Source organism: Pseudonaja textilis, chromosome 3 (genome assembly GCF_049901715.1).
Source record: "Pseudonaja textilis isolate UNSWEBS1 chromosome 3, rPseTex1.2, whole genome shotgun sequence".
NCBI lineage: Eukaryota > Metazoa > Chordata > Lepidosauria > Squamata > Elapidae > Pseudonaja > Pseudonaja textilis.
In genome coordinates, this window is record NC_141992.1 from 101,987,223 (window position 1) to 102,131,401 (window position 144,179).

The 144,179-nt window shown below is 37.3% G+C and overlaps 7 protein-coding genes across 23 annotated transcripts in view; 4 read left to right on the top strand and 3 right to left on the bottom strand.

Annotated features, from left to right (window-relative positions):
• Nucleotides 1–4,036: 4,036 nt before the first annotated feature.
• Nucleotides 4,037–25,011, bottom strand: UAP1 (UDP-N-acetylglucosamine pyrophosphorylase 1). 11 transcript variants are annotated; one of them, XM_087930499.1, is made up of 11 exons: nucleotides 24,945–25,011; nucleotides 22,503–22,798; nucleotides 20,852–21,056; nucleotides 20,582–20,757; nucleotides 17,768–17,940; nucleotides 15,248–15,441; nucleotides 13,948–14,091; nucleotides 13,061–13,249; nucleotides 10,084–10,131; nucleotides 5,947–6,013; nucleotides 4,037–4,615 (listed from the first exon to the last, which is right to left on the bottom strand). In XM_087930499.1, the coding sequence occupies exons 2-11, from the start codon at nucleotides 22,792–22,794 to the stop codon at nucleotides 4,523–4,525; spliced, it is 1,581 nt and encodes a 526-aa protein (XP_087786625.1). In that variant the 5' UTR covers nucleotides 22,795–22,798; nucleotides 24,945–25,011; the 3' UTR covers nucleotides 4,037–4,522. The 11 variants fall into 11 exon arrangements, with proteins under 11 accessions (XP_087786625.1, XP_026559166.1, XP_087786624.1 ...); XM_026703381.2 differs by having other exon boundaries at nucleotides 24,940–25,011; XM_087930498.1 differs by having other exon boundaries at nucleotides 24,897–25,011.
• Nucleotides 25,012–38,193: 13,182 nt separating this feature from the next.
• On the bottom strand, nucleotides 38,194–49,702 carry METTL13 (methyltransferase 13, eEF1A N-terminus and K55). 2 transcript variants are annotated; one of them, XM_026703385.2, is made up of 8 exons: nucleotides 49,517–49,702; nucleotides 46,736–47,489; nucleotides 45,732–45,931; nucleotides 44,845–45,040; nucleotides 44,024–44,191; nucleotides 42,618–42,830; nucleotides 40,128–40,259; nucleotides 38,194–39,384 (listed from the first exon to the last, which is right to left on the bottom strand). In XM_026703385.2, the coding sequence occupies exons 1-8, from the start codon at nucleotides 49,676–49,678 to the stop codon at nucleotides 39,110–39,112; spliced, it is 2,100 nt and encodes a 699-aa protein (XP_026559170.2). In that variant the 5' UTR covers nucleotides 49,679–49,702; the 3' UTR covers nucleotides 38,194–39,109. The 2 variants fall into 2 exon arrangements, with proteins under 2 accessions (XP_026559170.2, XP_087786629.1); XM_087930503.1 differs by having other exon boundaries at nucleotides 48,934–49,702.
• A 156-nt stretch (nucleotides 49,703–49,858) lies between these two features.
• ITPA (inosine triphosphatase) lies at nucleotides 49,859–59,454 on the top strand. Of its 2 annotated transcripts, none has more exons than XM_026703387.2 (8): nucleotides 49,859–50,040; nucleotides 51,206–51,263; nucleotides 51,345–51,409; nucleotides 53,272–53,345; nucleotides 56,664–56,695; nucleotides 57,397–57,512; nucleotides 58,763–58,839; nucleotides 59,224–59,454. In XM_026703387.2, exons 1-8 carry the CDS (start codon nucleotides 49,972–49,974, stop codon nucleotides 59,339–59,341), a joined length of 609 nt encoding a protein of 202 aa, XP_026559172.2. In that variant the 5' UTR covers nucleotides 49,859–49,971; the 3' UTR covers nucleotides 59,342–59,454. The 2 variants fall into 2 exon arrangements, with proteins under 2 accessions (XP_026559172.2, XP_087786630.1); XM_087930504.1 differs by having other exon boundaries at nucleotides 50,026–50,147.
• A 649-nt stretch (nucleotides 59,455–60,103) lies between these two features.
• Nucleotides 60,104–83,448, top strand: VAMP4 (vesicle associated membrane protein 4). The gene is made up of 8 exons (XM_026703388.2): nucleotides 60,104–60,228; nucleotides 63,456–63,549; nucleotides 65,336–65,382; nucleotides 65,716–65,766; nucleotides 68,505–68,605; nucleotides 72,103–72,182; nucleotides 82,069–82,120; nucleotides 82,718–83,448. The coding sequence occupies exons 2-8, from the start codon at nucleotides 63,484–63,486 to the stop codon at nucleotides 82,744–82,746; spliced, it is 426 nt and encodes a 141-aa protein (XP_026559173.1). The 5' UTR covers nucleotides 60,104–60,228; nucleotides 63,456–63,483; the 3' UTR covers nucleotides 82,747–83,448.
• A 4,795-nt stretch (nucleotides 83,449–88,243) lies between these two features.
• On the top strand, nucleotides 88,244–93,385 carry MYOC (myocilin). Its single transcript, XM_026703389.2, has 3 exons — nucleotides 88,244–88,885; nucleotides 90,638–90,766; nucleotides 92,389–93,385. Exons 1-3 carry the CDS (start codon nucleotides 88,345–88,347, stop codon nucleotides 93,171–93,173), a joined length of 1,455 nt encoding a protein of 484 aa, XP_026559174.2. The 5' UTR covers nucleotides 88,244–88,344; the 3' UTR covers nucleotides 93,174–93,385.
• A 5,649-nt stretch (nucleotides 93,386–99,034) lies between these two features.
• Nucleotides 99,035–100,569, top strand: LOC148126238 (uncharacterized). The gene has a single exon (XM_087930505.1). The coding sequence runs from the start codon at nucleotides 99,075–99,077 to the stop codon at nucleotides 99,804–99,806; it is 732 nt and encodes a 243-aa protein (XP_087786631.1). The 5' UTR covers nucleotides 99,035–99,074; the 3' UTR covers nucleotides 99,807–100,569.
• Nucleotides 100,570–102,601: 2,032 nt separating this feature from the next.
• The window catches only part of PRRC2C (proline rich coiled-coil 2C), a 79,361-nt gene continuing 37,783 nt past the window's right edge, over nucleotides 102,602–144,179 (bottom strand). For 2 of the 5 annotated variants that reach the window (XM_087930506.1, XM_026703391.2), the window contains exons 21-35: nucleotides 136,953–137,138; nucleotides 135,748–135,999; nucleotides 134,197–134,286; nucleotides 130,501–130,602; nucleotides 127,107–127,332; nucleotides 124,671–124,874; nucleotides 124,364–124,476; nucleotides 123,267–123,403; nucleotides 118,219–118,453; nucleotides 115,296–115,418; nucleotides 112,825–113,037; nucleotides 112,194–112,294; nucleotides 107,205–107,325; nucleotides 106,012–106,248; nucleotides 102,602–104,275 (exon numbers count right to left, since the gene is read on the bottom strand). In XM_087930506.1, coding sequence (XP_087786632.1) covers nucleotides 104,021–104,275; nucleotides 106,012–106,248; nucleotides 107,205–107,325; nucleotides 112,194–112,294; nucleotides 112,825–113,037; nucleotides 115,296–115,418; nucleotides 118,219–118,453; nucleotides 123,267–123,403; nucleotides 124,364–124,476; nucleotides 124,671–124,874; nucleotides 127,107–127,332; nucleotides 130,501–130,602; nucleotides 134,197–134,286; nucleotides 135,748–135,999; nucleotides 136,953–137,138 — 2,595 coding nt within the window. In that variant the 3' untranslated portion in view covers nucleotides 102,602–104,020. The remainder of the gene's footprint in view (nucleotides 104,276–106,011; nucleotides 106,249–107,204; nucleotides 107,326–112,193; nucleotides 112,295–112,824; nucleotides 113,038–115,295; nucleotides 115,419–118,218; nucleotides 118,454–123,266; nucleotides 123,404–124,363; nucleotides 124,477–124,670; nucleotides 124,875–127,106; nucleotides 127,333–130,500; nucleotides 130,603–134,196; nucleotides 134,287–135,747; nucleotides 136,000–136,952; nucleotides 137,139–144,179) is intronic. The other 3 variants (XM_026703392.2, XM_026703394.2, XM_026703393.2) reach the window with 3 other exon arrangements.

Below are 144,179 nucleotides of genomic sequence, written 5' to 3' on the forward strand. Positions count from 1 at the left end.
GACCTCTGTTAATTGTTGGAACAATGATAGGAATCAAATATGAAACTGTAAATGCCATTGAATATAAAGATTTTTAAAAAATACTGAAATATGCTAAAGTGTTAACATTTGGTTTGGTGGATTTGCTAAAGGAGCCCATTGAAACAGCCCTTGCTCTGACAAAATACCATTTGCCCTGGAAATTCTGCTATTCCTGAAGAAAAGAACATCAATATGGGTAAAAGGGTCACTCTAGAATGATATTACGTCCCAGGAAGATATGTGCTCCTAATGCTATAGTAACTCAGAACATAGGGCAGTGCAAATTCAAATATTAGAAATTCTAATGATAAGATATGTTATTTTCTAGCTATTGATTATTGAGAAACATCATTCCATGTGGTGAATATTGTAATGCATTTATTGAATATTTGGCTGACATTGAAAGTGTTTCTGCCTGTTGAAAAAATGTGGGTGACAATCAGGAAGGAAGCCTTTTTAAATTCATTGAAATCAGGCAATATTCTCTATAAATTACCAGGGATGGATGAATGGATGAATAGAATGAATGAATGTAAAATTCAACTGTGATTTTAACAAAGAGCTATTATCCTAACTATTTCACGGATGCTGTCATCTCTACCATCTTTGGCTTGGTGCCTTGCCAGCATCCTGGCATCAACTGTTAGGGGGGAGGGGAAGGAGAGCAAATGGGCAATAAACATGTATGGGACATTGATGGGAAAAAGAGAAGAGGGTTCACAGTTTAATGGAAACCAGAGGTGCAAGAAACCAGCCTGTGCCAGGCTACGAAGCTTGGGAATGGAATGTGGATTGCTCCAAACCTTGACGTGGTTCACAAAACACCATTGGCCAAAGGTGAATTGGTCATGAGGGAAGGGCTGGGACGAAGGGGATAAGTTTGTAAGCTTTTGCATGGGAACTTTAGTTCTAGCATGCTTTTACTGCAGCCAGCAATCCTTAGTAAAAAAAACCAAAACCTATCACTTCAACCAAATGAAGTCGAGGATCTTTTTTCCCTAGAGATCTAGGAAAGGAGCAGGTCTGACAGATGCGTCATCATTGTGGGATTTCTGTAACACTGCTAATTTGACAAAGCACATGGGCTTTAGTGTTGAAGTATGGACACTCTGAGACATCTACAGTAAATTGAAAAAGGAAGGTGGTTAGAGAACAAGAGTTATCCCCAAAGCAGTAGCAGTGTAATTAGAGGAAAATTAAGAGTACTTTTAAATAATGATTTCCATAGTCCATATGAAGCAGCTCTTCTCAAGGTGCCCTTGAATCATTTCCATTGTGCTCATTACTTTAAGGAGTTAACTTTATAACCAAAATAAAATTAAAAGTCTACTATCAAATGTTTCGCATACAATACTTGTATCCAGGTTGGTTGCTTTCATCTTCCTTTCTCAAATGCTTCTTTTCTTTGTATTTTATTTGTCCTCCTGCTACTGTACTTATTTTGCTTTCTGAAGTATCTTCTCAGGTTTGCTGCTCTGTGGAAATGGAATGACTTGCCAGAAAATTGGGGTCTACCTCATTTGACTGTCATTCCAAGAGGCTTTATTGCCACTCCAACTACTTCAGGTTAGTCTTCAAAATTGCTGAGGTATCCTTTCCCCACATTGCTAGTTCCATGAAGAAATCTATGTTCTATCTTTTATTTGTACATCTGTGGAACAGATGGGCTACAAAGGATTTTTTTCACTTTGGATTTTCACCTATCATTTATTTTTAGAAGTGTCCACCATTATGCTTATGGGTTCTAATATAAAAGGAAGCCTTCACTGTTGCCCTCTACAAAGCAAAAATATGTGCTAATCAACATCCAAGTCAAATAAGATGAGCAGCATTATATTGTGCATTGTAATATGTGTCTCAAATATAGCAGGTTCTTTCCAGGGCTTCTGCATTGCTGGGAATAAAGACAAAAAAAAAACGGAACAATTTGCATTTCTTGCAAATGGGAATGAGAATGCATGAATGTCTTAAATACAGGGAACTTCTTACGATCTACCAACAACAATTGTGCCTTGCAATCCAATCAGCTGACTGGGAGGAAGGTGGATACATACCCACTTTTGCAGGCCATGCAAGAAGTTTTTGAGAGTCGGATTTAGTCTCAGGAATTTGCTAATTTCAGCCTAGCTTGTTTCTTATTGCTGAATGTAACATTTTAGCATGTGACTCCAACCAATGGATTTTTTAAAAATCCTGCTTACACCACCACCAATCTATGTCCATATATCCATGGATCAAATCTGGCTAATATTTCTCCTACTATAACTATAAATAGCAATTGAAAATAGTTTCCAATTCCCCCACCCCCAAATTATTCATTCTTCCATATTTATTTAAACAGTTTTCCCATTTCAGAGGAAATGTATTTTAAATATACTTAATTCTTTACTCCAACGTTGCAACATACTTTTCACTCAGTTAAGTTTCATTTGGCAAACATATCCCATGCAGGATTGACCAAGTTCTTCAGAATGAGCAATTCTGAACACTGCAATTTCACATTTTAATTACATGTCTGGGTAGATGAGATGGTTCTTGTCTGGTTTTTGCCCATCAAAATGTTTTGCCTGCCATTTGAATTTCATAATCATATCTTTGAAAGCATTTTTCATGATACAGCTGAACAATATTCATGTAACTGAACTGTAGATCAATATTTACATAACTGAATTGTTAATAAAAGTTCACAGAAGCTGGCTATGTGAATTTATCTGTTATTAAGCAAAACATTTTGGACATGAAATTTTATCACTAGTGGCAGACAGAAAGTTAGAAGTACCAAGGAAGTTCATTTTAGGCCTATTATCATGCAACTGAATGTATTGATCTTCATGGATGAATCACATCTAATGCCCAAATTAATTAACTGACCATCCAACCCACCCACCTATCTCTTACAGAGTTTCAAAAGAGACCAGAAACTGTATAAGGTCTGAGACTAACATAATTTTTGAAGTTTTGTGATTTAATTTCTTTTAAGTGCAGCTCAAAATCAAACTGAAAAAAAATGAATAGGGTTTTAACCAGGGGTGGAATTCTACCGGTTCGCACCTATTCGCTATAACTGGTTGTTAACATTCTAAGCAGTTTGGAGAACCGGTTGTTAGAAGAAATTACTGGCCTAATCCTGTAAGGAAGTCAGGAAGGAAACATTCTGGTGTTGCTTACAGAAACTGCCTCTCCGTTAAACCTTATTACGTTCTTGGCAGGACTAAACTTCCTGTCTCAGGAACATCTCTGGAGTTTTTTTCCCCTCCTTTGCTGGTACTTTGCTTGTGTGGAGTGACCATTCAAAGTTACAATGGCACTGAAAAAAGTGACTTATGACCATTTTTCACACTTACAACTATTGCAGCATCCCCACAGTCATGAGAAGCCAGGTGAGGAGATGCGTGCCTCGATGTGAGTGATGTTGAGTTGGCCACACCCAGCCAGTCACATGACCACCAAGCCATGCCCACCAACTAAGCCACGCCCACAGAACCGGTTGTTAAAAATTTTGAATCTTAACAGAACTGAATCGTCATCATTTGCATAAATCCCAACCCTGTCTCTTCTGTATTTTTATGTCTGTTAGAGCAATCTCTGGAAATTAACATCCCACAAATACCTGTGTATATTTTGGTTAAAATACCAAAATAATATTCCAAAGCATTTGATGAAAGGAAATTTCCCCAAAAGAAACATGTTTTGCGGGGAGTGGGCAGAATATAGACTAGGCTGTCAGCACTCTCACTATCTTTGCATTCTAACTCAGCTTGAGAAGAAATTTAAATAGTCCTTATTTCCTGCAATGATTCCTTAAACACAGTTTCAAGAGAGAGACTCTGTTGTATCCTTGTTCTATATACAAATCTTGGGAAGAGAATACATTCCTTAGATCCTCACTGACTGCAGTGAGCACTTTCCACAAAAATGTAGAAAAACGTATCAGTCTCTCATTATCGTAGTATCTTATAGCCTCTGCCCTAACATAAATATAAGTCGTATTAAAGAAGTTTCAAGAAACATTATATTAGGAAAAACATTTTAATTCATTTTAATTCAATTGTATTATTTTTAGTGTTTCAATTGTGCAATTCCAGCAAGATATAATTATTTGTAAAGCATAGGTACCAAATGCAAAAACCAAACTTAAAAATAAGAATTCATGTAAGTGTCCCAACCTTCGTACCACTTAGACCATTTACAGGTGTAATAAAGGACTTGGAAGAAAATGCTGATGTCTTCAAACACTACAGCATGTAACAAAATAGGTGCTGCAATTTCAAACAGTAACAATTTAAAACATTAAAGAATTATATAAATAGTTATTTCCAAGATTCCAAGATGAAGTCAATGTTTGTATTTTTTCTTATTTGTAGCCTACTACTGATTTTTAAGAAAACTCAATTTGAGTGAAGATTCTTCAAGGTGATAGTGAAACCTTTGTTTAAATACTCAGTCTGACACAAAAGGATCATAAAATCTCGGACTAGAAAGGTGATCTCTCCTGGACATTTCAGACACCATTCTTCACTAGTTCGTGGATCCCACTTTGGTCTATAATCAAAGGAGCATGGAATTCTTTGTCTTTGACCAACTCCACTAATCCCTAGGAAAAAGGAAACACTCAGAAACTAGTCAGGATAAATTTAGTATCAGTACAGCAAATTTAACCATCAAATGTAATCTAATATACAATTTGGACTTTGAGAGAATCAGTTTCAAATTCCGGTTCAGACTGTACTGGATGGCCTTAAATACAGCTTTGTAAATCCCATTTTCTAGGTATACAGCAATAGCACTTAGACTTATATACCACTTTATATAGTGCTTTACAGACCTCTCAAAGCAGTTTACAGAGTCAGCATATTGCCCCCAATAATCTGGATCCTCATTTTACCCACCTCAGAAGGATGGAGCCTGGTGGGATTCGATCTGCCAAATTGCAGTAGGAGTAGCATGCCGTACTGCACCCTAACCACTGCGCCACTAAGGCTCCTCCTATATGCTTAAGGTATTATCATCTTCCATTAAGGATTATTATGGGGATGAAAATCAAGTGTTAGGAGCACTTGATATATTCATGTTAAACCTTCAAGCTCACAAGACCTAGTAAAGTCCAATTAAACCTTTGTACTGTTGCATAATTATAGTATTTGAGAAAGGTTTTGATGAAAGCCTCCTTATAATGGCTTGCAACAACATTGAAACTAGCTGCTTACTCAATTTTCTATGAAAGACAGTTTTGTAAAAGTGATGTTTTAAAGCTGCATTTTTAGCTATTGGAGTAGGCTAGCAAGTTTAGCAGTCTAATTTACAATAATATAATACGAATCCCAATATCAAGTAGGAATGAAGTAGTAATCCATAAATGTATTGTATATACTGTAGTTATATTAACACCAATGATTCTACATGGATTGTTGAAATTTGTAATACAAGCGTTCAGCAATTAAACATCCTTCTTTACTCACAATGCCATCCAAGTATGGGAAACAAGGATTACATGCCCAGGACTTTTGCCATGAGCCACAGGAACATCAGCTTTCCCATTATTACATCACACTCCTTTCACAGAGGTTGCTTGTTTCAACTTTGCCCTATCATCTGTATTTATATTTAGCAATAGCACTTAAGACTTATATACTATTCTACAGTGCTTTACAGCATTATCTGTGTGGTTTAGAGTCAGCATATTGCCCCCAACAATCTGGGTCCATTTTACCAAACTCGGAAGGGTGGAAGGCTGAGACAACCTTCAATCATTCAGAATCGAACTGCTGGCAGTGGGCAGAGTTAGGCTGCAATACTATATTCTAACCACTGTACCACCAGGGCTTATTTATATTATCATCCTTAAAGCAGATTTGTGACTTTACGACAGAGTGTTTAGAAGGCAGGGGAAGGAGAAAAAGAATTCAGAATACCATAGCAACTTACTTCACCCCCATAGGAGACAAGAGGAGAAATCTCACACTGAATTGGCGAGTCATTTGCATCTTTCAAACTAAGGAAAAATTATAAAGAAAAGGTGTTAGTTCAAGATGAGAAACACACCTATACTCCTATATTATTTGTGTACATGGCAAACGCTTGTTGAGGCATGAATGTCTTTCTCTGCTCTTGTCATGAAACTTGTTTTTAGTGCTCCAGAAATCTTATTAGTATTAACAGCATGCAAGGTGAGAGGAGATGGACAGAGATGGGGAGACAGAGATATGCACTAGGTAGAGAGACAATATTTTGAGAAATATAATTTTTTCCCAGGAAAAATGAGACAAACATTGAAACCCGGGCAACCCTCAATTTTTAGTATCATACTGTATCTATACACTATTAAAAGTCTTGTGTCTACTTGCAATTTTCAATGGTGCTAAGTGGTTCATCATAAGGGCAACAATTTCTGAAACAAGTTACCTTAAATTTGCTAACTTATAGATTGCCAAAATTCAGGACCCATTACTCTTGTGGGATTGAAGTTTGGCAGAGTTGTGGCCATTTCAGCACCACTGCAACGTTTCTTGCCATAAGAAAAGTCAATGGGGAACCTGGCAGGAAGTTGGAAGTTCCAGGCTGGCAGGCAGGCAAGTAGCTGCTGTTGGGTGGAGAAAGTAAGGGGTACATAGGGATGCGGGGAAGGAAGAGACATGCACAAGAGACACCATGTGGTTCAGGGAAGGTGCAAAAGGGTGCATGGTGGTGCACGTGTGGCACCATGCAAATTGGAGAGAGGGGGCAAAGGCTCCCAAGCATGCATAAGAGGTACTATAAGAGCTGGAAAGGATGCACAAGGTAGCATGAGAGATGTCATATAGGTCAGAGAGGGTTGCAGGGATGTACAATAAGTATTGTGTGGGTCAATGAGTATGTGAGGAGTGAAAAGCTCAGCATGAGTTTCAACTGCAAAAAGCAATTATAAATCAGTACTCAGATATGGGGGAAGCAAAGAAGGTTTGCAGAGATACAAATGTAAAATTTCAGTGTAAACTAATTTTATTTCTTCTTCTTTAGCTCTTATTATGTGCCTTTAATTTCTTTCATCACTATTTCTTACTCTATTTCTGCTCTTGCATAAAGATGCTTGCCCATCATGTTTAAGAATCAACTGATGAATTCTTAACAAGATAGTTGATTGAAAGGAAGATGTTCTATCCAGAGTCGCAGAGATTAGCAAGATGGGCGGTATATAAATTTAATTAAAAAAATAAAATGTCAGTACAGAAAAAAATATAACCACTTCATTGAAATCACAAAATGCCAACAGGGGTCTATCATTGGGTCCATACTTATCCAATACTCCCCAAAAATACGTTATTGCCTATCCAGGCATACTACGTGTCCAGATAAGAATACTGTACTGCCCAATTAGGAACATCTCTTCAAAATCTAATCTCATCTCTGCCTCATCAGCTTATCTCTATTTGTTCTCAGAACAAGCATCTCGGTGACAGGAAAAAAAAAATCTTTTATTTGCTGATGTTCAGTGAATTAGTGAAAGTACCTAGATGGCTTGGATTGCTAAGCAAGCTAAGCAGAGCAGACATGGTGATGACGCAGTGATAAGAAGCAGTAGAATATTTATTAGGTCTGTAGGCTAGAAAATAAAAAGCAACAAAAAACCACAGACTTGGATTCAAATCAGTCCTCTGTTGCTGCAAGAAAATTACATGGACATGACCTCAAAATCACTAGAAGTACAGCACAATTCAATGTTTTCCTTTTGTGCATATGTTAAGAAAAATGAAAGGTTTTCAGCAGTCATTTCTTCTCTGTTCTAAATCTCCAAACATATGAGGAAGAATTCCTGTCTCCCAAAGTTTATGTAAGACAAAAAATAATATTACAACTTTGGGGAAAAAAGAACAGGAGAAACCACTATTTTCCAAACTGCAGTACGATATATTGTATATATATCACCTCTTGGTTGAGTTTTCTAGGAAACACAGAATGAAAAGTGTCTTTTTTCACTTACACCAATGGGAAAATAACAGTAGGAGACAGTTTGATTTTTTTTTACATCCTCCAAACTGGAGTGCAAGGAAAATGTAGATACAGGTAGTCCTCAACTTATGATTGGTCACTTAACAACTGTTCTAAGAGCGTCTCCCCAAAACCACTTAAGACCTGTTTTTGAAGTTATGATAGCTACAACACCTCCATAGTCATGTGATCTGCATTTTAAGCATTTGGTAACTAGCTCGTCTTTATGGCTGTTTGCAATGTCCCATGTCACATGACCATCATCTGCAATGTTTTTTGCTGGTTTCCAAAATTACTTTCAGTTTCAATTGCAGCAAAAAATATTAAAATATAATGATCTGGTCATATGATGCTTTCACTTATGACCGCAGTGACCATTGATTGTAATTAAGGTTCAATTATACTCATATATCGAGGACTACCTGAACCTAAAAAACAAAACTTTCCCAGTATTCAAATATTCCCTTTGCAAAGAATTGAAAGCGGAAGAAGGTGGCTCACATGATTTGTGTTTAGCTTTGGAGAATATCAGATATTAAAATATACCCTTTTCCCTAGGTCACAGCATGAATAAGAAGGAAACCTCACTCCCAAATTTTACTGGAAAGATGGGAATTGTTTTCTCAATGTTCTTGAAAGATAAAACCAATAAAGATGTGTGTCTAGAGAATGATGTCTTTCCATAGTCCTGTGATGCCTGCCAGAAAATTGGGAGCTAGAGGTGTTGGGCAGAAAGACACAAAAAATAGCTAGCACATTTAAAATGTTATTATTTGTACATTCCGATAATTATACACATCTTTGTAAAGTGACAAATAATGGGCCTGATTAGATCTCCAACAATCACAAAAAGTAAAATTCACTTCAGGGACCTTGGGTGGGACGAAAGAGCTCTAGCTACCCCCCCCCCTTTTTTTTTTGTACTGGGCAGTTACTGGGCAATTAACACTCTCAATGAATAACCAAGACAAAATGAGCTACTTCTAAAGATACGGAACCAATACATTTGTTGACTAGAATCTTGTATCTGTTACCTCTTCCTACAAGACTGGCTTTCAGGTAAGACAAAACAGTGTCATTTATGACAGAACAACTATAAATACAAAATAATACCCAGGAATTATTAAATACCTATAAATGAGAAACCCCTCTATTCTGTCCTCAATCGCCTTTGGATTGCTCCCTTTACTGCCCTCTTCATTCACTAATGCTCCTTTTCCTATGATCTCTTTTTCTTCACAATCTAGTTTGAAGACCCTTATATTCTCCATTTCCCTTGCTCCAGTGGTGGGATTCAAAAAATTTTACTACCAGTTCTGTAGGCGTGGCTTGGTGAGCGTGACAGGGGAAGGATACGGTAAAATCTTCATTCTCTCCCCACTCCAGGGGGAAGGTTACTGCAAAATCCCATTCCCTCCCCACTCCACTAACCTGCTTTCCAGCTCCGTTCTCCTGTGCAGGGCAACCAAAGAAGACCCAGCTGATCAGCTGGGACTCAGAAGGCAGATAATAGATGGGGGCAAAGCCAGTCAGAGGTGGTACTTGTTGGTTCTCCGAACTACTCAAAATTTCCACTACCAGTTCTCCAGAACTGGTCAGAACCTGCTGAATATCACCTCTGCCTTGCTCCCAAGGTGAAAAATAGAATTCAGTAGGATTTATGCAGTAAAAAGAACATCCAAAGCCATACTTTTGCACAGACTTCCCTGCACGCCCCCGATTTAAAAGAAACAGCACTGCAGGTGCAACATTATGCTTTACCATCTCTTCTCTATCCCATTCCAACAACAGCGACAGCAGTGTTATGTTTTCAGTGCAGCCCGCCAGCAAAGCTCATTACTTAAAATTTTAAAAGCCACAGATTTTATAGATGTGAAAAAAGCTCTACACATGCAAAGTCTTCCAAGAAGTGAATCTAAGGTAGTCGCTGGCCATTATTTCAGAGGTCCCAAGAAATAAGTAAGAATTGTTTGTTGTTTTTAATACCAAATAAAAAGATGGATGCCAAGACCCTACATGCTATGGAGAGGTGTGTTAGCCAGTAGCCAAGCAGACCCATCACCATGCATTCCCAGCGGCCCGAGACAGTATATTTACTTGGGATTGGCATCAGCTTGGATCACATCTGACCTTCCATTTGTGTTGCTGTCATATGGGGAAAAAGAAGGATTAATGAGCAGGGACACAAAATTGAGGGGTGTGCCATTATCTAAAAAGGGGTCTTTCTATGATACGGGAAGAATGGAGTGGGCAGATTCTATCTGCCTATTTAGAAGGAGGTTAGAGGCAAACAGGTAGTCCACAACTTATGACCATTTGTTTAACAACAGTCTGAAGTTACTACAGCGCTGAAAAATGACTTATGATCTGTCCTCAAAGTTATAACCATTGTTCCATCTTCATGGTCATGTGATCACAATCTGGGTGCTTGGCAACCAGCTCACATTTAACCATGGCTGCAGCATTCTACAGTCACATGATTGTGGTTTTCTCTAAAAAGTCAATAGTGAAAGCCAGATTCGCTTAAGGACTGCATGATTTGCTTTAAAAATGTAGTTATTTGCTCAACCATAGTAAAAATGGTCATAAAATTGGGTATACTCATATGATGACTCAGTTAACAATGACATCACTTAGTGACTAAAATTCTGATCCCAAAAAGTATGTGATGGTAAGTTGAGGAATACCTGTACACTAAATTGAATGGCAGCTTTTTTTATCCAAAACCCTGTTTTCAATTTATAACTCACCGTTATTATTTTTTATAAATAAGTTAAGGAGGCAAACACACACAATACTCCTTCCTTCCTCTACTTTCCCCACAACCACCACCCTGTGAGGTGAATTGGGCTGAGAGAAAGTGACTAGCCTAAGGCCACCCAGCCTAAGGGAGTAGAGCTCACTGTCTTCTGATTTCTAGCCTGTTGCTTTAACCACTAGACCAAACTGGATCTCTGATATCAATTTGATATCAGTATTGAGCAACATGTGGTTCTCTATATGTTGCTAAAATGTCACTCCCGAAGTTGCACCCAGCCTAGCAATAACGAGGGGTGTTGCAAACGGTTAGTTCAGCAATATTTGAAGAACAAAACACTGCCTTTCCTTAAATTTCAGATATCTTTCTTCAATCATGATCTTTTTGGACTTTGACACTCAACTCCAATATGACTTCTTGGGACATTTTTAGAGCCAGATGAAAATTTGTATCAGAAACTTTCTTGCTATGTAATAAAGGTGATGAGCTTTTAACACTATACCATGTCATCTGACATTTTCTTCTTTACTGTTCTTCCTACATCAAAACAAATGAACCATTGCCATCTCTCCCAAGAAAGATAACTGAGGAGGCAAGATTTCAAAGTCAAATGTTTGGGAGCATTTAGGTGACAAGCAAATGGGGTTAGTTTATAACAATTTAGTGGCTAGCTCAGGAAGGGAAACCTTAAACTGAGATCTAAACTTCCTGCAGTTCTTCCTGTAGTTCAAACAGACATGCTATTTTGATTCTTCATTGCTTTTTCACACACAAAGCTCCTTTTTTATTGTGATTTTGTTCTTCCAAAAATCTTTCTCTCTCTAAAAGTACATGTTTAAACTCTGGACTCAGACAGGGAGTACACAGACTAGACCAGCATTTTCAAACTAGGAAATTTTAAGGTGTTAATCTTCAACTTCCAGAATTCCCCAACCAGCATTCTGGCTGGCAAGTTCTGAAATTGAAGTCTATATATTTTAAAGATCACCAAGTTTGAAAAACACCGCCCTGTCTTTTTGAAGGGAACTCTGTTATTCAGATTACTGTGTTCTATAACTAGAATTCCAAGCAAACTTAGTTCTCCTTTGCTTTCTCTCTCGTTTAGAGAGCAACTCTGTACAGCTAGTGTTCGACTTACAACAGTTCATTTAGTGAATGTTCAAAGTTACAACAGCACTGAAAAAGGTGACTTATTCTTCAGTTACGACCTTTGCAGCATAATCATGTGATCAATGCTTGACAACTGGTTCATACTTATGATTGTTGTGATTTCCCCAGGTCACGTGATCACCTTTTGTGATCTTCTGACAAGCAAAGTCAATGGAGAAGCCACCTTCACTTAACAACGGTGTTATTAACTTATTGACAACTGCAGCGATTCATTTAATAATTGTGGCAAGGAAGATCATAAAATGGGGCAAAAGTCACTTAACAAATGGCTCACTTATGAACAGAAATTTGGGCTCAATTGTAAGTCGAGGACTACCTGTATTTTGTTGAACAAAGATCCCAAGATGCACAGAAAATGACCACAAAGCTTCGTTGCCATGGGTTACAGATATGAATGTTTCAGCCCTCTTTTAAGGAAGCCTGGCTGGCCTGCACAAGGGAAATATAACCTAGGCAAGTTATTTTTCAGGGCTTTAATTGTTCTGTATCTACTTTGAATTTGGAATTGCTTTGCATGGAAATCGTTTTCTAAATGCAAGAGCTTCAGTGGTGGTATGCTACCGTCAGACCAGTTCAGCTGAACCAGTAGTAAAAAAAAAAAAGCCTCCAATCAGCTGAGAGGAGGAAAAAAGCCTCCAATCAGCTCAGAGGATAAAAGACCAAAAAGCACATGGGAGGGTCGTTCCTAGCTTTTCGTTTCTTCATCCTCTCAACTGACTGGCTTGTTAGGAATGCGTACATTAGGGGTGCGCATGCATGAATGCACACATGCAATCACCCCAAACCAGTAGTGACTAAGGTAGGATCCCATTGCTGAAGAGCTCCATTTTCATGCAAATCTAACCTCTAAAGCTATGCATATTTTACAGTAATAACTAATAGACCTGTGGCAATTTTATGTTGCTACAACACCTCATTATTTAGGCATGCAATAAATACATCACTCTATTAAAGTTTAATATAATGTTATACATCAGGAAGCATGCTGCAAAATCTGGTTTGGAATTTTACCAAATGGAACATTGGTAACACAACTATGTATGTTCTCTCAGTTGAACTGGAATTACATGCAGACTACACACAGTAGTCTGTTATTAGTTATTAGAGATGGAAGATAAAAATTAGGGGAAGGTCAAATTTTCTAACCGTGGAATAGCTGGCAGGCATGTTCCATTTTCATCCACAAAGTGTCCACCAGCATTGAGAACCCAACACTGATGCAGTGACATCAAGGCGTGCCTTGCAGTGGTGGGATTGTCCTTGCCATTTTGGCTATCAGCATTTTTCAAAGGGGAGAATTCATCTTCTCGCAGCACTTCATAAACCACAAAGTTCCTGGATTCAAAATAAAGTTGAGATTGGTCAAGTGTAAAGATTTTAATCACTTTCTACATCTACTACTATCAACTACAGTCCTATAGATGGACATTAGCAACAAACTCATATGCCAAGGAAAAGTCAACAGAGGGGAAGAAAACATTTCTACCATTATTTATATCTTCACCCAAAATATTTTTTCAAAGCTTTCAAAACTAAAATGCGTACCAACTTTATAGCAATTGCTGGAGATAGTTGTAGTCCTTCCTTTAGATAGGCACAATGATGCAAAGTCTTTGAAGAAGTTTGCCTTGAGCTTCAGTCTAAACAGAATAGCCACTGGATATCTGCTTTCTCCTCTTTAGTTTAAACCACATCTGTTCCTCCTGTTGCTTTTGACTGGTTCCCAAGACAACTTTAAGACAAATTACTGTTCCTCATTCTTCTGTAACACCTTACATGTCCTACAAATGCCACATAATTCTAATTTCAATATTATATGTAGCGTATCCCTTTCTGATCTGTGCTTAACTGCACATCTTACTCTTCTATCTGCCAGCTTCCCATAATGTAGTGTTTTCAGACAGCTCAGCTTCTTAGCCACAGTCAAAAGGATAATCTTATTCAATCAGGAGTGGGGAGAACTTTCAAAAGAAAAATAAAGCCAAGAGTTATACTAAGATGCACACAAAATAAGTCAATCACTTGGGACTTACTTAGCAAACTGGAAGATATCAAATACAAATTTTTCCATTTTAATTCCATTTGGTTTGTCAGGCTTCACAGCATTTCCCGTGGTCACGTCTACATAGGGAACTTTTTTCTGAGCTATATGATGTTGCAGCTGAGGTTCATAATCACTGAAACATCAAGACAGGAGTCACCAGAGTAAGCAGCACACCATGGTCTATCAATTGGCCTATCTCCATTTTTTAAATCCCATCATTCTGGCAGGCAAATAATAGCTATTTTAAAACTAGATACCTGAGCCATCTTTTTAATCCTGTAAAAAAGTACCACTAGTGTTAATTACTGTCAATTAGGACTCACCACTGCTTGTAATCTCTTCCTGTCCCTTATCTTGTTTACAGCACAATGTAAACATTAGTGCACTATTTTGACACATTTTCTGAAAGAACCTAAGTTACTGTATGGATTTTGACCCGGAGCTCTGAACAACTCTGATTCTATATACCAGAGACTGTGCCACTTCATCATTTATCTTTTTCCTTTCAGGACATCACTAATGATGCTAAACTTATAGACAAAACAAGTTCCAAACTAGGAATCATAACTGCATCTCAGAAAGAAGTTAGGAGAAAAAAGCAACCATGATCAGGAGACCAAAAGAAATCAGCAACAAAAAGAGATACCACTTTGCAGCTTTAAAAAAATGGTTAAGGGAAATACAGCAGAGGAAAATAAAATTATGTTCTATATGTCCTAAAAGATTTTAAAAAGTGTTCTACCAGCAGCATTCTTTGCTTTGTGCAATTTGTGAGTATTGCCTATATCCATGATGGTGAACCTATGCCATGCGTGCCAAAAGTGGCATGCAGAACCATCTCTCTGGGCACACCATTGCTCTTTTGGGTTCTGGCGCATGCATGAATGAGCACCAGATAGTGCATGCACTTGCCGGTCAGCTGGTCTTCGCATGCGCATGCATGTTAGAAACTGGAAGACCAGGTGTCCTGTGCGTATGCGTGCACTGGGAAGCTAAGCTTCCAGTTTCTGGCACTCCTGTGTGTGTCAGGGAGCTGCTCTTTCGGTTTCTGGCACATGCGTGCTCCCATTTCAGCACTCAGTGCCAAAAAGATTAGCCACCGCAGGCCTATGTGATACTTTCATTGTATGCTAAACTTAAATAGTTTTTATTTTTTGGTTTGAACCATCCTGAGTATTATAGGTTGTGCCATAGGAAACATAATAAAAAAGAACAGATTTTAGCATGAAGAGCAGAAATGACTTTAGAACAGCATTTCATAGATCAGCATGATTAAAGAAAGTCCTTACTTGACAATATCTTTTAGAAACTGCATTGTGAAGTAGTGATTGGCAATATTGCCAGCATTAAAAAGTAATCGGCCATCAGAACTTCTTTTCTGGGCTGTGGCCAGAGAAATCTCACTGTATTCCACCACTTTGTAAACACCATCTACTTGGCACACCACTCCAACTGGTTCTGTCGGGTTAGTTTTTTCGACAACCTTGTAATGGGTAGAAAACAGAATTGTAATAAATTGAATTGATGTAAATAACTGTGATATACATTTTGATGAAATATAATTCCTTCTTCAAATGTAATAATGGTTATCCTCAGTTTAATATATATTGGCATAAGGGAGAAAATTTTAAATGATGGGATCAAACTATGCAAATGATCTATAGCAATTCTATGAGTGTTGACAAAAATAACAATTTTTAAGTATTTTACCACATTGTTAAAATGCCTGAAATACGACAGATCTCGACAGTGTCAGAGTTTTCAATACCCTCAATCTGGAGACTTTCAAGAAGAGTTTGGACTGCCATTTATCAGAAATGGTGTAGGGTCTCCTGTGTGGTCAGGGGGTTGGACTAGATGACCTACAAGGTCCCTTCCAACTCTGTTAATCTAATCTAATCAAATACTGTATGTACTAATGGCAAAGGTATGTTTTAAAGCAAAATATAAAACATTCCAAAATAGTTTAATAGTTTTGCACATTTAATCACAAAAGTCATGTTTTGACTGTCAAGAGATGAACATGGATTGTATTGAACTCTCTGCTTTAAGATGCTTAAGATAAAACTCACCAGGTAGCTCTTGAAATCTGATACTCATATTAGCACCTCAAGTTCTCTGTTTAGCACAGTTCAAATTGACCTTTATGACATTTTGTTTTAGCAACAGGAGTTAGATACCATCACACTACAGCAGGAATTGGCAGATGAAAAATATGGTTCTTCTGTCAGAAAGAACTCTTCTATCAGATAACCAAAATTTCAAAACTGGCAAGCTTCATCATCCAAAATTAATTTCTGTAATATTAGAAATGTTGCCAGCTCTAAAACTTTCTCTCTCACCACATGAGGGTGTCATAGCAAAATAATCATAAAGAAATCCTCCTGCCAAACTTGGGTCATTTCTGATCATTGCATCCATATGAATTTCTTATTAATATTATGGATATGGATTCCCAATTTAACCAAGGAACTAATTTACAAAATGAGCAGATATTGTTACTAAATAGCTTGTAAATTACTCGTGAATCAAATCAACCAAACCAAATCAACAGACATAATTAAAGTACACATCCGTTCCTATTCTTATCTCAGAATAAAAAGTAAGCAACTCTGGATAAATTATTTTTAAAAAGATTATGAATTCACTATAATTTCTATTCTATAGAATTCTGAAATTGGAAGGAATTTCTCTGAATTGGTATGCTAGGGGAAACTAATAGATCGAAGGTAACTGATTTAAGAAAGGTCAAACAAAGATGAAAAGAGTGGTGTCAACACCTAAGAAAATTCCTTGAAACGCTTTAGAATATATTCCCTTTTAACACGAACCTCTAGGATTAGAACTTGACAATTACCAAGTCAGAGAGCTACAGGAATGGTTGAATATCCCAGAAATATAGCAAAGAACAGAATAACAATTGTAAAATTTCAAACCAAAATAATGCCAAGAAATCTGGAGAATGACACAGTGGCCAACAAATTGGAAGAGATCAATTTACATACCATTACCAAAGAAAGCAGATTTAACAATGTGTGCAAACTATTATACAATATCCTTAATTTCACACACCAGCAAAATAGGATCCTCCAAAATAGCTTAGAACCATACCATGGAAAGGAGGTGCCACATGCTTTAGAGAAAGCCAAGGAATACAAAATACTATGGCTGATGCATGCTGACTAATCTAAAAAGCCAAAGAATACCCAAAATAAATCAATATGTGCCTTACAGATTATAAAAAAGCTTAAGGAAAACGAGAATCCCAGAATATCTCATAATTCCTATGTGAAACCTGCAATCACAATCTGGATGGAACATCCAGGTCAGCAAAGGAATGGGACAATGATGCATATTCTACCTTTATTTATTCAATGTATATGATGAATATATATTGAGAGAGCTTGGACTGGGAAAATAAAAATGAATGTTTAAAATTGGAGGAAAAAACATTGGTAGTCTGTGACATGTTGATGACTCTTCCCTGTTAAGATGAAAATATAGGTTCTATTAATGAAAGTCAAGGAGCACAGTGAAAAAAAAATGGAATTAAGATTAAATACAAAACCCAAACTAATGGTAATAGGTACAGCAACCAACATTAGAATGGACAATAAAAATGTTGAAGTGATACTTATCTTTTGCTTTTTAGGGGTAACTAGCAAAGGAACCAGCAGTCAAGAAATACGTTGTAAAATAATTGGCATAGTAGCAATAAAGGACCTGATTATTTATTTTTCCAAATATTTTTTATATTACAATGATTAAGAAAGGGAGGGGACAACTCATTCTCTTCAGTCTTTTGTTACCTTTGCTCCACAGTCTGCTCCTTTCTTTATACAAAAACCAATGAACCGAGGGTCAGCAACTTTTACTAAAATGTTATCCACGCAATAGACGTGTATGCTGCCAATTCCTCGTTGTTCCATGTCCTCTATAATATGATGAGTTCCTAAAGCTCGGTAGAGACCCCCATTGCCATCTTTAAAAGAAAAGAACGTTATATTTTATTGTTTCTTGTGGGGTTTTGGTTTCTTTTTTTTAAGCATTTCTGACTTTTTTCAAGCTACATTTGATATACAGATGTAAAGGTTTGCAATACAGAATGGGGAATGTTTTGTTTCTGGTTCTATAAGTAGCTTTCATTTAGTAACTGCTTCAGATAGTGGCTGTTTGCAAATATAATAATAAACATGGTAAATGATAGTGGAAAAATCATTTTCTGACCAATCTGCACACTTGAAGTATGTCCAAATTTTTGCACTTTGACAACAACACACACTGTAGTAACAGTACTGCTGGCTTTGCTGCATGAGAATTTTATCTGAATAAGATGGCAGCATCTTGCAATCTTCATAGCATCTCTCTTTCACATGGCTTCCGTAGTGACTATTTCTCTGGAATGAATTGTAATTGTTAAATGAAGACTACCTATACTTGTTTATGTTGAATAAAGTTTTGAAATATTATTTCCTATTTGTTTTTATGGAAAAAATTAATATTGCTTTATAGAGCTTATTGATTTTTTCCCCTTAAATATCACTTTTTTCATTTTATCAATGTATAACATAAAATGCAAATAAAAATAAAAATAGAAAATTAAGGGAAGAAAAAAGAAAGTGGGAAAAATATGGGATACTGGGGAAGAAAAAAAAGGTGTTGACTTCCAACCCTTTTTAGCAGTTCAAGATAACATTATAATCTCAATTTTTTACTTTTACACATTAGTATATTACTAGCCATTTCTATAACAAATCTACCATGTTTCTCACAAAATAAGGCCGGGCCTTATTTTTTTTTTGACCCCTGAAAAAATGGCTAGGTCGTCTTTTCGGGGTGACTTAATTTCCTCCCCTACCTAGAGCGGCCCATACACACGTACCTCGTCACGAGGCCACTTCTATTGGCCGACGAAAGCTCCCCGAAGGCAGAGTCCCCAGCTGCTTCGGGGCGAGGCGGGGCTGCCTGTGTCCCCTCGCCTTTAGGCAGTCTCTTTCGGGAGATGGAAGTTCCCTAAATGCAGTCACCAGCCACTTCGATCGGCCGGTAGAAGCGGCCTTGGGGCGAGCACGCACACACACACACACACTCCCCTTGCCGCGAGGCCACTTCTTTCGGCAGACAAAAGCTCCCTTGAAGGCAGAGTCCCCAGCCACTGCGGGGCGAGGTGGCGCTGTCCGTGTCCCCTCGCTTTTAGGCAGTCTCTTTCAGGCGATGGAAGCTCCCCAAATGCAGTCACCAGCCACTTTGATCGGCCGGTAGAAGCAGCCTCGTGGCGAGGGGAGTGTGTGTGTGCGCCGCCCGAGGCTGCTTCTACCGGCCGATTGAAGTGGCTGATGACTGCACTTGGGGAGCTTACATCGCCCAAAAGAGACTGCCTAAAGGCAAGGGGACATGGGTAGCCATGCCACGCCCTGAAGCAGCTGGGGACTCTGCCTTTAGGGAGATTCTATCGGCTATCGGGGTATTATAGCCTAGGCTACCTGCAGGGCACTCCTAAAGGCAAGTTTTCTCCCTATCCCCCCCGCCCTTCCCTCTTCACCTCGTGTAGTTCTAATGAACGATGTGAGAAATGGCGGGGGAAAGCATGGATTAAATAGGCCTAAATTTTGGGGGCAGGGCTTAATTTCACCTCATGCCTAGAAATCATGCTGGGCCTTCCTATTGATGGAGGCCATATTGTTGGAGAAACACAGTATCTGATCAGCAAACCCAATATATTTATGTATTTATGTATTTCTATTTGCACTTAATAATCTTTATAAACTATCAACAATTATTTTAAGAAAATTCACTGTATTCTTTCAGATTCTTTAACCTTAAAGGGAATTTTTTTGATCCATTTTAAAACACTAAGCTTTTCTTTAAAAGCATTTCTAAAATTAAAGCATTCTAATACATCTTTTTTTAACTTCCTCTTAGCATACGTAAAGTTCGCTATCAGACCAATAAAATTCCAACTAACTCTGATTAACTCACTAAATTTAGATGACCCCCTCCAAGTTACCCCCATATTTTTTTTCTTGTCATATACATCCTCTTTAAAACTCTAGATCAGGGGTGTCCAACTGGCGGCCCACAGACTGGTTGCATCACATGCAGGGCACGCCCAGCCCAGCTCTGCAAAGGGAAAAAAGTCATGAAATGTCACATGACGGCAAGGTGACACCATGAGTTTGACACCCATCCTCTAGATTTTTCTTTAAGCTAAACACACCTTTTTCTTTAACTTTCTCTTAATATATTTTTAAATACACTTTCAATAATATTTTACAAACTTTAGGAATCACTTAAGCATTATATATAAAGGAAAAAATACATTTTCAAACTTCAAATTAAGACTTTCAATTACAAATATCAAACCGATGAAAATCCACCCTAATTCCAAACGACTGTGGAATGATATTTATTATTCAAATAACTTTGTGTCCTGCTGATTTTATTGTGGAGATATCTACTAACTCCAATTCATAAAGATAATCAATCTTTTCAGAGTAATCTGAGTAACTGCCTATATCTCCACACTATTAGACTGTGGATAATTATCCAACCAAGATTTTAAAGTCTGCTTCAATCCCAAGTTACTAATTCATTCCTACAAACCAAACAGATCTACATCTTACCTGGGGCCATAGAAACTTTGCCCTTTCCTTCCAGGAAAATTTTCCCATTGAAGTCCATGGCAGGCAGCATCCCTTGCTTGAAGAAGATCACATTCTCCTTCTTCAAACCAAAATATTTGTGTTTTACAAAAAATTCTTTAGTCAGTTCTATTGTCCTGCCACTGGTCATTATATACCTGCCCAGAACATCAAGAGAGTCATAATTCATTAAAGTCAGATACAAACACTTTTAGGATATGCTTTCATTTTGAAACGACAAGAAATCCTTACCATGGAATAACACACTGAAGGCCATGTTGCCTTTCGGCAAGCTGCTGCAGTTTTAAAATACGCTCTGCTTGGATCTGAAACAGCGTTTTATGGGAGAGTAAACCTACATCATACATTCCTTTGGGATACGAGACACCAAGCCTTGTCCCTTGTCCACCAGCTAAGAGAAGAACAGCAACTTTGCTCTGAGAAATCTGTTGGAGACCTAAACCAAATAGGAAATATGAAAGGGAATAATCTGATAATCCCCTCAAGTGCCACTTCATGACAATAGCCATTTTATTGTAATTTTGAATAGCATAGTCATAATAAATTGTACTGTAAGTACAAGGGAAAAAATTCTGCACCTCTGAATGTTATGCCTTAATCGCTCAACAAACTGGTTCTCATGGAATGTACGACAATTATAAAAAGAACTCACCATAAGATAATATTTTATGCAGGAGCCCAAGTCAACACAGGATGGAAAACACCTATGCTAAAACCAAAACTTTAACCTTTCCAATCACAGAATGTGAAAATAGATATTTGCCCAAGTAACATTTATATAAGACTGTCTGTAACACCTCCAGGGTAAAATCTTCCTAGATAACTTCCTGCTTTCAGTTATTCCTGAAAATATTAAAGCATTTCTGTACTAGTGATTCCATAGGTAGATGTAAACAGATGAGCAACTGGTATAATGTTACAACAACGTTATAACAACATTAACTTTTTAACTTAATTTCTGCAACATAGTAGTGCCTACATAAATTGCAAGTGTTCAATGGCCTGAATGCTGCAGTGTCAAAATCTCACTTTTTAGCATTTTAAATCTTTCTCAATCAACTTGTTTGAGCTGTTCTTATACTACAATGCAGAATTCTAATGGCTCTGTGTGTGTGTGTGTGTCTGTGTGTCTGTGCTAAAGTTAAAAATTTTGTTTATCAAGTTCAGTTGATTCAAGCTGTAATACTAGGTTTTCTTCAGTTTTTATATTTCTTCGGTGTTATTGCGGATCATGCTTCAAAACAAAATAAATTCATTGAATAATTATCATAAATCATAGAATATAATGTGGAACAGGATCTTAGAGATCATATAATCCAAAGCCGTGATCAGTGCAGAGGCATAACATCTTCAGCAGATGGCCATTCAGTTTTGGTATCATCTCCAGCCAAAAACAGCCCACCCTTTCCCAGGGCAATCTGTTTCACTTTTAAATGGCTTTTGTCATCAGGCTGATGTTCAATAAAAACTGTTTCTCAGTAATTTAAACATATTGTTTTTTGTTATCTTCTGGAGCAACTTTGAAGAATTTTTTCTCTCTTTGTTAAGACTCTCAAATACTTGAAGATAGCTGCCATGTCACTATTCAATCTGCTCCTCTTTAGATTAATGATAGCCAGTATATTTTTCTTCAGTTTCTTATCATCTCATTTGCCCTTTCTGGGACATAGTCTAGTTCATTCAGAGGGGATGGGCCCAGGTCCTCCTCTGCCTGCTCAGCCGGCCTCTGCCCTTCCCCAGCCTCCTCCACAACCTCTGGAGCCATACCTCTACTCCCTGTTGGCTGTTCCTCCTCTCCCTCAGAGTCAGTCTCCACCAGGGGCATGACACAAGGTTTACTTTCTGAAAATATTCTATGCATCCTGTTGGATCCTTAACCTACCTTCTCTCTCCCATATTGGCAATTGAGCTTGGTCACGTGTTGTACTCCCAAGGACCTCACGTGGCACAGGTTCCATCTTTGCATCCATGCTTTCCTGCCCTGGTAAATCGCTACTATCTAACATAGCTTTTTTAAAAGCCTGGTCCAGCTCCTTGAGATCCATGCTGTTTAATTCTGTATATAGTTCTTGTTTTTCTAATTCATTTAATTCTTCCCAAAACTGAAGAAGGTGGCTTTGTCCTGATTCAGCCAAGCAATGCTGGAGCACATGGATATTGATGTTGCTGTCCATGATCCTGCATAAGAGAGAAAAATATATTCATGAAGCTCATTGTGCATGAGTTTTCTGCATTTTTTTCCAGCATTCAATTCTGAAATTAATTCTAGCATAATTTCATGGAGACTTTGATGGGGGGAAATTGGGCCAGCTTGATAGTAGCATGAACACTGCATGACTCTTCCACTCCCATTGTGCAATGACAAGAATACTGAAAACACTCTACAAGGGGAAAAGTCCTCATAGAGAATTTTTTCTTTTGTGTGGTTCCTATATTTCTGTGAATAACTTCTTCCTAGTGCTCTCTATTCATTTGCAGGGCCCCTGATTTAACACAAAATATGGTTCTGATATAGAACTATAAGATAAGTTCAAGCTGCAGTCTTCTGCAAGCACCCAATACATATTTTCTTGATCTTACCCAATACGTAAAATGAGATGTATTAAAACTGTATGCTACTTCTGGAGAAGTAGGTAACAGGTATCTGATAACAGGTATCTGAGTCCAAATATGATCAAACAAGAACAGAAATTATCAAATTAACTATAAATTCAAAAATTGTACATTGAATTGTACAAAATACAGAATATAAATCTAGTGAATATTATAAATGTATGTTAACTTTTGAATTCCACTACGCTTTAGTTCTGACAGTGGATTCCTTTCCCTCCAAGAGATGTTGAGCACTGTCCAAAATGGTAGAAGTGATCATTAAGTTAAAGGAATAACTCATTAAGTCATATATATATATTTGTTTTCTTAACTTTTTGCGGGTACTTACATGTATGGTATTCAGCTTTGTTCAGGTATTTTCCCATGTCATTATAGTTGTGCTTTTAAAGTTGTAGCAACGTTTCGGCAGAATCTCATCTGCCATCATCAGGCTTCTGTATTGTGTTCATCTGTGAGTCAGACTGTGAAAGTCTGTGAAAGTCTGACTCACAGACGAACACAGTACAGAAGCCTGATGATGGCAGATGAGATTCTGCCGAAATGTTGATACAACTTTATAAGCACAACTATAATGACATGGGAAAATACCCGAACAAAGCTGAACACATACACACACACACAGACAAACACATATATATTCTCAAATCTCAGCGAGAGCAACAGTGGATGTTTCAAAGGTTTAGATTTGTACACAGAATGTTATTTTATCCCAATTCAGTACAAACAAAAATGTAAACATAATAAGCAAAAGACATGAAAAAGATATGACTATCCTGACCATTCATGACTCAAGAGATATAAGCACTGGCAGTTTATGATTTCCCTGTGTCATTCGCATGAACGTGTTCATTCATTTTTTAACAAAGCAAACTGAACACACACACACACACATATATAATGATTACCTTACAGCCCAACATTTAATCTTCCTCCACCCCATATTCTCCTATTACCTCTACAATGGTTATGGTAGTACCACTCTCTTTCACATTTTTACACATGTAAAAATAGCAGAGATTCTACTGCATGGTTTTTTTTTTGACAAATAGTATAAAAATATTCTGGATATTTTGCTATAATTTGTAGATCCACTGAAATGATCACCTATGCATTTGCTGGGTAGAAGCATTCAAATCATCTGGCTTTGCAACACCTGTGCATATAAATGTTTAACAGGGTTAAATTCAGCTGTGCTGCAACAACTTATCAACATGATCCTGTGTAAGTTCTAGGGCTATCCTAGTCGTATTCAGTGCACCTTACATTCAGGTACAATTGCACTCGACTTATATACATACATACATACAAACATACATACATACATACATACACACACACATATACACACACACACACACACACACACACACTTATATATAAAGATGACATTTATAGCAATGTTTAAGAAATACAGATCCACCACTCATCTTTTCCTTAGGTTAGAATGCACGATACCATATAATAACTTCAGTAAAATTAACCGGCGTCACCACAGGAGCTTATTTTAAACAGCAACTTTTACATAGCATACATAGAACTAGAAACGTTACACAATTATAGTATAATTCACCAGGCTTGACCCAAATGAACAATAATAATTCCAGACGATGTGGCTCCCTTTCGTCCCCGATGTAAATGTCCACTTTAGAAAAATGAAACTCGCCCTCCCTCTTTCAACGCTGGCTCCAGGTGGGAAAATAGCAAACCTCGCCTGTTTCGCCGGCCAGCCAGTTGCGTCAGGCAGCACCTCTTACAACCCCTCTAAATCAGCTCGTCTCGTCTTTTTCCTTCTTGTCACACCCAACCCATCAAGAGCTCCTTCAGAACTCTGCCCCCCTCTCCGCTTACATTAGCCAATAACCAGGCAGGAGGAGGGACCAGCGGCTCAGGCCTCGTACCCTCCCACTAACTGGGTGGGGCAATGACTCTGGAATGTAGCCACGTCATGCTTCAGCGGGACTGACACGGAACGCTATTGGCTCGATGCCAGGAGGCGGGGTTTAAAGAGAAAAGTTACCGCCTTAGGAAGGCAGGACCAGGTTGGGGTGAGCTTGAAGCCGGAGACGAGCTCTATTGTCGTGGCAAAAGCTTTCGCTGGCATCGTGGTCGCTGGGAGGGAGGCGGAGAGGCGGGCAAGTCCGCTTCCGTCATGTGATTGACATTGGCCCCGGCAGTAGTCCCCGTTACATTCCGCTTCCTTAGGCTTGAGTGATGTGGCAGCGAACTTTGCTTTGTGGTTCTTTCTCTGCCCTTCATTCTGTCTCGCTTTAACCTTTTGGCTGTGTTCGCGTAACGCTCTTTGCCCGTGGTTAACTGAACCAAGGTTTATTTAATTCGCTTCTGAGTTCACACTTGTAACATTAGCGAGCCCCGCCCAGGCTAAAGGATGTATAGTTAGTGATTAATTCTGGGGCCGTGACTTTGGAGAAACGCATAACCTAAATCCAAATTCTGTACAGTGTAAGAAATAATGTATTGGTTTGATGCGGTAAATAGTTGCAAAACGGCTTTTTAGTTTATTTTTGCTCAGGAGGGTAGTGCAGTTCTGAACTCCAGCCAGTGTTTCTTGTTTATTATTTTAACCTCACAGAATCCTTGCGAACTTGACAATGTACATACTGTTTCCTACTCTTGTGTATTCTAGTGAAGATATTGCCCGTACAGATTTGGAGATAATTTTTTAAAATGTCGGATACAGCTATTTTTGCTTTTCACAAAATAAAAGCCACTAACGGACCAAAACTGCCAGCACAAAGAAACTAGCATGTTGGTTTTAGAGAGCTGGTCCCTTGAACAATTAACTTTCCCCTGCAAAGGAATATATTCTGTATACATCAACATTCAGTCATGACTGCATGAACTACAGTATTATTTTCTCCTTTTAAATTTGTCCAGGGACATCATGCCACCTCTAAAAAATTTGTTTTATCGAAGCTTGCTTTATCAAATGCACGGTCTATGGTCTGTAGAACATTGGCTTTAAATACAAGCTTCACTACTTTTGCCGTCAGACTTTTGGAACATAAAAGATGTAAATAATATGCTTAATTTCACTGATCAGGAAACAGGAATCATGTTAATTAAATGAAGGTTATTTGGCATAGTTGATGGATTAGATTTCCTCTCTGAGGACCAATGTTGGCTTAGTAGTAAAATGAGTATGGGAGGGGAAGGTGATGGAGAAACAATTTTTATTTTCAGCGTGATCGAAACATTCTGAGGATTGCACTTAAGCAATGGAACCATTTGAAAGGTGCATCCTATTAAAGTTCTGTCTTCAAAATATGTGATATTGAGCTTTGAAATTCCTTGGCTGAAATTATATTTTCTGGAATTTGATTATTCTGAGACATGATTCTTTAATGAAAAAAAGTAGGAGAGAGAATTTATAAGATTAGAATTTAGAAGAATAGAATAGGGCTTGCATTTATCCCAGGACACTCAACCATCATAAATACATGCAGTTGCCAAGTATCTGAATTTTGATCACATGACCAGGTGCAATGGTCATAAGTGTGAAAAACAGTCACAAGCCATTTTCAGTGCTATTGTAACGGTCACTAAATGGATGGTTGTAAGTTGAGAATGAACTACATTTGAATAAATAAGTACACAGGATAATATTTATAAAAACATTTTATTAGCAGATCTAATTAGTTTAGTTAGATTTAATTAGTTTTAATTAGTTTAATTTTCTTCCTTACAAAGTTCTTTTCTTTCTTGCAAAACAGATTTGAGTTCTGAAGTAATGCTATCCCTGATGTTAAATAGGATGAGTCCTGGCCAGAACAAATTCTAAAGTGATTCTGGAGATCCATGGAGACCTATGCTGGGAAAGTTCAATATTCATATTAAGATTATTTATTCAGATCCGATCCTGGTCTTCTTGCCTATTATGCCAACCATCGGGGCAGGGAGATACCCTCAAGATTATAGACCTAAAAGATTTGCCACCATATGCTTTCAATCAGTCAGTGAATACAAGTCATAGTTTTGGACTGCTCAGTTCCTGCAAAGATACAGTCTATCCCCACAGGTATCCTTTAAAGTTTTTCTGCAGTACTCAATCAGTCTGGGATGCCTGAGACCTTTTTTTTCTAGCCCAAGTGACAGCAAGACCTTGATACCCATTGCATTAATCATCTGGAAAACTGAAAAATCTCAAGATAAAAGATTGGGGAATCATGGGCAAAGTGATAAAAGCTGCTCCCAATGCATCAGGCAAGGTCCTCCTGTTTCGTTCTGCATCCCTCCTACCTGCCAACAAGGTTATTTTTTAAATATAGCTCTGCTATTCTTCCAGAAGAAAATAATTGGGTTCAGAATTAACCTAGTGATTAATTCTCACTTGGATAATTTGAAAGATGACTAATGTTTGGATTCCAGCTGTGTGCCCATATTCATCCAATATAGTCCCACCAGTCTTCAAGGAGAGGGATTAGCAATGTTTATTGCCACTGGTTGTGATGTTGGGTGGGAGGGGAAACAGTCTGAAAAAATTTACCAAGCACTACCCTTAAATTGTCCTGCAATAAATCTGTAAGGACAAGATCATTTGCTAGCCTCATTATTGAGGCAGATTAGAGCTTGCTTGTCAGGGCAGCACAAGTTATCCCATCATGTTTTTCTACTGGCTCATAAATGGAAAAAGCCCATTAGCTTAGCTGTGAAGAGGAGTTCTTAAAAAAACAAATGGTGAAATGTTTCAATCAGTGGGGGTCTATAAATGTGCCCACCCATCCAAAACGCCCCCCCCCAATATTCTGGAGTCTTATAGAACACAGTAAAGGGGGGGGGAACCCTCACAGTTTTCCTTTTTTTAAAATTGGTCTCATTCAAGACAACAATGAATCTGCATACAGATGGGAACTAGTCTTGTGGTACAACCAGAACAATCTTGAACTAAATACACTCAAACCTTAGAAATAGTGGTAGATTTCAGGAAAAACCCTCCTATACTACCACCTCTTACAATGCTAGACAACACAGTATCAACAGTAGAGACCTTCAAGTTTCTAGGTTCTATCATATTTCAAGACAAAAAATTGACATCTAACATCAAAAACGTCATCAAAAAAGCACAACAGAGAATGTTCTTTCTGTGCCAATTCAGAAAGCTCAAACTGCCCAAGGAGCTGCTGATACAGAGGAATTATTGCGTCTGTTATCTGCACCTCTATAAACTGTCTGGTTTGGCTCTGCAACCCAACAAGACAGACACAGACTTCAGAAAATAATTAGGACTGCAGAAAAAACAATTACTACCAACCTGCCTTCCATTGAGGACCTGTATCAAAAAGGGCTGTGAAAATATTTACAGACTCCTCACATCCTGGACATAAACTGTTTCAACTCCTACCCTCAAAACGACACTATAGGGCACTGCACACCAGAACAACTAGACACAAGGACAGTTTTTCTCCCGAATGCAATCACTCTCCTAAACAACTACTGCCCATAACGCTATCAAACTATTTAGTAAGACTGTATTACTATTATTATTCTCATCCTTCCTATTACCTATCTCTTCCGACTTATAACTATAACCGTGTTGCTTGTATCTTTACAATTTATATTGTTTTATTTATTCCCTAGTATGATTTGATTGCTTATTAGTAACCTATGACTATCACTAAGTGTTGTATCTTTTGATTCTTGATGAATGTATTTTATTTTCTCTTTATGTACACTGAAAGCTTGTGCACCAAAGACAAATTCCTTGTGTGTCACATCACACTTGGCCAATAACGAATTCTATTCTATTCTATTCTATTCTATTCCATTCTATTTTTTACTAATTCATACCTAAAGTGGCAGCTATTTAATGAGTAGACAACAGCCCCTTCATGACAGCTTCCCCCCCTCCCCCAGATGTGTATGTTTGTATATAACATGCTCCTAAAATGGGTTGAGTAATTCTAAAAGGTTGATTATCCCTGCATTAATACCATAACATTTCTTATGGAACAAAGCCATCTCTTTCTATTTTCTTCTCAGTCCCAGTTGAAGTACTGCTAACTTGCCAAAATTTGCTTACTCTCAAATTCAGGTTGCATAACTTTAGAAAGAGGTCTCATTTCAACCACAGACTCAATATTTAAAGCTAAATGAACAAATTACTTGAAAGGCCAGTTTAGGGATAGAGCATCATGGAGGAGATCCATCTATGTGGTCACTAGAAACAAAAAACAAAAACAATTTGTCAAGTCAACAAACTATCTTAGGAAAAAAGTATTGGCAATTTCTCGCTAACTTTAGCATATGTTTCAAAGCGTCAGCTTTGTAAATTTCTTAACAAGGATGTCACATATGTTGGTGGTTAGTGAGTCAGTTCACAGGGAATAAAATCTGAATTTCCTAAATTTCACAAGGATTTTTGTTATGGATACCAAAAAACAGTCTTTGAGCTGGCTACTACATTAAAATGTTCATTTTCCTTATTTGGATTAAGGTTGTTTTATTTACATAAATAGAGAATTGGGCCATCAGATGCTGAAACCTCCCTGAAGGAAATATTGAATTCAGATGCTTGGAACATTTCCACCATGTTATGAATGACTTGGTTCAGCTGTAAAATAAGAGAAACTGGTGGTTTGGGGTACTCTTTCTTGCAGTTCCTGGTAGCTACCTCTCCCTGGCGTTTGCTGACTCTCAAATTTCTCATTGGGAGAGTGAGTTGATGAAGAAATTACACCTGCTAGGTTTTACAGGGGATGCCCTGGGAGATTATGGCCTTAAAGACGCCCAATTTAGGGTAGTCCAACAGTTTGTGGACATTGACTTGCAATATCTACGAGCCAGAGCTAACAAAACTTGCTCCCCTCTGATCTTCAGCCAATTTAATAATTACGGACTGAGGATGGCTTCCTCTTTTTACACTCTAACCATTCCCAAGTATAGAAGAGCTTTCTCCCTAGCTCACTTTAATGTCTTGCCCTCAGCATTACTGGATGAGCAATTTAAGAGGCTCCCGATTAATGAGCAGCTATGCCCCTGTGACAGAGTTGAGGTTGAAATTGTGGAGCATGTCCTTTTATATTGCCCTATGTATAACTCAGGCAGATCTAAGTTACTGTCTCTCCTTGAAACAGACCCTTCTAGACCCAATGTTAGTAATTTGTTCTTATATTGTCTAGGGGATGGCTCCTCATACCTCACTTCTCAGGTTTCCAAAATTTTTTTAAGAGCTGCAACCATCAGAGGAGAACGCTGTAATTCCCCTTAGTCAAGTTTTTGGTGACCAATTGTTCATGATTAATTTTCCCATGTTCTTCTTTTGTTGTATTGTGTTTTGGTCTGTGGCCCCAAGTAAAGTATTATTATTATTATTATTATTATTATTATTATTATTATTATTATTATTATTATTATTATTATTAAATAAGTGAAATGCTATTGATGCTTACTCATCATATGTGGGTACTTTTTATCTCCTTGGTAACTGCTATAAGCACTTTGGAGAAAGTAATATTAAGTAGAGTTTGGGAGTAAGCCCAGATTACCCTTACTTTTACATCAAGCTTTCTGCTTTTAAATTTTTCAACAAATATTTTAGACTGTTTAAAGAAATTATATAACTGGTCTGCAGCCATTCCAGCTATTGCCTGTCCTCAAGTCTAACCAGGTTTCCTGTGGGCTTTACCTGAGGCCCTGAGAGTCCTTTTTGGCCCTAAGAGAAAAGAATTCAGGTAGGACGGCTAGAGAATTTTATTTCTTTGACAGCAATTCTACCTGAAAGATGCTTAACAATACTGTGTAGAAAGAAAGAAGATCCTGGAAACATTGAAGAATTCTGCTATTGCAATTGTGATTTTCTATCAGGTTTTTAGGTCCTTTTTTACATCGCGTTTTCCCAGATTGCAGTATGCTTAGAACTGCTTACACAAGAACTATTTAAATTCATGTAGTATATCAAATAACATTTGCCATCCATTAAGAATAAATCAAAATTCAGACTATAAAAGAAGAAAAAAGTTGATTAATAACCTTAATAATGCTGAGACTCTCAACATAATCATAACACATTTTTATTCCATGTGTTAATAAATTCAGTATTCCTGATCTGCCCCATATGGGCATGACTAAGCAGAATAACCACAAAGCACAACTCCACCCTGATGTTGTTTATACTGGATGTTCAGAGAACGTTTTTTTTATCTAGACATCAGTGAAAAAGCAGCTTTGTCTTTATAGCTAATAGAATAGTTTTTCCTTTCTACCTCTTTTTGGGGGAGGTATTTTTTTCTTATATTGGAGTAATTTTGCTTGCATGTATATTAAATGATTTTGATTATTTTTAGAGAGTAGATATCCTATTAATCTTCCATGAATTTGATATTATGTTGCTTTTGCGGCTTAGCCACCATCTTGGAATGTTTCTGGCTGCTGCTGCTGCTAGTTACCGTAGATAGATTAAGTTATATACTACCTTTATTATTTTTACAAACAACTTGGTGAATACATTCAATGTGCCTTCTTCCTATTTTTCCTACCACAACCACCTTTGAGGTGGGTTTGACTGAGAAAGAGTGTCAGCCCAAGGTCATGCAATTGGCTTTCATGGCTAATGTAAGACTTGAACTCATCCTCTTGCTTGCTTTCTAGTCTGGTGCCTTAACCACCAAACTGGCATGATCAAACATCATATCAAATATGAGAAGATGTGTTGTCATAAATCCTATATGACAAGACATGCTTTCATGGCCACTATTTTGCGATGCCCAATTTATCAGATTTCTAGTTGTTAAGACTATTTTTTCTAACAAAAATCCCCAGAACTATATATTCTCCAATTATTCACATCTGTCCCCCAGGATTATTCATCATAAACCAAACTTTTGAACTGCAATGTTTCTAAAGTGTTATCTTTACCTTTTTTTATCTTATCCATAATAGCCCTGTTATTGATTTAGGAACCACAACCCATTTTCCCCATTATTCTTGAATCTTGTCTGACATTCTGTGATCTAGATGATGTTTTCAGCATTAACACATATCAGAAGGACTTCCAAAACTTCATATTTAACATATGGCAGTACAATGGGCAAGTAATTTGAGGGAACAATTATTGACTTCAATTCTTGTTTTTTTTTAAAGCAATGCTAGGTGTCTCTAAGCTTTCTACAATCACACTTTCTGGGTGAAAATGTAATTGCTGTACCTCAGATTTCAGGATGAGCTTTCAAAAATAAGCTCAACATAAATAAAGAATTTATATCAAGTCCACTAAACTAAGGAGAACTTGAATGACATTCATTTATAATTAAATTTATATCTTGTCTTTTTGCTTTTGTAAGCACTTACAAGGTTGTATATTACTAAAAAAAGAATACAAAATTGGGACAGTGAAATCAGTACATTTAAAATGAAATAGTATTGACCACCTGGGCTCCTTTGGTGATCTCATAGAGTTTCAAATGGGTTACCCCTATCCTGTGCTCCTGCCAGTTTGATTTTAAGCTGGCTGTAAAAATTTTGTTCCAAATTATATGCTTTGGCAACAATTTGTAACATGTTAAATTCAGACTGCAAACCGCCACTTCTGCCCTATGGGCAATGCCCCTGCTGCTGCGCCTTCTCACCTGTGTTTTCAAATCTCTTTCCTCTTTTACACAAAATTAAGTTGAATTCATCTATATACAATTAAAGCAACATATGTTGGTGCATGCAAGCAGGGCAAGCAATTTTTTTTTAAAAAAAATCCCCCGTTCCTCAATGTACTTTACAGTAAACTATAGTAATAGGTTCTGTGCTTCTACTTACTAACACTGCTGAAATAGCAAAGCGGTTAAGAATTTTGCTTAGGATACTGAAGGCTGCTGCTTTGAACTTTGGCAGAAATGTGGTTTTCTAATTATGGGGATTCCCCACCCCCTTTAGCATATAATTTCCCCCCTGGGCTATTTTTTATAAATAAACAAGCAGAGTGTTTTACTATTTAAGATAATAAACCTCCAGATGTCTGTTGGAAGAAAAATCCATCTGGTTCAGTTCCAAGCTGGGAGAAAGATGCTAGAAATAAAATGGAGGCTGGTTGGAAAGAAAGGTCCATTTATTGATCAACAGAAGTTGTGCGATTCAATTTTTTTTTACTACTGGTTCTGTGGGCGTGGCTTGGTGGGCTTGGCTTGGCTTAATGGGTGAGGCTTGGTGGCCGTGGCAGGGGAAGGTTAATATAAAATCCCCATTCCCTCCCTACTCCTGGGGGAAGGTTACTGCAAAATCCCCATTCCCTCCCCACCATACTAACCTGCTTTCCAGCTCCTATCTCCTGTGCAGGGCAACAAAAGAAAACCCTGCCGATCAGCTGGAGCTCGGGAAGCAGAGGATAGGGTCGGGGCCAGTCAGAGGTGGTATTTGCCGGTTCTCCGAACTACTCAAAATTTCCAATATCGTTCTCCAGAACTGGTCAGAACCTGCTGAATACCACCTCTGAACAGAACCACCAGTTTGTGGTTCTGGTTGCAGCTGACCAATTCATTTGATGAGTACATGGATTTTTGTAAGTTTCAGAAATGCTGCTAGGGGGGTTGTGCAATGTCTGAAATGCCCTTAGAAGATTGCGTCTTCTGTGTCTTCTGCTAAATGCTAGTGGGTTAATCCTATTATGTCCTGAAGGATTATGTCCTGTCCTTCTTCATCCCATCATCCTGGAGCTGAAGGTCTTTTGTTTTGTAGATAGGCTGGCCCAGTCTTTCTTAATGGGCACAAAATATCCACTGAGGATGGGGTATTAACTGAGTCTGCTTTCTGTCTTTAAGACCATGTTTCTCCATTTCTCCCTTTGGGGAAATATAAAATATTCTGCCTTTTTAATATTTTCCAAAATATTTCATTCTTCGGGGGATGGGGCTTCCCTCACATCAATACAACATCCTACATGACAGTGCTGAGGCAATGGCCATGTTTTAACTTCTATTTCAGGAATTTAGAAGAAGCTTCATGATGACCTTTTGTCAGGATCAAAGACCAACATTTGCAGAATACTATTAGTGTGAACATGTTCTTTATAACAGTGAAGATATAAAATATTTGCAAGGCTTAGTAAAATAGTTCTACATTTTGTAGAATTTTATCCATAATAAAGTAGTCAAAAAATAAGCAAAACAAGATGTTTGTGCATTGATATTTGTATTTCCATTGTTTATCTAGATCAGGGGCGCTTAAATCTGGCAAAGGACTGTCCCGCGGTGCCTCTGGCCAAAAGGGCCCCTCAATGCCCCATTTTGGCCAGCAGGGTGCCGAGAAGGCATCCATCCTGTCTCTCCCCTACCCCCACCCCCCGGCCAGCCCACGGAGAACTACAATGCTGATCCGGCCTTTGAAGAAATTCAGTTTGACACCCCTGATCTAGATATAGTACTCTTCCATTATGATTGGCTAACTATAAAACACAACAATATGTAAAAAAAAGGAGTAATGTTTTTTTTTTTGAGGAATTATATATACTTGTTCTAATTATTCTCTTAAATTCTGGTTTTCTCCAATAAAATACTGGTAAATCGAAGTGGGGATATATCTAATCACCTTTTCAAACAATCTTCATCACAAGAAAATATATTACCATACTGATTCAGCAAGAACATTAAGATTTAAGTCAGCCAAATCACTTTTTGCCCATTTCCCAATCTTTTAGGAACTGGCAAAATTCCCACAAATCAAAGTGAAAAAAAAAATGCTTAAATCTTAAATTTTATTTAATATTTGGCCCTGAGAACAAGATTAAAGGTTCACATCAACGGAATAAGCAAATTCTTATGAGTCATATTAACCATGGATTTAAAGATGGATTATTTACCTGGAAAGTATCTAATATTAGAGGTTTCCTGTTGTGTATACTTGAGAAGTAAGAATGAGCTTCTGAAAATTGTATATAGAATTCATGGCTATTGGTTGTCTTGGTATTAGGAATAAAAATACTGTTACAAGTGCAACATCTCTGTTGCTAGATTTTAAATGAAATACACAAAATATAGTTAAACTGTCTCCACCCTAACCCATGAGATTTATCAAGAATTTTATATGAGTCACTTCCTTTATGCTAAATTGTGTGACAAACTGTACAAAACATGTCATCAAAAGATTGTAGAAACTTACTAAAAAATTTCTACTCCTGAAGCTTTTGTTGTTGGAGGTCAGAAAATTATTTAATGTGTATTTTTCAGTGGCTTGTGTACATTAAAAATAAATGCATAGAACAAGGGTCTTCAAATTTGGCAAGTTTAAGACTTGTAAACTTCAACTCCCAGAATTCCTGAGCTAAAATGCCCGGAACAGGAATTCTGGGAGTTGAAGTCCACAAGTCTTAAAGCTGTCAAGTTTGAAGACCCCTGGTATAGACTATCACAATGCTTCAGAACCCCACTTATTTAACTACTGAATTCGTATTTGATATTATGCCTTGGAGTCTATTGGCCATTCACTACCAGGATATTATGCTAGTAGTGACACAAACTTCATTCTGACAATGGTAACAGTCCAACTTAATAGATTTTAATTAAATCTTCAGACATTAAACCAATCAGAATGCTGGGAAAATTGTATCCACCTCTGTATCCCCTTTACCCAAAGAATTCAATTTAATTCAATATTGTATGACAGTTGTTGAAAAAGTGAAAGAACCTCAACTTGCCACATAGGAAACACTATGTAAAATACTCCCCCCCCCTTTTTTTTATTTGCAGGATGAGATCCAATTGAAGATAATCTTTGTAGCTCCTGCTTGAAATGTGAGTCTTTGGTGCCCTCTGAGCTTGGTTCTTTGCTTGCAGACATTTCATTACCCAACATCACTAGCACCATCACCATTACTGTCCTTCTGCCTTCCTCCCTTCTCTGTGGGAATGCCTTTTAACGTTCGCCTGTGGACATGTTCAGAGAGTGACTGATTAGCCTCATAGAGAATTTTAAGGTAAAAGGGAATAACTATCTCCAGAAGAACCTGAGAGTTGACTTTTTCTTTGGTGCTTCAGAAGATTGAAGGTTTTCAGATTGACATTAGGACAACATTCTTCAGTGAAGGGAGAGAAGACCAGAGAATGAACTGCCATCCTTCTTTCCATCCATCTTTGGACTTCAAAGCCCACATTTTATCCTCCCCATTAGGTCTGAAAAAGGCAGTTAAGCTCTAGGCAGCTTCAGAAGAAATTGGTTTTCCTTGGAGACCCCAAGCTAAGTTTAAGAAATGTTAGAATGGTGCTACGAGGAAAATTTTAAATAAACCTCTATAGTTTAACGAGAGTTCAGATCAACTGTGATGGAGCAGTCAAGGTATTAGATGAAGAACAAGACAACTTCCAGTTCAAGTCAATATGGACGTTCCTGGGTACCTTCATGATATTCTTGTTCAATATTATTTACAGATATTTCAAACCATTGTTTGGCATTTGGTTTAAATGCTTCAGGACCCTAATGGCAACTGCTTTGTTAGGAAATTCACTCCAAAAGTATACCTCTATATACCTCACTTAATAACCAAAATATATAGTCCAACATTTCTGGACAGCACCAGGTTACCCACTTTTGTTCATGAGTTTTCACTTCTGTTTATTTTTAATTAATAAATATTTAGCATTTGTTATCCAACTGGTAGGATCCTAGGAATCGTAAGCTACTTTTCAATATCCTATATGTGACATGGAAAATTTATGATTCTTTAATAAAAGCAGATGGGCAAGCCAAATCACCATTTCCCCATGTGAAATCCATCAATTCCCCAAGAGAATTTTTACATTACCAAGACGGTACAATCATGGATCTCCTGAATTCAGATGACTTGGCCATGAAAATTCCCTGTGAAGGGATTCATGAAGTCTGATACCCATCTGGGACCCAATGTTCTCTTCCCATCATTTACTACTGCTTTTATCAAACATGAAGTCTCTGGAAGTGAAAGTTTTCATGGGAACAAGACTTCACTGAGGTCATCTTGGAGACAACGTTTTGAACAAGTTGAACAAACTTGCCTTATTTTCCCAACCTTCTCCCAGGCAACGTAAATCAACTCAAAATATTGTATAATGTATGTCCAAGGGAGGAGAGGGAGCTAAGAATGTAATATGAAATTTTAGAAAAGAAAATTGCTACATGAAAATTTCTCACCTGCTCAGCTGAGACTGGCTGGTATTTTTGTGTGTGGCCAATGCTTTATCCCTTGACTGATGGTCAGCATGCTTTGGGGCCCAATGCAAAGTGTTTCTGCTGATCTTTAAAGGCTTGAATGGTTTTGAGAGGGTGTTTCTGCAAAGAAGGAAAAATCTTTCTCATTTGTAGGGGCCTTTAGTTCCAAGACCTTCTCTGTTAGAAAAAAAGTCATTCTACTGATGGCTTTTTAGTTTTAGACTAAAAGATTCTTCTTCTCCTACTTTTAGATTTTATAAAAGTTCTGCTACAGGTAGTTCTCAACTTACAACCAAGTTGCTTAACAACTGTTCGAACATGCAGTGACCCTACTGGGAAAGCTGCTTATGACTTGGATTCAAAATTCTGACGGTCAGCCTCCACAATTACATGACCAAATGCTGGGTACTCAGTAACTGGGCCAACTTTACAGCTGCTTGCAGCATCCCATGGTCAGTGATCTTATTTTACAATAAAAACTGGAATTTACTTTTTTTGGCTTTTTGGAAAAGCCACACCCACAGCAAAGCACTGGCTCACTTAACAACTCTAGTGGGTGCTTAACAACCATCGCATTCACTTACGACTGTTGCAAAAGAGATCATTTTATAACCATCAAAACCTATGAATGTGGTAGGTAGGCAGGCTAGTTTACAGTCATAAGTTGAAAAACATCCCAGAAAGAAGAAATATGTAGGAAACTGGCAAAACATGTAGTGGGGATGTACATGATTTACGGAAACTCCTATTTTTATCAGAAGGAACTCTCTTATTGTGAATATCATGAAATTAAGGAAACTATGAAGAATAAAAAAAACAGGCATTTTTCTGACAAGTTGGACAAGATCTAACACCATTTCATTAGTCAAGAACAGTTGCTCTAGCAAGCCAGAAACATTTTTTCTTTGCAACAATGCACTTTCATTCTACCTTAAATAAAAGCATGAACTCAGTAAAACCTGACTATACTTTATTTCCCTTTGTTACAATTTTGGCAGCTTTCAGAGTTTTGGGCCCTCCTGGGTATTTCCCAACTCATCAATTTTTGCTTTAGGAATTACACAATAGAGCCTATCACAAAGAAAGAAATGCAGGGAAGTTTCTGTCTAGACAGTGGTGTCTCAGAAGATGCAAAATAGAACTGGAGGATTCTACTTTGAAAAGGCCTCATCCTTGTCCCATAAGTGTCAAAAAGGGAGTCACAAGTATGGTGCAAGTGACTGTGTCACTGGAACAAACTCAAACATCTTTGTACAAATGATAAGGCTTTCAAAGAGATTTTCTCAAATATTACATTTTCCTATAAAACTGAAATAATCCATCTCATTAAGTTCTTTCCTTTTATAAATACTATAAATTCTTATATCCAGGAATTTCACTTTCTGACTTCTTTTTCACTTTATCTTATATTTGTAACAAAATATAAAACAAAAGCTATTTGATTCTAAAGAAAGGGGCAGCTGATGTTAAACAGTCAATGACAACACAAAAGAAACAAATCTAAAGCAGGAGGTTGCTCCAGAGGAACATTTTAGGGCACTTCCTTCATCTCAAAATCAAAATCTCTCCGTGAAATGGTTTCCAATTCAGCCACAAAGGAATGGGCATTTCCTTTTCCTTCAACTTTTCAAATTGATGGCCCATCATTGTTCGGTATGCAAATACAGATCTGTAACTGATGTAACACAATACCCTCAGAATGTAGTGGGCTGTATTTCTTCTCTCCAACTGTAGCTGCAACGTGGAATATGTGGTTGTTCAAACCAGTTTTATTGTTTCCAACGTATCTGCCAGGATATAAGTGCTATCCCATTCTTGCCCAGGTCGCTGAAGTGCCTTCTCCAAAATCTGAGCTTTCTCTTGAAGGTCTCTGGGAGACAATTTGACTTTATCCTGCTGTTGGCAAAAGATGATCTCATTTACTTCCCCTTCAATCTTCTGAGTATAAAGCACAGGAAAAGTCTCTTTGAGGGCAGCCAAAACAGACCTTTGAAGCAAGATATCTCGACATACCAGATTGAGAATAAAAACGCCTGCAGATAGAAAAAATAGAATATTTTGGCTTATTATTACAATCAGTGAGGCTACATAACAGAGTATTTCCTTCTGGTGGAATCTCTTCTTCTTCATTCTTTTTCCCCATTCTGTTTTTTCCTGATATAAAAAACTCTTATTATTTATTTCGTTACTTTTGTTCTCTGCCACATTTTTATTACCTGCCTGACCATTGACAGACAAAGCAATAGTTTTGCAATATCTAGCAATAGTTTTGCAAAGCTTACCAACTTTATGAGCAAGGTTTTTCTGAGGTCTGCAGAAATCTCTTCTGATATAGACATGATTCACTTTTGGAAACTGGTGTAATGAACAGCAGACCTAATCGTAGCAACCAATATAGTTTTATGTAAGGAACCCCTCAAATCGACACCCTTTGGACAAGACTCTAGTCATCTTCTTGACTAGAATTTCTAATTCATCTCCTGAAAATAGTTTCTTTACTTATCCAATAAAGACAATAAATGCTGTCTCAGTGTATTCAGTAAAAACATGAATGCAGTACAGAATTTTCTGTGTTGTTTTACAAAAATCTCTTTATTAACAAGTGTCATTCTAATCAAATTGTTGTTGTACTGCAAGATTTCAAAGAATTTTTAAAAGTTCACTGATTCTAGAACAATTCATATAAATTAGATCCAAATAAAAAGACAGGGTAGCTCCTAGAGAGGCAGCTCATCAGTCTACTTTGCTCAGGCACTTAGTACTGAGCGGTTCTCACCTTCTGTTTTCAAAAGCGTTCTCACTTTCTGAAGAAAAGCTTTCTCCACAAAGGCTGGTGGTGGACAGCTTATTCCCAAACTTGAGTCCTTGCTGTCCACATCAAACATTATTACATCATAAGATGATGGAGCTGGGAAGGAAAGGGAAAAAAGTGGAGCATATTTTTCACAAAATATCAGTGAGGATCATTAGAGCTTAATATGTGGCCAATAACATTTGTGAAAACAATATACTTTGGTTATCAAATCTATCTGTTTTGTAGTCTAATATACACATGAAAAAAAGACTTTATGCCTAAATAAATCCCAATCCATGGCAATCACAAGAGCATCTAAAAAACCATTTTACTGAGTAAGACTGACCCTACGCAGAATTTTTTTCATGAGGAACATCTGTACTTCGGAATATTCTGTCAATTATATCAGCTATTGAAACAGATCAAGATCTCCCTCTTTAGATATTATCTATCACCTTAGGTACTGCTGTAAACTTTGCTAAGTAGAACCAAAGTCAAAGGAAATTGAGATACATTTTACCTAACTGCATTTAATCGCACATCCTTCTTTTTTTGTAGATTTCTATGTTTATTTATAGAGCCGCGGAGGCGCAGTGGTTAGAGTGCAGTACTGCAGGCTACTTCTGATGATCACCGGCTGCCAGCAGTTTGGCAGTTCGGGTCTCACCAGGCTCAAGGTTGACTCAGCCTTCCATTCTTCCGAGGTCAGTAAAATGAGGAGCCAGATTGTGCTGACTCTGTAAACCGCTTAGAGAGGGCTGTGAAGCACTATGAAGCAGTATATAAGTCTAAGTGCTATTGCTACTATCTACTGACCAGAATTTCCCATAAAAGATCTTGTGAGTTGGCCGTGGTGAAATGTCAGAGACCCACTTCAGAGCAATATAACCTGACAAAAATAAATATGGCTAACTCACCACAGGACAACTCACTGTAGCACAAGAGTTACACTAATAGGAAAGAATTGGTGGAATAAAATCATTAAAGAAAGGATGCAAAAGGAGGGACTGAATGAAATATGTCAACTCATAAAACATTCCTATGCCTGTTTTAGTAGTTTCCATTAATTAAAAAGGGAGGGGGGGAGAAGATCTGGAAGAGCAGTGAAGCAGTTTGAAACCGAAAGTATATTCCAACTCTTACCTTTAAAAGATTGTAACTAAAATACTAGAGCATTTGCCCTTGAATATATTTCGTTGGAAAATGTGAATGATGACACCCAGTCTGTGAATGTGCTCAAATTGAAGAGTCTGGTTTATAAGACACCCAGGGGTGAGGGGGGAAACAGGGTCACAGGTGACTGTAAATTACCTATGTCAGAGTTGGCTTCATACAGGGCAGAGCCAGTATGTCGCCTCTAATAATTCCTTTGAAGCTTTTTGAAGTTTGGCTTGAGAATCATGATTTAATTAGAACAATTACTGGAATCCTGACAATAAATCTCAACAATTAAAATATTTTTTATTTATTTTAAATAATTAAATAGAATTGGTAAATACTCCTGTGGTGAGTTGGCCATGGCAAGTGTTCCTGCAATGAGTTGGCTGTGATTGATTGTGATTGGTTGTTGCGAGTTGGCCGTGGCAAGTTGTCCCATTCCCCACTGAAGTACCATATGTTCTGATCTACGCTGTTACCATCCTAGTTATTATACATACAGATACTGTCGCAATTTATAACTTTCAATTTATAACTTTTTAAACTCGGGAAAAAGTAATTATCAAAATAAGTTTAACTCTCACTGCTGCTTCTCTACTTTAATTTCCTTCCAGTCTCATTCTTTATGACATCAAATTTGTTTTAAAATTATCTGTAACAATATCCATAATTTTCCCTTATGATCAAACACCAGAATTGTCTTGCTGGACCAGAGTACAGATCTATTTTATCAGCATTCAATTCTTAAGCAAGAAAGTAAATAATGGCATTCTACTGTGTCCCTAAAAGCATAGACACATTGTTCCATAACAAGATATGGATTCTATAGCACATACATATGCAAATGTATTAGTTGGGGGCACAGCCCAATTGCAAATGCAAGCTCCAGAGTTAAATAACCTACCTAGCATTGCGGTTCTCAAGGTTCAACATTTAAATAAAGATTTTTGACACTACAAGGGTTAAATGCTTCTGTGTTCCTTGTGGAAAAATAAAAGTGTTTTTGTCTTAGTACCTGATTTACAGCATCATAGGGCACAATTATAGATACCGTGTATTACAAGAATTCTGATATACAGAAGTATAACTAAAACTTCCAGAATAGAAGGATGGTTTTTTAACTTTTTTTCTTCTTGAACCATTACATGCTCAAAATAACTCATTTTAACTACACAAAAGGGTAAGAGCAGTACAGATGCTTTCAAGACTTCTGAAATACTTGCTGTCAGAAAGTCAAAGAACATAAACAACGCTAAGAGATGCACCATCCATAAATCATGGCTTTGGGTGTGAATTGATCTAAGAAGTTATTACCTTTTGCTGTAAGATTGGCGACATAAACTAAGCCATCTGCAATGTGAATTTTGAGTCTATCTCCTGGTGAAAAACCAAACCAGCGTGTAGCCACTTCCAGCATGGCAGAATCAATCTCCACTACATCAACAGAGCACTGCACGAAGTAGTCATGAAGGAAGAGAGGAAGGCTGCCACCACCCAGGCCAATCACAAGCATATGGATCTGGGCTTCTGAAAACAACACACAGAACAGTTACGAATTGGAAGCACAACTAACAGTGTCCTGCTCTGAAGAAGGAGTGTGGCATTCTGTATCATAATTCTCAGTGTAAGGGTTGCAATGTCCAAACGTTTTATAGCTCTGTTATAGCCGCTCGGCTAACTCAGAGGGCAATTTATTTAAGAGTAGAAAAGAAATGAAGTCTACTGTCCCATATTCCAATTTTCTGAGGTTGCACTTCAGGCCATTCCCTGGGGCACCAAATAATCTAGTAGTGCTGGATAGAGCTGCTGACAAAGGGACCTGTTTTTTAAGAATCCCTCCTTGGAGGAGTATATGTCAACACCCATACCAAAATGCAACCTGATCAGTTCTGTATAAGGCAAGCTGCAGCCGAGCTGTAAGGTTACCAGAGCTGGGATGAAAAATCAAGATAACAGATAACAAATGACATGGCAGGAAAGATATACAGAATACTCTTAAGTTTTGCTGCCACCTAATGACCATGTGGATTTTCAGAGTTCAGATCTAATAGCCCAAAGTTTGGGTTATATGTAGAGTAGCCCTAAATACAGATGGATAAGAAAAAAAATAAAATAATTTGCTGCACATTTTGGCAGAATTACCTTGGGGCTGGGGGCTAAACACAGTATTGCAGCTTTAACTTTGCGTCTGCATGCTTCCTCCCCCCGCTTTCTTTTTACTATTTGCTCAGACACTCAATCCAATTTAATCTAGCCAAATGAATTCTAGACAATGGATATGCATTATATACGTTAGCACCTTTATGATTCTACTCTAAACTCTGTTTTTATTGCTAATGGATGGATGGATGAATGGAAGAGACTAGAAGCATAACCTTATTTACAAATGCCTCGTAGAGAAACAGGAGACTGTGAGTTCTAGCCATGCCTTAGGCATGAAAGCTGTCCCGGTAACTTAGCTCAGTCCCTCTCACTCAACCCACCCCACCATAAAGAGTTGTTATTATGGAGAAAAAGAGGTGTAAGAAGTAGTAGTATTGGTATGTTTGCCACCTAGATTCTCTAAATTCATCTAAATTCTCTGTAAAAGAGAAAAGAAGCTGGGACAAAAATCTAATAAATAAAATCCCACTAATTAGCTACGACTGACAGGGACCTAACAAATTCACTTAATATTCATGACCCACACCTTAAAAATGATCCTGTGGCTTCCTACTCACTTGGAAGACCTTCAGGGTTTTTCAGCAAGCACAGTCCTGAGACCATAGCTCTGTGGTGAGCACAACACAGGTAACTTTTGTCAATGGCCAGACGAGCAGCTTCAGCATCAGATTTGGAATGGTCCCTTAGGTCCACTTTCTTCTTCTTTTGCTGCTTCTGCTTGTTACCTGGCCAAAGAAAGCAAAGCAAGTTGAGATGGACATATGGACTACCGTAACGATAAAGGGGGGGAGGGGTGGTTTGATTATTTATCTTATCTGGGATAGGAGACAACTATTCAAAATACTCCATCCCTCCCCAATGGGACACTTCCCCATAATGGGTCACGATTGGAATTCTATCTTTCTCCCAAAATAGCCATTCTGTTCATTTGTTTTCAACAACTTATTAATTTTAAAGCAGGCTGGAATTCATTTTAGTTCATTAGATGGCTGTGCAAAGATAATGTCCACCCAGATGTTCCTGAGTTATAACTCTTGGACAGACAAGTAGTAGTCAGGGATGCTGAGAATTGAACAATATTCAAAGGGCCATAAATTTACGTGGTAGAGAAGACTGATACGGATTTGCACATCTTAAAATATGTGGTGCGGAACAGGAGAGACAGCAGTGCATATTGTACTTAGGAATTCAAAAACATTGCCTTACCTCACTAGCCTGCTTCTTTCTACCATTTCCTTAAGTTGATCCACAGAAAGCTGGAGAGAAAAGTGGGGCTGTGCAGTACACGTCTCTCACTTATATACCTGTACTAGGCCTCCTCACAACCCCATTCTAAATGATAGCCGCCCATAGTTAGTAGCCACAGCTTTAATTTCACCTTTGTGGGATACCCTGGAGGAAAGCCTTGCTTCTGACTGCACTATATTCCTGTTGCTGAGGAAGATGAGGCGACGGAAATAGCAAGCACCACCTCCTTTGACATCTTCAATAACGTACTCCCCACTAAAAGGACTAGTATCACTATGCTGGATGGTACGGATCCCAATGTCTCCATCCACAGACAGAAATGGCACCTGCAAGAGAAGGCAATCTAATGATGCTACCATCCCAGAGTTTCTTCAAAGATCAAGGGAACAGAATATAAATGCCATCTACTCTGGCTACCTGAACGATGACCACCACTTTCTAGGGTCTTAGATTTGTGGTAGCCTTTGCTAGAACCAATATTGAGATGGCAGAAAAAAGATTCTGACACTGTGTTTTTGGGATTCTTATACGCAAGAGGCAATGCCAATTTTATTTTAAGTATCAAGTTCTTTTGATCACCTAGCTTTCCCAAAACGTTTAAGGTATCTGGCTTGAATAGACCCATATTTTTATCACACACAAACTGAAGTTTAAGTACTAGGCCAAGACAGCTGATTGCTGTTCCTCCCTGCTCTAGCAGCAGCAGTAGCCAGGAGGTCCTGAGCAGCCTTTGTTTCTGCAGACCATGGAACAAATTAGTTTTGCTTCTGCTGTACAGAGAGTTTGTCAAATTCATGCAGCATTGCTCAAAGAAACCATCACATCATCACTGAAAAATTCAAGGAGGGGAAAAAATACATTTTTAATCACATAGCTTCTCAAAGTATCAGCAAGAAAGTGCTACTATAATTGCATCCTGCTTGTTGGCTTCCCTTAAGTATTTAGTGGGCCACTGCTAAAGAAGATCAGAGGGCTAAACGGACCTTTTACTGGTCATTAGCCAGACAAAAGACATACCTGCTGCTGGGCTGGAAGCCCAGGGGGGGCTAGTTCCATCACTTTTTCTGACAGTTCTGCCTGGATGGCTCCCATGTTGTCATAGTGTTGATTTCTATGTAAGGCCACAGTTACCAGACGCCAAAATCCCGCACTCATGGCCAACTGCTTCCGTCCCTCCTCCGTTCCAAAGAGCCACTCAGTTTCTCTGCCCTGTGGTACTGCATCAGGCAACAGAAGGGATTTGTGTCTCATCAAAAATGTGGAGCTTTCAGTGCACAGATTCTATATTTCAATTTCATGGGATATTTAAAGCAGAACAATTTTTCTGTTCTCATGTTACAGCTTATTGCTTTCCTTGGTAATTCACACTTTACTAACCACGATTCTTAACATTTATCCTTACATAAAGCTTTGATCGCTACTTTCTTAAAATAGTATAATTATATTCAATTATTTACAATTAATCATATATTGGAAATGTATGGTCACAACTCAAGATGTTTTAGAAGCAAATTCTGGGAATATTACAATATTATATCCACCAAAACAATACCAAGCAAAAATATATATAAATATCATTTGTTAGACGCTGCAGCAATTATTTTGATAACTTCTATTTTGTGAGTTCGAATATCAAATATCAGAAAATGAATTGATACTCGAAAACAATATTATGATACAGAATGTTTAATCATTTTCAACTCTTTTGTCTGATATGAACTTTCTGATACGAACCGATTTAAAAGTTGCTAGTTCATTCTTTAGGGATGAAATTCATAGAGAAAAAAAATCCTAAAGGCTACTTGCTAATTAGCATTGATAAACTCAAAATCCCATAAATATTGGAATAGATTTTGCTACCCTTGCAAATACTGTTTTTCAGCATATCTGAAAAAACTGCAAATTTTGCTCAATAATATTAGCAACGTTTGAGGAAGGGAATCTAAAGATAGAATCTTGGGTTGTTTGAATTGTATTTGATCTCCAATACAGTGGGCTAAATAAGGAACACATTAACTCACTGATAAAGATGGCAAATTGCTTGTCCTGTGACATTTTCACCTTTGGGCTATGCACTACATGTAAAGTATACCGGACTTGACCAGTGTCTTTGTTGCAGAGATCCAGAGAGATGGTCCCTACATTGGAGTTCTTATTGAGTTGATTCCACAGCAGAGAATAGTGTTGTCTCTCTTTCACTGCATCAATTAGATGCTCACTGTTCTTGAACCGGGCAGGTTTCTCTTGTGCTTCAGTACAGAGCTCCAAAATGCATAAAACAGAGCCAGGGACTGGTTTTATCTTTGTCATAACATAAACAAAGACAGGCAAAGCAAATTCCTGTTCTGAAGTGCCTGTTTTCTGGCCAGGGACTTGATGTACACGAACCATCCAACCTTCCTGAGAAAAATATTCCACAGCTGCCTTCAATACGTGTGTCTGAGCCAAGGAGACACATAGGTAACGCCCCCCGAATTGCAAGACACGGCCAATTTCAGCAAACATTCTTTCAGCTCTTTTCAGTGTGATTTCTTCTCCATCAGTCAGCAGGGCATCAAGTGTGCCTTTATCAAACACCACCTGGAAATGATCATCGGGGAAATCCATTTGCAGTACATCCATTACCATGTAAGTCATTTTGGGTCTCAGTTGCTTGCTGCGTTCCTGCATCTGCTTAACAACCCGCTCATTAATGTCCACACTGATGATATCATGATAGCCTTCATCATACAGCTGCTCACTTAGTTCTGAATTGCCACAGCCAACAACAAGAATCTAACAGAAAAGAATGGAAGAAATGTCATGTTCCTTTTAGGCTTGTCAAAATTATTCCTTAGCATAGGGATTTTTCAGGTAGTTTATACAAAGAGTTCTAGCATCTGGCCCTCAAAGTAATTAAAACATATTGAAACTAAAATGAAAGTAGATCCTGGATAATTTGTATACACTTCACTGGATATTTTAAAATAAAAGTCATGAAACTAATGAAGAGAAATATAATCTTAGGAAAAAGTTGGAAGTTTAGACCCTGACCTATCAAAATGACTCATGAAAGCTCTCTTTAGAGTCCATGCAAAATCCATACTTTTAGATTTCAGCTTAAAGTAGGGTTGAGAAAGAAGTTAGCACCCCATAATTTCTTATCCACATATGCAGAAAGTAGAACAGGAATAAAGGGGAATTTCCCATATTACACTAGATCACATACTGAGATCAGGGGTTGGCAACCTGTGGCTCCAGAGCACCCCTCTTCTGACCCTTGTTGGTACTGCATGTACTTCAGCCACTCAGAGATGCATGACTTTCTCTCCGCCCCGGAGATACTGGCCTGGCCACAGCCAATTCTCTGCATCATAATGGGCTCCAGGAGGAGGAGGGGACGCCGTCTCCTCTATTGTGAAGCATGCTAAATTTAAGTGTGCTGCACAAGGTGCTGCAAGGGCAGCAAGCAGGCCATGGAGGCGGCGAAAGGAATATGGGGAGACACGTGACTTTCTCTCTGCCAAAAGACACTGGTCCTGCCCGGCTGTGGCTAATGCTGCTGTTCTTACCGCCTCCATGGCCTGCTTGCTGCTCTTGAGAAACAGAGAGATTAGAGAGGGAGAAAGAGAAAGATAAAAGGGAGAAAGAGAGATGAGAGTGAAGGAAAAAGAAGAGAAAGAGATCAGAGAAAGTAAGGGAGAAATGAGGGAGGAGGAAGAGAGACACAGAGAGAGGGGGGAGAGAGGGGGGGGAGGGAGGGAGAGAGAGAGAGAGAGAGAGGTTTCCCAGAAAAATACCAGGAGCCACAAAATCTGGGTAGGTGTATCTGGGGGGGTCATGTGACTGGGTGGGAGTGAGTGACATCGAGTTGGCCATGCCATCTCAGGTTTTGTGGCTCCTGATGTTTTCTCTTCTGCGGGAAACTGGTCCAGATGGCTGAGTGTTTCAGGTTGCAGAGCCCTGCTGTAGATCAAGTATTTGAAGCAATTTTATATTTCAACTAAAAAGGCTTCCTACATGATGAATTAAAAAAACCTCAGCCTGCCCCTTGATTTATAACTTAAAAGACGTAAGGCAAAATATTATTTTTTGGAATACAGGTACTTCTTATACATTCACTTTTTATCATTGTATACATAGGTGTAATGATTGGGTGGATGGAGAAGAAATAGGTTTTCTGTGAAGACTGCAGTTATCTAACAGATTATAGCAGCCAGAGATATCAAACAGAGTTCACCAATTTTTAAAACTGCTTTCACCTGCATGGCTGATGCCAGTATTTGTAAGAAATTTGTAGCACATACATGAGCTTGGGATTTCTTGCATTCTGCATTTTTTTAATATTGTAAAACTGAGGGCAGTGCCTGTCTTGCTAGTTGTCAGCTACCAAATCAAGCACATTAACATTCACGTTTCTCTCCATCCTGTGCCTAAGTAGAATAAAATCAGGAGTTATCAGAATCACCGTGGCCTCTGGTAAGAGATCGGGCTGTCTGAATTGCCTTCATCCAAGCTCATCGGGGATTTTAAAAACTAGACTAGACATCAGGCGGCCAATCTGAATTGCAGAGGCCCTCTTGACATTACGAAGCAACTGAAAAGGGGGCGATTAGTTAGTAGCTTAGTGCGTTGTGATGTACATCCAGCCAGGGGGGCTAATCTATATTTTAGTCACCGGAACGTAGCTCCGAAAGTTGGCTTGACTGATCTCAGGTAATGAAAACTCCTCCGGAGCCTCCACCGAATAAAGTTCATGCCCTGCCCACGTGCTCTCCTTTCTCCTAACTTTTGTTTTTCTCCTCCGGTTTATCACGTCTCACCGAGTCCCGCAGGCGCAGATACCGCCCCAAAGTCGGTCCGAGTCCCGACCACTCGCCGTACCACTCAAAGGCACGCTCGCCTCGCTTCCGAAAGAATCGGTCCCAATACTCCGACGAAGCGAAGTCTCGAGCGTCTCGCGGGAGCAACCGCAACGCCTCCATTGCTGAAGCCGCCGGAAGGCGTTCCCGGGAGCCAAAACACACGCCGGAAGTGCCGTCCGGGTCTTTACCCTCCCATTTTTTTACCTCTCTGAGTCCTTCCTCTACGTTCAAAGCTCATTGGCTGGCCAAAGCTTCCATCTTGGATTTTTACGTCCAGTGGATTTCAGAGTTTGCGATAGGTTCCGCCCTTCTTCAGCGTGATTCCTCGTATACCTTTCAAAGCTTGTCTTCGGAGTGCCCAGGGGAACCCTGAGGAGGTCATGATTGGCTAACTGCGCAGGCGTCAGGGCACGATGGCGATGATACCGGCGGCCGGCCGAAGCGTGGTGTTTGTCACCGGAAACGTGAAGAAACTGGAGGAGGTGGGCAGCGGCTTCCGTGGCTTTCTGCCGTCGTTTACAAAGCGGATGGGTGATGACACCGGCTAGCGTTTAGCTGTTTTTCTGTTCATCTGCGAATGATGAACTTGGTACTTATAGGCCAGCGTTCTCAATCTCAGCAACTTTAAGATGTATGAACGTCAGCTGCCAAAATTCCCTAGCCAGCGTTCTGGAGAATTCTGGGTGTTGGAGTTCACACCTCTTAAATGGCTGAGATTCAGAAACGCTGTTTTTCACTAACGAATAAACGGGCCAGCCTTTGCAAGAGTTGGGATTTCTACCTATCTTCCACAAAGAGTCACAAATAGGCAGAACATGAATGTACTGGTTATGAAAATTGTGGTTATTGATTGCTTCAGCGCAAAAAAAAATTCTGAAATGCTTGGATTAGCTATTCTGAGTTGCAAAAGTCTGGACAACCAAGACTTATGTACCTCTTTTCTATTGGCTTGGTGTTTGAATATTTGCAATCCTAGCAAATACTGGCGGAAAGTAAAGATATTTTAACTCTAAGCCATCCATTATATGGCTTTAGCCAAAGTACCTTCAGTTTGTAGCACTGTTGTGTTCCCCACTTTTATATGTTTAAATCCAGAAAATAATCTAGTGGGAAATTTGTTTTTGATTGATGTCACTAGGAACTGTCAGTCCAGAAATACCACCACCTGAGAAAAATGGCTTTATCCTATACTTGTAACAATAACCAGTGATGGGGTTCAATTTTTTTTACTACAGGTTCTGTGGGCGTGGCTTGGTGGGCAGGGCAGGGGAAGGATACTGTAAAATCTCCTGTGAGAGATGGTATTTGCCAGTTCTCCAAACTACTCAAAATTTCCGCTACCGCTTCTCCAGGACCTGCTGAATACCACCTCTGACAAAAACCCTTGGCAGTGTAAAAGAAAATAAAAGCAAAGCAGAAAAAAACCTACATGCATAAAAGAGTGCCAACAATCAGTGTAGATGAATTCTTGATGAAGTAGGAAGTTTTTAATAATTTTCTGAAATATGAAATGCAAATGTGGCATTTGGGTTTCTTAGAGAAACATAGCCCGCAGTAAATTGACTGCTACGTTGTGCAAGATAGTTGAGATGTAACTTGTGAAAGCTTACCAGTATTCAAAACTAACTACTTCTCTTTATCTTGTAGGTGATTCAGATTCTAGGTGACTCCTTCCCATACAAATTGGTTGCAAAGAAAATAGACTGTGAGTTCATGTTTCCATTTGTCTGGTATCTTAGCAAACTACTGTTCACCACTAACTGTACTTTTCTTTAAACTTTTGTAGTACCTGAGTACCAAGGGGAGCCTGATGATATTTCTATACAGAAGTGCCTGGAAGCAGCTAAGCAGGTTGAAATATTCCTTTAGCTCATAACCTAAGGCAATAAGAAACTCAGAAAGCTGGGGAGATTTTATAATTTATGCTCAGATAAATTTTGCTGTATATTCCATAGAGGTACAAGCGGTTCTGACTCTAGAAAGAACGTTTAATGTTTGGCTATAGGGTCAAAAAAGTACACATGAACTCTATATCAGGGGTCGCTAACCTTTTAGACCTCAGGGATCAATAAACTCATAATTTTAAATCCCAGGGACCACTAATTTGTTCTGTGGGCGTGGCCTAATTTGTGGGCATGGCTTGGTGGTCATGTGACTGGCTGGGTATGGCTTGTATGTAAATATTATAAATATTTATATAAATATTGATTTTTTTTTATTAAAATAGAGCAACTTTTACCCAAAATCAGGTAAAGCAGAGATCTATCTATCTGCCATTGGCTAGTTCAGTCTGTCACATAAAATTTGCTTGCAAGCAAACTCACAAAATTAACTCACAACACGCCATTTATGTAAATATTGAATATATATATATATATACATACATACATACATACATACATACATTCTCAAGTTTTCGCGGGTACTTACATGTATGGCATTCAGCTTTGTTTGGGTATTTGCCCACGTCATTGTAGTTGTGCTTTTAAAGTTGTAGCAACGTTTCGGCAGAATCTCATCTGCCATCATCAGGCTTCTATACAGACTTTCTATACAGTCAGACTTTCACAGACTTTCACAGTCTGACTCACAGATGAACACAGTACAGAAGCCTGATGATGGCAGATGAGATTCTGCCGAAACGTTGCTACAACTTTAAAAGCACAACTACAATGACGTGGGAAAATACCCAAACAAAGCTGAATGCCATACATATACATACATACATACATACATACATACATACATACATACATAATGAGCAAAGCAGGCAGGCAGGTTGAGTTGCTCACAGAATCATTCAGTGATCTATCTGCCATCGGCTACCTGAGTCTGTCACATAAAATTTGCTTGCTGTGAGTCTGCACTGAATAATAGAACTTACAGTCCTAAGGGAGGTTCAGCTGTGCTTAAAAGCAGAGCCGAAGATCTAAAGACTAGCTAGAAAGCAAGAAATCCAACCATTTCCTGCTTCCTAGCTAATCTAAATCCCGCCCAGCAGAACAGCCGATGGTTGGGGAAAAAAAGGGAAAATAGCAATTTAGCAGGCAAGTTTGCTGGGTAAGGAGTGAGTGGGCAGGGAGGCCATATGGGCGGCGCAGCCTTGTGTTCCTGCACAGCCTGGGTTAATTGCTGGGGTGTGTGTGTGTGCTCTGGGAGTGACATTTCTCTGCGGCCCACGAAAATTTTCTCCCGCCAGTTGGTGACCGCTACCCTATACCACTTCAGATAAGCCTCCAGTGATGGAGCAGCCACAACTTCTGAAGGCAAGCTGTTCCACTGGTTAATTGTTCTCACTGTCAGGAAATTTATCCTTAGTTCTAGGTTACTTGTCTCCTTGATTAGTTTCCATCCATTGTTTCCTTTTCTTGCCTTCTGTTGTTTTGGAAAATAAGTTGACCCGCTCATCTTTGTGGCAGCCCTTCAAATATTGGAACATTATATTAGCTCTGATTACATTTTTAAAATGCAGAGCTCCAACTATGAGGCCATTCTGTTTATTTCCATTTGGCATCTATATTATATACATTCCTAACAACGGTTTCTGCAATGAATCTTTATATTATTGCTATCAGAGCCGCAGATGTTAACTTGGGATGGAAATTGCCTACGATTTTTGGAAAGCTTTATTTACAATATGTGGAACTACATCCAAAAATTAATTTAGGCTTTCATTGTTCTTTTGTTGTTTTATTATTATTTTCCTTTAACAGATTCAGGGACCAGTTATAGTAGAAGATACCTGTTTGTGTTTCACTGCTCTTGGAGGTCTCCCAGGGCCATATATGTAAGTTGGACTCCAGTAATTTGCTGAGATTTGATAGCTGATAATTGCAGGTTAGAGGTAAACAGGTGAGGAGAGAAGGAACATTAGGCATAAAGGAATTTCTGTTTATCTTAATTATCTAGACCAAGGGTGTCAAACTCAAGGCTCACGGATCAGATCCGGCCTGCGTGGTGCTTAGATCTGGCCCACGAGCAGCCTAGAAATAGCAAAGGACCAGCCCATGGTGCCTCTGCTAGCAAAAATAGAGTGCGGGGGGAACGCATGTGTCCCCCCACAACCAGTTTTGGCCGCCAGAGTGCTGCAGGAGGCCTTCTGGGCCCAAAACGTGGCCTCGGGAGTGTTGCAGGAGGCCGTCCTTGGCTCGGAAGGTTATAAAAGGGAGGAAAGGTAAAGTATTTTACCTTTCAGGCTTTCAGGATTCTGCTACTATCGCCTGTGTAAATAAATTATAATTCTAGTCTTCCTATGGAATGTTTCTTGATTTAATCTCTCTCTCATAAGGTGATCACGTATTAGAAAAACAAAATCACAGAAGTGTACGTCTTTCTATTTTTATAAGTATATAAAACCATGTGTGTAGAGGTACGGTCCTGTGTAACGTCCACCAGAGCCACCCCCACCCTCTAGCCCTCTGAGGTCAAACCCAACCCTGATGCAGCCCTCAATGAAATTGAGTTTGATACCCCTGATCTAGACTGAAAGTTTTGTCTTTTTTGCATCCCTATTACATACATACAAAAGAAAAGCAGAGGTCTAGATATGTGTTATTTCCTGAGTGCTTTGATATTTAGAACTATTAGAAAACCTCCTCCCTCCTTTGTATAGTTCAGTGTTGTGAACATTTCTGAGAGAAAAAGGAAATGAAATGAAAAAGGGATATTACAACATTAGAGACCCAGTTTGGTATAGGACTAAAGGTACTAGGCTAGAAAATGGAAAACCATGAATTTTAGTTCTGCCTTAGGCACAAAGCTAATTAGGTGACTTTAGTTTCTTTTTAAACTCTAGGATGACTGCCATGGTAAATATTTTCTAAAAAAAAAAAACCCTTACCAAGAAATCACCAGGACTTGTCCAGGTAATTGTCAAGTAACAGGACTGACATAATTGCACAAAAATGAGTGAATGACAAAATTAGAAAAGGTATGAAAACAAGGAAATCACAATTACTTTTCTGTGAGGAAAGACTATTCTGATTGTGGCTCTGTCATTTGAACTAAAGGAGAATAAAAAGAAACATGGAGTATATAAACAATGCATAATATAGATGGTAGAGATAAACTAATGTTTTTCTCCTCACCCTATTAAAACCTGAGGTCATCCGATGAAACTAAATGTAGGAAGATTCAATACTGAGAGAAGAAAAATGCCTTTGTACACAACACATAAATTGCAAAGGTTGTTGCCAACTATTGTATTAATGGCAGCCATTGGACAGTTTTAAAAGGGAGTAGGCAGTTTCACAGAAGAGAAGTATATTGATCCTTCCTGATACTGATGACCATTTACACCCACTGAATCATGGGCAACATGGATTAAATATTGGTTACTGAGAAGTGACTGTCATCCACCACCCAGGTGTGAATATCGAAACAGGATGTCATTGGCCAAAGTATGGCACAGAATTTTGAACTGGATGATCTTTGGCCTGATCCAGCTGGGCTATTAAATAAGAAATGCTGTATTCATGTGCTTGCATTTTGTTTTAGTTCCCATTGTGATTAGTTTACTTTATTGTCATTACACTTCGTACAACAAAATCAAACACCATCTTCAGTGCACATCATGACCATGACAATAAACCCCCACACACATCCTTCACCCTTCACACATTAAACCAGAAAAGCCCGACCCCACACCAACACTGCATTATACAGAATTCAAAAGAGCTACTGTCCTGGGATAGAAGCTGTTTTTCAGTCTATTTGTCTTTGTTTTTATTATTCTGTACCATCTGCCAGATGGTAATAGTTCAAAAAAAGGGTTCCCAGGATGAGATGGATCTTTGAGAACGTTTTGAACTTTCTTAAGACAGCGGGAGCTATAAAGCTCTTCCAAAGAGGGGAGAGGGCAACCAATGATCTTCTGGGCAATGACATTAACCCTCTGGAGTGCTTTCCTATCTGCCACTGTACAATTGGCAAACCATACAGAGGTGCAGTATTGTAAAATGCTCTCTATGGTGCTGCGGTAGAAGGTCACCAGCAGTTTCTCATTCAGTTGTTTTCTGAGAAGCCTCAGGTTGTATAATCTCTGCTGGGCCCTTTTGACCAGGGCTGCAATGTGGGCACCCCAGGTCAGATCCGATTTTAGGGTTACACCCAGAAACTTAAAACTGGTCATTTGTTCCACTCGGTCTCCATTGATAAGCAAGGGCTGGATGTCTGATCTGTTCCTTCTATAATCCACTATAAACTCCTTGGTCTTATTGGTATTGAGGACCAAGTTATTGTCTCCACACCACAAAAGCAACCGGTCTACCTCATCTCGGTAGGCAGACTTATCCCCCACCCCCCCACCCAAGATAAGTCCCACCACTGTTTTATCATCTGCAAATTTAGCAATAGTATTATTAACGTGAGTGGGAAACGCAGTCATGCACATAAAGAGTATAGAGTAAGGGACTCAACACGCAACCCTGTGGTGTACCATTGTTAAGAATAAGGGCTGAAGAGGTATGATTACCTAATCTGATGCCCTGTGAGCAGCCAGACAGGAAATCCATAATCCAAAGGCAGACTGAATTAAAGCCCAAGGTCCAGAAGTTTAGACACTAGTCTTACATGGAAGACTTGTGTTAAACACAGAACTAAAGTCCACAAAAAGCATCCCCACATAGCCATCCCACTGTTCTATATGAGTCAGAGCAGTATGAAGAGTGATGGCTATAGAGTGATGCAAGAAGATAAGAGGGATCTACTATACACTCTTGTTAAGGAACTTTTTATGTTTTGATTTCTTGTATTTCTGATAAGGCAAATAATAAAGTGCAAGCATGCCATTATGGTATCAGTTTTGCTGAACAAGATTTGCGATTTCAGAACTGATGTTTTCACTGTTAATGTTTATATCTTTGCTGTATTTTACGTATTCTTTTATTTTTGTTCATTAGTTTTTACGAGATTTTAATAGTACTACTTTAAAGTACACATTTTCTTGGAACTCTTGTTAAAAAAAATGGAGTTGTTTGGATTAAATATTTGGTAACTTATTTAACAGATAATTTTGGTCTTGCCTTGCGTGTTGAATGATGTTCAGATGTTTTTATTATTCTTGTGATAGTGAAAAATATGATTTGTGCCTGTATTTGTGTTTCAGAAAATGGTTCCTAGAAAAGCTAAAGCCAGAAGGTAATTCTTTCATATAAACTTCCTTCTAAGATTGTGCGGCTTCCTTCATTAATTAATGTGTTACTCAAATGTGGAACGATGCTGTTTTGATAGCACTGGCCTTGCCATAATCCATATTGATTATGCACTCGGTACATTTTTTTGTTTCCCTTTTAAAATAGGATCCTTTTATTCCTGATGATTTTACTTTTCAGTGTTCTATATGCTACCCTTCTCTTCTTCTTGGTTTGTGTTTGCAGATCCTTTCTGTTCTGTTCCATTCTTCTTTCAATGATATTTTCCAGTAGAAAGCTAGGATAACTTGTAAAGTACTAACAAGTTTTTGTCTGATTTCATATTAAAGTAGCTATTTGGCAGAATTGATCCTAATGTTCCATATCTTAGATCTGATTTAGCCTTCATAAACCTGAATTATATTGACATCATCTATTTAAATATATGTTTAAAACATTTCTTCTGCCACAAGCACATATACAGGAACAGAAAATTCATTGAATTTTTAACTGCATTATGTCCTAGACCTAGAATAGAAAAGCTATCGTAGTAGTCCTATTGATTTTGTTTGATATATATCAAACATGTCAGACATATGGATTAAAACCAAAATATGTGAACTGCCATTTTGTGTCCTATACATCTCCTCTTCTGTCAAGCAAAATTTACTAAAGAAGAAATTATGACTTTTTTTTCTTATTGCTTAGGTCTCCACAAACTCTTAGCAGGATTTGAAGATAAATCTGCTTACGCTCTCTGCACCTTTGCTTTCAGCACTGGAAATCCAGATGATCCTGTAAAGTTATTCAAAGGCCAGACTCAAGTATGTATGACAATGTGGAATTACCTGTGTTAGTAAATGACCTGAGGAATTTCCTTTTCTTAGCATAACAGCCACTTTCAGCATTCATACATAACATCTTAAACATAGTCCAAGTGCTCTCATTTTTGAGTAGTGCCCAACAGTAGGCTAGTCCTATTATGGGGAGAAGTAACTAGAATTATTTAATGACAAATAAAAAACAGTATAAATAGGTGAGAAGGAATGAAAGAAGATCAGTTGGTTGGTTTGCTGTGCAGGAGTAATGTGATTGATAGTACAGGTAGTGGGATATATTTCTATGTACATTTACAGCAGAGTCTGCTACACAGCTTCTTGTTTCTAATTCCTATCTCAACAATGCCCGCAATGGAGCTTCCTGGTTTCCAATTCAGTTATTTAATTATTGTCACTCCATGCAGCTGCCTGCTTAGTTGTGAGTGTACTTCTACTAGAATGGGTGAAGAGAATTATCACTGCTTGATAAAAGTAGCTGTACTTATTCAACATTTCTGAATTGAGTTGGAAGTGAAGGGTAATGGTATTATCCAGAGGTGGGCTTCAAAACAATTTAGCAACTGGTTCTTTGCTCAGTTGCTGGGTGATAAGTTCCCCTTCTATCCCCTCATCTAAATTGTTTATGAAGATATTGAAGAGTCGTGGGCCTAAGGCAGAACCTTGAGATACCCCACTGCATGTTTCCCTCCCTGTAGATACAGTTCCATTAAGGACTACATATTGAGTGCAGCTGATCAACCAGTTACCTATCCATCTGGTGATGATGCTGTCTAATTCACATTTTTCTATCTTAATCTAGTAGTAGTTGTCTACTTTATCAAATGCCTCACTGAAATCCAAGTAAATGATGTCCACAGCATTTTGCTAGTCCACTAACATAGTCACTTTGTCATAAAATAAGATTTCTGATTTGTTTTTGACAAATCCATGTCTGGTTATAACTTTGCTTTTCTCTGGGTGTTCACAAATTCATTGCTTTGATTACCATTGCCTATATAATCCAGAATTTTCCCATATTGTCAGCTGATAGATCTATAGTTTTCTGGATCCATTTCTTTTTGGTTTTTTGAAGATGGGAACTTTTTCCCAGTCCTCTTGTGTACCATGGTGGTCTAGAATCTTTGAAATATATGATTTAGTAGTTCTGAGATCACATCTGCCAGCTCCTTCAGAACTGTATGTTTTATGTAAGGTCCAACTCTGAAAATTCAACATCAAATATGTTTTTTCTATAGGGGCATATAGTTGAACCAAGAGGACCTCGAGATTTTGGATGGGATCCTTGCTTCCAGCCAGAAGGCTGCACAGAGACGTAAGGGAATATTTTCTCATTAGTTATAGTTGGTCAGTAAAATTACCCAGTCACTGCTGTATGTTCACGTATTAAGAAATGTGCAAACTCTGTTCTACAAAACACCAATTTTGCCTTAAATATTTATGAATGTATTGACAGCAGGCATTTGGATTATTCTATTGTTTTATTCTATTTAAAATAATGGATTTAGTACAGATGTTCCATTGGCAATTCTCATATGTCCCAAGAAGAGTATTTGATCAAATCATTCCTTAACTTGGGACTTAATATTTAAGCCAAGAAATAGAGAGTAAATTTAATTAATCCATTTATAATACTACCTGTTCTAGATGAGTAGGTTTTGCAGTTTGTCACGGTGAAGTTCTAAGTTGTTTTTTGCAGATATGCTGAATTGCCCAAGGCTGTGAAGAACTCTATTTCTCATCGTTACAAAGCCTTGAAAGAGCTGTCTGCCTATTTTGTTCAACACCACAACCCAGCAGAGAGCCTATCTGGTTAACCTGCGTGGATCTGTGAAATGTTCTTTTTTAAAATATAAAATTGAAATTAAAGCATAAGCATGTTTCCTGCCTGTACAAATCATGTTCAGTAAACCTAGTTTTTTTTTTTTAAGATGTGTGTCTTGTCTTACTGTTCCTGAAATTTGTGGTGAAATATTAAAATGTTCACTCAGGATAAAAGATGAATTCCAGACGACTTTTAAAACGCTTGTATAATATCCCCCCCCTCCCAAAAAAAAATCATCTATCATAATGCTACAAACTTGAATAGCTGTCCATCTCACAGAACAAATGATTCCGGGCGGCTTACAAGTTAAAATGAATTCCTTTAAAAAAAAATCATGATTAACAATTAAAAAATCAAAAACTATTAAAAACTGAGCTAAAGTAAAAAGCAGACAAGGATAACGGAGCCATTATATTTGTTTCCGCGTGTTCTACCTTCACGGGCTCAAACCAGTAACTATTAGTCGGTATACAAGTGAAACCGCACACCCGATTCGTATACCGCAAGCCGATCGTGGCGAGTTCAGCAAACCAGGCTTAAGGGAGTCGTAGGCCCATTTACCCTTAACACAGGCGCGGTCTTTTCCATTGGTCAGAAGGAGGCTGTAAATGAAAGACCCCCCAGTGCTGCCGACCTCGCTGTCTCCAACAGCCCCGCTTCCTTCCGCTTCAGCTCAGACCGCCGCCCAGCGGGCGAAAATCGCTGTTACGGTAGCCGAGAGGGCTCACGTCACCGGCGTCTTTATCGATATGCTGGGCGCTCGGCTCCACCCCTTGAGGAGGTAGGCGCGCCGAGCGATCGATGGAGCAACAGCTGACGACGACAACTCCTCCTCTTCCTCGGACCGGCCATTTCCGCACCGGCCTGAAAGGGAAACAGGTGAGCGAGGAAATAAATAAAGGCGCGCGGGGAGAGGGGTTGTGGGGTTGGATGATAAGAGGAGGCTTTCGAGTTTGGCGGGCGCTGGCTCGTGGGAAACTTCGGATGCGGGACGAAGCCGAAGATCCCTTCGGGAGGAGAGAAAGCAAGTATCCCGGGGACGAGGCAGGAATGGCGAAATGGCCAATAGGGAAAGAAACTAGCAAGGCTGCTAAGCCCGGAGAGGACGAGTGCCTCGCTGGTGGGCTTTTGGGAAGAGCGGGATGGTCGGCTGGAGACGAGTGAGAGATGAAGAGGAAAGGAGTCATAGAGGAGCAGTTTTTTAAAAAGCCCTCGGGGTGGGACACTGTGAGCTTGGAGGAGGGGTGTGTGTGTGGAGAGGGAAGCTACATTAAAAACATGTTAAAAGAGGCAGGCTTGCATAGAAATATATGTAAAAGACATAGGAACGGCCGGCTTGTGTACACTTGTGTACAGAAGAATGGTAGAAGTAGGTGTAATGAAGACTGGGCAGAAGCAGTAAAGCTGCATTCCATGTTGGCAGTGCAAACTAAGGAAGATGGAATTCCTGAAGCTACTTAAGCTTCAGATTGAAAAAATGGGTTTGTCCTTAAGTCACCCTGCCTCTGGCCATTGTAGGTCACAAAAGCATACAGTATGTTTCTTTCCATGCTGAGATACCTGTAATTGAGCAAATTGAGGTGCTGTCTTTTCACTGAAAGTATCCAAGGCACTGGAGATAGTAATAATGTAATGGTTCGTGATAGTTTATACTTTGCAAATGGTATTTTGATGCTTCATCATCAGTGTTTTGGGGGACACTTGAAATAAAGCAAGGGCATATTCTGCACACAAGGTCTGGAGGAGTATTGGTAGGAAAGGCGTTACTTTCAGGCTTTGTAAATTTCCTTAAAGCATCTGACCATTTTTGGAAATGAAATTTATCAAATAATGATCTGATTAAAAAATAGTCCTTGCTCAAGTGTTTAAAGATGTCTCTAGGTGTACAAAAGCATAATTGGAACTAATGGTAGATTGAAAAGGCTTTCCCTTTCAGTTTTAAACAGTATATAACAGTATATAGATAACTATTTTCCTAGCCAGCCCTTTGACAGTATTGCTGATTAAAGAATTGTTGCATATTTTATTAGTGGGATAGAAGAAATTATTTTAAAATAACCTTTACATCTTTTCCATTCATAGGACCAAAACCAATAACTGATATTTTAGAATCTTTTTACCAAATTTATTGTGCATGCATAAAAGGCTTTAGGAACTAATGGGGATTTAATTAATATATAGCTAGAAGTGGGATATATTTACAATCTGAACTTAATTCTTTTTTTAAAAATGAATTTTATTAATTTTCAATAAACAAACATACACAAACAAAACACAAAACATGAAAACATAAAACTTCTTTTTGGAAAGAGGCCTAGTCCCGGGTTACATCTTTTGGTACAGACATAAATCAAGTTCATGCTCACTTTATATACCATTTCATATCTTATTTACCATTCTATATGGCTTCTCCCCTCTTTTCACTCTCTTAATTCTACTTTATTTATTTCATCTCAATTTTAAATCATTATACTGATATCTTTTGTCTGTTCTGTAATCATCCATTTTTCTTTTCTTATTAACACAATATTTCTCTTGTAATCACTAATTGAAGTATGATACCTTTACCCTTTGTCTCTGAAAAAGATCTGGTTTTTTACATCTTGTTTAAGCCTTTGTGACTTCTCTTCCCTTTTTCCCTTCTTTTCTTGTCCAATCTAACCTTTGTACCCCCCCATCTCTTAGTCTCCACCCTCTTAATCTCCCCTCTCTGTTGTATTCCTCTTTTCTGTTGCTTTCTGACATTGTATCAATTTTTCACCTTATTTTCCCTTTTTTTGGTTGTTTTTTTAAGTCTTGAATTCTCCATTCTCTTTCCCCTTTCTTCCTCAACCAAAGTCACTTGTTCATCAAAGATGGCTTCTTCTTCTTCATCCCAACTTTCTTGTTGTAATTCCTGGTAGGTAGAAATCGCCATTTCCAGAAAGTGAAAAACAGATCCAGAAGAGCCCTTCCCTTCTTGTTCCTCCTCTCTTAACTTTTGAAATTCCATTTTCAATTCTTCAACAGATAATGCCGTAAAAATTTTTAAACAACCCTAAAGTTATTAGTCTTTCAAAAAATAGTTTCCAAAAGTCCCAAAGTCACCAAGCAACCCTAATCAACACAAACTCATTTAGCACTTTCTCCTTTTTATACTTTCTCTTCTTGGGGTAGAATCAATTGCAAAGTTCCAAAATGTATTTTTTGAAGTCTTATTGCAGTTTGTCTCTGGTCTTATAAGCTCCAAGCAATCTCCTCCAGCAAAGTCTTAATATAAGTTCTTTATCTCTCCCTTCCCACTTATAGCAAAAAAAAGAATTTTTAAATTTTGATTCCAGTGTTCAGAAATACCCCCTTGGTTTTATTTTTCAAATTTAATTACCTTCTGTTGCCAAGATGGGTTTTTCCGATTTCCTTCTGCAATTTCCGTAGGGAAGGAGAGTGAGAAAAGAAAAAAAACTTTCCCTTTTAAACTTTCTTCCGCTGCTTTTTTATGATCTTAGGGAACAATGTATCTTTAAAAAAATGTTGAATTTCCAGGGTATTTAGATGTTACTTGTTATCCCGGTTCAGCCAAAAACTTTCACTTTCTCAGCTTCCTCCTGCACAGTCTTTTTCCGGATGAAAGTTTCTTTGTGGTGGCCATTGCTGACCGCCGCTCCACCGCTTTTGGAGAAAGGAGTTGAGCCAGCTGAGGAGGGGGGTTGTGATCCCCCCGGACCCCTGCTGGGCCTCCTCTATCTTCAGTCACCTCTACGGGGTGACTATTAATCCCCAAATCCAGCTGGATCGGGGGCACGCCAGCGGCGAACACAGCAGGAACCACGCATGATCACGGATTCCTGCCGCCGCCAAAGCCTTTCAAACCGGAAGTTCCTGAACTTAATTCTTGATTTGAACAATATTTCTGCAGTGGTTTAAAAATAAAATTATTCATGAATTATAAAAAGTTTCTTCAAACTATACTGGAAAATCCCAGACCTCATATTGCTTTCATGTAATGATTTATCTTATTAGTGGGATAGAAGAAATACAGGAATCATTGTAGCCAATCATTAAAGTCTTATAATTTGAGAACTAAAACCTGATAGACTGACTAGAATGTCATGTTTTTTTTCTACTAGGATAAAAAGATAGCACTGTTATGAAAACATGCCTCCAAAATTCAAGCGTCACCTCAATGATGATGATGTTACTGGGTCAATCAAAAGTGAGAGGGTGAGTGCATTTGGGTAGTTATTGTGGTATGATTTAATTGTGCGGCCTGCTGGTAAAATGGCTTTAATAATGCTTTTAGAAGATTCTTGGAAATAATTGCTAGGAGTTGTATAATATTTTTTAAAAAGCAGCTCTCATCCGTGTCATAAGCATCTACCAAGGTGCTTCTGAATTGTAAGGATTAGCCATTGACATCACTGTTGCCCAGGTGATGCCCGAGGGGGCTCCTTTCATGTCCCTATTACCTTCCCAGTGAAGTTTATCTACTTGCATTTCCCTGCTTTCAAACTTCTAGGTGGGCAGGCATTAGGGCAAATTCAGAACTGATGAACCTGTGATTTTCAAGATGTTGATGAACTATCAGTAATGAGGCATAGAGGAATACCTCATTCCTTACAAGAAAAATTGAAGAGTCTACAGAGCCCCAGCTCTAGTTTTTAATACATAGGGTAGTATTGCTACCTAAATTGGTCTGAACTTTTCAAAGTTCAGGATCTATTAAAGGTCTAAAGTGGTGATTTTCCAAGTATAGTCCACTAGAGCCCCTCAACATTCACCATCCAGCAACCAAGAAGGAGAGTGAAGGAAAAAAAAGCAAGTTCTACGCCATGCAGCTGTTGTTTCTCAAATTGTTGGAACTCAGATCAACCCCTTTCTGTATTTATGACCTTGTTGGGACATGACCTGCAGGGTCCATTCAATCCACCATTGGTTGAATGATGAAACCAGTCTTCACTTTAATATGAGACGGTATTAGGGGAGTTGTATACATTTTGTACAGTTAGATTGAGATAACTGTTGATAGTTCCCCTTCACCCAAGGAATCTCTCTTTTTTTTAAAGATCCTAGGGGAAAAGATTGAAATTCTGGCAAAACAAACTAGAAATATTAAGCAAAAGCAGTGAAACAGATTATATATTGCAAATCTTGAAAACAAAACTATATAAGGTATGTGACAAAACCAAGATTGACACTCTTATTTTTACCTTTCAAAGCCATTTTTCAGAGCACCATATACACTTGCAGATAAACCAAGAATTTTAGGTGCCAACATACGTCCCAAAATTGCCCTTATTCGCAGGTGTATATACAGAAATAGTTTTTAAAAGTATGCATATTTCCTATCTGTACTTACAAGTGTATCCTCAAATAAACAAGTCCTCAAGATTTTTAACCAAAATACCATTGAAAAATGTAGGTTATTTTATCTATGGTGACACATTTTTCATGGCATTTTGATTAAAAAATTGAAAGTAGGCTTATGTATGGATGGGCTTATTCACAAGTATACGTGATTTATAATTCAAAAGGAAGACCTAATGATTCTGTCTTGTATTGTCTTTTTGTGGATATCAGATACCACATATCAGTGGTCCCCAACCCCCAGGCCATGGACCAGTTACCGGTCCATGTCCTGTTAGGGACTGGGGCGGATAGTTTGAGGTGAGCAAGCGAAGTTTCATCTGTATTTGCAGCCACTCCCTAGGGCACACATCACTGCCCCACATCCACCTCAGATCATCAGGCATTGGATTCTCACAGGAGCACAAACCTTACCATAAACCGAGCATGAGAGTTATCTAGGTTGTGCACTCTTCCCCACCCAGCCCCAGCCCATGGAAAAATGGTCTTGCACAAAACTGGTCCCAGGTGCCAAAGAGGTTGGAGATGACTGCCATACATTGTGTCATTAGCATTACATTCTGATAAAATTCCTTTTTGAATAAAAATACCCATTAGTAGAAATATTCTTTTTCATCCATGTATCAATCTTCTGTGTTTGCAGAGAAACCTCCTAGAGGAAGATTCAGATGAAGAAGAGGACTTTTTCTTGTAAGTGTTTCCAAACCAGAGTAGAGATAACCATCAAATCCTAGGTCTCATGCACCGTTCTTTTTGCCTGTTCTATGTGCTTTGATCTCAAGGGTTCCTTATAAATGCCAGGCAAAGTATTACACAACTTTTATTGTGATTGTCAGTAATAGCTACTATGAACTCTTCAGTGTAAGGCTGAAAATTCTGCCAGATGTCTTTACAGAGCTTCCAGGATTGGGCTGTTTCTTCTGAATGCTTTCAAATTTCAAACAGCCGTCCATTAATCAGCTATATTATTTGTCACTCATCCTGGGAAATAAAGGTAACAATTTAACTTTAATCATTTTGTAGGAGAGGACCATCAGGTCCAAGGTTTGGACCCAAGAATGACAAGATCAGACAGTAAGTACTTTGTGGCAAGTAAAATCTATTTTTGCTTAATTTTCATGTCCCACTAATCTAACTGTTCTGCAATCATACTTTATCGGGTGAACTGAATTACTGTTTCCTAGACTACCTGTTCATAAAATAATGAACCTTTTATTTTGGAAAAATCCCATTTCTTTCAGTACTTTAATATTTTAAAATTTATTTTTTAGGCAATGTCCCTCTTCTATCTTTATACACACATTCTTCTCAGTATACAATTTCACAGGAGAATATAAATAAATAGACTCAAAGTGGTAGGGAACATTAATTAAAAGTAGGAAAATAATCAACTTTACCAGTTATGTAGGAGTAACAATAGGAATTTATGCTATATGCTTTGGTGAAGTCCTAATTAATAGTTCCTTTTGTTGGGGATTAGAAAAACTATCCTCCTTCATTGCATATTTTTTCATTTATTTCCCTTGAGCCAGCATCTTATATACTGTATCTACTATAACGCAGAACAGAATCCACGGCCTTCTAGAAATACAGGTACAGTAGTCCTTGTTTAGTTGTGACAACTCAGTTATTAAGCGAAGTGGCTGCTAACTGATCTGTGACTGTTGCTTTGATCTTTCTTTGTTTTACAAACCTACAATGGTCATAAATGCAAGGAATAGTTGCAGAGTTATGTCACTGGCATAACTGAACATTTGCTAAACAAGACAATCACTAACTGCCTTTCTTTGCTTCTTTTTTAACTGCTTCCATATATATGAAAGCTATATATTTGTTTTTACATATATCAGATATGGGCAAATATTTTATAACTGAAGGAGACACAGATTTGGGTTTGTGAAGACTAAAAGGGATACAAGGGTGTAGCAGCAAGATGACATCATTGAAGTGAATAAGTCTATTTTTATATTAGCTTCGCAACAACCATTCTAATTGCTTTTTTTTAGTCACAATTCAAGATTCTTATTCTTACCTACAAAGGTGCCAGAATATCTAAAATATTGCTTGTGAAACTATTGTGGGCATAAATGTGCACTTGAGAATTCAAGAAAGGATGAACAGTGTGGTTAGTGGGGATCTAACAAGTATTATACTTTGATATATATTCTTTACATGCTTACTTGCAACTTTTTCAATTTATTCAATAAGTTGAGTTCAATTCAAGTTCTGCCTTAATCATAGAATTCTTTATTGGCCAAGTGTGATTGGATACACAAGGAATTTGTCTTGGTGCAAATGCTTTCAGAGTACATAAAAGAAAAGATACATTCGTCAAGAGTCAAGGTACAACACTTAATAATAGTCATAGGGTACAATAAGCAATTAAATCATATTAGGAAACAGTCAATATAAAGCATAAGGATACAAGTGACAAAGTTACAGTCATACAATCACAAGTGGGAGGAGATGGGCAATAAGGAGTGATGAGAAGATTAATAGTAATAGTAATGCAGACTTTGTAAATAGTTGGACAGTGTTGAGGGAATTATTTGTTTAGCAGAGTGATGGCGTTCAGGGAAAAAAACTGTCCTTGTGTCTAGTTGTTGTGGTGTGCAGTGCTCTGTAGCATCGCTTTGAGTGTAGGAGTTGAAACAGTTTATGTCTGGGCTGTGAGGGGTCTGTACAGCCCTCTTTTTGACTTGTGCAGTATACAGGTCCTGAATAGTAATTGTTTTTTCTGCAGTCCTAATTACTCTCTGGAGTCTGGGACTTGTTGGGTTGCAGAACCAAACCAGACAGTTATACAGGTGCAGATGACAGACTCAGTTCCTCTGTAGAACTGTATCAGCAGCTCCTTGGGCAGTTTGAGCTTTCTGAATTGGCACAGAAAGAACATTCTCTGTTGTGCTTTTTTGATAACGTTTTTGATGTTAGGTGTCCATTTTAGGTCTTGTGATATGATAGAACCTAGAAATTTGAAGGTCTCTACTATTGATACTGTGTTGTCTAGTATTGTAAGAGATGGTAGTATGGGAGGGTTTCTCCTAAAATCTACCACCATTTCTATGGTTTTGAGTGTGTTCAGTTCCAGATCCACCATTTCTATGGTTTTGAGTGTGTTCAGTTCCAGGTTTCATACCACGAGGCAAGTTGTACAACCTCCCATCTGTATGTGGATTTGTTGTTGTCTTGAATGAGACCAATCACTGTTGTATCATCTGCAAACTTCAGTATTTTAACAGATGGATCGTTTGAGATGCAGTCATTGGTATACAGGGAGAAGTGTAGAAAGCACACAGCCTTGGGCGGGGGGCTGTGCTAATTGTACAGTTATCAGATGTGATTCTGCCTAGCATCACCTGCTGCTTTCTGTCTGTTAGGAAGCTTATGATCCATTTACAAGTGTGTTCAGATACTGCTAGCTGGTTTAGTTTAGTTAGAAGAATGTCTGGAATGATGGTATTGAATGCTGAACTGAAGTCTACAAAGAGGACCCTTGCGATTCCATATTGGACTTGGGCAGATAATTATCAATTCAGATGCCTATTTGAAAAACAAATTGATGTGTTGCTATTTACAGTACATTCTTTAACCATTATATAAAGAATTTAAAGACTTTGCACACTAAAAATATTTGATATTAACTATATCACACTCAATTCAGATTCAGAGCTGTTGAATAAATTGGGCTACAACTCCTATCATTCCCACTCAGCATCTAGACTGCAGGATATCAGTTCAGTAGCATTTTCTGGTATTGATGACAAATTCCTTGGTCATGTGATGCATCCTTGTGTATATTTTTAACCCAGAGTTCAAAACCAGGTTGATGAAGTTATTGATGTCATGCAAGAAAATATCACCAAGGTGATAGAAAGAGGAGAGCGGCTGGATGATTTGCAAGATAAGTCAGGTTGGTATTTTTCCTCGTCCCTTTTAGAAGATGAAACTGAGTTCCAGGAACACCATGTCTTTCATATTACCTGATCTCAGCATACTTGGATTTCATTATCTGTTCTTATTTCTTAGGTTCCCTGTTGCATACATGGGTTCCTGGGTATATAATAGTGATACTGTTGTGTCTGATTTAGAGCTAGCTTGTTCATGGGAGAATTTTTTAATTTTAAAGCTCAGTTTACCATGCTTTTAAAGAAAAATGGCTCTGAATATCTCATAGACCTATGAAAAGGTAGTCCTTGTTGCTAAATGTAACGTGGAAAGACAGAAACAGCTATTTATAGACTTCTGGTTTGAGCTTCTTCAGCGACAGACCAAAACCTCGTTTCTGCGAGGCTTCGATCTGTGCTCGCCACTGGAGCACCCCGAGCTGGCTGGTTTTGGGGCTAAGCCACCCTGTAGAGGTGGTGAAGAGGGGAGAGACTGCCAGCAGGGTTGAGGAGAGCCGCATCTCTCCTCCCCAGCTGGCCATTACTCCCTTTCCCAAAGACGGTTGCAGCGGTGGTCAGAAATGGCCACCACAAAGGAGAACTCCACCAGAAAAGAATATGCAGGAGGAAGATAAGAAGAGAAAGTTTTGGTTGACCGGGTCAAACAGCAAAAGCAACAAATAAGGTACCCTGGAATTGAAACTGTTAAAAAACAATAACATTGTTCCCTAAGAAGATTTTTAAGCTGCGAAAGAGAGAGAAAAGGGAAAAGATTTAGTTTTCTCCTTTTCCTATACTGACAGCTAAGAGACTTAAGCAAGAAATTGGAAAAAAATCCACGTTGACATCAATAGGCATTTAATAATGAAAATAAAAAGTCAAAGGGATAATAAAGATTTCTGGATAATTAAAAGCTTTTGAAAACAGGAAAGGAGAGAAAAAGAATAAAAGGGTAGGATCTGGAAGGGAGGAGACTGCCTGGAATTAAAAAAGAACTTACAGCAAAATCTCAACAAGACTTCCAAAAGATACATTCTAACTGAAATATCGCAACAAAAACCCCAGGAAGAGAAAGTCGAAAAAGAAATAAGAAGATATAACTCGGGACTATCTGGATTACTTGATGATTTCTGGATTCTTGGTTATTGTTTTGAATGACTAAAATCAATTGGGTGGTTGTTTAAAACTGTTTAAAATGGCTCCACTTTTAGAAGAACTGAAAATGGAACTTAAAAAGTACAAAGAAGATGCACAAGAAGGGAGAGGTTCTTTTGGCTTCATATTTCAGTTTTTAGAAATGGAGATTTCGAATTATGAGAAACAACAAGAAATGCCTGCAGAACAAGAAGATTGCGACAAAGAAGAAGCCATCTTTAATGAACAAGTAATCCTAGATGGAAAAAAGGAAAAGGGGGAAAGAGAATGGAAAGTTTAAGATTGGGAAAAACAACTCCAAAAAAAAAAAATAGAGTGAAAAATAAGTATAAATCAGAAAGCAACAGAAGAGGGAAATGCAGAAGAGAGAATTAGAAGTAGAGAGACAAGGGGGTAAAAAGGGGAGGGAGAAGATGAGAGGGAAGAAAGAAAGGAAAAGAAGTTATAAAGGACAGAAGCAAAATACAGAGAAACAGGGCCTATTTAGAGATAATGGGTGAAAACTTAATGGAAAAAGGGATTCTGCAAAGGTACATAAGATAGTATGGTTGGTTATATTAGAAGCAGAAATAATTTTGGAAAATATGAAACAATGTATGATTAAAATGTCTGATAAAATAGCTATCGTAATTCAGCGGAATGCTTGTCAAATAAATGTAACAAAAGGTATATTTAATGATTTATAAAACATATGTGAAGAGAAATAAGGGAAAATTATGGAGATTATATATGTTTTTAAGGAAGTATGATATTTAATTGAAAAGAAGTGTTAAAGATGTTAAGATTTTAATGATAATGATGGAACTGAACTGGAATGGAATGAGGGTTTATAATTACATACATTTACAATCTTTTTTTTTTTAAAGAATATAGTGTGTATTATAAGAATGTACAAGCAGAATTCGATTGGAAGTTATGTATTATGTATTATATTGAAGGTCATAAACTTAAGGTGTATATTGAAGTTTAAATAAGAGTTGAATGGATGTAATTAAAAGATATAAAGGTGTCATACTCCAATTAGTAACTACCGGAGAAAATTTGTTTAATGAGAAAAGATAATATAAAATTGAAACAGAACAGACAAAAGTATAAATATAATGATTTGAATTGAGATGAGATAATCAAAATAAAAGTGAGAAAATTAAAAGAGGGGAAAAACTATATAGAAAATGTAAAATAGTATAAGATATGGAATAGAACACAAAAAGGAGCATGAAATTGAGTTTTGTGTCTGTATAAAGAAGTTCAACCCGGGACCATGCTATTTTCAAAAAAGATGTTTTACTTGTATTTTGTATGTGTGAAAACCCAAATAAAACTTTATTATTAAAAAAAAACAGCTATTTATAGGAACCAGATCTCCCATTCTTGTGCTACAGATGAGTCATTTCTCTTGTTTGTCAGTTCTCTCTTACAGTTGCAGATTACAACCTGCTAGAGGTCATCATGAGACTTATTATCTTGATTATGCCTTTTATTATTATGATGCAATTCTGTAAATGATCTCTTTATTAGTTACATTCCTATCCACAGCAATTAAAAGACTCTTGGTGGCTTGTGGTGTCAAGTACACTAAAATATTAATGGTATGATAATAGTAAAGATTGAAAAAAAATCATCCATAATAACTATCAGATGTGACAACCAGTAAATAAGTAGCAGTGTCTCTTAATTCAAAAGTTATACTAAACAACTTTGTCTTCATTTCCAAATATATAGTAATTATAGAACTAATGATCTAGAGCAGAGCTTGTTAGTAATATAAAGTACAGGTAGTCTTCGCTTGCCAATGGTAATTGGGATTGAAAACTCCATCACTAAACAATGCAATGGTAAAGATGCAATGTTGCATGACCAGCTGACTTATGTCAACAGTTCTGCCCATCCCAGTTGCTGTTGTAGACAAATCCTTTCATGCTTGCAGCATCCTGAAGTCATGTGATTGCCATTCACAATCTTCTGCTGCTTTCCCTATTGACTTTGCTTGTTAGAAGCCAGCACTGAAGGTTGCAAATGGCAAACATGTGAGCACAGATTTGTATGATCTCATAATAGCAAGCCAATCCCTGTTCATCTGAATGTGACTGCAGGAACAACTGACAGTTGCAACTGTGAGGACCCATTTTTTTAAATCCTAGTTCAGCACTGTCCTAATTGTAAATGATTGCTAAACAAATGGATGTTAAGCAAGAACTACCTAGATAGAGTTTGGTTGTTCTTCTTGGATTTCCTATGAAGAAAGAAATTGTGCAGAATTCTCTGTTCATGACCCTTCCCTGGTTTTTTTTTAAAATCAGGATACAAGCAAAAGCTTTATCTTACCACTATGTTCAATTCTGTTTCTCTGTCTCTTTATCTGGTGCAGAAAGCTTATCAGATAATGCAACAGCTTTTAGTAACAGATCCAAACAGCTCAGAAGACAAATGTGGTGGAGAGGCTGCAAGGTAAGGCTTATCTTGTTTCTTAAAAATTGAAATTGTGGTTTATTTGACCAGTTTTGTTTATTTCTTTTACCTTTCTATACCTTTCATTTTCAATTTTATCTTTTAAAATAATGTCTATTAAAAGTTTTAGTTAGAACAATAAAAGATAATACCAACTGAAGAAGAAAAAGGAAAAAGATGCAAAAAAGAGAAAAAAAGTAAAAACTCCCTAAGAAAGTAACTTCTTACTCTCATCACAACAAGTTTCATAATTTCTTCACCTCTCCTTAATAAATATAAAACTCCATCTCATAACTCAAGTCTTAACCTTATGTTGGCTAGAAATCAGGCAACCCAGTTTTAGCATGGATCTGATCCCTGGTTTGATGGTTGCCTTATCATTGCAAAGGAGCTTCTTCGCCCATATGAAAATACAAATCAAGTAATCCAGACAAAGCAAATATTTATATTTAGTAGTTGTTTAGTAACAGGGAGAGTCAAGTCTTTTTATAGAGTACAACTGATCAAATAATAAAAGAAACTGATTACATGTGAGAATTGAACAATAGAAAAGATTGATTCTAGATAACATTCCACAAGTGACAAATTTATGCATTATGTTACACCCTTTCCCAGATGGATTTGTATCTTTCTTAAAACTTGTAAGTTCATTCTAAGACTTTCAGAATATACTCTGTCGTTCAGTTCTGAAAAGGCAAATTCTTGCATACCAAAAGAAATTATCTTGGCTAAGAAGAAAATTTCCTGAAATTAGCAAAGAGGCCTAGAGTGCCATGATAAAATGCTAATAAAGCCTAACATTCTAGATAACATATAAATAATTCCAATACATCTTCTCCAATCCATGTGTCAGCAAAAAATCCAAACAGAGCCTATAATCATATTTATTTAAAACGTAATCACCGAACCAGTAGTAACGCCGGTTGAATCCCACCCCTGATTTGCTCCCTTGCTTGGCAAGGAGTCTCATATAATGTCTCTTCTTTGCCGTCCATTCTACTTTCTGGATATGAGGGTTGGGTGGCTTACATCATCATCTGACTGCTCCATCTATTCAGGTAGCGCCTTTCTTTGATCAGCCTCACATGATTCTTGGCTTTGTGTGTCTCCTGAAATTGATATTTTTCACATTCAGAATCAGTGCTAGAAATTGTTCCTAAGAAGACACGACATAGCATATAATTGATTCAAAGTTTTGGTGCAATTTTAGAGTCTTAACATTCAAAATCCAATTTTCCCACATTTTCTGACCCCTTAATATGTGTACAACTTTCTGTAGCTAAAATCTTGTCTTGCTTTTTGCTGTTTATTTTAAATTCTTAAAGATTGTAAAGATATATCTTCATTTTCTTGCATAAAGTATTGAAGACACACACATGATATTTGCAATCTTGTCACTTTGAAAGTGTCTGAACTTTTTTGAAGCAATTAATAGACAACCTTTAAAAGTGATTAGCAAGAGATGTGCAAAATTCCTTTAAAAAGCTTGTGTGCAGTTAGAGCAACTAGGGCAAATTCCCTTGCCTCCCAATTCTCCCACCCTCAGAAGACTGCTGGCTTGCAGTCTCCTTGTAAGGAAAACAGCTTGGCCAATCCCATATCCTCTCTTTGTCCAGAGAAGTTCAAAAGAGTCGATCTACTCATTGGCTCCTTGTTCATGGTGCAAACATTGGCTCCATTTTTCTTAGAGCTGTCTTCAGTCTGCCATCTTTCCTAGAAGCCCTATGTCTTGCAATTCTGTGAAGATTCAGCAAAATTAAAAAACAAAAACAAAACCCACTTATGTCAAGAAACCACAAACAAAAACTGTCCATACACTATGTTGTAGTAATCAGTAGTACAATTGCAAACTCTGGTTTACTGCTTGAAAGCAACCATGCTTTATTAATTTACTTCATTCGTACTTCATAGTGTCTAAAAGTGCATTATGTCTATGCCATGATCTGAATTTGTAGGATGCTTCAGAGTGCAGGCAAGTCAATCAGCACAGAAAAAGATTCCACTTTTTTGAAAGAATTGCTGCTTTAGTATGATATAAACATCTTGATATGCTCTGAATAAATTTTCCCCCTTCAAATCTAGATTGTTGAATAGCCCTAATAAATACAGCTAGGCCTTGATTAACTATGACAATTGACAATAGCAACTTCATCACTAGACAACATGTTCATAAAATATGGCATGTGGGGACTTCCGGTTTGAAGGGCTTCAACGACAGACAAAAATCTGCAATCGTACGCAGTTTCTGTCTGGGCTCGCCGCTGGAGCACCCCGAGCCGATTGGTTTCGGGGCTAAGCCACCCTGTAGAGGTGGTGAAGAGAGGGGAGACTGCCAGCAGGGTCGAGAAGAGCCGCATCTCTCCTCCTCAGCTGGCCATTACTCCCTTTCGCGAAGGCGGTTGCAGCGGTGGTCAGAAATGGCCACCACAAAGAAGAACTCGACTGGAAAAGAATGTGCAGGAGGAAGATAAGTGAAAGTTTTGGCTGACTGGGTTAAATTCTAAAAGCAACAACCAAGGTACTCTGGAATTTAAACTTACAAAAAATAACATCGCTCCCAAAGAAGAGTTGGAAGCAGCGAAGGAAAGTGAAAAGCCTTTTTTTTTCCTTCTCTCTTCTTCCCTATACTGACAACTAAGAGACTTAAATAAGAAATTGGAAAAATACTCTTTGACATCAATAGGCAAGTAAGCTGAAAATAAAACAAAATGCCAAAGGGATAATAAAGATTTCTGGACATTAAAAACTTTAGGAAGGGAGAGAAAAAAATAAGGGCAGGATCTGGAAGAGGGAGGAGACTGCCTGGAATTAAAAAGAATCTAAAGTAAAACTTCAGCAAGACTTCTAAAGATACATTTAACTGAAACTTTGCAACTAAGTAATAACCCCAGGAAGAGAAAGTGAAAAAAAAAGAGCAAAAAAGAAACAGCTTACGTGTATTCAGATTATTTGGTGATCTTTGGATTTTTGGTTATTATATTTGAATGACTAAAATCAATCGGGTGGTTGTTTAAAAATTTATACAATGGCACCATTTCTGGATGAATTGAAAATGGAACTTAAAAAGTACAAAGAAGATACACAAGAAGGGAAGGGTTCTTTTGGCTTCGTTTTTCAATTCTTAGAAATGGAGATTTGGAACTATGAGAAACAACAAGAAAAGACTGCAAAACAAGAAGACTGGAACAAAGAAGAAGCCATCTTTAATGAACAAGTAATTTTATGTGGGGAAGAAAAAGGAAAGGGGGAAAGAGAATGGAAAATTTAAGACTTAAAAAAACAACCAAAGAAAAGAAAAATAATTTGAAAAATAAGTATAATACTGGAAAGCAACAGAAAAGGGGAATACAGAAGAGAGAAATAGAGGTAGAGAGACAAGGGGGTAAAAAGGGGAGAGAGAAGAAGAGAGGGAAGAAGGAAAGGAAAAGAAGTTACAAAGAACTGGAGCAAGATATAGAGAAACAGGACCTATTTAGAGATAATGGGTGAAAATCTAACTGAAAAAGGGATTCTGTAAAGGTACATAAGATTGTATTGTTATATTAGTAATAGAAATAACTTTAGAAAATTGGAAACAACGTATGATTAAAACGAGGGATAAAATAGTGTAATTTAGTGAAATGTTTGTGAATAAAATAAGTGAAATAAAATAAATGAGAAAATTGAATTAGGAACGAACAGGAACATTTTAATTAGTTAATGTTTTATAAAATATAAATGAAGAGGGGGGGAATTAACTATGGAAAGCTTATAATTGTTCCTATAGAAGTATGATATTTAATTGAAAAGTAATGTTAAAGATGTTAAGACTTTAATGAATATTAATATTAATGATAGAATTGAATTGGAATGGAATGTTGTTTTAATTATATACATTTATAATTTTTTTCTTTTTTTAAGAATACAGTGTGTATTTTAAGAATGTACCAAGCAGAATCCGAATGGAAGTTATGTATTATATTGAATGTTACAACTTTAGGGAAAAGATATAAAGGCGTCATACTCCAATCAGTAACTACAGGAGAAATTTTGTTTAATGAGAAAAGATAATAGATAATTGAAACAGGACAGACAAAAAATATAAATACAATGATTTGAATTGAGATGAGATAATTAAAATAAAATTGAGAAAATTAAAAGAGGGGAGAAGCTATGCAGAAAATTAATAAGATATGGAATAGAATATAAAAATGAGCATGAAGCTGAATTTGTGTCTGTATGAAGAAAGGTAACCCGGGATTATGCTGCTTTCAGAAAAGATGTTTTATTTGTATTTTTTTTCTCTTTGTGAAAACTCAAAAAATTTTTACAAAAAAAATAAAATAAAATAAGGCATGTGATAGTGACTTACAGTGACAATTGCAGCAGTCCCAGTTCCCACCATTAGGTGAATCCAACATTGTCACAATGTCCTGTAGTCATATGATCACAGCTTGCAACCTCCTCCTAGCTTTCTCATTGACTTTGTTCGAAGCCAATAGTTAATTTCTCAAAAGATGATTGGGTAATTGCAGATTGCAGTCACATGATTATGGGGATGCTACAACAGTCACCACTGCAAGGAATGGCTTTAGGCCCTTTCATTCAGTACCATTATAACTTTGAACAGTTGTTGAACAGGAACTACCTGTACCCACGTACTGATTTAACATGATTTTGACCCTTGAGGCTAGACTAGATTAGGTTATTTTGAAACTGTGCAGCCACTTTAAATTATCTGAGCACACTCATTATTTTTTTTAATATTTTTTTTTTATTTTAAGACAAACATACACTACACTACAATACACTAAAAAACATAAAACCATCTTCCATTTTGTATATACAGTGTGTCAGTTGGCTTAGAATCTTTTATGAAATCCTTTCATAATCATTGTTCACAATTTATATCAATCTCACATTGTCAAACTAACATATGCTTATCAATTATTAAATTTCCTGCTATTTATTCCATCAATATTATATTATGTTGTCATCCAATGGTTATATATGTCTACATTATATTTTGTATCAGTCTATTAAACTTCTATAACAAAATTATCTATTCTGTTCCCTTACCATGTCTTTTTATCCAACCATTGATAAAACAAATCCCATATCATATAAAATTGCTCGTCTTCTTGTTCTCTAATTTCAAATGTCAGTTTACTCATTTCAGCACAGTCCATATTTTTTTTTAATAACTTCCTCCTTCATAGGTATTTTGTCATTTTTCCAGTTCTTCGCAAATATAATTCTAGCCACTGTTAAAACATTTACAATCAAATATTTCAATTCTTTATTGTATATGTCTGGTATGACTCCCAATAAAAAGATCTCTGGTTTAAAGTCTACATGCTGTTTTATCATTTTTTCCAACCATGTGTGGATTTTAGTCCAATATTTCTTTGCGTCCGAACATGTCCACCACATATGGTAGTATGAACCAGGTATCTGATGACATTTCCAGCATTTATCCGATGTATTCTTAAACATTCTCGCAAGTCTGGTCAGGGGTAGGTGCCACCTGTAAAACATCTTATACACATTTTCTTTATATGCAGTTGACATTGTCATTTTATAATTTTGAGACCACAATTTTTGCCATTTTTCTAAATCCCATTTCCAAAAATTTTCCCACAAGCAATCATCATTTCTTTAACTTGTTCCTCCTCCAATTTAAATTGTAATAGATGTCCATAAAGTTTTTTTATTACCTTTTCATCAGTACCCATCAAAATTTTATCTAAATTAGTCAACTTATCATAAATACCTCTGCTTTAGAGTCTTTATCAAACCTAGGTGTATTTGCAAATATGAAAACCAATTCATTTTTACACCTCGTTCTTCCAACACTTGCATAGATTTAAGTTCACCCTTTTCATTCAATACCTCACCATATGTAACTGTTTGTTCCTTTTTATATATTATTGGATAAGAAAAAGCTTCAATAGTTGATATCCATGTTGGAATTTTTAAGTAATATTATCTTTTTATCTTCTCCCAGTTCAAAAACAATGCCTCTCGAATATAATGTCTTCTAAAATACCCCTGTGTTTTAGTTCCCTTATACCAGAGAAAGGCATGCCATCCCAACTGCAAGTCATGGCCTTCTAAAGTCAATAATATACTGTTCCTTAGTGTTATCCATTCCTTTACCCACATCAAACTTGACGCCTGGTAATATAGCTCCCAATTGGGCAAGGCAAACCCTCCTCTTATTCTTGCATCTTGTAACAGTTTTAATTTTATTCTTGCTTTTTTACCCTGCCAAATATATTTCAACACTATTCTATTTAAATCTTCAAAAAACTCTTTCCCTAGTGGAACAGGAATTGTCTGGAGTAAATATAAAACTCTAGGCAATATATTCATCTTAATTGTGGATATTCTCCCAATCAATGATAGTAGTTTTTCCCATTTTATCAAATCTGTTGCAATCTGCTGTTTGAGTTTAACAGTTATCTTCCTTCAGTGTACTACATCTTGGTGTAATATGTATCCCTAAATATTTAACCTTGTTCGTGACCTGTATTTTTAAAATTTCTTTCAACTCTTTCTTTTGTCTTGCTAACATATTCTTTGTTAATATCTTTGTTTTGTCTTTATTTATTCTCAAACCTGCTATTTTTCCATAGTCTTCTATTTTTTCTATCAATTTGGGTGCTTTTTCCAATGGGTCTTCTAATATAAATACCAGGTCATCTGCAAAAGCTTGCAATTTATATTCCTCCTTTTTAATTTTCATTCCTTTTATTTCTCTTTCTTCTCTGATATTCCTGTTCAACACTTCCAATGTTAACACAAACAGCAGAGGCGACAATGGACAGCCTTACCTTGGATTATGATCTGCCCAAGTGCTTGTTTCTATTTAATCTGTTGTACATTAGTCAATAATTCTGCTGACATCCATATCATATCTATTCTAGACAATGATGTATGCCTGTTTGAATAAAAAGTATATTGCTTACTTTCTGCATTTCTCTCTCTCCATGCATCTTTTAAGTTAAATTATTCTATTATTCGAAGGAAGGATTTTGGTAGTATCTTTCTAACTTTCTTTGTTGTTTTCTGTGTTTTATAATCCAACCGGTCATTAATTATTCCATTAAAATCTCCCATCATACAAATATTAACATAGTCCAATTCAATTATTTTCGTATGTAATTTTCTGTAGAATTCTTCTTGTTTATCATTTGGGGCATAAATTGCAATTAGAAGTGTTTTAACGTTATTATCCATTATTTCCACCATCAGAATCCTTCCATCATCATCTGTGTAGATTAGTTCTGCCAAAATTGTTTCTTTAATATATAATACCATACCTCTTTTTTTGGATTGTGCCAGTGGCATAAATAATTTCCCTAGTTTTCCTTGTTTTAGTATATATTCATGTTGTTTTTTAATATGTACCTCTTGTAAGCAGATTATGTCAAATTTTAATTTTTCTAATTTTGAAATATTTTCCTTCTTTTAGTAGCCAAATTAAGTCCATTTATGTTAATCAAAATCAATTTTCTTTCATCCATATTAAGCTTTATAAGGTTTTATTGCTCTAGTAAATCTCAATTCTCATTGTTCTCTGGGTTCACCGCCTACTGCACCTTCTTTTTCTTTTTCAATTACTGCTATACACTCCTCTTGAAATTCAATTAGTGACTCTTCTTTTCTTCTTCCTCCTTTCCTCTAAAGTATTCTAAATATAATAGCTCAGCTTTTTCAACTGTGTCAATTGTGTGTCTTTGTTCCTGCCAAATGAACAAGAGGCCTTTTGTCATCAACCATTTGTAGTTTACTCCTCTTTTAAGTAACTCTTTAGTCAAGAATAAATATTCTCTTCTCATCTCTCTTACTCTTCTTGGTATCTGTTTCAGCACCACAATTTCTTTGTCTTTATATTTTAGTGTTTTCTCTCTCACCACCTGGAGTATCTGTGTCTTAATAATCTTCTTAGTAAATCTAATGTGATTCTCTTGGTAGTCTATTCCTTGTTGCATATCTTGTATAGACACGAAACACTTCATCCCTCCCATCCATAATCTTTTCTTTGGTTATTTCCAGTGCTTCTGCCAATATTTCTGCCATTATTTCAGCAAGGTTTTCACCTTTTCCTTCTATATTTTGAAATCTTAGATAAAATTCTGATTTATTTATTTCCCATCCTATTCACATCTGCCCTTCTCGACATCGCTCAATCGAACATCAAAGTCTCCAATTTTCTTATCTCTTTGTATATCTTCTTCAATTTTTTAAAATCTTTCTTCATATTTCATCATCACCTTTTGACTATTTTCCACTTTCTCATCTGTCTTTTCTATTGTTTGCTCAATCTTCTGGATTCCTTGCATAATCATCTGTAATGTCACTTCCTTCTCTTTCTCTTTTTCCTGTTATAATATTGTCTGTATAGATCGTCGTCCTCCAGATGGTGAGGGAGTTGGTATCGAAGAAGCTGGGGCTGTTGTCTTTCTACTCATCTTATAATGCTTATCTGTAAAGAAAGAGAGAGAAGAAAAAAGAGGAAAAAAGGAGTGGGGGAGGAAAAAGAAAAAAAAAGACGAAGGCAAACAATTGCCACTCCAAAGAAAAAAAGGAAAAAGAAAGTCTTCAGGCACTTGTATACCTTAATCCAATTAGTTACAGTGGTAAATGTAAAAAGTGAAAAAAATCAACAATAAAAAAGGAAAAAAAGAGGAAGATAAATATTCTATATGTTCCTCTTAATAAACAAAAATAAAACAAAAATAAAAGATTTACATTCTGGTTCCTGGTGTAAAAAGTCAAAATCCAATTAAAAAGAAAAAAAGAGCCCCACTAGTTGGGGGGGCGGGGTAGAAAGGGAGGCAAAAGGTAAAAAGCAATTCTAATATAATACAAGCCTCTGCCGCCAAATATCCAAGGCTCTTCGATAAATCAGCTCAAGAGTTTTTCAAGGTCACTTCAGTCTTCTTTCTTTCAACTTCAACTCCAGACTCCAGCTATCTGTTCACAAATGAGCACCTGAATAAACAAACTGCCATGCTCATCTCTATCTTTTCCAATACACAGCTCAGAGTCCTTGATTGTAACACAAACTAGTGAAAGAAAAAAGAAACAATGTATCCAAGCCTCTGGGCGGCGGTGCTACTTATTTTCCTTCACTTTTACTTCCCCCTCTTCAATCTACAGCCAGGAACTAAAAGAAAAAAAAAAGTAAAATCTCCCCCCCCTCTTTTTTTTAAAAAGGGAGAAAAATAAATCTTAAATCAAGCAGAAAAGTCTTAATCAAAAAAGAATTTTCAAAAGGATTGTTAAAAAAAAGGAGAAAGAAATACAAACAGAAATAAAAAGATTAAAAAGTACTAGTCTAGCTTAAAGTTAAACACCTTTGCCAAGTTCAAAATTCCAATAAAAAGGGAAAAAAAGAAAAAAAGTTCACTTTGACAATTAATCACACCGCTTAAACTCTTTCCTCTTCACTTTTAGTCCACTTTATTTTTTTCAGGGTGTTCTCTCCAAGAAATAATAAGTAAAAGTTCATCTCACCAAACTGACACACTTTCTTTCAATCTCTTCCATTCCGGAGCTGTCCCAGCTTCAGCAGCTTGAAAGGCTGCCTCTCCGCCGCCGGCAAAAAGGGCTTCCCCTGAATCAGCCAGGGACTTTGTGATGTCCCTGGGATCAACAGGACGTGTCCTTGTCAATCACCGTCTCTACGGGACGGTTTAGGTCTGTGGGGACCGACCAGCAGCTGAGATATCGACAGTGATCTTGGAAGATCAAGATCGCCCGTCCAACTGCTGCGACGCCAGCTCCGCCTTCCGAGCACACTCATTATTATTGGCATGTTGTTGAACCTGGATTAAGCTGATCAATTGTGTCTTCAATTGGGAATTAATTACATACTTTTCTGTGTGTTAATTTGCAGGTGAAGGCAATTGTGGCTTTGGTTGCTGTTGTGGTCCTGCTAATCATTATTGGTGCGTATTCCTTTCTGATATTCTTCTAAATACAATAAGTAAATAAAATGTTTTGCATTGGTGCTAGTACTTTAAAATAATGTGATGACATTCTTGATTGGTAAAAATAAAATTTACCTGTTCCTTCAGTCTTTCTGCTTTGATGTCTGGCTCTTTCTGTTGTTTGGCCATTAATGTAGAGTTTGCTCCACATCTTAAGCTTTAATGGGAATACACTCTTAATGCTAGAATACAGTAATGTTTAGATGTGAATTGTGTCTGCATTAAGAATAAATTAACCAGTGTTAAACACTTTTTTAGGGATAACTAACTGGGTTTATGTAGTTTTCTTGTCCGGTATTTACTTTATTAGGTGAATTTAGCAACAGTGTTTTATAAATCCTAATTTATTATTTATCTTATGTTAATCTATTTATTTATAAGTCATTAAGAAAATTATAGTTAAGCAAGCCATGACTTACCACAGTAAGTACATTCAATATTGTAACTGTAAAGATGATTTTCAATGATTAGAAGATGAGGGTGTTTTAGGGTTGAAACTAGTTGACTATTATTTTTGTAAGCGATTTAAATATGGTGTTTTTCTGTCTTATGCAGTTCCCATCATCCTCAAACACCGCACTTGATTTGAAGATGAACATCCTTGTGGACACCACTTCAGGATAACAGCAAAGCTAGCAGCTGTATGATTTCAGTGGAATGTATTGTGTATATAGCTTTGAAGTGATTCCTGAACTTCCAGGGAGACACACGCACAGTTCCACCAAGAGCATTCAGAGGGCCTGGCAAACATACAACTTTCAGTCATGAATTAACTATACTGTCAATATTGGATCCAAAACCTCATTGTTGCTCTTACAAAGGAACCTATATGGAATCAGATACTTGTCAGTATTTCATTTGTTTTTTTAAATAATGTATATATAAGTGAGTATATGTGTGTGTGTGTATGTATATATATATATATATACGTAGGGAATTGATAATGTTATTTATAATTTAAATAGTTTCCTACAGCTATTGATAAAGTAATGGAGGAAAGAATTATGGAGGGAACAAGGAAGTGTATAGTCTATCACTGTTTAACAAAACATTTTTCTTCAACTGAATAATTACAAATATGACTTTCCTGTGAGGGGAAATGTCCCAAAATATGGGGTTGCAAGCTACCATTCTGTATTTAAGGGATTCTGAAATTCTGTGTTGCTATTATTGCTCATTTTTGTTCTATAAAAGCATTCCAGTAAAAAAGAAAATATTTTTGACCGCAAATATGTAGCTCTTAGTAAATTATTGAAATAAAGAAGCTGCTGATTCAGCTAAGACAACTTAAATTTCGCAGACTTTGAAACTATAACACAAAAAAGAATGCAACTGCAGGCAAAACAATATGATTTCTGCTGCAACATTAACAGCAGACAGGTTCCTTTGTGTTATGTTCAGCCTGTCCACATTTTTAACTGACAAAAATGCAGCATTTCTTTTTTATCTTTGAAACCTAGAGTTGGCCTGAGTCTTTATCTAGGCCAGGGTGTTTAGATCTGTGCCACGGGGCCAGCCCATGGTGCCTCGGCCAACCAAAACTGTGTGGGAGGGCCTCACACAGCCCCCACATGCCCTATTTTTGGCCTGGATGGCTTCCTGCAGCACTCTGCCAGCCAAAACAGGGTGTGGGGGACTGTGCACAGCCCCCTCCGGCACCCTGTTTTGGCTGGCAGACTGCTGCAGGAGGCAGCACCACCTTGTCTTTAGCATCCTCTGCCAATTTAGAACTAGGTACCCTCCAAGATCTGAATGGCTATTGTTCAGAAGAGCCAAAAACATCTGGCTCTTCACCCAGGTCTTTGATGAGAGTGAGCCCCCTAATATCACTGAGTTTGTCAGCTTTTATCTTTATCTTTTGCCTGTGATTGATTTAATTCTAAATTTTTAATTGTAAACATCCAGAGTCATTGGGAATTGTGTGGTATATCAATTTTGTAAATTATTACTAATATTAAGTCCTCCTCTAGGACTGTGTCAGAGGTAGTAACAAAACACACTGTTGGACAGACAGTTTTTGGAGACATCTGGAGAAATTGTCAGTTCATTTATGCTCTGCTCCTATACAAAAGAGTCAAGCCCCATAGCAGCTGGGGACTCTACATGTCTTTAATCTCTGCATTTTGGAATTGAGACTATTTGTGCCAGAAAGTAAATCTCCCTTTGTCTGTAATAGCTGTTTTGAATGCAAAGGGAAAAAATGCATCTTGAGCATGTATCAAATGCCCACCATGACCACTCCCACACAGCCCCCCCTCTGTGTTCAAACACAACCCTGATGCAGCCCTCAATAAAATCGAGTTTGACACCCCTTATCTAGGCCTGCAGCAATAGTTTTGGGACTCCCTGGCATCTCTCTTTCTTCCGTATTTATTATTTCAGCTGCTTATTATCCCACTGTCTCGGAAACTTTCTTATGCCTTACTGTGTGCAGAGAGAGGAATGAATGATTTCTGAGTAGGCATGAATATCAATGCAGAACTACTGGCATGAGAATGAGATTGCAGGTAGTTCTCAACCTATAGCCATTTGTTTAGTGACCATGCAGAGTTACAACGGCACTGAAAACAGTCATTTATGATCATTTTTCATACTTACAGTTGCTGCAGCATCCCATGGTCACATGATCAAAATTTGGATGCTTGGCAACAGGCATGTATTTATGATAGTTACAGTGTCCCAAGATTATGTGATTACTTTTTGCAACTTTCTGACCTGCAAAGTCAATGTGGAAGCCAGATTCACTTAAAAGGACTACCTGTACCATGAAAGCATTTTAATTTTCCAGCTTCAAGACCTAAATAACTTAAAATGTTTATTGTGGCAAGGTATCATATTCATATGGAGGTGTGAAGGAGTGTGTGTGTGTGTATGTATGTATGTGCATTAAAAATGTGCTTTGTATGGTTCATATGTGATTCCATGATACAAAAGGTTGCCAAAGCATGGAACATTTTATTGTATTAAAGTACAATAAAAATAAGGTCAATCACACAAAGCAAGGCAGCAAAATAATATCAGGAAACAAAATAAAAATGTATTTGCACAATACTAGAAAATATTGATCCTCTTCAAGCAATAATGTACCTTTTTCACTTGGACCAATTATATTACACGATCTATAAATCACTGTGGTAATGATGGAGCACAAAATAATGGTTTGAGTCATAGAAAAAAAGAATGAATTATGAGTAATATACTTCTTTTGGAATGATGCTTTGTGTAATCTTGTATTGCTGAAGAGACTGGCTAGTTTTCTTGACAGCTGCACTTTATTTCCATATCTTTATCCAACTGCTCTGGATCTATTCATTCCAAAGCTTTCCTCAAGCACTTAAAAAGAAACTTCGTTTTTTCCCCTTCGGGCTGCCATTCATTTTTTTAAAATCCTTTGTTGACCTTGATTACGCTCATTCCTTTCAACTGAGGAAGCATTTGACATTGATTGAAAAAATCTTATTTTAAGATAACTACTTTGTCTGAGATACTATTGCTGCTGTCCTATCTCTTAAATTGGTTTCCATATTATTAATGTTTCCTGGTCTTTTCTGAACTTTTGGTAATTTTTATTCTTATAATTTACTATTGTTTATTATCCTCTAGGCTTCTTTCTGAACATACTTTTTTTTGGGGGGGGGGAAATCCCCCTTATTTTTTTTGCATTCCTATTTTTACATTGATAACTGCTAAATCTTTTTGTTCCTATGCCTTCAATCTTGTTGCTTCATTATATGAATAGCAATTAATAGAATAGAGTAGAATTTTTTCAACATGTGGAGAAAATTATCACTGTTGGAGAAAATTAAGGTGACTGGCAAAATTTGGGATTATACCGTATAAATTCAGTTATTTAATCCATTTCCCAAATTCAGTTACTTAATACATTATGCCTTTCCTACTAAAAGTTTGATGTGTTATGACTATCTTATAAAACACTGTAATCAAGATCCAAGAGAGAGATGAAAACAAAAAACATGAGCTTTGATTCACTTGTTCATCTACCACAAGGAAAAGAATGTCTAAAATTAAATTAATTGCAATTATATTATATGCAAGGCAACCTGTTCATGAGTGTAAAATATAAACTGGGACAGAAATATGCAAGATATATTATCTAAGTAAAAAGAGCTTTTTAAGTTCTGAGAAATAATATTCTGAAGAAGATCAGGCAAATTATTTGGGGAATAAAAGGGAGGAGAGGAGAAGAACAATCAGACTTGCAAGATTCTCTTATTATAGCCTGTCTTCAATAAAGTGTCATCCTGCCCTTCCTGTGGAATTTATTTTCTGGTATTCCTAGAGGGGCTGACAATTGGGAACAGAAGCTGCCCCAGAACAAACGAGAAGAGAACCAGTCATCTTTCTGCAACATCAGGCAGAAGTATGAGAAGCTTGAGAAGTATCAGAAAGAACGAACTAGAAAAGATGTGGAAAGTAATGGCCTAAATGATCCAGTGATGGTTAGGAGTATTTGGGGCTGAGATTCCTAAGCCGGGAGAGCGGCTCCAATATATTCCAGGAAAAACGTTGGAGCTCTCTGTCCATAAGAGTGCAGTATTGGGAACTGCTCAGAAACCTAAAACTCCCAGGCATCTGATAGACGACCAGAGATTAAGATACATACCTCCAAAAAAGATGACAAGGGATTTTTTTTAAATTTAAAAAGCAAAGGCTTTATTTTTTAATTTGTTCTATATATTAAATTTATATGCTGCCCATCTCCCTATTGAAGTGACTGCATAGCTTAGCAAATTATAAGGTAAGTATAAAAACAATTAACATTAATAAGAAATAGGGACTAAAAACCAAGAGGACAGATAGGCTAGGGGTGGGGGCTTCTCACCCTGTCAGTCAGCTCCAGCATGGAGCACCCCCATAATGGCAACAAGTCAACTGGCAGAGCCAGGTTTTAAAACCCCTTTGGAAGGCCAAAAGGATAGAGGTGGATCTCCGCTCCAGTGACAGGGTGTTCCAAAGCAGGGGTCTCCAACCTTGGGTACTTTAAGCCTGGAGGGTTTCAACTCCCAGAATTCCCCAGCCAGCAAGTCTGGCAAAGTCTGGAAGTTGAAGTCCTCCAGGCTTAAAGTACCAAGGTTGGAGACTCCTATTCCAAAGGGTGGTGGCCGCAAGAGAAAAGGCTCTTCTAGACCTTCCAGTCAAAGTTATCAACAAAGTTGAATTTATCAATGAACTGCCTTCACTTTCCCAGTAGCACAGGAACTAAGTCTAAAATATTTATGAGGCCTATAGGAGGTGACCTGATTGAGTGCGTTTGCAGAGCCTGGAGAAATGGCTCCACCCTTGTATGGAAATTCTGACTTTTAAAAGTTGTGGATAAGGCTATGGAAATTTCTACATTTCTTGCCTTAGAAGCATCCAGGTTCAAGGGTTGGTAGGAGGAAAGAGCGGGCAATTCCTCCAGTGTATAGAGGAGAAAGCTGAGATAAATAGCAACTACAACTCTTCCCTCTTTCCACATTTCCAAATTACTAGCAAAACTTTGCTGTCTTTTGATAGCCAAATCTGGCCCTAGCCTAGGTTCTGCCTTGGTTTAGCTTCCCAATAAGCAACCGAATTGGAAGATCATTTAAAAGTGGTTTATCAGGGTATCCTGATAAAGCAGGATCTTTCTATGTAAAAGGAGAGAAAACCTCAAACCCCATGTTACATTCCTTTTTATAGTTAACAAAAATGAAAGAGGAACTTGGGATACTGGAAAGAAAATATCCTAGAATAAGAGAAAAATATCAAAACACTACTGTATTGGTCTTCCCAGAATAATCTAGAAAACATTTGGATGTTACAGATTTGGCCATCTTCCCCTCAACACTAAATTGTTTTATTCAGTTAATCTCATTTTATTTTCTCATGTATGCATCCACAAACATGTAAGCTGTTGACTTTATAAATGTATAAAGCTTTCAGATCTGCCTCCATCAGCCAAAAATTGGCAGTCTGTCTTGCAATATTTTCTAAGAAAAAATGCTAATTCCTTTAGGAGACTTAAAATTTGTAAAATGTTCTGTAAGTTCTGCTGCTTCTAGCCAACCTCTACTGCACCTCCCTTAACTCCCAACATTACAAAACTGTGGTCTGCAAGCATTGAATTAATTTATCCACATTCTCTTTCACAAAGAACTTGCTTCACTTTAAAAGAGAGAGGCTGGTGTGAAATCACAGGGATGCCGGTGACATGGCTGATTTCAGTCTGGATGGCCTGGGGAACGTTGGGAAGTGATGTCCATTTTCACAAAAACAATAACCAGGATGGGAGATGCATTTATTCCTTCACTGTACCCAGTAAAAATGAAGACAGCTGTACAGGCTTCAGTGAGGTATTAATAACCATTCAAGATCTCCAGAGGGAGAGCAAAGCTCAGCAGCTGGAACTAGAGTCAACTAGAACTCAGCTTGATCTTCTGGAGAACCAGGTGAATCGGCTACAAGGAAGTCAACTTAGGAGGACTTCTTTATCTACAGTTGGCTTGCTTCAAAGGGAGGTAGAGAGTCTGAAGAGGGAACAAGCCGAGAGGGACATCCACATCAGCAAGCTGGAATCTACCATAAATGATCTCCTTCAAGACAAGTCAGCTTTAGAAGAAGAAAAGAATGAGCTGGAGAAAAGGTTAGAGAAAAGCATTGAGGAGGTGGCTCAGCTGAGAGTAAGCAACTGTCCTCAGACCAGAGAAGCCAGCAGGGAGCTCCTTCAAGGCTCCCAGGAAGGTAAATCTGGAGGTTCTCCAGCTAGGAAATGTGTTCTTAAAATATATATAATGTACAATTATAGATTATTTATTTTTAATTAATCATTTTTAAAGCAAACATCTGGAGAAAATGTGATGAAAATAACTTATGGAAATGTAGCCATGAAAACAAAATACAATATTTTTACAAATAAAGAGGATCTGGGGGTGTCTGAATGCCAGGGTCTGTACCACTTTGTTATTAAAAAAAAGCAAGGAGTGAAAGAGAATGGAAAAAATGTCTAAAAACATAAGTAAATATTGGATCTCTAAGTTCTCTTTTGTTGTACTCTGACTGATATACAATAAGATAATAAGTTTTAAGAATCTGATGATTGCTTTCTTATTCTAAATGTCCAGTCAAATGATCTGGCTTTGATTTACTTGCATTTATGGACAACGTTCAAAGAGTGATAGTAACAACAGATCAGGATGTGGTAAACTCCGGTAAGTATGTACTGTGGTAGCTTGTCACATTGTTTATGATGCTAATAAGAGCAAAAGGCCTGTGAAGATCTTTATGATAAGCCATTTTCTTTGGCATGTATGTTATCTCTGGCTAAATTTATAAAGCAATTTGGAAAAGGCTAAAGATTTCCAGCTTCCCCTTTTGGGGATTTGCTTTGTCCAGACGCACTGGATTTTAAAAAGCCAGATGTTGGGGAAAATAAAGTGATGAAACATCGGAACTGGGATCTGGTGTCTATTAGTGAAACATTTTAGAGTAGTAAACCTCATCTGATACTTTTATTTTTCTTTTGAATGCCTGAGGCTATTTAATAGTTTTCGTTGTAGGCAACTATTAAAAGATATTTTAATTGAGTAGCCTGGATTAATTCCATTTTTCTTTTTCCAATAGTGACTAGAAAGTTTGCAATCAGGGCATTAGTGGAACAGCCCTCATTCTATCATTTGCCTCCAGCTGATAATCAGAAGTCATCTTACCCACTACCAGTATCTGTGACGGACAAGCTCTCTCCATGATTACCCTAAACTAATGAAATTATTCACACAGAAAAAAATAATTAAAAGTGACTTTTCCTTTTGGTTTAAACAGGAAAGTTAAAATCAGCATAAACTGTACCAAGCAACTACTCCTGTAGCTTTTGCAATTGCAATGTTTGCTGTGTAAGGCTGCTTGTCTTTTGCAGGGAACTTCATCCAGCTATGGTAGCTGTCCATATGAGCGAAGTATTACTTCCTGGGACCCTCAATCATATGCAGAGCCTTCATAGATGGACCAAAAGCAATGAAAAGCCTTAAAGAGCAAATCTGTTACTTCTGGATTGCAATTCACGAACTGTATTTACCATAGAGAATTTTTTTTTTTGCCATCAATAGGTTCTATCTACACGTGGAAGGGCAAAATCAACATTTGTCTCTCATTTCTCCTGAAGTATGAGAAGTCACACCAGATTCATGAGGCAATTCTATGCATATGATACCTAATTTATAACCTCTTATTATAAAGTTCCAGGTTCAGATTTTATAGTATCAGTTGAAGGTTTTTAGTTATATCATCTTATTATGAGATCCTCCTTGATTTGCAATGTATCTGCCTTACAAAAGAATTCAATGAATAAAATGTTTGAAGTGCTTTCTACACACTAAAGTGATCTTTACTTACAAGTAAAGTTTTCAGGTAAAGTCACAAACCGCTCTTTCATGTGTATAAATTGTCAACAGGTAGGCATGCTATAACATTGTTGTCTTCCTTCCATTTTCTCTGAAGTGTCTAAGTGGGATACTGAAAATTTGGGCTATCAGGAGCTCAGATTAGACTTTGCTGAGGTTTCTTCATCTCATCTCATCGAGGAAGGCATTTCACCCTCGCCACCTAGCACTGAAGCTGAAGAACCAGGTATTAAATTTTGTGTATGTTCCTGGATTTTTTTTTTCCAGCTCTATTTAGGCTGCCATTCTCTTCTTCCAAGCTCATTAATTAGTTTTTTCCTATTTTGTCCAGGTTCTAGCTTAGAATTTGGAAATACTTTCATTTTAGTCTGAAGACAGAAAGGGAGGGGTTTTTTTGCCTGCCAATTTCTTTTTTTCAGAAGTGCCATCAAAATTTTGTCCCTTGCTCTATTTGCCAAGTGAAGGAAGATATTAAAATAGGTTCCTAGTATTTTGCATGATAGTCAATCTCATAGCTTCCTGACCAATTCTGTGGTGGGTGGGTGGGTGGGAAACCTTTGAAAAGTTGTGACACAGTGAGACTCAGAGACTCAATGAAGGAAAAGCTAAAGTCCATTTCAGCCATTTGCTTGAACTCATGAGGTCGGGGTCCACAAACTGGTTTCAAACTCCATATGTTCACCCAGGTAGCTTGCAGGAATGCTAAATTCATGGATAGAAAGATGAATGGGAATGCAGCTCTGGTATTGATGGTATTATTTTAGGAACATTGTCCTGGATTATGTGAATATCATTTGATAAAATTAGCTGTATAAAATACAATAATTTTGCGAAGAGGACAGTAAATGAATGCCCTATGCAATGCTTTAACAATGTAATCCTATGTCTTTGAACTAGAAAATAAGGCCAGTTGAACTTTGCTTATTTTGAGAAACTGCATTCTTGGCTAACTATCAGGCACTCCTCCCCCCATATGTTTTTTGTTGTCTTTTATAAAAAGCAGATTATGTTTGGCTCAGTTGCTCCCTGGCACTCAAGCAAGCTCTTTCTTTCCTCTTTCATTCGCTTTCTTTCCTATGGAACCAAGCCTACATTTCATATGTTCCTGATCTGAAGTGCTACACAAAAGTTCCACAAAAGTTCCAGTGAACATTTCTCCTGAATTTCGTTTCTTCTGCACTGAGTTTGAATGTTGGAAAAATATGGAAAATATTAACCCTACATCCATTTCTCATAGTTCTTTATAGATAGCTAATCACACACACACACACACACACACACACACACGTGTGTGTGTGTGTGTCTGTCTGTGTATGTGTCTGTCTCTGTCTCTGTGTGTCAGAGGGAGAGAGAGAGAGAGAGGGAGGGAGAGAGAGAGATCACTTGGGCTAAAGTAGGAAGTACATTCTGAATGTAGGAATAGACAAATACATACCCGCAAAACTGCCAATGTTGCAAATTATATTCAGAATTTTAAAAAGTAAAGGCATTATTTGAGGGATAATTTTCATTTAAAAAACACTCAAAAATAACTGAAGGAAGTTCAAAAACAAACAATACTGTTGGCTGTCTTGGTTACCAAAAGGTAGAATATTAACTAATTAATTAATTAATAAAATGGAAGAAGCTTTTTCTCTATTCCTTATATTTTCTTGTATAGCAGAACCAGAAAAACTTAGCTTCAGAAAACTGGCTGAAGCTACATATGTTCATACAGGCTGCTCTGCCAAATTAGAGGCATCCCTTTTTTGGATTCTGTTTGGAGATCATCAATTTTTAAAGTAATAGTGTATAGCTACATGTTCCTTAGTTTGAGAGATTAACTTCCTTGCTTATTTCCTGAATTAGGTTGCGGAACGCTAGTTTGGGTTGGTGCACCAGTGACCTTTCACAAGGCTGACACCATCACAGGGAAGTATGGTGTGTGGATGAAGGACCCACAACCTGTGTCTCCATATACCAATGGGACAATTTGGAGAATTGACACTGTCAGTGCGGATGTCCGCCATGTCTTTGAATATGATGATCTGGATGAGTTTGTGAAAGGCTACCCTTCCAAAGTTCATGTGTTGCCCAGATCCATGGAGAGCAATGGGGCTGTTGTTTATCGAGGTTTCCTCTATTTCCAGAGGCACAAGTCTAGAATACTGGTGAAATATGACCTAAAGAATGAAGTCATTGCAGTTCAGAAGGAGTTGCCCGATGCTGGCTATCATGGACAATTTCCCTACTCCTGGGGTGGATATACAGATATTGATCTAGCAGTTGATGAGATTGGACTGTGGGTGATTTATAGCACTGAAAATGCCAAGGGAGCTATTGTGCTTTCCAAACTGGACCCAGAAACTTTGAAGATTTCACAGACATGGAGGACCAATATTTACAAGCAGTCTGTGGCTAACTCCTTCATGATCTGTGGCTCCTTGTATACCATTAGTAGCTACTCATCCCCTGAGGCCACTGTGAATTTCATCTACCGCACAAGTACAGGAAACAGTGCACCGCTGAAGATCCGCTTTGAGAATCGTTACAGATACAGCAGCATGGTAGACTACAACCCTACAGAGAAGAAAATAATGGCTTGGGATAACTTCAACATGGTGGCCTATAACATCAGACTTTCCAAGATTTGATTATGTTGAAGAGATTGATAATGGGAAAATAGATAATGGAAATAGAGTTAGAAATCTTGTTAGCAAACTTTCCTTCCGCTAATTATCAACCGACATGAATCACCCAGAATTTCTTCTGAGCTACCCCAGTAGGAAGAAATAAGCCATGCAATGTGGGATCGACTCTTAATCCTTTTAATGAGTGTATACAATAAAATAGTCTGTGATTTACACTTCATGGGTACTTTCCCACGCTGTTGTTTTTTAATGGAGCACTGTGTATCTTCTTTAAAACATTAGCTGGAGCATGTTGCAGCCAACTGTGACACAAAGGCATACATGTATCAAAACAATACAGAGTCTTTTTTTTACAAGTTCTTTTTAATTTCTGCTCAATAAGTGGAATATTTTGGTTGCTAAGCAGGACTGAATCAATTTTGTTACATTTCATTATATTTACAGTATATGCAATGCTTCAAATTACAGAGGAGCATAGAAACATAGAATCATAGGGCTGGAAAGGTCCTTGGAAGCTTTCTATTCCAACTCTCCGCCCAAGGCAGGAGTCCTTTATACCATCCTGGGCAAATCAAGGTCCAATCTTTACTTGGAAACCTCCAGCGATGGAGCATTGAAAACTCTGGGAGGCAAACAGTTCCACGTATTAATTGTTCTCACTGTCAGGAAATTTCTCCTAAATTCTAGGTTGCTTATTTATTTATTTATTTAGTCAAGCGATTATAAGATAACAGGTATAAGTATAAACATAGTTATGAATTCATGAAATGGATACATATAAGAAAAATAAAAAGAAACAATAGGACAGGGATGGTAGGCACGTTGGTGCGCTTATGCATGCCCCTTACAGACCTCTTAGTTTCCATCCTTTGCTTCTTGTCCTGCCTTCGGGTGCTTTGTGGCAACCCCTCAAATATTGGAACACTGCTATTATGTTTCCTCTAGTCCTTCTTTTCATTAGACTAAACATGCCAAATTCCTGCAACTGTTCTTTATATGATTTAGCCTCCAGCCCCCTAATCATCTTTGCTGTTCTTTGCACTATTTTCAGAGTCTCAACATCTTTTTAATATTGTGGTGGACTGCTGCCTGGTCGGACTGGTTCAGGCGAACCTAGTAGTTATGGACACTGGCTGGGCCTGCCCACCTGCCCCTGTGCTATCCTTTCCATATATAACTAACTTTCAGGCTTGTTCCCCACGCTGCCCAGCTGAGTTCCATGCTGGTATTCACAGGAGCTGCCCGAGTTGATTAGCTGCCTGTTTGAAGCTGCGTTTCAGCCTCAAAGAGGCGCATGTGAGTGAAGCAAGTGTGCGCACCGCCAGCCGCTCACAATCGGCGAACCAGTTTTATCGTAAGTGCAGCCCACCTCTGCAGAACTGGATGCAATGTTCCAAGTGTGGTCTCATTAAGGCATTATAAAGCGGTACTAATTCTTCATGTGATTTTGATTCTATTCCTATTAATGCAGTCTTAGATTGCATGGGCTTATTTGGCAGCTGTAACAGACTGTAACAGACGTAAGACTGTGAAAATCCTTAAATGTATGACTTGAGACAAGCAGCCATAATCTTAGTGGAATTAAGGTGAAATAGATGATATAGATGAAATCAACTTTAATTTTTTTCTAGGGCACAGATGTCAAATTCTACCCCTAAAGTCCAGAAATAATTATATTCCATACTTAATTTGAAGGATGTATTCTTCCATGTTCTTTCACTGTTGATCTTTCCAGCAAAACTAGTTTTGCTTTATAAAGAGCAGTTCAACTGCTCTATAAAAATTGTGGGGATTTGGTACATGAGTGTGACATCATCAAAGGCTCCTCACAAGCCAATCAGAATAAACCACTGATGACAAATCTCACACAAATTTCATTAATATGGCAGCAGGCTAGATGCTGCTTCTCTGCAGTATGAGTAAAGATTTAACAACTAGCCTATGTGACAACAGAGATCAAGGTATCATCTCCCATTCTTGCCTGTCTCAGAAAAAGTGTCTCTGATGCCATACCTAAGAATAAAGCCATCAAGAAGAGTAATCCAAGCAGCACTCTGGAATGGAAGTAAGTGATCAGAAAGAAAGGCCATCCACCTTAGTTAGAGGTTTGATACTGTGCAGTGAATTTCTTTCTTTCTTTTAATATGCTCCTTCATTATCCCTGGAGACAGTTAACCATAGTAAGAATTGACCATAGTAAGAATTTTACTGAGAACTAAATTCTAATATTGATTTTTTTTAAAATTTGCTTAAAGGCTAACTGAGATTTTCCTTAATATTAGCTTAGTTTGTCTTATTTATGTTCCACATGTGCTTTTTGATCTACATTTTCAGCTCCTTGTGTATATACAGTATTTTCCCTTTCATATGTATACAAGATGTATCCTAAGAATCTGATAGCACTAGAAAACTATTTGGTCCGGTATCTTGTTTCCTATAATCAGAAATTTTGGAAACAGGACACACAATTATGGAACTGACAAAATATACCTCCAGATGAAAATGTGTGAATCAGTCTAAGAACTTGCTCCAGCTGTATTTGATCTCCCAACTAAGGAAGGGCAGTGCCTTAATGATCCAGTCAAGTAACAAATATTGCAGTGAAAATCTATATTTCTTATTTAGAGAAAGCTGAGCTCCAGAGGCATATCAGGTTCAGAGATATAGAAGCATAACTGGAGTGTTCTAGACCCTGTCCGGACCTTTCAACAATCTAATCATCCAGGTATTCCCACCCACCCATAAAAATACATCAACACTAGATATAATAATAAAGAATCTTCATTTAATTTCCTTAACTTGCAATCTTTTTGGGAAAAATGGGATGGGGTGGGGTGGGAATTTGAGGACTCTATATAATTCGCTTTAAAGAAAAATATTGCAAGTAGTCCCTTGGCTTACAACAGTTCATTTAGTGACTGTTCAAAGTTACAATAGCACTGAAAAAAAGAGACTTCAGATCAATTTTCACAGTTAGGACTATTGCAACATCTCCATGGTCATGTGATCAAAATTCAGACGCCTCGCAACTGGATCGTATTTAATGACTGTTGCAGTGTCCCAGGGTCTCCTTTTGCAACCTTCTGACAAGCAAAGTCAATGGGGAAGCCAGAATCACTTAACTGTATTACTAACTTAACAACTGCAGTGATTCACTTAACAACTTTGGCAAGGAAGTTGTAAAATGAGGCAATACTCATTTAACCATTGTCTCACTTAGCAACAGAGATTTGGGGCTCAATTATGGTTATAGGTCAAGGACTCTCTGTATTGATTCAAGTCAATATCCAAACTAGATCTTCAAGTCAATGAACTGTTTTACTTTGAGTGGGTTCACATATTGTACTAAACCACAATTTAGATCTAATTTATCAAATAAACCACGGTTGACTGGACTGAGATGGCATACTAAGACCGAATCAAACAAATCATATTATGGCTTAACATATCATGTGACCCAGCCTTCTATTATAATTTATATCTCTTCCCAGATAGCAGCATGTTTATTGAGATAATCTCTCTCAGTAAAGTATAATTCCAGTCAAGCTGGTGTACTCTGTTTCCAGCCTTACCTCAAGGGGTTGATACCATTCCTCCACGTATTCTTACTTTTTCACCTGGTTCAGTCTTTTTATCTTTTTTTTTCATGCATAATCTCTTATATTTCATACCTTCGCTTGCTAATATGACCCACTATCTCAAAACCCTAAAAAGATGATATCAGTTAAGAGACATAGTTTCATCCATATTACTGCATTTACTTCCAAAATAAAATACTGTATTACATAATATTTTTTTAAAAATAAATTATGGTGAAACTCTCCCAGAACTGGTTTCATGGTAAGAAATCTTTCCTGATTCAGGATTAGCCTATATTAAATGAAAACATCTTTGGTTTATGATAGGACAAAGCCAACATTACTATACCAGTTTAATCTGCTCCCACTGCAACATCCGAATCAAGGTACATTTACATGATTAAATTATTATTGGTTAATGAGAATTCTGTTTTTTGTTCTCCTTGCAGATCAAAATGCAATAGGTTTACAACAGTAAGAAAAAAAAATCTACTAGAATAATTTAGAAGAATAAATTATTTGTTGCCAAGCCTTCAAATATGCTCATATCCAGTTGGGCCTTGTATCCAGTTGGACTTTCTCCAAGCTTTCTGCCATCTTTGAGCTAGCCATCAATATAGTAATTTCATCACTACCATTGTCAAAATCAACAGCTTCTTAGGGTTTTAATCAGAAGGCAAAGCGGCTCTAATGTTGTTTCAACCACTGGGGACATTTTTCCAAAGGTCAGTATGGCTTTGACAAAATTATCTCCAGGGTGACTTAAAACTCCCAAGAATCAGCAGGGTAATTATTTTATTCAGTCCTTTGTCCTCACAGAACGCTGAATTTCAATAAAACTATATTTTACCTGATACTGGCATGACCTTAATCACAGAAATATAGAAAAGGCCTCCACATCTAGGTTATTTATTTAAGTTGTATGATCTGCTAGAATTAGTGGAGCCAAATATCCATTGGAACAGATTTCTCCATGCTGGGGAGTAATGAAATGCTAAGTAACTCCAGGCAAGTTGTAATCATCCATCTTCCAAAATCAGAAATCAGGAGAATTTCCCTGCAACATCCCAGAATTTCCATATTTCTTCTCTGTCACAAACACTCGTTTCCATAAGCAAACATTTCAAACTAGAAATCTGTGAAATAGAACCTCTAGTTCGAGTTCTTAAATCATATTGGACCCCCGCACCCATCGCTGCACAAAGAGCATGGCTTGGTCAAGATAGTAGATATTTTTCTCATCTTCTCCGATATACTCCATAACATCAGATTTACATGTTTATCCAAGATTAGGTTTTGAATGGTTGCTCTTTGCTCAGTTGACACAGGAGTATCTTTAATCAATGTCGACTATCATTGAGGCAACTCAAATTTTGTCTGCTTGTTTTCCTGTATGCTATAATAGGCTGTTGCCCTGACAGTAGCTGCTTTTGCTCCAGTGGTGGGATTCAAATTTTTGTACTACTGGTTCTGTGGGCGTGGTGTGGCTTAGTGGGCATGGCTTGGTGGGCATGGCAGGGAATGGGTATGAAAAATGCCCATTCTCATCCCACTCCAGGGGAAGGGTACTGCAAAATCTCCATTCCCTCCACACCCCACTAACCTGCTTTCCAGCTCCGTTCTCCTGTGCAGGGCAACCAAAGAAGAACCAGCCAATCATCTGGGGCTCGGGAGGCAGAGAATAGATGGGGGTGGGGCCAGTCAGAGCTGGTATTTGCTAGTTCTCCAAACTACTCAAAATTTCTGCTACCGGTTCTCCAAAATTGTTCAGACCGTGCTGAATACCACCTCTGTTTTGCTCCCTATTATTCTAATTGTTATATTCTGTTGCTATTTCTCTGTTCCTTTTTCAAATATATATTTTAAGGCACTAAGCAGTAATTTTCTAAATTGTACAGGTACACATCCATAATACAAATAAAATATACATCTGCTATCTATCTGGAGGGCAAATTTCGGTACAATTTTACATTTAATGTAGTTGATGCACTGGCATATTTACAAGAAGCAGTGTGCTATAGTAGCAGATGGGGTCTTCTATTAGACATAATTGGTTCAAAAGTGCAGTTAACTTGACCAAATCTTTCCCTTCATTCAGTCTGTAAAACTGAAAACGAATGTATAGAATGCAGAACATGTGTTACTAGTAAACACTAATAAATTTGGGTATGTCAACCTAGATAGAATTTCACAGCTCTGGAGAAACACTGTTTGCTTTAGTAAAGTAGCAAAACCCAGGGTCTTTCTGAATGATTCCCATTTTCTCTCCCTGCCACACAGGTCAAACATCGATGCCAGATGATTTACTACTCAGAAGCCCAGAAAAATGAACGTGAGCTGTTACTGTGCACCACCTTTAACACCGCCCTTTTCAGATACCTCTTCCCATTTCTCCCACGGGATCCACAATTTATCTCCTCCTGACCTTAGTAGAGGATTGCCTTGCAATTATAGAGTCCACTCAGTAAGATCTCACCAAAGGCTGCCTTGTCCTTGCAATCAGAGTTACATGCGGTGTCTCCTAGAGAACCAGAACTTTTCCACCAGTGATGAGAACTTATGCCCACATCGCATGAACAAAAACTCTCCAGTCTGCTGCCAAGAAAACCAAAACACTGTCAGCCTTGAATCATGTGTCCATTCTCACCCTTTGTGGCTCTCAGCTCAAACAGAAGCAAGTAGGACCAAGCCTTTGCTAGGTAGCTGGGCTGTACTTTCCAAAGCTCCTGTGCAGGAGGCAATTGATCTATCTGAGCACCAACTGATGCCTGAGAACTGCATTGTTTACTCCCTCAACGCAAAGGATTTAGACTCTGCAGGGCAGTGCAGACATTGTGTTCCTTCTGTACCAAAACATTATGCTATCTATTCATCATCCATTTCCTCCAGTTATTTGCAAAATGAAAGTGGTCACCGATTCTCTAACAACATACCCCCCGTGCTTGTTGCTCTATATCCCAGGGAACAGGGTTTGCCACCTTATGTAGAACAACTAGCCCAAATCGATCGAACGCCCATACCTTCTCTGGCAGAGAGTTATCTGGCCTTCTCTGACTAATAGACCATATGCCAAGAATATCAAAACTTTTGCTTGAGCTAAAAAGTCTGCAAATTCACCCAATCACTTGCTTTGTTTCATTTCACTCTTCTCCCCTTGCTATGGAAGCTTGGCTTTCTTCATCCTGCTGCTTTGGACTGGCTGATCTGAGTGCTTAAGCATCATGGTGGAGATGGATTTGAACAAAAGAGAAGCGCTATGGCATACAATGCTGCTTCTTGAATTAAGGTTGGTGTGTGGGGTGAATGCAAAAGTTGTCCCTTATGCTATTTATCAGCTTTATTCCTGGATCCAGTAATTCTATAGTCTAGATAGCAATAGCCCTTAGACTTATATACCGCTTCAGAACTTCACAGCCCTCTTTAAGTGGTTTACAAAGTCAGCTTATTGCCCCCAACAATCTGGGTCCTCATTTTACCCACCTTGGAAAGATGGAAGGCTGAGTCAACCTTGAGCCTGGTGGGATTCAAACTGCCAAACTGCCGTTCAGTCGGCTGTCAGCATAGTCTGCAATACTGCATTCTAACCACTGCGCCATCACAGGCCTTGGGTATGTAATCCTAATTTGGCAACCACAACTGGGGCTCATAACTTGGTCATTAAACAAATGGTCACTAAGAGTAGCCATGACTGTGCTTATGATCTGCTGTTTTGCTTTGCAGACTTCTGAAGGTTGTGAATAGAAGGATTGGTCACAAAGGTACTTTTTCATCTTTGAAAAGTTGCATTGTAACTTTGGTCATTAAAGGGGGAAGTTGCTAAATAAGGACTATCTATACTCTTGAATAACTGCAAATAAATTTGTTCAAGTCTTTACAACTAACCAACCCTCATCTAACTTTCAGCAAACTGAGGTGCAGTATTTTGCTTTGTTCTTTTTTACTTTATCATATAAGCATCATTTAATCGTATATGCATGAATACTTCGAAAGGCTTTCTGATTAAAATTTGCCTTTTGATGAAAAGAATGTTAGTATTCAGGAGGGCCTTAAGGTTTCTGCCATTGGTCATACTATGCAATTTAATAGCACCCCTTTTGCTTGACAAATGGAAATTCAAACCATTCTCATGACATATCTATACTGCTCCTCACAATTCCTCAGCTGAAAACAAGAAATTGCAGTGACCACTTTTCTGGCAGGCTCATCTACAAGTTCTTGGTTCTCACATATAGGTTACCTCTAGGCCTTCAAGACAGCACCTTTCTTTTGCAATGGTTTTCTAAAATTGCAGATATTTGCTAGGAATTATGTTGCAATGAATTGTGTGTATTTGAGATATGTCATGTTGCCCGTTCATTAATTTGCTTATATACTGAAGTTAGATGCAGTGTTTTAATAGTAGACTCTCACACCTAAATTTTAGACTTAGTTACCCCATTGTATGTACCATGTTCCTAAGCGGTCTTTGTGCCTAGGCAAATACTTATTTGTTTGCTTGCTTTGCAATCCCTTTTACTAGCAGACATCCGATGCCTAACGTCACAAGAGTTCCAGAGAAATATATACTGCTCTAGAAGTACAATTGTTTAATTCAACAGAGCTTGTGAATGTAATGCTCCACTTTCTTTTCCAAACAACCTTATCCACAACCAAGGAATTAGATTTCCAGAGACTGGAGTGACAGTCTCATGACTATAGGAGGGAATACGTGACAGTGGCCAAATATCAATTAAACCAGTTTGATGTAGTGGATATGGCATCAGGCTAGAAACCAGGAGTATGTGAATTCTAGTCCTGCCTTAGGCACAATGCCAACTAGATCTTGGACGAGTCAATTTCTCTCAGCTCTAGGAAGGAGGAAGCAACCACTTTTAAAAAACCTTGCCAAGAATACTGCAGGGGTTTGTCCAGGCAGTCTCTGAAAATCAGACACAAGGAATGGAAGGGGAGACCAATTAAAAGTCTGTTAGTGCCAGGAATTTTCAATACATGCTCGAAGGTGCTACCTACCCCTATCTAAATGCATCAAAGTCAACCTCCAACCATGAACTCGTGTGTTGGATCTGGTTGCTATTTTTACTTTTTCTCTGTGAATTAGTACAAGTTTGGCCATGAGCTCCAAAATAACACTTCTTCATATGCCCTAAGAATCGGAATACCTAAAAAAAATGTGTGTTTGCATGCTTTCCAGTGAACTTAAAAGTATTCAGTAAGTGCCCTTTACAAATACAGCCATTATGAGGAAGGCCTTGGTGGTAGCACTGACTGGAATCCTGACTGTGCAACTGCTGCTTAAGTGGGTTAGATTTTACCCCTGAACGGAACACTTTTTGACCTATATGGTCTCACTAAATGCTTTTGTACTTTGATTTTTTTTTTACTATTCTGATTTATCGTGTTTTAATTTTCCCCACAATTCTATTTTTTTTATTACTGGTATTCAGTCCTGAGAATTAGTTGAATGTTAGGATATAGATTTTTAAAAAGGTAATTGCATAATTCAATTCAGCTATGTCAAATGAAGTAAAAAAAAAAGATTGGGTCTCTATGAAGCTATCTTACACAAAATTGGTTGGGCTGCATGCCATGCTGAAATCCTTTTATGCAAGGATAATTAAGTGGGATGCTTCCTGTACCAAAGTGATCTCGGTCTGCTTATATGCCCATTTTAAAGATCCCTTTAGAATTCTGCATAATTTTCTGATTTATCACATGGGGGAGTTTTCTGAGTTTCTCCTCTTTGGAATTAGACTTGTAAGAACAGAATTGGTAAAAAGAGATGGTTTCCCAAAACAAGGATTTTAAGTTCATGACTTATTGGGACAAAATTTAAGTACAAAACATGACCCAACATTTTATGTAGAGAATATTTTATTAGTTTCTGTAATCAAACCCATGTAAATAAGACCTTACATATTTAATACAGTGCGTTACCCCTGTACAAATGAAAAAAAAAGTTTAAACTTTTCTAGACCAATATGGCTGTTAATTTCTGTACAATGCCAAATCACAGTACAAGTGGATATCTTTCCCCAAAGCTGACATCACAGCTAAATTTCCAAAAAAATGCAAATTATAATATTTATATAAAAAAGATAACCAACAGCATTTCACTAGGCATCAATAGCAGCAACAGACTTTTCCAGATTTTGCCATCATCTGAACAAAATTATACACATTACACTGTTTTTGATTCATTCTTTGTTCCAGAAAGGGGTTGGGAAAATTGTCAGAGAAAATAGTTTGGTATGATGTGCCATGTGGTGCCCTCCAAGTGACTTGAAAAGTCTGAATAACTTCATTTTACAGCTCTGCTATAGCACAGTCACAACTACATATTGTAAGCAGGAATGAGATATTTTACATTCACAGAAGTTATCATACAGTACTTTTCCTACAGCTATACTATTAAAGGATACAATTAAGAAGGCATTATTTGACTTGATTCTATTTTCCAGCACAATGAGCAGAAAGTGTGATGCAGCTCTGATATAAATATCTGTTTTTGTGGCCCAAAATCAAATGCTTGCTGCTTTATACTCATAAATTGAGAAGCATTTCAAGGCCAAAGGCTTTCTTCTCAAGCACTATTTCATTGTAGCTCAATGTAACTGGCAATATAAAAGGGAGACTCCCAAAACTGCCCTTCTGATATTATATTAACACGAGAAGCAATTAATATTTTTTTTCAGTTAAATTCAGCACCATAATCAAACTGTAGTAGCAGCCACCTCCTGCCTTTCTTGGAAATCTGACATCAAACATTTACAAAACGAAATAATGTGTAATGGGAAGTAGGGAAAAGTGGGGGGTGATTAAGCTGCTCTTTATGACTTTATTCATGGTCATAAATTCTCCTGCTCCATTCTGAAAGAACATCGTATTTGAACATGAGCCACCCAAAATCAAACCCAGTGTTCTATCCCAGCATGGTCTTCTCCGATCTGCTCTTCTTCTCTAAACAAATCAGCAGCAAAAAGTAGAATATTTACCTTTGGCTAATAAAATGCCTCAGGAGCATTATTTAGTTTTGCACCACTGAAAAAGCAGACAGGTGCTTCAATTCTGATTGATCATATTCATTCATGCAATGGCATACAAAATGTCCCATAGAAAAGTCCCCCGATTCCAGATCTTTAGCACTCATAGATGATCACATCTGTTTCTGTTTTTGCTACTCATAGCTTTGAACAGGTATGCTTTGCCCTCTCTGGGCTAAAGGTTTGTTTGGCTGTCATTTCACTCTTCATATTTGTATATAGACACATCATTTTATGATTTTGTTTCTTCTGTCTTGATGGCCTGAGGTTTGATTGGACCAGTTCTAATAGGCTTGGGTGCTGTTGTAGCATTCTGTTTCTCTTCCACTTTGTCTTGACAGATTCCAGAAGTGGAGTCTGTCACTGCCTCTGGAGCTTTATTCCCACTGTCACCCACTTTCTGTATTTTGCCTCCAGGTGGCTTGCTCTGCTGCTGCTCAGAGAAAAATCTCTGTGTTGACTGAATGACTTCTGCTCTCTGTTTTGCCTTAATAAAAAAGGATTGTGACATTAAACAAAACAGTCCAAAACAACCATAGATATTTATTCTGCTCATTAAGGTTGCTTTTTTTTTAAAACAACAACAACAACAACCCACTAATACTTTTCAAAACTGGAATCTAGTATCATCTTTTGGGAATTTCTTTTATATGCTTATGATAGTTGCCTTTCATTCTATGGCCTTCAACTCCTATTGATATTTCTCACCAGCACTGTTTCCCTTATATCGAAATTCTACTAATACAAGAATTCTACTAATACAAGAATTAGGAGGTTCAGTGATAATTTTGAGTACTGTTATCACAAATAGTAATTTAAATTGCCAGATAAGATATATAATATTAAATGGTTTTCATACAATATGAAAATAGCCATTTTACTGCACAAAGTGACTAGATATTTATCACAGACACTAAGTTAAGACTTTCTTCAAATGTTTCCCCCCTTGGATACTATAAATTCATCAATATAAGGACAGTAAGACTACTAAAAGAGACATCTATTCATGAACCAAGCTCTGAAATAAGTATTTAAAGTTTTATTTGTCTGGAATTATTTGGTACAAAAGGCACAGAAAGTATACTTAACAGCTCTTTTGTGGTCTCAGAATAGATGGGGCAAAGAAATAGCTTACAGCTTGTGTGTGTAGTGTTAAGGGACACAACGGGGCCATAATATGCCTCTAACTTTTTATACCCAAAACCCCTCCCAAAAAGGGCCCTTTCGCAAACTTGCCTGGTACAAAATGTGTATCCTTTTTCTTGTGTAGCCAACTAGCACATTTATGATACTAGTTCTAAGTAACTGTATTTATTCCAGTTTTAGTAATCTAACATTCATTTAGCAATAGCAATAGCACTTGGACTTATATACCGCTTCACTGTGCTTTACAGCCCTCTTTAAGCGGTTTGCAGAGTCAGCATATTGCCCCCAACAAGGCTGACTCATCCTTGAGCTGGTGAGAATTGAACTGCTGAACTGCAGGCAGCCGGCAGGCAGCAAAAATAGCCTGCAGTACTGCATTCTAACTACTGCGCCACCAAACCCCTTTGTTCTTTTTACTAACAATACACAATTCTATGCTTTTCCCTGGGAACCAATGCTGTTTTGAAAACAGAATAGCACATACATAATACAATCAAAAGTTACTTAAGATTAATTTATAAACTGAAAACCCACCAACTGGGGCTTGGATAAAACAGGGTAACATGAAGATTTTTTGTGTTGATAAATTAAGTGGTCTCACTTTTCTCAGATTAACACTTTCTTTCATGAATGAAAATAATGGAAAAGATTAAGCAAGTGATGCCATCACTTTCAACCACATAAGTTCACTGATTTTAGATTCTTTCTGCTTTTATGACATCCCCACATGGACTTTGCAAAACAGCTCAATTTTAAGGGAAAAGGGTTTCATTGAAGAGAGTCTCCAAGTGCTACCAATTTTATGGAGTGAAATGCAGCTATGGGTGGTTTTGCTTGAGTTTTAGACTTGAAGAAAGAAAAACACAGAGAATGAATACAATTGACCAGATCTTAGACTGCATTACAAATAAGTAGGTGAACTTAATCTATTGCTGGAAGTTTAGTGAAGGGTTCTGCTATTTCTATTTGGCCACTTCAGAGGGAAATCTGCATCTTAAACAAAGAATAGTATCTTGCCTTGCAAGTTGTTAAGACTGTACTGTGGTTAACACAGCATGGCCATCCAAAAATACTAACCTTTATGTCTTGTTCAGCCTTCATCGCAGCCTGGGCCTGATTGCCTCTGACTCCAGAGAATGATCCACAAGGACCCCTCGCCATATGTGGCAAACGAGGGTGGCTCAAAAGACCTGTGGTCATCTGAGGTGGCATCTGACTAGCCAGTGCCACTGGCGGCCTCTGAACAGGTGCTGGGAAGGTGTTAGTATGTGGGGCTCTTACCAATGGAGGGACCAGGTTAGGCTGAGAGAGGATCTAAGTGGGGGAAAAAAACAACAACAACAAAGAGAGACATTTAGCTGTTAGCAAACTGCCAACCTGATCATATGGTGGCTTTTCTGCAGGAAGCATGCCTCTGTTATTTAACAGTGCCAAGTAGTGGGTTCACTTTTTCTGTTAAGGTTGGCTGTGTTTGGGAAATTCAACATGGGAAAATCTTAAGGATAACGTGCTTAAAAACTGTAGTAGCACGTCAGGGACCAAGAGGGGAGAACAGAAGGTCATCCTCAAATATATCAGGATGCAGGAACTGTTAGAATGTAGATTAATGCCTCTACGCAATATCCAGCAGCTGCAAATTTCATATGCAATACCCAAGGCAGTCTCAAGTCAAAAGTATACACCTCATCTCTCCCTATCAGAAGCTTTGCAGCATTTGCATTCTTTTAAAGAGGGATTGGTGTGGGGTTTTTTTTCCTGCCAACTATAGCTATTTTAGAAATTTACTTCACAGCTGCATTTCATGAAACCGACTAAGGGCTAAACAATCACTATGAGTTTCTGTACAATCTGAGTGAAATGTTGGAGGTTATGCAAAGAGACCTTTGCCCTCTGATAATTCCTATTCTTTCTGCACAGGAGACATTCTAAATACGTTGTGCTGTAAACAGTTGCATGAAACCCTTCTCTGACAGGCTATTTTATCCTTCTCCCTTCAAATGATTAACCTTGGATTATAATGAGAGCCATGTGGGGAAGTCTGTGGTCATCCGTTTGCAGTCCAATTTCTCAATTTCACAAGCATAGATTTAACTGAAAACAAAATACTTTCCTCCTGATACTAAAACACTCACATTGATTGTAATTTGGAAAGCATACTGAATAAAGTATCTGAGTTATTTCAGGATCCAGGAAGTCTTAATTTAAAATTCATTAGTTTAATCAAGCTAATGAATATCCCATCCCACTGCAGAAAACCAGCTGCTGCCCACCTGTGGTGCAAACTGAGGAGGAAATGGTTGAGTCATTCTCACAGCTGCTGATTGGAATTGTTTCTGGTAAATAATGGTGTTCATTTTATTGGTCTGACTGTTTGGACTTGTAGAGACGGCCCTTGAAGACAAAATACATTAAGTTGGTTAATACATCAATTCTTGTAATCTTTATATTTTTACCTTATCCGGAGGAAAAATATGCATTAAGTAAATGATAGTTTCAGATTATGCAACAGAATGTGCATTAACAGTATAATCTACATCACCATGAGTTTCATATTCAATTGCATTTAATACTTTTAGCCACATAATGAGAATAATAAAGTTTTGGTAATTCTTTTGGATTCCATTGAATATAAATGTGTAACTACTGCATGTTTTCAAACTAAAAGTTGTGTTTCTTTGTGTTAGTCTATTGATGCTCACTAGAAGCAGAGTACTTGATGTTCATTGTACTTCTGAGTGACACAAGTGGGTTTTTGAACAATTAAGTTACTGACTTTAGATCTAAAAAATCTTGGTTTCTGGATTTCCATAAAGGAAGTCAATCCAGACAAGCTAAGGTAAGTAATATACTCTGCAACCAACCCATATTTTTGAAAAGTCCTCCAATACAATGAAAGATCTTGAGAGTATATTACTATACTCTTCTAATTTTTTCTTGGCAATCTGTATGAGATGGGTAGCTTAAATAGCTTCATAAGATACCACAACTGCTTATAACATTAATGACTAGTATTTAGGATGCTTGTTATATTAAAATATAAAGAACTCTTAATCCGATCACTACATATATTCGACACAAGGTTTTATTCTAACTAATATATAAAATCTATTAATCTCTACACTATATATCACCCTAATCCTACTCCAACCCTTCCGTTACTTACTCAGGTAACAATGGCCAGAATCTAATGAATTGTAAATGCAATGAAAACTTTCCTAAAAGCCCCACTAGATAGCTGTTTTTGTAAATTAAAATTTGTATCAAAAAGCAGTTTGCAATGTGGCATGAAAGAATTATTCCACAAGGGTAATCTTCTCATAGAGATATAAGAACATCTTTGGAAGTCAGTTTCCCACTTCTTGCACTTCCTTTATCTGCTTTCTGTTTTTCAGGAAAGCAATACATTTCAAAAATGTTGGCAAGATACTTGTTGGTTTTCAAAAGTAGTGGCCTTTCTATTTTCACTTGTTTATAGACTCCTGTAAAAATTAGAGCGTAGCATAACACAAGGGCTAACAAAATTGTCCAGATCAACTTAGTCAATAAAATTCCTAAATAAGAGATGTTTCAGTAATTGTTTCATCTATGTAATATTTGGAATTCAACCAAAAATATTATGATTATAGGTAGTCCCCATCTTACGACAACTGAGCCCAGAATTTTGTTACTAAGCAAATCATCTGTTAAGTGAATATTGCCCCATTTTACGACCTTTCTTATCACAATTGTTGAATGAATCACTGCAGTTATTAAGTTAGTAACACGGTTGTTAAGTGAATATGGCTTTCCCACTGACTTTGTTAGAAGGTTGCAAAAAATGATTGCATGACCCTGGCACCCTGCAACCTTTGTAAATATGAGCCAGTTGCCAAGCATTGAAATTTTGATTACGTGACTCTGGGGGATGCCACAACAGACATAAGTGAAAAACACATCATAAATCACTGTTTTCATTGCTGTTGTAACTTTGAATGGTCACTAAATGAATTGTTGTAAGTCGAGGTCTACCTGTATATAGACACAGCAGATAGTCAGCTTTATAACTGACTATGAAAAGCCATGGTTAGTACTAGGATGAGAGACTACCAATACATTCCAGAAGGCAATGGCAAGCCAATTCTGCCATATAGCCAAGAAAGTAACCTGACCGTTACCATGCTATTATCATCAGTCAAATTTTAATCAAGGGAGACTTAGCTATATAAAATATAAGTGACAGGCTAATTCAACCTTGAGCCTGATGAGGTTTGAACTGCCAAAATTATAGGCAGCTGTAGTCAGCAAAAGTAGTCTGCAGTGGTATTTTAACCAATGCACCACTGTGGCTCATATAACTGGTAATATAACAGTAAACTGGACATTAATCAAACACTGTTTTATTTTCTGCAAAATAATATTGTCTTTTCAAACATATGTCCCTTTTCAATTGACAAATACAGTGTTTCCCCCAAAATCAGCCTAGGCTGATTTTTTTTTTAGTGTTACCCCAAAAACCAAGCCGGGGGGGTGGGAGTGGGGAGATGGGCATAACAAGCACAAGAAGCGGCAAGCATGTGGGGGGCCGACGGTGTCTGGCATCAGCCACAGCCCGCTGGCCCCTTGGTGTAGTGCAAATACTGATAAGTCTGAACATGGAAGTAGAGGCGGCGGGGGCAGGGGGGAAGAATACAAGTGATCCAGATATGCTGTGCGGCTGCCTAACTCACGGGAGGCTCGTGTGGTGTCACCAGCAGCAGGTGGAAGCAGAGGCATGGGGCAGGCAGGCGATCCTGATGCCTTGTGTGGCACACCCGCAGGCAAGCCAAGGGACGGTGGGATGGAGTGGGTGATGTGTTGGGATCACCTCTGCCTCTGCTTGGCACTGCTGTGCACTTTTTGCCCAGAGGGAGACGAACCTTTGAGAGGTTCAAAGACCTCGCTCTGTTTCAAATTGTTCCCTTTGCAAGCAGATGAAGCTTTTGAGTTTCTGTCATTTCTCTGCCCTGACAAAAAGTTGGCCTATGGGGTGCTTGGGAATGGAGCAAATTGGGCAGCTACCACTGGCTCCACCCACTCCGTCCCACTGTCCGCTTGTCCGCGGTCTCAATCGGGGCCAAGCTCTTGGCACACCCCGATCTCCACTCCTCTGGCCACGAGGGCTAAGAGCCTTCACAAAGCCAGCAGCAGCATGGGCAACCACTTGGCAGACAGCATGGTGCCTGCCACGTCATGCCGAGAGTTTGGCCTGTTGCAGCTGCAGGCAACCAGACAGTGGACAAAAAGGGCGGGGCCAGCAGAAGCTGCGATCTCACTCCCATCGGCCCCTGCGCTCGCTGCCTCCTGCAAAAAAAAAAAAGACCTTCCCGAAAATAAGCCTGAGTGCTTATTTTCAAGCGCAAAAGAAAATAAGATAGGGTCAATCTTGATGAATCGGTCCAAACCCACCCGAGTATGCTTTCCATGCTGCCAACCCAATGTTTCTGAAGTGCACACAAGCAGGTAACAGTCACAGTCCTGCCATTTTCCCCTGCAATTGAAATTTGGTGGCAGGCTATGCTTGAACACAAAAGCAGGACTGAACTGAAGACTGAGACTGAAACCTATTTATTGTTTTATCTGAGCTTGTTATAAAGGCATTCAGATTACGGCCATCAATCTCGTACCAATAAATTCCACAGGCCAAACATGAGCACCATGAAAAATATATTCTGTCTGTTCTAAATCTCCTTCCACTTTATTGATGTCTCATGATCCTAATACCACACACCTTGATCATATTTATGTTCTACACCAGATGCCATTTTTTAAGCCTCAAAAATCCTGTTCTTTCTCTTAACACAGACCTCCAATAATTTTGGTTGCCCTCTTCAGCAACTTTTCAGTTCTACTTTATTTTTCTTCAAATGTGGCAATCAGAAATTCATTCAGTATTTAACTGAAACTTACCATAGATGTTTGTAATGGCATTAGAATGCTTGACAGCTTTATTTTCAATACTCCTCCTAATGCTCTCTAGCACAGCACTGGCCCTTTTTCTGCAAGTACTGTATACTTGGGTTGACATCTTCACTGAGCTTTCCCATGAGTGTCAGATTCCACCAGTGCAAATGGAACTGAACTTGCCATTTGGCTAACCAAAGAGACCCTTTTAGAGCTCTTTACTCTCACTTTGTTTTCTACCACATTAAGTCAAGAAAATTTCTGAACAATTTAAAAAGCACAAGTACCAACATAGATCCTTGCGAGACACCACTCATTTCCTTCCACTTAGAGCACTGCTTACTTATTCCAACTATTTACTTTTAAAAAAATGCAATCCACAAAATAATAGATCATCTTATCTCATGCCCACTAAGTATATTCAGGAGCTTTTGAAGAAAAATGTCAGATTTTTTAAAAAATGATGGAATATACAAACTTGACAGCATTACTTTGATTAATGTGCCTATTTACATTCCTAAAATGCCTAGAAAGTTGGTGAGGAAAAATTTGGCATTGTGATTTTTGCTGCAATATTGTCCCTTTTTCATTACCACTCATATCTATCTGCACACAACGGATGTTAGGATGACTGCCCTATAATTTCCTATGACTCTTTAAAAAATGATATCATATTGACTATCTTCCAGTTCTGTTTACTAAGGTCAATGTGAAGGACAAGTTTCATAGTTCTGCTAGAAGTTTCGTATTCTCTCCTTTGAGTTCCTTAAGTATTCCTGGGTTGATGCCCTCAGGCCCAATGATGTGTGGTTGCATCTCAATATGCCCTAACATACCTCTATTACCTCAGTTTGCCTCTCTGAAAAAGTCAATCCAGGGTCCCATGTCTCACTTTTAATCTTAGTAGTAAAGACAATAGGTAAAAAAACCCCAAGCTTAATTTGGTTTCTTTGCACCCCATATGCTATTTTTATTCCTCTATCAGTACACTTGCTTTCCTGCCCAGTTCTCTGCTTAGAATTCTGGGTTTAAAGAAATTCTTATGGTTTTTCTTAAAAGCTTTTTGTCTTCTGTTTCTGAAATTCTTTTTTGGCCTTGTGCTAGCTAGGATTTTTGGAAGTAGTAGTTCTTTCTATCCATGGAGGACATGGGGAAAGTTATGTTAAAAATAAAGTCAAATATTTCTTTGAATTATCAACCTTATTCATCCAGAATTCTTGCATTCTATTTCTGTTCTCAAAATGGCATTGCTATATTAAAGTTTAATTCAATACTAAATTTCCCCTCTTTTCTCTCCATCACAATCTGTAAAGTTGACTTGTTTGAAAATACTTGTTTACCGGAAAGGGCTAGAAGTTGGGGTGGTGCTTCGTCCAGAAACTGGAGGTGTGCCTGGCTTATCAATGCCACTTCCAAAAGCCTTCAAATCCATTTCTGACATCTGAAGACAAACAGCAAGGTTATTTACAGTACAAAATAAAATACTGATAGGTTTATCAGGTCATACTCATTTAACTAGAGGAAGTTTTTAAGTCCTTTACTAAAATGGCAATAAAAATTGATGTACATCCTTACGTAACAAAGTACTGAACAAAGTAGTTAATGATTGACTTACATAGAATCTTTATATTTTAGACAGGCAGAGTTAAGTTTTTAGGAAGGGACAGGGGGTGGGAATAGCCACCATTGAAACAGTCTCTGGGAATTAAAGTATAATATATTACCTACTTATTCAAATTAATTTAATCATTGTTAGTGTTCACTATCTACCATCATTGTAGTTCCCAAACCATGTGCTATGGTTCCCTGAATGTTGCAGCAAGCTGCAGGGATATTTTACTACATAATGGAATTGTGAGTTTGCTGCAGCACCCTAGTGTGGAGTTTGAGAACTGCTAGAGTGCTGAGAAACTATAAAAGTTTGGGAACCTCTGTGCTATCGTATAGCAAGATTACCACAAACATCCTTACCTTTCCCGTTATAATGCTGTGCTGAGTGCCAGCTGGAATTAGTCCTCTGAAAGGCTGACCCACTTGTGTTGGCCGACTCAGGCTTTGAGCCTGAGGTTGTGGTGGAGTATGCTGTAAAGGAGGTTGAAGGGATTGTGGAAGAGCAATTAAAGGCTGGCCTGCTGATCCAAAGTTGGGCAAAGAAAGTTGTGATCCTGGTATAGGTACTGTCATCTGGAATAAAATGGCAATGTGTTAGACAAACCTTATTATCTGCATTAAAATAAAACTGTCGTGTTTGAACATGACAAAAAAATATACACACATATATAGTACTGTTAATATATCCTGTCACTATTTTTTTTATGAATCAGGGAAGAAAAAAGTGTTCCGATTTTTATCCTTTAAAGTTGCAGAGAAAACTTTGAAATTAAATGGGCAGTAACAATTTTTCAGACAACAATGTGGATCATGTTCATTACAAATGAAATTGTTCCATACTTCCCAACATTATACTTAATCCATTCTGTTTGTGAATCCTATAAACAGACAGGTTTTGGAAATAGAATGTCAGTATATTCGTTGCAAATGTGCTTTGGAAATTCTGAACTTTGCGAACCAGGCAATCTTATTTACTACTGATGAAGGAGAATATTTGGAGCTGAGGGTTGAAATGGGAGTTCCTTGGTGTTCTCTGAGCTTGGTGGTTTTCTTGCAGACATTTCATTACCCAAACTAGTCATTAAATAGAGCAAATATGGAAGTCTTATTGGGGGATACTACATCATTGTCCATCAATCACTCCATGTCAAAGACACCCAGTAAAAGGCATCCAAAAAAGAATTGTGCCTGCATGTTCAGGTAAGAGAGAAAATTCTTCAACCCTATGAACAGTTTGAGCCAGCATTGTGAAAGGTGCTCAGAAGTCAGTGCATCATTTATATCAGTTCCATGTTATAATCTTGTTGCAATATTTTGAATTAAAGGAAATTTACAAGGTTGGTCCATATTTAATATAAAAAGAATGCAATGTTTATTGCATTAAAGTGACTGACTCCATCATGAGTTGGATACATGATTGTGGCCAAGCTTTTTCCATTGAGGACAGCTTCCTAGTGGCATACCAGCCTGAGTTAATGATGTGTCATTGAAATTGTATGTGCTACAAATGAGATTGGACTTAATTTCATACTGCAAACTTAATTCTGATGGGGAGGTAGACCCTTTCGAGAGGGAAATCCGCTTCTTATCTAAGGCTTATATTAGAAATTGGTTCAGGATTTTCATTACTTTGTTTGAATTAGATGAAAATGGGGGAAAAAATGTCACGTTACTCTCAATTCGTGTTAAATAGTATAGGAGACAAAACTGAACCCCATGCCTTACTGTATCCCAATAGCACTTCCATCTAATCCATTCTAGTATGATTGGAATGATTAAAGAGATAATACTAATTTTTGACTATTGCTCCAGGACACTATGATTGTTGATATTGTGTAAGATGACCAGGAGGATTTTCAGGATGCCAAAGAGAGGACTAGGTTTCCCCTTTCCTAGGCCAGTGGCTGAATCAAAGTAGTTCTCATTCACTTATTTGGATTTTAATCATTCAAACATATAAAAATACTTAAATACTATCAAACTTAATATGGGCTCGGAATTATTTTAAATTTGAAAAGTTTGGAAGTTGTAAAGCACTATAGCAACACAAGAGCGGCAAAATGCTTTTCTTCTGCATCATCTCACTTGTATTATGCTAGCATTACTAATACATTCTCAGTAGCTACTTTCTGTCTAGTTAATGACAGCTGCTTTTAGCAGAAGATACGGTGGTTGTCTTGTGCGTCTTTCATGAAAACAACTAAAGGCTACGGTGATGATAATAAAAGACCAAGGACTAATAGAAACCTTTTCATCTGAGACTCTGAGCACCATTATCTCAATAGGCTGAAAATGTTACTAGGAAATGATCTGACCATAAAAACAGTATTAAAAACCTGGTCATACGTTCCTTATGCATCACTGAGAAAACAAGATTTAGATTATGATCCACTCTCTACTGAGTTTTCAATACATTAGGATATCTGTTGATGTATAGCAACAATTAAAATATAAGATATCCCAGAAAAGACAAAATTGGGGAAGATGTTGAAGACTTTTTAAAAAGAACAAGACCCTCTACATCTTCACTCTATGATCACTGTAAGGGTAAACAAAGTGAACATGCTTCATATTAAACAAACTTCTGACAAGAGAATATTTTAATAATAGAGGGACACCACTCCAAAAAAAAAAAAAGTTTGTGTGCAAAAGCAATCTGTTAAAAATGATATTATTAAAAAGTGATCTTCCATGTTAAGTAATTGTTTTAGATTTCTGCTATATAGAGTGCTATCTACTTTGCACAAAATAGAATATTCTCTTGTCATTGAACTATAGTATTACATATAGCACACAAATATGGATAGTTAAAAAAATTGGAAGCAATTTACCATGCCATAGTTTACCTGCTGGAGAGTACTGGGAGACTGAGCAGTATTATAGAAGTTTGTCTGCCCTGGTTGCTGAACCTGTCCAGAATACAAATTTGAGGCCTGGGTAAGAGTAGCTCTCGCCTGAAAAGAAAGAGGTCAACATTTTTTTGGGTGACTAAGTAAAGTTATTTTAAATTGAAAAAGCAGAACAAATATGAGTATTTTATTTTGTTGGTAATAATTCTGCTTACTGTAATATTTTACTATTTGGAAAAGTAGCTATTATAAACCAAATATACCTTTTATGTATAAGCTTCCAGCTGAATCAGAAAAAAAGCATTAAACATACCTTGGCTTTCATATATTGCTTGTAAAACTTGCCTAAAACTAAGATATCTTGCTCTATTAACTCTTTATTGTAAAGTTTCAGTAAGCACTGAAAGATGTGGTTGAAATCTAAAAACTATATCAACCAAGTTACTAGGATTATTTCCACATTGATAGGGTAACAGTGAAGAATTGCCTTCAAAGTTCCCAGTGGGATTGCTATGGCAGAGAGGGTGGTGGTGGTGGTGGTGGTGGGTTGTCAGCTTATTCTCAGTATAAGTACAATGATCCAACAATCGTAATCCAAAAAAACTGTAGACCTCGACAAGAGACGCCTATGGAGATTCTCAGTCATGCAGGTCATGGTTGTCCCTAAGGTGCTTTTTGAAGAGGCAACTGGACTTTCTGGTTTTTCTTTGAAGATGTTTCACTTCTCATCCAAGAAGCTGAAGAAAACATTTTCTTTGAAGACGTTTCGCTTCTCATCCATGAAGCTGAAGAAGCTTCTTGGATGAGAAATGAAATGTCTTCAAAGAAAAGCCAGAAAGCCCAGTTGCCTCTTGAAAAAGCACCTTTGGGACTCTCCAAGAGATCACAGGCAGGGTAATCAAAATAATGAGCAGTCCTTAAGTTATATGAGAATGTCAGATGCCTGATCCTTATCTTTTCACTGTTTTGCTAAAATTTATAATACTTTGCTTACAGGGTGCTGCTGACTACCATAAACAAAAGAGCATGGGTGGAAAAAGCATAGGTAAAAGTAGATAATATATATTTAAAGGGCATATCAACTTAATATGAGATACAGCATATATGCAAAAAGAAAAAATGTGGAAAAATATATCAGTATCGAACCTGGCACATTATAAAGAGAAGGTTATTCCAAAGAATTACTGTTATTTTGGAGACGGCCAATTTCTTTGTCTGCCAAGCAGCAAAGGCAAAGGCAACAACATCCATGCTAAATATATTACGTGCTTATGGAAAGTGGATGTAACCAAAGACATTATTTTAGACAAGCTGTTCTCAGGTTGTATAGGACTTCGTAAAAACAACATCCTGAACCTGGCTGGTAATAGATCAGCAGTCAATGCAGATCTTTCAGCACAGGTATAAAGTGAACACAGAGCCATATTCCAGTCGGTAGCCTAGCCTTTGCATTTCACGTTAGCTGTAGCTTCTTCAAGCACTGTCCACAAGGACTATAATCTAATCATGAAGTTACCAGTTCATCAATCAGTGGGCAAGTCATTGTTGTCTATGAATAGACACATCAGCCTAAACTGGAGGACTTTCTTTTTGGTTTATTTGCTGGAGGTATATAAACTGTTGAATCTAAACAAGTCACAGTGGTTTACAATGTGGTAATCACAAAAATATCAGACTGATTCTACAGCTGCAAGAAATGTTATGATATGCACTTTTTCCAGTCTAGGCTTAAGCCAGGTATGGAACTGAGTTCATGCTGATTGCTTTTACAGATGATGAGAAAGAAGTGGAACTATAGAAAGGGAAAGTATAAACTTTGATTTCTCAGTAACTTTTATTTATTTATTAAACAAATTTATATAGCTGCCCACTCACACATATGTGACTCCGGGCAGTTGACAATATTTTCATACCTTTAACACCTTCTGGACTGTCTATGAGCATTGAAAGTCAGAGGGCACTATCTGCAGTGGCTCTGCTCCTTCCTAACTGAAAAACTGCAGATAGTGCTGAGGGAAGACATCAAACACTACAATCTTTGTTGTAGGGTAACACCAATTTAGAAGCGTTTTTTTTCTGTTTGCCATTTTTAAACATCTGCACAAAGATACCATGGAAGTATACTGACGATACCCAAATGAGCTTCTCAACCTCAACCCAAGTAGGAAATGTGGTCAAGGTTGTATCTCTCTGCTTAGATTATGTCTGGTACTGGGAGGGATGAACAGGTTTAGGAGTTGACCATGGGATGAAAGAGTTATGGGTGTGAAAACCCTCTAATGCCAGAAATAGTTATGCTTCCTCTGTAGATCTGTGTCTGTTTTTGGGACCCCAATCCTTTCACCTCCCACATCTGGGGAATATAGAACATTTATAGGCAAGTATATTGGATAGGACACTTTTACCTAGAGAAAGCCCTGAAAATACCTAGCTTTGTTACAACCAGCATTTTAGAAATCTATTGATAGCCAATGCAACGTTTGCAACTTGGGTGTTATATGGTTGACCTGCCACACTGATTCAGACATAACTTCAGTCTATTTTTTCACATCTAGACCTTCAGACCACAATTTTCATGGCATCTTCAGCCTGATCCAGGATGGAAATGTGTAACTGGATGTGATCAGCACATGATGATTCCTCACTTCAAATCAACGAATAATCTCTTTTAGTGAATGTAATTGTTGAACAGTAGTGGATACAATATTAACAGTAATTTATGAACCTTTAGAATTATATATAATTCTGAAGTCTTATGATTTACAATGTAATCTGATTACACTGTAGAAATAGATAAAGAACACAACATAACTATGTTTATATACACCAGTTTCCTTTTTACACATCAAAAAAGGCAATAATTCCAAAGCTCAGAAGCCATGTTAATATCTATTGTTTTTCTTACCTGGAGTAGGTGTGTATCAATAAGTTGGGAACCTCCTAATCCTGAAGCTTGACCTAATTGGTGCTCATACAAGATAGGAATAGGCTGAGTGTTGGATGTTTGTTGAAATGCAAGACTTGACTGTGCTTTGGCAAGTTCTTGATGCTGTACTGTTGGGAAGTTGTGTAAAGCTGTGCCCGAAAGAACCACTGGAGATGGCTGAGACAAGCCACTCTGCATAAATGCCTGCTGAGATCTGTTTAAAAGAATGGCCTATATTAATTGTTTAAATATCATTATTTATTAGAAAGCTGTTACAGCAAGAAAAGTTTAAAGCTGCACTGAAAAAAACTGAGCAAAGTATTCAAGCAAATACAATGGTTTGCATATAGTAATTTAACCAAGATAGTTGTAGTTTTATTTAAGGCAAAGAATTCCAATCAATGTAAAGCATAACTGAAAGGTGGGCTTATAAATTCTGCTTCTTTTAATGTAATTTATGGCTGAATTTGGAATCTTGGGTTTCTTTGATGCTCTACCCATCTGGTGAGGCTTAAGAGGAAAGAAATTAAAGTCTTCTCAGGCTAAACCAGTGGTAGTATCTTACCGGTTTGGCTGAACCGATAGCTCCAATGATCAGCTGCTGGGCCCTCCCACCCACCTTGGCTCTATACTGAACTTTATTTCCTGCTTTTCAACCTCAGCTGCTTTGCGCAGCACAGACGATTGCCACACATCAGCTGTTTTACACACAGGGCTTGCAGCAGAAGGTGAGTTGCAAACGCTGCACACAAAGTGCTCACATCGAACAGGTAGGAAAACTTTTTGAAACCCACCCCTGGGCTAAACTACTGTACAGTTCCATATTATTTAAAACACAGGGCTTAAGTATAAACCTGATCTATAAATACAAGGGAAACTGGTAACAAAAAAAGTAAACTATCAAAATTTCATTCACCATCAAATATGTGCATAAAAACCAACAGAGCACATGCTCTAGCAACCTTTTACTGTGAGTATGTGGTGTACATAGAGGACCTTTTTTTGAGAGACAACTATATTTTTATACAGTATATGTATCAAGTCCCAGATATTTCTACAGGAATGCTGGCATTTTGGTGGGAGGAAGGGGGGAGGAATGGAGTGATCTGTATATGAAGCTTTTGTTTCTTGCATTACTGTGTTAAGCTCTATGTGAAGTTTCTGTTTCTCTGAATGATGTAGTGTGGGGCGGGTTTGGTTACCATTGCTTTAAATCGCTGGTTTAAAGTGAGAAGCTTCAGTTCTTGCCTAGATCTCTTGTTATCACAAACCTTTCAATAAAAAGCTCCTTTTGGAACAACTTCAGTTTCAAGAGTCCTTCTTTCTTGGGAAGTTTGGAGAGACAAGACCTTACATTGGGCAAGAACTGCAAACTGGTCAACCCAGAGAGGTAACAGCCTTACCGTGGAGACCGTGCACACCATGTCTGCCCAGGGCAGTGAATATGAAGACTGGGGGAGAACCCCAACCCCCAAAATCTCAATTGAGGCCCTCAAGGCCTGGGTCAAGGAGAACATTACCTCAGGCACCACGGCCAAGCCGAGGTGGTCCATCGGTGTTGGGAAGACGGAAGGCTGGGGTGGCAAAACCAAAGATGTCACCCTTACCTATGGGAGCCAACGACCTGATTGGAAGCAGGAGATGGGAGATCTTTACGACAATGATGAACTGGAGGGAGCTCCAGACCGGCCCAACCAATTACTGAGGGAAGCCATGAACCTCACGAGGGAGGCCATCCATAGCACGAGGATCCAGGATGACAGGCTTGTGCTGCAGGCCAGTTGGGAGTACAAAAGGAGACTACTGATGAACAAAAGGGATCCCTAACCCCAGGGGCATTGGCTGAAGTCACAGGGGCTACTGATGAACCCATTTCCACCATGGAAGATCCACCCAGGAGACAGCATAACACAAAGCAAGACTTGCAACTCGACTAGAGGCAGCTTCCACCCTTAGAACGGAAGGTGCCCCTTTTTGGCGTCAACTTTGACGGGGAATCCCCAGCAACTAGGACACTGAGTACATCAAAGAGTTTCATGATCTGACTTGCCAAGTAGATTGCCCAGGGAAAATACTCATGAGTTGGTTCAAAGATGGCTTAAATGACGACTTATACAATGCCTGCATTGTCCGTGGAGCCCCAGTCCATTTAGCACAGCTGGTGTGTCTTGACTGAGGAAGCAGAACCAAGCTTGAAACCAGTACTGTGCAAACTGCTCCTGGAAGAGATCACCACGGAAAGGGAGAAAACCAAACCTCACTCTGCCCCGCAGCACTCAGCCCCCTGCTTCCGTTGCAGGAAGGAAGGTCACTGCGTAAAAAAGTGCCATGTGAGAATGTCTACCTGAAAAGGAGAAGCAGGTCGGAGGGAAACCCTCAAAGCCACCACCGTGTTCCAAAGATGTCACCCTGACGACCCCTGCAGTCGTTGAGTTCCCACTGGAATCAGTTACAGTGCGAGGAACTTCGACCCATCCGGTGGAGGAACCCAGTCAGTCAGAGAGCGACTACGAAGACCCTTTGGTGAGTGGGGTTGTCAAACCCTTTACACCCCCCGTAGAACTGTTAATTCCAGTAATGGGGATAAAAGTGAAACTTAAGGCATTGCTAGATTTAGGGTGCACAAGAAACCTAATATGTCCAACTCTGGTCGGGGAACTGGCATTCAACTAAGGCTACTAAAAACCCCAGTCTCATTCTACTAACTTGATGGGTCCATTGCAGGGGATGCCCCGGCCATATTTGCCACTGAACCACTCAAACTAACAATGGTAAATCCCTCCGAAACCATTGCTTTCATTGTGACACTAGGGATGGACTGGCCCCTAGTTCTGGGACTGACCTGGTTAAAGAAGTGGAACCCCAGGGTAGACTGGACAGAGGGGATCTTCCGATTCCCTAAGGATGAACTAATTCAGAACGAGGAACCTCACCAGACTGAAAATAGCGCAGTGAGGAGGGAACTGTGGCTGCGGCAGATGGAGCCCCACTGGGTGTCCCCAGGAAATACCGGGATTTGATGGATGTTTTCGACGAAGCGGCCTCAGATGAACCTTCCCCCCATAGGCCTACGGAATGTGCCATCGAGATTTTACTGGGGATCCAACTACCTAAGGCAAAACTTTACACTATGACTCTCTAGGAACTGGATGAATTGCGACAATTCAGACAAAAATCTTGAGCGTGGGTTCATCAAACTGACGAAACCCAAGGTGGTCGCCCCCATCCTGTTCTGGGAGAAGGAGGACATCTCATTATGTGTGGATTATAGGAATTTAAATGCTACTTGCAAGGAAAATCTTTATCCCCTACCCTTCATGAAGGACATGCTGGCCCCTGTGGCAAAGGGGAGAATTTTTTTTTCTAAACTAGACTTGCTTATTACTGGATCAGGATTTTAGAGGGGGGTGAATGGAAAAGAGTGTTTAATTGTCTGTTAGGATGTTTTCAGTTCTGGGTTGTGCCGTTCAGACTTCAAGCTCTCACCATTTTCATGCAGCTAATTAATGAGGTGCTGCATGAGTACTTTTATAAGGGAGTTTTGGTTTATCTTGATGATATATTGATTTATACTGAAGCTAAGACTACATGTTAAATTGGTGCAGGAGGTTTTGAAGAAATTAAGGGCAGCTAACTTGTTGCCAAACTCTCCAAATGTGATTTTGAATATAAAACAAGATAAATAAGGTAAGAGGCAAAACTTGACATTATGCTTTGCCAGTATGCATTTTTCTAAACTACTGTATTTATTCACTTTCCTGCAAGAGTTGTGTGTTGTACTTTGTGGGAATAAATATAAGGCTTGGTATGTGGTGGTGAGATTGCTTTTCTCTATCCTAAATAAGGAATTGGGCATGGTACAAAGTTTGTCATCACAGAGGAGAACTTAGAAAAAGCAAGAAATCACTCATAGCTGAGTGGCAGTACCTTCTTATAGCATCAATTTATCTTGCATTACTATGAATCAGTAAGCGTGTAAGCAGAGCTCAAAGCTGTGATTCCATATTCTAAAAATAACAAGCCACTGTTAAACACAAAAATGTTAAAATAAATAATAGTTTTAGTCAATCTAATCTTTTTTTCTGAATTAAGGATATTTTCACTTTCTGATTAGAATATTTGTAGAGTTGAAATATTATTGAAGGGGCAGGGTTGATCACAGGTAAAACTACACAAGTATTTTTTTATTTTTAGATTTTTTTATCCTATTTGTAAAACTTCAAATGTATTTGTACACAATTAATTAGTAATTGTACTGTACTTGTTTAAGAACTGATTAAGTGTAATATGATATGCCTGATTAAGAACTGCTTAAAGACAAACCTCGCCACTTATTTGAAGATGCTACAAATATGTAGCATGTCATTCATAAGTTTCCCCATCCTCACAACTTACAATGCTTCAATGCTTCTTTCAGCATTATAAGTGGTGCAATTATAAACAGCCAGTAACATTCAGAACAAAAAAGATATTTCATAAAATGCATGTACTAATATTCTTAAAAATTCCAAATCTTTCACTATGATGAAATCTGAACACTGATTTGTAACAACATCAACCACCACCACCTCAGCTAAATAAACTTAATTAATGCTGCTAACTTAAAAGCAATTTAAAAATATAGTGCAAATTATCTTGTATTAATGGTATGAATAAACTAGTAATGCAAACATTTAGAGTCATGGTGCTGCAGCGGTTAGAATCCAATATTGTAGGCTAATTCTGCTGACTGTCAGAAGTTCAATTCTCAACGGCTCAAGGTTGATTCAGCCTTCCATCTTTCTGAGGTCAGTAAATGAGGACTCAGATTGTCGGGAGCAACATGCTGACTCTGTAAATCACTTTGAGAGACTGTAAAGCACTGTAAAGTGGTATATAAGTCTAAGTACTATGTAAGTCTTAAATGCTATATAAGAGTGCTATTTAGGAGAAAAAGGCAGAAATCAGTATTATCTGTTTCCTGATTCTATTTTTTGAAATATTAATTTATATTTACTTTGAAATTATATTATATTTCAGAGACTTACCTATAGGGCTGCAGAGAAGAATTAAACAACTCCTGGGCCTGGGATACAGCAGGTGCTGCTCCTAAACTCAGTTGAGCTTGATGCTGTCCTTGAAGAGGAGCATATATCGGAATTGGTATCTGCTGAACTGAAGTAGGCTGGAAGGAAGAGAAATAATTTAAATATCTATGTAGGAAACTCTCCTGAGCTAAATCCACCCAGGTAATCCACTCATTCTTGTGGTGTTTCTCCAGTGTCTCAACAAAGAAGTCTACTCTAGCCTTATGGTTTCACATCCTTTAACTGTAAATTTAATAATTTATAACATTTGTATATTGCTTCCCATTTTAAAAACTATGTGAATGTTTTACAATAAAATGATATTTGAGAGACACTGAATAGTGAACTGGACATTTTAATATGCCCCAGTAGCACTAACCCATGGCACCTCAACTAATCATAGTCCAGCTATTTCATTGCAGGACTTAGATTTGGTTTATAAGAATTCTGAACTGTCTCAGACATCCCAGTGTTCAATTCACAAAAATAATCTTGCATATTGGAATTCCTGTTATCTTTGGATATAATATAAAATATTTCAGTATCGCGAAGGCTTAATTTAGCATGTGCAACATCCAAAATTCCTATTGTATTTGTATCATTTGTTGATAAAAATCAAGATTTCATTATATGCAGGTATTAACTTTATCTGGCAGATTTTTTTAAAATTTAAATATCAATAACCAGTCCTCCACATAATTCTTAAATCAGATGCAAAATTTTCCATCAAGTCTGCATGCAGGTGATAAACACAATTCTCAAACTGCTTCTAAGATAATTCCTGCTCTTTTTCCAATAGTATCGAGGTAATATTTTTGTTGGTGATTATTATCATCCCATACACTATTTTAGTTCCACCTATCACTTATTCATTTTCACCTAGAATGTTATAATTTCTTTACTAGGGTAACTAAAACAAACTAGCATCAATGCTAGCTTAACTTTTTATTGTGAGAGTGATAACAAAAAGCAAGGCTGGATAAATTTCAAGGTACATTGATTTAATTTAACCTGTATATATCTGTAAACTGTTTGTTTCCCAATCTCACCAAATGTACCTGTGAGAGTCCTGGTTGAAATCCTTGCTGCTGGGCAAGTGAAGGAGGAGCCAAACGGGCATGTTGGGTATTGAATAAGTGAGTTGTATCCATATAGAATGCAGGAATTTGAGCTACAGGACCACAAGAAAAGATTAAAATTAAAATACGAAGAAGAAAAAATAACATCCAACTTTCAGAGGACTTCCTATATTCTCTTGTATACTAAATTAAGTTTATACGACTGGGAGAAAACAATACTGTAGTTTGTAAGAATGCATACCAGAAGAGCTGAACTTAAATTTAATGAATACATTTATCACATTACCTGCAGTTGATTGAGACACATAGACTTGTGGACTTTGCTGTTGTTGGGCAATCAGAGATGGCATACAGCTTAACTGGGAAAAATGACCAGCAGATGCTAAATTGCTTGTTTGTAATTGCTGTGGCTTCACTTTACAGATGTTGGGTGGATCGGAGGTTGTAGTGGATTTTGTACTTAGTGAGGAAGTAGTGTATGTTCCAGCTCCTAAGATCAGAAATAAGCAAAACAAGATTCAAGAGTTACTGACAAAATATTTCAGCATAATAATCAAAAGTTTAATCCACCTTAGCTTGTTGAACCTAGTTAGATGAATCTTAATGCAAATTGCATTACAGCAATATTTTATTAAATATTCTTTCAATTTCAGAACATTATTGTACAAGGATACTGTCTACATAAAATGGCACGATGGTGAAACCTTAATGATATGCATAAAAGCTAACTGACAGAAACATACTGTACATAGCAGCTATTATTCAACAATGACAATTTCCTTGAAAATATATTAAAGAACAATATGTTTTACTTGGTATACTGTTTGCTAAATGATGATTTTTTATTTCAAATGACAGCAACCTATCGTACCTCTTTAAGATATTTTTCATTATTTTCCTAAAAACAGGCAATATACTAGCAATATACAGTATAATAACCTATAAAATGAATTTAAGAATTAGTTTTAAGATTATCACCAACCAGATAAACCTGTGCATTACTTTGTATGCCTGAATTATCCGTTCCTTCATAAAAAAGCAGCAAATAAGAATGTTCTTTATAGAAATGACTAAAAAATGGTCCATAACTCTTTCAAATTCTAATAGCCAACGTGGGCCAAAGAAAGAATTAGAATTACTGAAAGCACTCCAAGTAAGATGAATTCCTATGACAAATGGTAAACTTACAGAAAGCCACCAGGTCACTTGTTTTAGATAAAAATCTGCCAATAGCTTGTATTAGTAGAAATGTTTTCATTGTAGACTCAGATTATATGTCTATTATTATATTGGATCAAAAAAATATTTGTTTACCTACACATTCTAAAATAGAAGTCCCCAAATCCCAGTCCATGGCATGCCAGCAACTGGGCCATGCAAACAAGCAAAGCCCCACCCACAAGATACAGGCAGTACACAAAACCATGCCCCCCTCTGGTCTGCAGAAAAACCTTTTCCACAGAGCTGGTCCTTGGTGCCCAAAAGTTTGGGGATTTAAGAGAGTTACTGTTTGTTCCTAAGCTTACGTTCATTAGGGCCACACATTCAAAAGATATAAATCTGGCACCATGTGGGCATAATGGCAGAGCAATTACTATTATTCATTATTATAATCAGAATGTTAACATTTAGAAAAGATTAATATTTTAACAGAATTAATTATAAGTGTTCTAATACTCTTGTATTATGTTTTATCTCATCCATCTATTTCTACTACTAAAAAAACTCTGATATACTGTTATAATTTAAGAATTATCCTGACAGTCTGCATTATCTACTCAATCCTGACAGAAACTTTATAGAGCTTTAAAAGAACCACTGGCAATGGCTGTAAGCATCTGGTGTTTGACTGGAGTGCAAGCTGTTTTTTTTCTTTCAGAAACACCAAGTAATAATTATTTTAGAGCAGAGATGTCAAACTGGCAGCCCACGGGCCAGATGCGTCACGCGCAGGCCACACCCCTTCCAGCTCCGCAAAGGCAAAAAAAAATCACCATATGTCGCAATATGTCACATGACACACATGACACCCATGTTTTAGAGGAATGATTTCAAAATTATTTGGCAGTTTATTGATGAACAGAACTGAACCATAAATTGAAAAGTCACTAGTCTATATTCTGTGTTTAGAAATATAGATTAAAATTGTTCGGATATGCTGTTATTGTGGAAAGGATCTTAAAATTTAAAGGACTCAAAATATATAATATGTAACAATATGTTTGCAAAGCAACTTTGGATGAACACCTAATTAAAATTATACAGTTCAAGATCAAAGCTACTGCTCAGAATATACTGGATTTTAAATGCTATCATATTCTTGTCTGATTCAAGTAGAATTTTCTTTCCAACAGTTGATTGTATAAAACTTTTATATAACTTGTGAAAATTAATGATAGTTAATAGATTTTTCACTGATTATCAATATAAAAAATGCACAAGAGCCTTGTTAAAGAAGAATTTCAAAGTTTTTAGTTCTAACAATTTAGATAAACAAATGAAAAGGATACAAAATTAAGAGAATCAAATTAAAATATCACACATCATTTTTTTGGCAGAACTGAACCAAATAATAATACTTTACTGTCATTGTACGTATATACACAGTATACACATACAACGAAATACACATAAAACAACAAGAAACAAAGAGAGATTTATTAAAAAAAGATAGCAAGTTATTCAGTCACATTTCTCAGTCATATTTCCTAAAGATCAATACCTGACAATGAAGTTGTAGGTGTAACAGAAGCTACAGGAATGGGAGGCATGGATGCACTTGAAAAAGAGCTGTATGTACCAGTGGTTGGTCCACTGCTACTGCTGCTATTCCCACCTCCACTGCTACTACTATTACCACCAGTAACAGGAGATGCTGATGATGTAACAGGTGAACTCTTTTCTCCCACGTTTGGTGAATTCTCCCATGCTTTGCGAGCAGATTCCATCTATTTTGGGGGAAAAAATAATGGCTTTATTTTAAGACCAGTACCACTTTATTTCTATATTTTTGTTTCAATTTATTCTAGATAACTCCCTACTATTCTAAGCATATCTTCAGGGAAGAGCAAACTCCCTTACTGCATTGCAAATAAGTACGTCAACTCTCTTTGTTTCTAAAATGCATCAACTCCTATAGATCTGATAGTTCAATAATATTAACATCATTCATTCCTTTCTTGTATTACTTCTCTGGAAACTGCGACATAGATTCTGCAATAATTAAATCAATGAAAAGGTGATGTGGCTCTAAGCTCTGCCTCAAATTATGTTTGACTTTCATAATTTAAGAATAGAGTAGATCCTCATCACTTTTCACAGTCAAAACATAATGCTATAGCTTTCGGTTAAATTATATCAAATGCTAATCACTATGATACCACAATGAATTTATAGATATTCAAATTTCAGCAATATCAGTGACAAACCTTCCCATCATGTCCCTTAGAAAAGAAAGACCCTTGACTCCATTTGGATGAAGTGATTGGGGTTTTGTTTGTTTATTAACTAAAGGCTGCTGGCTGCGTTCCAGCCCTCCCTCCATGATCAGTTCGCCTTCAGCCAATGAAGAACCACATGGGTGTTTTGGGAAATGCTAAGATATTTGGGGTAGTCCATGTTCTTTTCTCAGAGTGCATGGCCTTTAATGCTGGCACAAAGTGGTTTGTGCTTCCCTGGTCCTTGTCAAACTGTCATCCCCCCATCCCAACCCCATACATTTATTGCCCATTTGTTCTCCCGTGTCTCCTCCTCCTTGGCCTTTGATGATGGGATGCCAGCAAGGCACCAAGCTGAAGATGGCAGACCTGACAATCAGTCTAATATCAATAATATATTGATGAAACTGTTCCCAACTGCACTGTGTAAGATAACATAGAAGCAAAATTGTAGTTTTTCTCAAAATACAATCAATTTTATGTAGACATTTACTGACAACCTCATGAAGACGACTTCATTAAAACACTTTTTCTTGAATACAGGTAGCCTTCAACTTACAGCCACAATTGAGCCCAAAATTTCTATTGCTAAGCAAGGCAGTTTCTACATGAGTTTACCCCATTTTATGACCTTTTTGTCAGAGTTGTTTAATGAACCACTGCATTTGTTAAAGTTAGTAACACAATTGTTAAGTGAATCTGGCTTCCCTATTAACTTCTCTTGACTGAAGTTTGCAAAAGGTGATCATATGACCTTGGGACACTGCAGCTGTGATAAATACATTCCTGTTGCCAAGCGTCCAAATTTTGATCACATCACCATGTGGAAGCTGCAACCGTTGCAAGCTTGTGAAAAATGGTCACAAATCACTTTTTCAGTGTCATTGTAACTCTGAGCCGTCACTAAATTGAATGGTTATAAGTGGAGGACTACCTTGTATGAACTATCCAGGCACAGAAAGGCCACCTTGGTGGAGTAGATTCCTATGTAAACTTTTTAAATTGAGATACATGGAATAAAGATATTAACCAGGAATTCAATATTGATAGTAATATAGCTCTTAAAGGATGACCAATGGTATGTGTCTATGTACTTAGCCTCTTCCTACAGGAAGGAAATTGGCTGTATTTGACTGTTTTTTGTCCCCAGACTCTCATGGATGATAATAATTCCACAGAATACAATTTGAAAACTGACTCATTAAATCACTACATGCTTTTTAGAAAAAAGGCACACTACTTTGTCAAAACAATGCTTTGAACAGATCATATTTGAAAAGGTTAAAAAGAGATGCTTAATTTTTTTTTAATGTAGACAGAGAAGATTAAGCACAGAGAGATGTATTTTTGTAAAACTATATACATACAATATATTCTAAAAATAGCTCATGTCCAGTGCAGTGTCTGACATATATGTTTTATGATTATTTTAGGAAAGTATTCAGCCTCAAAGTTTCATTTTTAATTCTGTTTATGACTTCTTTATGCATACATATAAAGTAAGTTATACTCATGTATGCTAACAGAAAATATGTTCAAGAAATAATAAAATTCCAGGAGGAATATTTATATTAAATTTAGAAAAAATTCACTGACATGAGTTATGCAAAAACACAGATGTATGTATGTATTTGTATCTGGACTTATGTATGCACTGATGAATGGACAGATGAATAGATAAAAAGGAAAGATAGAAGGAAATAGAGATGTATAAAAGCTAAAATTACAGTATCTCATATTAAAAGCAATCAGTTTATCTATCAAATTATTAATATTAAAAAGCTCCTGCGTTTAGTAAAAAATCAGAAATTCTGGTTTTAATGCTAGAATTCTCCAGATATGCTTAAGATGAAAACTATGTTTGTAAAAAGTGGTTCTTTGATATAAAACTATATTGTTCATCAAGATTGCTAAGATTTTTTTTCCTGACTCCTCCTTAATACTGTATTTAGCTTATTAAACTTGCTCCTGCTAATACCATTTTGCTCCTCTGAAATTAAAATTTGAAGCCATATTAATTAGAATCCTTTCAGGATTCTAATTGGAACCCAATTGGAAAGGTGGAGAGGGAGAGGAAGAAGAGAGGCAACTTTAGCATACTTATTGTTTGAAGAAAATTGATGACAATCTCCAAATAATTCTTGTCACTTACTTCATAGCAAGTTGAACTGGTATCCAACCCAAAATAAATCTTGTCAGTATGAATTTTGCCTATCTCCTACCCCTCAAATCATCACTAAAAGAATACAATTACCAAAACAGTAACTATAAAGAAGTCGACAAATATTAATCAGTCCATTTCTCAATTTAATGCATCCTAGATCAGCAAACCAATATCAATCAAATTGCTATGTTCAGCAATATTAATACAAATCAGAAAAAATTAATTTTGAAGAAAAAACTCTGCAATACTAGCTATACACACCTTTTCTATATGTTCTCTGTGGAAAGAGAAATCATAGATAAATCTCACTATATATTCCAATCTATATCCAATTATATATGGCAGATAGCAGTTTCTTGGTGTTAGTTACCAAACAGGGTTAAAAGAATACAATGAATACTCTTTTTTTAGTTACTTAGCAAAAAAAAAAAAGTGTGTCTCTCTAATCTACACCAAAAGTATCAATCTTTCCCAGGCATGCAAGAAAATTACCCTGAGAGGGGGATGGTACATACCTTGAGGGTGAGGTCGACGGTAGCGGGAGAAACTGGAGTTAGGCTGGAGCTCTGTTGTAGAGTCTCCCTCCTAGGGAGGGGAAGGGTGTGGGGCAGGGGCACCTGAAAGGTAGGCAACAAAGATCACATTCTAGCTGGGTCTATGACAAAAGCCCCATTAAAAGCAAGAGCTCAAGCAGTGCAATTGAATTAGGTAGTCTTCCACTTAAGTACTTGACAGGGAAGCATTCAGAAGGGGGGAGGGGAATCTGACACATAGAAGAAATATTTGATTATTTATGATCTTGGAATATTATCCATTTTTAAAAAAATTTAAAAAATCAGGAAAATAAATTTCCTTCAGATTGAGCCTCAAAAGGTTCACATGGAAGTGATACATGTATCTTTGAGATACATTTCCTTCTATAATGCAACAAAAGCATAGAACTGTTGCAAATATAGCATGATTTTACTTGAAACTTTTTCAATTGGATTCAGAACTTAAGGGGAAGTATTTGAACTTGACTAGACACCTTTAGATATCCCAAACAAGGAAAGACAAAATAACTTCTTATTCCTCATCATTTCCAGTGCACTAAAATCATCACCTTACATGATGCTGACAAAGAATGGAATAAAGCTAGTTTAACCAACGGAAGTATATGAATGTTTAAGTCATATAATTATCAGGAAATCCAAGCCCAAAATTCAATACACCAAATACACCTGCATCTAAGAATTATAAGGTGTTTCCAATTGGATGTCATTCAACTAAAAGCTTTACATTCTTATGAAAAGAAGGAAAGCAACAAACACTCTCACAAACCAGAACACAGTATACACAGTATCATGAGGTACATTTAATAAAAAACAATTTATCCGTAATAAATTCTTGAAGAAATATTGTAATGCTGTTCTCCCTCCCCCTATATTAAAATACAAAGTTTTAAGAGATGGAATTGCAAAGTAAAAAGTACTTTCAACTGCCAGATAACATTTGACACTTTGCAACATTAAGTACAACAGGCGTGATCAAAATCACTTTTTTAATTAGCAACTTTTCTCTCAAATTTAAGATTATTTTGCATTCATAATTATTTCATAAATATATTCACTGTGTATTTAATTGTTTACATATTAGAGTAAATAATTAGATACCACATGGCAAGGAAATGTTAATAGAAAATCAGCATATGAAACTTAACTAAAAAACATATTTGCTTTCAGAATGGTTGTAATCCATATTCATAAAACCTGATCATTTAGAGCCCACTGCATCTGTTTCCATAAATTATTATTTTTTGTGCTACTTCTATTTTAAAAGTCCTCAAAGAAAGAACATGTATACTTTACAAACTTTTTCCTTACAAGGGTAAAAGCTGAAGAGTAGGAAGGAGTCATTTAGACAGCTAAATAAAACCCCTGCTCCATCTGCTAATACAGCAGTAATAACAGATATTGCAGAATTACAGTTTGATTAGAAACATTTTCAGTTTCATGTATCTCTCTCATAAAGATTATTTTTATCTTTTGCCCAGAGTTTTAGAAAATTAATTTCGTAATTAATCTCTGACTAAACAATTCATCCAAATCAGAACATTCAAGTTTAAAACTAGTAAAAAAGCAACATACAATCCTAGACGAAAAGATAATTGACAAAATATAAATACTCAGTGAAAACTTACTCTACCTGAGAGTAAGCATATTTAGTCAGGTACAGTAACCTCTCTTTGTCATTCCTATATGGTTAAAATTTGGCAACCATTCTGGAAACTTCTCAATCCTGATATAGGTTATGATGAGAAATTAACTCTACCCTCCAAGATTGGAAATAGAGCATTTCAGAAGTATGTATTATATTATATCAACTTCAGATTTTGAACAGATTTATCAATTGTTGTAGGCTACTCATAGTCATTTTATGTGAGATGGCCACCTATATACATACCTATGTATGTGTACGTGTGTGTGTGTTTAATAAAGAATGGCGAGAATGCCATTAAACCTTTCCAACAGTATCAATGTTAAGACGATTGACTGTGAAAGTCCTTCTATGTGGTGGACAATAAAAATATTAGGGGTGGTAAATGTTCAATGTAGTGGAGATATGAAATATTAGTTATGTAGTGGAGATATGAAATATTAGGGGTGGTAAATGTTCAATGTAGTGGAGATATGAAATATTAGTTATGTTTATTTGTATATCAAAATCAAATATTCTCTGCTTCTCCAGGTTTTGTCTAGGTCCAGCATAAAATCATATTGGGGTGCTGTGCGGTGAGCTCACAGTAAAGGTGGGATGTAAACTGCTCTGACATTACAGTGGGATAAAGAGAAATGAAGAATACATTATTTCATACATATTATAAAATAGTGAATTTGGAATAAGGACAAAGGTTTTGGCCTGGAAACCAAGAGGCTGTGAGTTCTAGGCTTCCCTTAGGCATGACAGCCAGCTGGGGTGTGACTTTGGGATAGGCACTCTCTCTCAGCCCAACCAACCTCATAGAGATGTTATGGGAAATATAGGAGGCAGGAGCATTATCTTTGTTTGCCACCTTGAGTTATATATTTAAAAAGGCAAGATAAAAATATAATAATCATTATCATAAAATGGTTCATATAGGTAAAATTTTTAAAGAGGAATATAGCTACCTTGATCCTTTAAAGTAAGTAATTGTTTTCTTATAACCACAGTTTAGTTGGATACAGTACTAAATTTTGGTGAAATGGAATGACATTATTAACCTATCCACATGACAGTATAAAATATGCGATATAATAACATGTGTTTAACAGTTCCCATTGCCTTTGTTCTTTATTACAAAAGTAAAACCTTAAGCCCAAATGGGATATCTTTGTGTCTTCCTTCTAAGACTTTAGTAGGAAAGGCATCAAACTGAGTCAAGGAGAATGTCCTCCTCCTATATTTAGTGAGTGTAATTTGACATAGGTGTTAACAAATCTGAGGAGGAAAATGAACAGGAGTAGGCCAGCACTATATTGTTGGGAAAAGATACCAGAACTAAGTATCAGTCCTTAATCTGCTGCCCCAACAATACTAATGTACATCTGTATTCGAATGTGCAAAGTTGGAATAATGAAATCCAAAGATGTCAGATCAGTGGGGGAAAATACGTTTTGGCTGGATGTGTGAAGATGTAAAACCAGACATTGGTCTTATTGCAACTGATACCAACATCATGGCGAAAAAAAAGATCTGAGACACAGCATAATCAGAAAGGGATGGCTACGTATATACCTGCTCTAGGATATGCATAACTATGAGTTCAACCAAACATCCATCCATCCATCCATCTATCTGTTATTTACACAAATCACTGGTTTTGGATGTGCCAGATTTAAGAGTGTACTATGTAATTACCCCAAATGAGTATAATTTCTTAATTATTCCTTTAATAACCCAATAATAAGTGTAGATTTCCTTACCGCATGGTATTACCTATGTTACTTTAATATGCAAAGAGCACATAATCTATCTTGTTTCAATATCTAATCACTTTTTACAAGTTTTTCAGGATATTTTAATAGGGAGTCTATATGTTAATATTATTTAAAATCCATGATTTTATTCTCAGATAAGAGAAATGAAGCTTATTTAATGATATTTTTCTTCAGGTATAACCAAAACGTAAAATAATTTAATTTTAAAATAAAATTAAATAGAGGAATTATACTATGAGACAATACACCTACATTTGTAACTAAAGCCTCCTCCATCTTTGAACTGTGTGTTGCCACTGTACTCGAATGAGAAGACGGTGTTGTATAGTCTGTTACAGACTCCTGTAAAAAAAGTTCAACCAGTTTATCTAAGTCATATACGCAACTTCCCTCAAAAATACGATTTGAACTTTGAGCAGAAAAGAATAATTTGTCAATTTCAACTTCATAAACTGAATTTCCCTATTAGATTAACTTAAAACTGTTCTTAGTCTTAATATGTTAACTATTAACTTTACATATTCAGTATTTTTAAAAAAGTAAACCTTTGTTGATTACCATTTACAGAGTAAATAAAAAGAGCTATAGCCTGTCAATAATTTAAAAAAAGCTAAAACGTGATTTTAAATTTCATATAACCACTAAGCAGGAAATGTAACATTCCCATTCATTTAAAATATAGAAAACACTAATACCCCTATGTCAGTGGTCTAAAACCACCAGGCCATGAAGCAGTACTGCTCCATGGCCTGTTAGGAACTGGGCCACACAGTTGCAGGTGAGCGGCAGGCGAGTGAGTAAAGCTTCATCTGTATTTGCAGCCGCTCCCCAGCACAAGCATCCCATCTCAGCTCCATCTCAGCTCATCAGGCACGGTATTCTCATAGGAGCACAAACCTTAGTGTAAACTGTGCATGAGAGGGATCTGGGTTGTTCACTCCTCCCCCCACCCTCCGGTCCATGGAAAAATGGTCTTTCATGAAACCAGCCCCAATTTATTATGACTCTTATAGTAATCTGCATATGTTATTTAACTACTAATATAAAAAATGATTAAGAGACTTTTGAAAAATTGGACATCCCAATAACTGAAAGGATAAGCATCTATAGAGTTAGGCTCTAGAAATTCTAGTTTCACTGAATCAAAATTCTCACAACACATTCTCCAATATCCATTCTTCTACACCGATATTTCTACTACAGGAATAGTAGAACAGTAGAAAATAGCAGTAATAAATCTTACTACAGCAGGTCCTCAATTTATGCCCAGTTTACCAAACGTTTGAAGTTTTTACAGAACCCCTAAAAGCTACTTACAACCTGGTTTCAAAGTTCTGACATCACACATGCACACCCATCTTATGATCATAGTTTGGGCACTTAGCAACCATTTTGCATTTCTGGCCATCTGCAACCAGCAGTGATCATGCGACCAGGATTTACAACAATTTTGCCAGAAACTGGTGTTTACTTCTGATTTCTAGCAAAAAACTAATCCACAGCGAATCGAAAGTTCGCTTAACAACTGCTGCAGCAACTTAACAACCATCAGAAAACAAGTCGGTTGGTCACATGTGACCTGCTTTATGACTGTGACTTAGGACTGTAATTGCCAGGCTCAATTATGGTTGTCATTTGAGAACTACTTTTTTTTTTAAAATGAGGAGAAGCAACTAACATCAAGATTGTTTTCACAGCAAAACAGTCTTACACTTCTTTTATGCTCTCACTTCAGAAAGCACCATAAAAGAATGTATTTGATAAAATTTGGGCAGGAAGAAATAAGCACTTCTATTTTCTTACTTTTTGAGTTGTTCCAAATTCTGCAGCTGACACTGATATCATTGTTCCTATTTCTGTACTAAGTTCATTAGTTGATTTGTTTTCTTTAGAAGTAATAGGATCTGAGCTTCTGACTGTATTAGCACTGGACTTTTCTTGCATCTCAGAATCGCCTTGTTGTGCCTCCTTTACTTTTTTGTTCTTAAGTGATCGCTCTTTCCCAATTGGGCCAGGCTTGTATTCTTTGCTTTCTACTGGATTCATATCTGGAAGCTAAAAATAATTAACAATATTTAATGTAAATATTTATGTATGCTGAATTCCAGAAGAAGGTATGGAAGTAATCAATCCAGTAACCACTGAGTTGTTTTTGTGGCTTATCAAAATTTGTATCTGTATAATACCTAACTACCTTGATTCCAAAACATTAAGCAGGATGGGATTCAATATTTGGCATATCAGAAAACCTGAAGGCTCCATACTATATTGAGAAGTGCAGAAAAAAATTCTGAATATAATTATGTAGTTATCAGGAATTGAACATCATTCAAAGGAGAATTTATCTTTTACCTATGTTCTATCGAGGAAGAGGGGAGATCATATGTAGAAAAATTCACCAGACAGATTTCTAAATGCCAAGCCAAATTAGATTCAGATTTTGTTTGATTCTAAGGAAACTTCAGTTTTCAGTTTTTCAGTGACCCAAACCAAATTAGAAACATTCAGAAATGTGAACGCCTGAGCACTGTAAAAAGCTACATAATTTTTAATAATAAAAAACAGAATGGGAAGAAAAGACAGATCTGATGACATATAGTTCTATAATCTACAATTCTAGGTTCCAACTACTTCCAAATTCTTACATTGTTTGTTTATTCAGTAAAATTCCTCTGTGACAGTTATCTGTAATTTGGAAAGCTATTACATCAGTAAAAAGCAACTAAAACCCAATTCTGGTAAAAATTCTGTTAAAGACAGAAGTTAATTCTTTTAGACATGAGAAGCCTGTTTTAAATTAAAATCAGGTAGCAGAAGATGGCTCCTGGCTGTTTAGGCATCCTGTATACTGTATGAATTCAACAATTCTTCGCCCCACTACAGTGACTTAATCATTAACTTCTCTTTCACAAGATCCAATGAAAAATGGAGCCTTTTATTATATATTTTATTAAAAATTCTTACAGGCTTAAATGGTTTCAGGATGAGAATTGGAAAATTTCACCCACCTTTTGTGTTTTTATAGGTCCTGCGCGTGGTTGTTTTTGCCTTTGTTCTTTTGGTTCAAGAAGCTTCTCTGAGGTCTTATCTGAAACTGGCCCAACTTCACTATCACTCCCACTAGAGGCTGGAGCTCCAAACTGAATTGTTTCTATTCCCAAATCAATTCCACCTTCCTGTCCAGCAGCGGTTCCCTAGTAAAGGCATCATTCTTTTAAAAAAAATTTATAACTCAAGCGGACTTTGGTGTTGTATTGTAGCATTTAAATATTTTGGAGAAGTTATAACCTAAAACAACTTGTGAAACCATATTCATTAAATTTTAACAAGTTAAATCATGGAAATCAACAAAAAATATCCTGGTTGGGGAAAATAACCACAATCAAAATATCTATTTTACCATATTTTTTAGTATTTCAAACCCATCGTATCTTTCTAATTATATAGGAGTTGTATGTAGAATTACTGAACAACTTTATACATGAGAGTAAAATGATACAAGTTAAATTGTTTATAGCAATCCAGAGACGGGAGAAATAAGAATTCCAAATTTACAGATGTTATCACAATGTAATACTACTATTGAGTAGTATCTTTATTAATGTAACCTTGTACAGTTTTCAAATTGGCTTAAATTTGAAACAAATGATTTAAAAAATAGTTCAAGTTAAAGCATTATAATTTTCCAGTACAGGCCCCTTGTGGAAAAGAATAAGTAAAACCAATATAAGACAGTGTTTACCCTCTGGGATGCGGATATATTTTTATAGCAATATCAACTGTCCAAAAATAGTTGTAAACAGAAGGTTTGAAGCACATTTTCTTTAAAAAAAAAGTATTTAAAGGGGAGATATAGGCAGTCCTTGACTTACAGCTGTTCATTTAATTACCAAAGTTACAAGAAGTACTAAAAAAAGTGATGTGACCAGTTCTTACACTTATGACTGTTGCAGCATCGCCACACTCACGGCATCAAGTTACGCGTGCTTGGCAACTGGCATGTATGTCCAGTGGTTGCAACTTCCCAGGATCCTGGGACTGTGATTTGCAATCCCATTTTAGGGAGCTTTTGACAAGCAGTCAATCAATGGGAGAAGCCAGATTTGTTTAATGACTACATGATTCACTTAACAACTGTAATGATTCACTTAACAACCATAGCAAAAAAGAAGGCACAACTCATTTAACAACAGCTTGCTTAGCAATGAAAAATTTGGACTGGGACTTCTGGTGGCGTCGCGGTATGGCGAGGTAGAAGAACCTTGATCTGCTCTCCTACATCGGGGTTTTTGCTCATGGGCAGCCGCTTGAGGCGAAGTTAGATCCTGGTGGGATCACTCAAGTGAGGAAGAATTCCTGGAGCCGAGTGGGAATTGCAATCCCGGAGGTAAAGAAGGGAGCCCGAAGCAAAGGCAAAAGAAGTCAGCCAGTTAGGCTGGCCCGAAGATGCGACGGAACAACTTTGAGAAGGAAGTGGAAAGACGAGATCCAATTTGGAGTCCGGGAACAAGGCCGAAAGGAAATTGATGTTGGATTATAATTAATGGATAAACTTGAAAGGTAATTGGTACGTGTGTGAAATGCCAGAGTGGAAGGGGGAAAGTGGAAAGTGGCAGCAAGACTGAGCTGTTTACCCATAGCACCGGATAAAGCAGAAAATTGCTTTTAAAAAGGAAAGTGGAAAGAAGAGTGACTATTGATGAGGAAAGTTTTGTATTTCCAGCCACATGAACATACCGTGTAGAGTATTCTATTGTGGAGAAGAACTGTGAAACTGAAATCTTTGGAAGTGATTAGAGGAGTGACAGTGCAATTCGTGGAGGCAGACATTGTGACAAGAAGAGCGGAGTAAAGTGGCAGAGGTACCAGACTGAACTGAGAACTGAGAATTGAGACTTGAAGTTCTTACTGGATATAACTGGATAACTAAGGAAACACTTGGGAAAAAGGAGATTGTAAATCCTCTCCTCATTGAGTGTTCATTTTGTTCTCTTTTTCTCCTTTAAAATTGATTGGAATGGTATAATCTCATTTTCTATTTACTTAGGGTATATATTTAATTAATAAGAAAACAAGATTGATTGGTTATTTTGAAATAGGTTTTAATTTAAGTAAGTGATATTTAACCCCTTTGGAGTACATTTTATATTTTTCTTTTCTTTCACTCTTTACATATATCTGATTGACTATAGATTAATGATCTTAATATATTGATTAATATAAAGATGAGATAATTAATTGTTCTTTCCCTCTCTTTCTCCTACCCTCCTTATATTAAATACTGTGAACTATTGAAATATAAATATATTTTAAAAATATTAATTAGAAATTTAAATTCTTATTAAATATTTAAGATAATATTAACTGAAATATAGCAATTAATTTAAAGAAGCAATTGGGGTTATAAAATTGTTATATACTTAAACATAGTTGCATGACTTTTTGACTTGTTGGATAATTTAATGAATTCATTAAGACTAGATACAATACTAATAGAATGTGAGGTGAACAAAGTAATAACAAGTAAAGTGGGCTGGAAAGTTTGAAAATATAGTTAAGTAACTGATAAGAATCTCCTTGCCTAACGGTGGTAAGGAATTAGACCAAGCAGATAAACAGTAATATAAAAGCTTAGAGAATTGAGAAAATCGAATTGTAAAACACAGATAAAGTTGATGGTAGTAGACAACACGACTTGGGAGAATATAGCTAGGATAGTGGAGAAACAACGAAGAATTATTAAAGATATAACCAGCACATCTACCACCATTACTAAAGTAGGAAGAAAACCGACACCAGCAGTAACACCATCTACCCATCGACCAAAAAAATGATTGAAGGGATGTTGGCACCAGAAAAATCCACAGCCCAAACCAGCACACAATTGGTTCAAACCACATTCTTAACTATCCAAAGTATGATGTTGACATTGCAGGAATCGATGTCCAAAAACCATATGGAAAGCAAAGTAGAAAGAGAAATAATGAAAGAAGAATTAAAAAATGAGTCAGGAGAAATGAGAATTGAAGTCAAAAATTTTGGATGGAAAGATAGGCTAGATCCAAGAATTGATTAAAATAAACGAAGAGAAGATTAAAGCGATTGAAAAACAAGCTAATCAAACAGAAAAGAAGTTGGAAGGCATGGAACAAATTAAGGAGCAGAATAAAGAGACCAATGAGACCCTGACTCATCTTGAGATGGACAAGACCTCCTATTATCTTAGATTCCAGACCATGGAGGAAGAGAGGGGAGAAAACTTACTGTTGGTGATGGCGGAGATGTTGGCGGAGCTTTTGAACAGAGATAGAGGTGAGATGGTAAATGAGCTGGACAACGTATACAGAGTGTACACGAGTTACGCGAGATGGCATAGACTCCCCAGAGAAGTGTATATTAGATTTGCAAGGAGGCAAGTGAAGGATATAATTTATAGAATTACGAGAGATGAAGGAATAAAATACAAAGATAGAGAAGTGATTGTTCTAAAACAGGTGCCAAGGAGAATTCGCAAACAGACTATCGATTTCTCACGAATTACTTAAACAAAAAAATGTATCTTTTAGATGGATTACCCCAGAGAGTATACTAGCAATATGGAAGGAAAAAAGGGTGAGAATAGATAACTGAACCAAAGCTCAAGAATTCTTTGACCAAATCGGAAAATAGAGGAAGAACTGAGCAGCAGGGATGATCATGAAATTCCGAGCCAAGAAGAACTACAATCTAGAAACCAGGGGAGGGAGAAGGAGAGGGAAGGAGATGAGACGTTGGGAAGAGAAGAAATAGGAGTGAGGACGAGAAGTCAAACGACGGGTAAAAATATCGAGGGATAGAAGTAAGAAAGGAATGGATAAAGGAGTGAATTTGATATCTATAAATATTAATGGGTTAAATGACCCAGCTAAGAGAAAAAGAATATTTTTTAAGTTAGAAAAACAGAAAGCGGATATAATATGTATTCAAGAAGTTCATATAAAGAAGAGAGATGAAGGGTACTTATTAAATAAAAAGTTTGGCGAAAGAGAAAAAAAGAGGCGTAGAATTATATATAAAAGAAGATATAGCCTCAGAATTGATTTATAAAGATGAATTGGGAAGAATAGTAATGGTAGAGGTGGTAATGCAAAATAAAAAGACATCAGTGGGGATGTATGCCCCTAACAAAAACCAGAGTGAATTTTACAAAAGCTTATATGAAAAACTAATAGAATTTGGAAACCCAAGAATTTGTATTATAGGAGACTATAATGCAATAACAGATAATAGACAAGATAATGCTTGTGAACAAAAGACAATATAAGAAACGGAATACATTGCCTAAGAAATTTATAGAGATGGTCGAAGAATTAGAATTAGTGGATGCGTGGAGAAAAAGGAACCCAGGAATATCATAGTTCACTTTCTACTCCAGCCCACACAAATCATGGTCCAGGATAGGTATGGCCTGGGTAAATAGCGAGCTATACAAAGAGATTCAGGACATAAAAATTTTGGCTAACACATGGGCAGATCACAACCCGATACAGATAGTTTGGAAAAACAGTCATTATAAAAAAAAGTAGATGGACACTTAATTCCCAAGTACTGAAAGAAGAAGAATATATTCAAAAAGTTAGGGAAAAATTGATTAGTTTTTTTAAATTTAATAAAAAGCAGGATACCTCATTGCAGAACCTATGGGATACAATGAAGGCATACTTAAGGGGAATATCGATAGCTTATATAGCAAATAGAAACAAAGAAAGAGAGGAAAAGTGGAAAGCCCTAACAAAAAGAATAGAGAAATTGGAAAATAAGCAAATGGAAACCCCGGGAGATGAGCATATTAGAAATGAACTAGCATTAGTTAAACATGAGATGAATATTTTAGATCAAGAGGAAACAAAACTATTTCGAACATGCAAATAAACCCGGAAGGTGGCTGGCATATAAATTAAGAAAAGAAAATCTGAAAAGAACGATATATCAATTACAGGATAAAAATGGAATAACAGAGACAGATCAGGAGGAAAAAAAAGGAAATTGTAAGAGTACTTTGAAGACCTTTACAAACAAGAGTAGTTGATTTAAATAAAATAGAAGAATATTTGAAAGAAGGAACTCTCTATCCAATATCAGAGGATAAAAAAGAGATGCTTAATAAAGAAATAACTTTAGACGAGCTAAAGGCGGTGATTCAAAAACAAAAAAAGAAACAAAACTCCAGGCCCAGATGGGCTACCAAATGAGCTATATAAAGAAATGTGATATACTAGAGATAATGCTATTAGAGGTTTGCAATGGGGTATTACTGGAAAATACCAGAATCTTGGAAGGAAGCATACATAACATTGATTCCGAAAGAGGGTGCAGATGCCAATCAAACAAAGAATTACAGACCAATATCCCTTTTAAATTCAGATTACAAAATTTTTCTGGCGGTAATGGCGGAAAGATTAAAGAAAATACTCAGTAATAAATTTCACCCAGATCAAAATGGATTTCTTCCCACGAGGCAGATCAAATATAACACAAGAACAATAATAGACATATTGGAATATTATGTTGCAAGCCAAGTGACCTTGGTCTTTCTGGATGCACAAAAGGCCTTTGATAACTTAAACTGGGACTTTATGAAAAAGCAGATTAATCTGATGGATTTTGGAGCTAATTTTGTAAAAATGTTGAAGGCAATCTATGCCACACAAAAGGCCAATGTATTATTAAATGGAGAAATTACCAAATCATTGAAGATAAGGAAGGAGGTCAGACTGGGATGTCCGCTTTTAGCTCTGCTTTTTATAACAATTTTGGAAACTTTGCTGGACAGAATTAGATTAAATAAAGAAATTAAAGGAATTAAAATAAAAAATCAAGAATATTAATTACAAGCCTTCACAGATGATATGGTTTTTGTCAAAGAAGATCCAATAGACTCAGGATCAGCTCTATCTACTAAATGAAATAGATAAATTCAGTAAATTAGCAGGATTAAAAATCAATAAGGAAAAAACCAAAATGCTAGTTAAAAACATAACAAATAGTAAACAAAAAAAAACTGGAAGAAAAGACAAGATTACAAATTGTAAATAAAATTAAATATTTAGGAATTTGGTTAAGAGATAGAACATTAAATCTGCGAGAGGGTAATTATACTAAATTACTGAAACAGATTGAAAAGGACTTGGAAAATTGGAATAAGATGAAAATTTCATTATTAGATAGAATAGCAACAATCAAAATGAATGTTCTACCTAAAATATTATATTTGTTTCAAACAATTCCAATATTACTGGATGAAAAAAGATTTAGATAGAATTGTGATGACATTTTTCTGGGCAAAGAAAAAAACAAGGATAAAAAAAGCTTATTTACAAGATAATAAAAGCAGGGGTAGATTCGGACTACCTGTCTGGGAGACATGTTATAGAGCAGTGGCATTAGTGTGGATAAAAGATTGGATTGATTTAAGGAATAATAGGATTTTACAGTTGGAGTGACATGATTTACAGCGAGGTTGGCATGCATTTTTATGGAACCTGAATAGTAAAAATAATCTATATTTTACTAGACATGTATTCCGAAAGTCTTTAATTAAAATTTGGACTGATATAAAGAATCATTATACTAAAATCCCGAGGTGGTTTTCAACGATGGAGGCAATGTTTCACTTAAATACTATGGACATTAGTAAAAGACTTAAATATTACCAAATATTAGATAGTGAAGGAAGAATTAAAATGAAACAGGAACTAGAATCCCAAGAGATAGTTATTGATAATTGGTCATATTTTCAAATAAACTTGAGATACAACAAAGACGTAAAGGAATACGGAATTGAGGTGAAAGACACATACCGTATATACTCGAGTATAAGTCGACCCGAATATAAGCCGAGGCACCTATTTTTGCCTCAAAAAACTGGGAAAACTTATTGACTCGAGTATAAGCCCAGTTTTTCAGCACATTTTTTGTGCTGAAAAAAACCCCCTCGGCTTATACTCAAGTGAGATTCCCTCTGAAAAAAATAATAATGGTGTGGAGCTCCGGATCTGGGCAGCCGCTTCTCTGCTTCCTTTGCAACTTGTAAGCCTGGGGGTAATCGGAAGCAGAAAAGTTCTTGCATGAGGATATATTGTTTTTTCTTTATTTAACTGTTTTTAGGTGGGGGGAAAAGACCCACCGTCATATGAGAATGCTCAGACATGAAATCTATCCACCTGAAAATAAGTGTGTGTGTGTGTGTGTGTGGG

Coding starts and splice junctions, on each gene's coding strand:
- MYOC (XM_026703389.2), top strand. CDS start 88,345: ATGCCGGTGACATGGCTGATTTCAGTCTGGATGGCCTGGGGAACGTTG. Junction 88,886..90,637: donor CCTTCAAGGCTCCCAGGAAG/GTAAATCTGGAG, acceptor TTTTCTCTGAAG/TGTCTAAGTGGGATACTGAA. Junction 90,767..92,388: donor CACTGAAGCTGAAGAACCAG/GTATTAAATTTT, acceptor TTCCTGAATTAG/GTTGCGGAACGCTAGTTTGG.
- LOC148126238 (XM_087930505.1), top strand. CDS start 99,075: ATGAACGTGAGCTGTTACTGTGCACCACCTTTAACACCGCCCTTTTCA.
- METTL13 (XM_026703385.2), bottom strand. CDS start 49,678: ATGGAGGCGTTGCGGTTGCTCCCGCGAGACGCTCGAGACTTCGCTTCG. Junction 47,490..49,516: donor ATCTGCGCCTGCGGGACTCG/GTGAGACGTGAT, acceptor CTTTTCTGTTAG/ATTCTTGTTGTTGGCTGTGG. Junction 45,932..46,735: donor GCAATTTGCCATCTTTATCA/GTGAGTTAATGT, acceptor TGCCTGATGCAG/TACCACAGGGCAGAGAAACT.
- VAMP4 (XM_026703388.2), top strand. CDS start 63,484: ATGCCTCCAAAATTCAAGCGTCACCTCAATGATGATGATGTTACTGGG. Junction 65,383..65,715: donor GAAGAAGAGGACTTTTTCTT/GTAAGTGTTTCC, acceptor ATCATTTTGTAG/GAGAGGACCATCAGGTCCAA. Junction 68,606..72,102: donor TGATTTGCAAGATAAGTCAG/GTTGGTATTTTT, acceptor TATCTGGTGCAG/AAAGCTTATCAGATAATGCA.
- UAP1 (XM_087930494.1), bottom strand. Junction 17,941..20,581: donor CAAAGTTTCTATGGCCCCAG/GTAAGATGTAGA, acceptor TTTCTTTTAAAG/ATGGCAATGGGGGTCTCTAC. Junction 15,442..17,767: donor GAGCAGACTGTGGAGCAAAG/GTAACAAAAGAC, acceptor ACCCATTACAAG/GTTGTCGAAAAAACTAACCC.
- ITPA (XM_026703387.2), top strand. CDS start 49,972: ATGGCGATGATACCGGCGGCCGGCCGAAGCGTGGTGTTTGTCACCGGA. Junction 50,041..51,205: donor ACGTGAAGAAACTGGAGGAG/GTGGGCAGCGGC, acceptor TTTATCTTGTAG/GTGATTCAGATTCTAGGTGA. Junction 58,840..59,223: donor CCAGAAGGCTGCACAGAGAC/GTAAGGGAATAT, acceptor TGTTTTTTGCAG/ATATGCTGAATTGCCCAAGG.